Below are 144179 nucleotides of genomic sequence, written 5' to 3'. Positions count from 1 at the left end.
CATAGACATCCAAATAGCGTAAGAGAGTCCTTTATATGCATAATTTAATAAATTAATTTGATATCAATCTAATTTGGCTGAAATTTAACAAAATATGCTTACGAACATCTAGTCAAATATCATGACAATATAAAAAAACAAATAGAAAAAAAAAACCAGTTTATTTTCATTGAATCATTGATAAAAAAAAATCTTGCCCTAGACTTATTGAAGAAATAAATAAATAAATAAAAATGCTGCTACCAGGAATTGAACCAATGTCATCGGATTGACAGCGCCTGACGCAAACCACTAGTCCACTGAGGTGACCTATGATTCCGATTGAAATAATACACATAAAAACAGTTGTTGTGTATCGATCTTCCATGATCATCAGCTCCCATTGCAGCCTTCGCAACCGTGCAGAACTCGGCAGATCTTTGACGATAATTTTGCCTTTTTTGACACTAACATGCATTCGATCCTTAATTTTGTTTCAAAAAAGTCTTAAATTAGCAAGCACAATAAGGTGTATAACCGGGTGTATACCCAATTTTATTTTTCTTCAAAGATTTGACCTGCTCAAATCGTTAAGTGTATATATGCCATAGACATCCAAATAGCGTAAGAGAGTCCTTTATATGCATAATTTAATAAATTAATTTGATATCAATCTAATTTGGCTGAAATTTAACAAAATATGCTTACGAATATCTAGTCAAATATCATGACAATATAAAAAACAAATAGAAAAATAAAATAAAAAACAGTTTATTTTCATTGAAACATTGATAAAAAAAATTTAGCCCTAGACTTATTGAAGAAAGAAATAAATAAATAAAAATGCTGCTACCAGGAATTGAACCAATGTCATCGGATTGACAGCGCCTGACGCAAACCACTAGTCCACTGAGGTGACCTATGATTCCGATTGAAATAATACACATAAAAACAGTTGTTGTGTATCGATCTTCCATGATCATCAGCTACCATTGCAGCCTTCGCAACCGTGCAGAACTCGGCAGATCGATAATTTTGCCTTTTGGACACTAAAATGCATTCGATCCTTAATTTTGTTTCAAAAAAGTCTTAAATTAGCAAGCACAATAAGGTGTATACCCGGGTGTATACCCAATTTTATTTTTCTTCAAAGATTTGACCTGCTCAAATCGTTAAGTGTATATATGCCATAGACATCCAAATAGCGTAAGAGAGTCCTTTATATGCATAATTTAATAAATTAATTTGATATCAATCTAATTTGGCTGAAATTTAACAAAATATGCTTACGAACATCTAGTCAAATATCATGACAATATAAAAAAACAAATAGAAAAATAAAATAAAAAAGAGTTTATTTTCATTGAAACATTGATAAAAAAAATCTTGCCCTAGACTGATTGAAGAAATAAATAAATAAATAAAAATGCTGCTACCAGGAATTGAACCAATGTCATCGGATTGACAGCGCCTGACGCAAACCACTAGTCCACTGAGGTGACCTATGATTCCGATTGAAATAATACACATAAAAACAGTTGTTGTGTATCGATCTTCCATGATCATCAGCTCCCATTGCAGCCTTCGCAACCGTGTAGAACTCGGCAGATCTTTGACGATAATTTTGCCTTTTTGGACTCTAAAATGCATTCGATCCTTAATTATGTTTCAAAACACTCTTAAATTCGCAAGCACAATAAGGTCTATACCCGGGTGTATACCCAATTTAATTTTTCTTCAAAGATTTGACCTTCTCAAATCGTTAAGTGTATATATGCCATAGACATCCAAATAGCGTAAGAGAGTCCTTTATATGCATAATTTAATAAATTAATTTGATATCAATCTAATTTGGCTGAAATTTAACAAAATATGCTTACGAACATCTAGTCAAATATCATGACAATATAGAAAACAAATAGAAAAATAAAATAAAAAACAGTTTATTTTCATTGAAACATTGATTAAAAAAATTTTGCCCTAGACTTATTGAAGAAATAAATAAATAAATAAAAATGCTGCTACCAGGAATTGAACCAATGTCATCGGATTGACAGCGCCTGACGCAAACCACTAGTCCACTGAGGTGACCTATGATTCCGATTGAAATAATACACATAAAAACAGTTGTTGTGTATCGATCTTCCATGATCATCAGCTCCCATTGCAGCCTTCGCAACCGTGCAGAACTCGGCAGATCTTTGACGATAATTTTGCCTTTTTTGGACACTAAAATGCATTCGATCCTTAATTTTGTTTCAAAAAAGTCTTAAATTAGCAAGCACAATAAGGTGTATACCCGGGTGTATACCCAATTTTATTTTTCTTCAAAGATTTGACCTGCTCAAATCGTTAAGTGTATATATGCCATAGACATCCAAATAGCGTAAAAGAGTCCTTTATATGCATAATTTAATAAATTAATTTGATATCAATCTAATTTGGCTGAAATTTAACAAAATATGCTTACGAACATCTAGTCAAATATCATGACAATATAAAAAACAAATAGAAAAAAAAAAAAAACAGTTTATTTTCATTGAAACATTGATTTAAAAAATCTTGCCCTAGACTTATTGAAGAAATAAATAAATAAATAAAAATGCTGCTACCAGGAATTGAACCAATGTCATCGGATTGACAGCGCCTGACGCAAGCCACTAGTCCACTGAGGTGACCTATGATTCCGATTGAAATAATACACATAAAAACAGTTGTTGTGTATCGATCTTCCATGATCATCAGCTCCCATTGTAGCCTTCGCAACCGTGCAGAACTCGGCAGATCTTTGACGATAATTTTGCCTTTTTGGACACTAAAATGCATTCGATCCTTAATTTTGTTTCAAAAAAGTCTTAAATTAGCAAGCACAATCAGGTCTATACCCGGGTGTATACCCAATTTTATTTTTCTTCAAAGATTTGACCTGCTCAAATCGTTAAGTGTATATATGCCATAGACATCCGAATAGCGTAAGAGAGTCCTTTATATGCATAATTTAATAAATTAATTTGATATCAATCTAATTTGGCTGAAATTTAACAAAATATGCTTACGAACATCTAGTCAAATATCATGACAATATAAAAAAACAAATAGAAAAAAAAACCAGACTTATTGAAGAAATAAATAAATAAATAAAAATGCTGCTACCAGGAATTGAACCAATGTCATCGGATTGACAGCGCCTGACGCAAACCACTAGTCCACTGAGGTGACCTATGATTCCGATTGAAATAATACACATAAAAACAGTTGTTGTGTATCGATCTTCCATGATCATCAGCTACCATTGCAGCCTTCGCAACCGTGCAGAACTCGGCAGATCTTTGACGATAATTTTGCCTTTTTGTACACTAAAATGCATTCGATCCTTAATTTTGTTTAAAAAAAGTCTTAAATTAGCAAGCACAATAAGGTGTATACCCAGGTGTATACCCAATTTAATTTTTCTTCAAAGATTTGACCTGCTCAAATCGTTAAGTGTATATATGCCATAGACATCCAAATAGCGTAAAAGAGTCCTTTATATGCATAATTTAATAAATTAATTTGATATCAATCTAATTTGGCTGAAATTTAACAAAATATGCTTACGAACATCTAGTCAAATATCATGACAATATAAAAAAACAAATAGAAAAAAAAAAAAAACAGTTTATTTTCATTGAAACATTGATTTAAAAAATCTTGCCCTAGACTTATTGAAGAAATAAATAAATAAATAAAAATGCTGCTACCAGGAATTGAACCAATGTCATCGGATTGACAGCGCCTGACGCAAACCACTAGTCCACTGAGGTGACCTATGATTCCGATTGAAATAATACACATAAAAACAGTTGTTGTGTATCGATCTTCCATGATCATCAGCTCCCATTGTAGCCTTCGCAACCGTGCAGAACTCGGCAGATCTTTGACGATAATTTTGCCTTTTGGACACTAAAATGCATTCGATCCTTAATTTTGTTTCAAAAAGTCTTAAATTAGCAAGCACAATCAGGTCTATACCCGGGTGTATACCCAATTTTATTTTTCTTCAAAGATTTGACCTGCTCAAATCGTTAAGTGTATATATGCCATAGACATCCGAATAGCGTAAGAGAGTCCTTTATATGCATAATTTAATAAATTAATTTGATATCAATCTAATTTGGCTGAAATTTAACAAAATATGCTTACGAACATCTAGTCAAATATCATGACAATATAAAAAAACAAATAGAAAAAAAAACAAAACAGACTTATTGAAGAAATAAATAAATAAATAAAAATGCTGCTACCAGGAATTGAACCAATGTCATCGGATTGACAGCGCCTGACGCAAACCACTAGTCCACTGAGGTGACCTATGATTCCGATTGAAATAATACACATAAAAACAGTTGTTGTGTATCGATCTTCCATGATCATCAGCTACCATTGCAGCCTTCGCAACCGTGCAGAACTCGGCAGATCTTTGACGATAATTTTGCCTTTTGGACACTAAAATGCATTCGATCCTTAATTTTGTTTCAAAAAGTCTTAAATTCGCAAGCACAATAAGGTCTATACCCGGGTGTATACCCAATTTTATTTTTCTTCAAAGATTTGACCTGCTCAAATCGTTAAGTGTATATATGCCATAGACATCCAAATAGCGTAAGAGAGTCCTTTATATGCATAATTTAATAAATTAATTTGATATCAATTTAATTTGGCTGAAAAAGTCTTAAATTAGCAAGCACAATAAGGTCTATACCCGGGTGTATACCCAATTTTATTTTTCTTCAAAGATTTGACCTGCTCAAATCGTTAAGTGTATATATGCCATAGACATCCAAATAGCGTAAGAGATTCCTTTATATGCATAATTTAATAAATTAATTTGATATCAATCTAATTTGGCTGAAATTTAACAAAATATGCTTACGAACATCTAGTCAAATATCATGACAATATAAAAAAAACAAATAGAAAAAAAAAACAAAAACAGTTTATTTTCATTGAAACATTGATAAAAAAAATTTGCCCTAGACTTATTGAAGAAATAAATAAATAAATAAAAATGCTGCTACCAGGAATTGAACCAATGTCATCGGATTGACAGCGCCGGACGCAAACCACTAGTCCACTGAGGTGACCTATGATTCCGATTGAAATAATACACATAAAAACAGTTGTTGTGTATCGATCTTCCATGATCATCAGCTCCCATTGTAGCCTTCGCAACCGTGCAGAACTCGGCAGATCTTTGACGATAATTTGGCCTTTTTGGACACTAAAATGCATTCGATCCTTAATTTTGTTTCAAAGTCTTAAATTAGCAAGCACAATAAGGTCTATACCCGGGTGTATACCCAATTTTATTTTTCTTCAAAGATTTGACCTGCTCAAATTGTTAAGTGTATATATGCCATAGACATCCAAATAGCGTAAGAGAGTCCTTTATATGCATAATTTAATAAATTAATTTGATATCAATCTAATTTGGCTGAAATTTAACAAAATATGCTTACGAACATCTAGTCAAATATCATGACAATATAAAAAACAAATAGAAAAAAAAAAAAAACCAGTTTATTTTCATTGAATCATTGATAAAAAAAAATCTTGCCCTAGACTTATTGAAGAAATAAATAAATAAATAAAAATGCTGCTACCAGGAATTGAACCAATGTCATCGGATTGACAGCGCCTGACGCAAACCACTAGTCCACTGAGGTGACCTATGATTCCGATTGAAATAATACACATAAAAACAGTTGTTGTGTATCGATCTTCCATGATCATCAGCTCCCATTGCAGCCTTCGCAACCGTGCAGAACTCGGCAGATCTTTGACGATAATTTGGCCTTTTTGGACACTAAAATGCATTCGATCCTTAATTTTGTTTCAAAAAAGTCTTAAATTAGCAAGCACAATCAGGTCTATACCCGGGTGTATACCCAATTTTATTTTTCTTCAAAGATTTGACCTGCTCAAATCGTTAAGTGTATATATGCCATAGACATCCAAATAGCGTAAGAGAGTCCTTTATATGCATAATTTAATAAATTAATTTGATATCAATCTAATTTGGCTGAAATTTAACAAAATATGCTTACGAATATCTAGTCAAATATCATGACAATATAAAAAACAAATAGAAAAATAAAATAAAAAACAGTTTATTTTCATTGAAACATTGATAAAAAAATTTAGCCCTAGACTTATTGAAGAAAGAAATAAATAAATAAAAATGCTGCTACCAGGAATTGAACCAATGTCATCGGATTGACAGCGCCTGACGCAAACCACTAGTCCACTGAGGTGACCTATGATTCCGATTGAAATAATACACATAAAAACAGTTGTTGTGTATCGATCTTCCATGATCATCAGCTACCATTGCAGCCTTCGCAACCGTGCAGAACTCGGCAGATCGATAATTTTGCCTTTTTGGACACTAAAATGCATTCGATCCTTAATTTTGTTTCAAAAAAGTCTTAAATTAGCAAGCACAATAAGGTGTATACCCGGGTGTATACCCAATTTTATTTTTCTTCAAAGATTTGACCTGCTCAAATCGTTAAGTGTATATATGCCATAGACATCCAAATAGCGTAAGAGAGTCCTTTATATGCATAATTTAATAAATTAATTTGATATCAATCTAATTTGGCTGAAATTTAACAAAATATGCTTACGAACATCTAGTCAAATATCATGACAATATAAAAAAACAAATAGAAAAATAAAATAAAAAAGAGTTTATTTTCATTGAAACATTGATAAAAAAAATCTTGCCCTAGACTGATTGAAGAAATAAATAAATAAATAAAAATGCTGCTACCAGGAATTGAACCAATGTCATCGGATTGACAGCGCCTGACGCAAACCACTAGTCCACTGAGGTGACCTATGATTCCGATTGAAATAATACACATAAAAACAGTTGTTGTGTATCGATCTTCCATGATCATCAGCTCCCATTGCAGCCTTCGCAACCGTGTAGAACTCGGCAGATCTTTGACGATAATTTTGCCTTTTTGGACTCTAAAATGCATTCGATCCTTAATTTTGTTTCAAAAAAGTCTTAAATTCGCAAGCACAATAAGGTCTATACCCGGGTGTATACCCAATTTAATTTTTCTTCAAAGATTTGACCTTCTCAAATCGTTAAGTGTATATATGCCATAGACATCCAAATAGCGTAAGAGAGTCCTTTATATGCATAATTTAATAAATTAATTTGATATCAATCTAATTTGGCTGAAATTTAACAAAATATGCTTACGAACATCTAGTCAAATATCATGACAATATAGAAAACAAATAGAAAAATAAAATAAAAAACAGTTTATTTTCATTGAAACATTGATAAAAAAAATTTTGCCCTAGACTTATTGAAGAAATAAATAAATAAATAAAAATGCTGCTACCAGGAATTGAACCAATGTCATCGGATTGACAGCGCCTGACGCAAACCACTAGTCCACTGAGGTGACCTATGATTCCGATTGAAATAATACACATAAAAACAGTTGTTGTGTATCGATCTTCCATGATCATCAGCTCCCATTGCAGCCTTCGCAACCGTGCAGAACTCGGCAGATCTTTGACGATAATTTTGCCTTTTGGACACTAAAATGCATTCGATCCTTAATTTTGTTTCAAAAAGTCTTAAATTAGCAAGCACAATAAGGTGTATACCCGGGTGTATACTCAATTTTATTTTTCTTCAAAGATTTGACCTGCTCAAATCGTTAAGTGTATATATGCCATAGACATCCAAATAGCGTAAAAGAGTCCTTTATATGCATAATTTAATAAATTAATTTGATATCAATCTAATTTGGCTGAAATTTAACAAAATATGCTTACGAACATCTAGTCAAATATCATGACAATATAAAAAACAAATAGAAAAAAAAAAAAACAGTTTATTTTCATTGAAACATTGATTTAAAAAAATCTTGCCCTAGACTTATTGAAGAAATAAATAAATAAATAAAAATGCTGCTACCAGGAATTGAACCAATGTCATCGGATTGACAGCGCCTGACGCAAGCCACTAGTCCACTGAGGTGACCTATGATTCCGATTGAAATAATACACATAAAAACAGTTGTTGTGTATCGATCTTCCATGATCATCAGCTCCCATTGTAGCCTTCGCAACCGTGCAGAACTCGGCAGATCTTTGACGATAATTTTGCCTTTTGGACACTAAAATGCATTCGATCCTTAATTTTGTTTCAAAAAGTCTTAAATTAGCAAGCACAATCAGGTCTATACCCGGGTGTATACCCAATTTTATTTTTCGGAAAGCGTGCTATTAGCGCTAATAGATTAGCGCTAATAGCAATTAATAGCACGTCATATGCAATTGTGCTAAATCTAAAAAGATTCTAAGTCTAGGGAAAGCGTGCTATTAGCGCTAATAGCGCTATTAGTGCTAATAGCAATTAATAGCACGTCATATGCAATTTTGCTAAATCTAAAAAGATTCTAAGTCTAGGGAAATTGTGCTATTAGCGCTAATAGCGCTATTAGCGCTAATAGCAATTAATAGCACGTCATATGCAATTGTGCTAAATCTAAAAAGATTCTAAGTCTAATGAAAGCGCGCTAGTAGCGCTATTAGCGCTAATAGCAATTAATAGCACGTCATATGCAATTGTGCTAAATATAAAAAGATTCTAAGTCTAGGGAAAGCGTGCTATTAGCGCTAATAGCGCTAATAGCAATTAATAGCACGTCATATGCAATTGTGCTAAATCTAACAGAATTCTAAGTCTAGGGAAAGCGTAGCGCTAATAGCAATTAATAGCACGTCATATGCAATTGTGCTAAATCTAACAGAATTCTAAGTCTAGGGAAAGCGTGCAATTAATAGCACGTCATATGCAATTGTGCTAAATCTAAAAGGATTCTAAGTCTAGGGAAAGCGTGCTATTAGCGCTAATAGCAATTAATAATTGCGCTAATAACAATTAATAATTGCTATTAGCGCTAATAGCGCTATTAGCGCTAATAGCAATTAATAGCACGTCATATGCAATTGTGCTAAATCTAAAAGGATTCTAAGTCAAGGGAAAGCGTGCTATTAGCGCTAATAGCGCTATTAGCGCTAATAGCAATTAATAGCACGTCATATGCAATTTTGCTAAATCTAAAAAGATTATAAGTCTAAGGAAAGCGCGCTAGTAGCGCTAATAGCGCTATTAGCGCTAATAGCAATTAATAGCACGTCATATGCAGTTGTGCTAAATCTAAAAAGATTCTAAGTCTAGGGAAATCGTGCTATTAGCGCTAATAGCGCTATTAGCGCTAATAGCAATTAATAGCATGTCATATGCAATTGTGCTAAATCTAACAGAATTCTAAGTCTAGGGAAAGCGTGCTATTAGCGCTAATAGCGCTATTAGCGCTAATACTAGCAATTAATAGCACGTCATATGCAATTGTGCTAAATCTAAAAAGATTCTAAGTCTAAGGAAAGCGCGCTAGTAGCGCTATTAGCGCTAATAGCAATTAATAGCACGTCATATGCAATTGTGCTAAATATAAAAAGATTCTAAGTCTAGGGAAAGCGTGCTATTAGCGCTAATAGCAATTAATAGCACGTCATATGCAATTGTGCTAAATCTAACAGAATTCTAAGTCTAGGGAAAGCGTGCTATTAGCGCTTATAGCTATTACCGCTAATAGCAATTAATAGCACGTCATATGCAATTGTGCTAAATCAAAGTGTAGGGAAAGCGTGCTATTAGCGCTAATAGCGCTAATATAATTCATAGCACGTCATATGCAATTGTGCTAAATCTAAAAAGATTCTAAGTCTAGGGAAAGCGTGCTATTAGCGCTAATAGCGCTATTAGCGCTAATAGGAATTAATAGCACGTCATATGCAATTGTGCTAAATCTAACAGAATTCTAAGTCTAGGGAAAGCGTAGCGCTAATAGCAATTAATAGCACGTCATATGCAATTGTGCTAAATCTAACAGAATTCTAAGTCTAGGAAAGCGTGCTATTAGCGCTTATAGCTATTACCGCTAATAGCAATTAATAGCACGTCATATGCAATTGTGCTAAATCTAACAGAATTCAAAGTCTAGGGAAAGCGTGCAATTAATAGCACGTCATATGCAATTGTGCTAAATCTAAAAGGATTCTAAGTCTAGGGAAAGCGTGCTATTAGCGCTAATAGCAATTAATAATTGCGCTAATAACAATTAATAATTGCTATTAGCGCTAATAGCGCTATTAGCGCTAATAGCAATTAATAGCACGTCATATGCAATTGTGCTAAATCTAAAAGATTCTAAGTCAAGGAAAGCGTGCTATTAGCGCTAATAGCGCTATTAGCGCTAATAGCAATTAATAGCACGTCATATGCAATTTTGCTAAATCTAAAAAGATTATAAGTCTAAGGAAAGCGCGCTAGTAGCGCTAATAGCGCTATTAGCGCTAATAGCAATTAATAGCACGTCATATGCAGTTGTGCTAAATCTAAAAAGATTCTAAGTCTAGGGAAATCGTGCTATTAGCGCTAATAGCGCTATTAGCGCTAATAGCAATTAATAGCATGTCATATGCAATTGTGCTAAATCTAACAGAATTCTAAGTCTAGGGAAAGCGTGCTATTAGCGCTAATAGCGCTATTAGCGCTAATACTAGCAATTAATAGCACGTCATATGCAATTGTGCTAAATCTAAAAAGATTCTAAGTCTAAGGAAAGCGCGCTAGTAGCGCTATTAGCGCTAATAGCAATTAATAGCACGTCATATGCAATTGTGCTAAATATAAAAAGATTCTAAGTCTAGGGAAAGCGTGCTATTAGCGCTAATAGCAATTAATAGCACGTCATATGCAATTGTGCTAAATCTAACAGAATTCTAAGTCTAGGGAAAGCGTGCTATTAGCGCTTATAGCTATTACCGCTAATAGCAATTAATAGCACGTCATATGCAATTGTGCTAAATCAAAGTCTAGGGAAAGCGTGCTATTAGCGCTAATAGCAATTAATAGCACGTCATATGCAATTGTGCTAAATCTAAAAGGATTCTAAGTCTAGGGAAAGCGTGCTATTAGCGCTAATAACGCTAATAGCAATTAGTAGCACGTCATATGCAATTGTGCTAAATCTAACAGAATTCTAAGTCTAGGGAAAGCGTGCTATTAGCGCTAATAGCGCTAATATAATTCATAGCACGTCATATGCAATTGTGCTAAATCTAAAAAGATTCTAAGTCTAGGGAAAGCGTGCTATTAGCGCTAATAGCGCTATTAGCGCTAATAGGAATTAATAGCACGTCATATGCAATTTTGCTAAATCTAAAAAGATTATAAGTCTAAGGAAAGCGCGCTAATAGCGCTATTAGCGCTAATAGCAATTAATAGCACGTCATATGCAATTGTGCTAAATCTAAAAGATTCTAAGTCTAGGGAAAGCGTGCTATTAGCGCTAATAGCGCTATTAGCGCTAATAGCAATTAATAGCACGTCATATGAAATTTTGCTAAATCTAAAAAGATTATAAGTCTAAGGAAAGCGCGCTAGTAGCGCTAATAGCGCTAATAGCAATTAATAGCACGTCATATGCAGTTGTGCTAAATCTAAAAAGATTCTAAGTCTAGGGAAATCGTGCTATTAGCGCTAATAGCGCTATTAGCGCTAATAGCAATTAATAGCACGTCATATGCAATTGTGCTAAATCTAACAGAATTCTAAGTCTAGGTAAAGCGTGCTATTAGCGCTAATAGCGCTATTAGCGCTAATACTAGCAATTAATAGCACGTCATATGCAATTGTGCTAAATCTAACAGAATTCTAAGTCTAGAAAGCGTGCTATTAGCGCTAATAGCGCTAATAGCAATTAATAGCACGTCATATGCAATTGTGCTAAATCTAAAAAGATTGTAAGTCTAGGTAAAGCGTGCTATTAGCGCTAATAGCGCTATTAGCGCTAATACTAGCAATTAATAGCACGTCATATGCAATTGTGCTAAATCTAACAGAATTCTAAGTCTAGGGAAAGCGTGCTATTAGCGCTAATAGCGCTAATAGCAATTAATAGCACGTCATATGCAATTGTGCTAAATCTAACAGAATTCTAAGTCTAGAAAGCGTGCTATTAGCGCTAATAGCGCTAATAGCAATTAATAGCACGTCATATGCAATTGTGCTAAATCTAAAAAGTTTGTAGGTCTAGGGAAAGCGTGCTATTAGCGCTAATAGCGCTAAGCGCTAATAGCAATTAATAGCACGTCATATGCAATTGTGAAAAATCTAACAGAATTCTAAGTCTAGGGAAAGCGTGCTATTAGCGCTAATAGCAAGTCATATGCAATTGTGCTAAATCTAACAGAATTATAAGGCTAGGGAAAGCGTACTATTAGCGCTAATAGCGCTATTAGCGCTAATAGCAATTAATAGCACGTCATATGCAAATTGTGATTGTGCTAAATCTAAACAGATTCTAAGTCTAGAGAAAGCGTGCTATTGGCGCTAATAGCGCTAATATAATTCATAGCACGTCATATGCAATTGTGCTAAATCTAAAAAGATTCTAAGTCTAGGAAATGCGTGCGCTAATAGCAATTAATAGCACGTCATATCCAATTGTGCTAAAAAAGTCTAGGATATTAGCGTATTAGCTATAAGTGCCTGCCGGAACTGGGCCTTGAGGTTTTTTGTTGATGGTGGGGACAGCGTTCACACTAGCTTTCTTGCCCTGCGGCCCTTTTATATTGGAACTCACTTGGAGTGTTTAGTTGTCGTATGGGAGTCACCGGCCCTGCGGCCTTGATGTTTTTGTTGATGGTGGGGACAGCGGTCACACCAAATTCCTTGACCCTGCGGGGCCTTTTTATATTGGATTTCACTTGGAGTGTTTAGTTGTCTTATGGGAGTCTCCGGCCTCGGGCCTGCCGGCCCTGCGGCCTTGATGTTTTTTGTTGATGGTGGGGACAGCGGTCACACTAGCTTTGTTGCCCTGCGGGGCCCTTTTATATTGGAACTCACTTGGAGTGTTTAGTTGTCGTATGGGAGTCTCCGGCCTCAGGCCTGCCGGCCCTGCGGCCTTGATATTTTGCTGATGGTGGGGACAGCGGTCACACTAGCTTTCTTGCCCTGCGGGGCCCTTTTATATTGGAACTCACTTGTTTTTTTTAGTTGTCGTATGGCGACCCTCGGGCTCTACGCTCTTCGGCTGCGCGGCTCTTGATGTTTTTGTTGATAGTGGGGACAGCGGTCACACTTGCTTTCTTGCCCTGCGGGGCCCTTTTATATTGGAACTCACTTGGAGTGTTTAGTTGTCGTATGGGAGTCTCCGGTCTCCGGCCTGCTGGCCCTGCGGCCTTGATGTTTTTGTTGATGGTGGGGACAGCGGTCACACTAGCTTTCTTGCCCTCCGGAGCCCTTTTATATTGATAGCGTTTACAGCAATATTATCGTGATGTGCGCTGATGAGTGCTACCATCCGTAGAAAATGATCAATTGTAAATTTTGCAAACGATACACTAATGAGCGCTAATATCGCTATTAGCACACACTACGCTATTAGCGCTAGTAGCACACCTTACGTTATTAGCGCTAATAGCGCACCTCGCGCTAATGAGTGCTATTAGTGCTATTAGCGCTAATAGCGTCTACCATTTGCAGAAAATGAACAATTTGGCACATAATACAATGAGTGGTAATATCGTTATTAGCATACCTGTCGGTATTAGCGATAATAGCGCTAATAACACGCCTTACGCTATTAGCGCTAATAGCGCATCTCACGCTAATGAGTGCTAATAGCACCTACCATCCGTAGAAAATGATAAATTTTAAATTTTGCGAACGATATACTAATGAGCGCTAATATCGCTATTAGCGCACACTACGCTATTAGCTCTAATAGCGCACCTCGCACTAATGAGTGCTATTAGCGCTATTAGTGCTATTAGCGCTAATAGCGTCTACAATTCGCAGAAATTGAACAATTTGGCACATAATACAATGAGTTGTAATATCGTTATTAGGATACCTGTCGGTATTAGCGCTAATAGCGCTAATAGCACGCCTTACGCTATTAGCGCTAATAGCACATCTCACGCTAATGAGTGCTATTAGCGCTATTATCGCTAATAGCGGTGATAGCACCCACCGTCCGTAGAAAATGATCAATTTAAAAATTTGCAAACGATACACTAATGAGCGCTATTATCACTATTAGCACACACTACACTATTACGCTATTAGCGCTAATAGCGCACCTCGCGCTAATGAGTGTTATATACCTCATATATAGATTCCTGTGGTTGAAAGTGCAGTCATTGAATTAACTATGCCCGCAAAATGAACTATGGACCGGTCCATGGAAATGAACTATGGACCGGTCACGTGCGTCACGATCAGACTGCGCGTTTTTCCCAGCGTAAAATGATATTACGCACGCGTTAATGTTTTCACGCGTTATAATTGCGCAGAAATCGCAGATTGTAATCTGTGTGCCGTTCGCATTGAAACTATTAATTTCTCTTCCCAAAATCGATGCTTTTAACCAAACAGATGACAAGAATCTTAAGATTTGGTATATAAAACAAATATTGACTGCTTTTTATTCGGGGCATGGTTAAAATGATAGGCCCGCGGTGATCTCAAAACCATGACTATGCACCTCGGCTACGCCTCGGGGCATAGTCATGGTTTTGAGATCACCTTGGGCCTATAATTTTAACCATGCCCCTCATAGCAGTCAATATTTGTATACTATTAGCGCTATTAGTGCTATTAGCGCTAATAGCGTCTACCATTCGCAGAAAATGAACAATTTGGCACATAATACAATGAGTTGTAATATCGTTATTAGCATGTATACATGTCGGTATTAGCGCTAATAGCGCTAATAGCACGCCGTACGCTACCGGTATTAGCGCTAATAGCACATCTCACGCTAATGACAACTATTAACGCTATTAGTGCTAATAGCGCTAGTAGCACACCTTACGCTATTGAGAGCATTTTAGAACTTTTGCAAGTGATATGCTAATGAGTGCTAATAGCGTTAGTGATGAAAATAGCACGACTCACGCTAATAGTGCTAATAGCACGCATTACGGTAATGACCGCTATTAACGATAGGCCTATTAGCGCTAATATCGCTTACCATGCCGGGAACATTTTTAGCAGTTTTGGTAATAGCGCGCAATTGGTTCACCACAATTAGCACGAAATAGCAAAGGTTTGCTATTATCACGCTATCGGCGACATTACCGCTATTAGCGTGAAAAAAACCCAGAAAATTGCAAATACCGCGCAATTTGCAATTTTGCTAGTGAGCAGCGCTAACGCGCTAAATAACCATCATCGCACCTTTATCTTTACTTGCTAAATACTACTAAATAGGTGCCGCGTTAATAGGCCATAAGTCGAGTTACGTCCAACTTTGAAATATATATTTGATACCGGTATCATCTTATAGAACTAAATTCTGCATAACATTTCTGAAAATGACTACATATTTTAGGTCCGACTAATTTTTGAGAAATTTAGCGCTATAAATATTTGAGAAAAGTGTGGGCAGGGGCGTAACCAGACCTGATCTTCCGGGGGGGGCAAGATTTAAAAATTTCCGGGTGGGGTCCAGGGGCGGAACCCGTGCTCCTGGTATTTGGAATATTAGAAGCTAAAAAAAAAATCATTTTTTGAGTACAAATTTCCTTTCTCTTCTTCCTTCTTTTCTTCCTTTTCCTTCCTCTTTCCTCTTCTTTCCTTTTTCCTTTTTTTCTTCTCCCTTCCCCTTTCCCTTCTTCCCTCTTCTTTCTCTTTTCTCTTCTCCCTTCCCTCTTTTTCTCTTCTTCCCTCTTTCCCCCCTTCCCTATTTTTTGCTCTTCTTCCCAGTTTTTTTCTGCCTCATGTATTCAGATGAAATTAATAAACATAGTATAGTAGGCCTATTACTATTTTTTGGTATAATTATGTTAAATTACTAATGCCCAAATGCTCCAAAAATAGGCTTATGTATTGCTGTAAAATATGTTCTTTTAATGTAATAATGTCATAAATATAGGCCTTATGCGTCAAATTCCCCCTACCCCTTATGTGTCCCACTTAGGCCTACCCCAAAGTGGGACAGTTGAGTCATTACATAATTGATCCCGCCATTCTGTACTCAAGTGTACTGAATTGGAGTATCGCCCCAAAACTAATGTCAGACATTGTCCTAGGATTATACTTGAATTATAAAAACTTAAGTCCAATCTTTATTCACTTACATGAGTTTTATATGCAATAATGTCCTTAAAAGGGCATTTCGTGATCCACAGCATCATCCCCCACTTTTCTCAAACAAAGTTGAGATTTTTATATCACTGGAAACCTCTGGCTACATAATGTTTATGTACAAAATATTTCTTGCAGATTAATTCGTTTAGCAAATATATCGTGAAATTTGAATTCCGTTCTGGTATAGGCCTATACCAGAACGAAATTACAACACATGGAGCAGTGTAATGCACTAAATCATGCGTAACTCGCAAACGCAAAATCGGAATCAACTGAATTTTTGGGAATAAGCTTTTTTCGTGGATATCTACTGATAAATGTCATAAAAAGATGATGTTAAGATCACGAAATACTCCATTAAAAGGGCATTTCGTGATCCACAGCCTCATTCCCCAATTTTCTCAAAAAAAGTTGAGATTTTTATACCACTGGATACCTCTGGCTACATAGGCCTAATGTTTTATATGTACCAAATATTTCTTGCAGATTAATTCGTTTAGCAAAAATATCGCCAAATTTCGTTCTGGTGCACCAGAACGAAATTACAACAGCGGCCTGTCATAGGCCTACACATATTAAATCATGCATAACTCGCAAACGCAAAATCGGAATCAACTGAAATTTTGGGAATAAGCTTTTTTCGTGGATATCTACTGAAAAGTGTCATAAAAAGAGGATGCTATAGGATCGCGGAAATGGCCAAAATAACCAGTGGGGTTTCTTCCCGGGGGTTTCTTTCCCGGTTTCTTTCACATAACCTTGTTATTTCAACCTAAAATGGACAGCAACCCTTCCCGTCAGTTATTACTAATATTATCCATTTTGAATAAAGAATAACAAAATCAAAATTTGACGGTAATCGTACATTAAGGCTTTAAGTGTCCCTCTTACCCCATCTTGCCCTATGCCGCATACTCGCATGCCGTGAATATAGCTACACGCTCTTAAAATAGCGATAGACGTCATTGCCTGCAACCAATCAATTATGTGTATGCATATCACATGCATAAGCTTCATTCCTTGGTTACGGGCTGTTGTTTTCAAGCAACGACGGACGCCGTTCGCTCAGCAGGTTGACAGGCTGACTATGAAATTCCAGCGAAAATATTTCTTGAAATCTTGCACAATTGATGTATTTGAGGTGGGATTGCAGTGTCATATAATGGAAACGGATCTTTTCAGCTAAAAATAGGTAGGTAAAATATTATAGGTGGTAAACTATGTTGATTTCAAAGACTTGTTTTAACATTCATGTAAAATTTTCCCGTGTTTTGCAGTGACACTTTCGCGCGGGTTTGTTTACATGGCAAATTACTATGCATTCGTGTTGACAGTAGCTTTTATGTACTGTGTTGGCCATTCATAAATGTGGCAGTAGCATTTTGTGCATCAAAACTATTCCGTGCTATGTCAAAGTGGTCGTTCCAAGCACAGAAGGTTGAGGTCTGAAGTGCAGGCGAGACCCCAGGTGCAGCAATCGACCACCAGCATGACCAGGTCAGTCACCATCCCATCCACGTTTTCAATTTTTGGAGGAGGCATGTCACTTCATAGCTACTGCATGAAATAATCAATATTATTACTATGATACAATATACACTGACTACTGTTAGTCTCTGTTAATGTTTGATGATATAATATCAACAAATAAAAAACCCTTTAAAAAGGGATGTACCGGGACAGGAATGATTCCATGTGAAGATTAAATAATCCTTCTGGATGGTGGGAAGTACTGATTGATTGGTGGTAATCATGGTGAAAAGGATTATTCCTAGTTGACGCTAATTCACATGTCCTCCTACTCAAATATTATTATCACCAGGTTTGGATGGCATGAGTAGGAAGCAGACACTGTTAGGGTACAAACACCCCTACACATAATACCCCACATACATGGATTGCTAAATGGTCTTGTGGCCTAAAAAACAACTGACGTTCGCACCTTATAGTATAGATTAATTCATTCATAGCTCTTTTTGTTTTTTGAGAATTTAAGCATACAAAGTAACAAGCAAAATTTTTAGAAATATTATTTTTTCGAAAACTGAACCCAAAAATAGCACCTTTAAAGCCAAGAATTGAATGTTTACTGATAATATTCTTAGTAACAAAATTCAATCATTACTTACGACCTATGCCCTAAAGCTTCATTCTAGTTGTGACATATTTGTCATCATAAAAATAGACCCAAATATTTGAAGGTGATGTGTGCATCAATAGCTTTTGGTCATCATCGTGTTACCAGGAAATGTACATATTTCCAATATTCAGTGATCTTGCTTATTTATTAATAGGCCTACAGGTCTTCGATGTGATTGATTCAACTTTTACCATGTTTACTGCATGTTGCATGGTCAAACATGTTACATGTAGTTGAAAATTATCCAACACATATTAAGATAACAGACCACCACAGACAGAGCACTAGGAACATGAATAGAGTAAGATGTGTAAATTAAATATGTCATCAGAACTCAGCAGGTAGCTCTCACCAGAGATATTGGATCACATACCATACAACACACTGAGATACTGAACTCACACAAAGCATGTATGGTACCCGGTGTGTCTGCCCACATGATCCCATAGCCTGCCAAGATAAGTGTTCTAGTGAAGAGAACCAGCCAAACTTCCTAGTCTAGATTCAGAAAGATTATTTTCCTAAAACATATACCTATTTTACCTTACCATGCAAAATCAACACAATATTTCTGATATCCGTTCAACCACAAGTTATAATGTTGACACATTACAAGCATAAATCATCATCAAAACAACTTGATTCAGGTACGTGCTTTCTTTATGAATTTCTGTTTCATACATAGTCTAGAAACAACAATTTTTTATATCCAACTAATAAGTACCGAGGCCAGCTTTGCTGGCCCCGGTACAAAAAAACCTTGCCTTGAGTGTATGCAGGGATATATGTTTTTACAGAATGGCCTTTTTTTTACTATAGCTTAAATTTTCAAGAGATGTTTATAATATAAATGTATTTCCATAACTTGGCATGTTTTTCAATGAGTAAAAGGGTTTTTTTCTTCTACAACTTCCAAAACATGAAAACTGCTATAAATATTTTCCATACCAAAAAGTAGGGAATTATCAAAAATAGACATTTTGTACCCCTATTATTATGTTTAGGTCAGACTCCTAAAGTACATGGGAGCCAGCCAACTGATGCTAAATTGCAAGACTATTTTCAATCTTGCAATTTGATCAGGGAACAAATCAAAAGTTCAATGAAGTCCTGTAAACGAAAGTGCTTTCGTTAGGAGGCTGACTCCCTACCTAAGTTTGAAATTTTGAAACATCAACTTTGACTATATTTTAACAAGTTTTTTATAATCGTAAGCAAACTCCCCCAACTAAAGGTCTTTCGTTTTTAGATGTTATTGAACTTCTTGTTCGTACAATCAGCGCAATCTTTTTATTTGACGCACCATTTCCCAACGGTTAAAAACGGTTGAAGTATACGAAGCCATTGTAAGAATAGACTGACAATACATTTTTGTATTTTGTACTTAAAAATATAAATAAATATTTTTATTTTACAGGTATGATGAGCCTTTGAAAACAGTTTGGAAGAGCAGGCACGCTAATCATTTAGTATGAAAATATTTTATTAATACTTCAAAAGCACCATTTCATCATGTGATCTTCAGAAGTTACTTGCAATACAGCTGTTTTAACAAGCTGTTAGAACTTCAGCTTGCATCATGGCAGAAGCAGCAAGCATAGAGCCAGATATTATACTTCCTGGCCAAGTATGTATACCAGAGGAGGAGGAAGAAGAGGACCGAGAAACCTCCCCATCACAAAGACCTCCAGGTTCAGCTGGTTCTGCAGGCTCTGCTGGATCAGGAAAAAGGGTAGCAGTAACATCACTCAGTGGTAGTTCCTCAGAAGGGGAAACCTCAGATTTTGAGGATCAAATTCCTGCATCACCATGCAGCAGTACTTCCAGTGGACCTATCTATGTGAGACCACCAGGATTTAAACATCATGGCCAAGAAGTCCAAATTTTACAGTAAAACATAAACCCTCTGTGAAATTGAAGAAAAAAGTGAAACGTCAACCTTTACTAGTTGCGGAATATAACTATGCACTATCTGTTGTAAAGAAAGAAGAAATCTGTGATTCAAGAACTACAAATGTGCCACAATCCCAACAACCCGCAACAAAGAACAGCCCTCGGGGGTCAGGGGTTATGAGTAAATTAGGAATAACAGGAACAAAACCAAAAGCTAGAAAAGGTAAGAACTGTTCACTCTTCTTAGTTTTCTAAATTTCAATACGGTACGATTTGAAAATTCAAAAAACAAACGTGAAATAATATTGTTTTATCGGTTATATCAGGGCAAGATTATATCTTTACTCTATTGTGATTTGTTTGTTTCTATCTAAGATGATGCTTGTTTTATTATAAACCTATTTTTATCAGAAAGTTGCAAGGAAATGTTTGTGGGGGTTCAAAGAAACGTTAACCGTTTGGCCCCAAACATTTTTTGATCCTGCGTTAATACAGTCTTTAAATAATTGATCCCTAATTTTGTTCCCCTCCCAGCATTTTCATAATGCTTTTATGCCTAGAATATCCTTCTTCTGAATGTTTTCTTTTTGGAACATGGATTTTTTTATTCCCCTTTAACTGTAATACCCCCTCCCCACCACTACCACCCCACCACCGAGGTACCAGTATTTATGAACACTTTCTTACACATTGATCATGTTGATTCAGACCACATTTCAATAGGTAGTACTAAAATCACATTGTATTGAATAGGTTGTTCAATGTTGTTCAATGTTGTCCAACACATTTCACTACATTTAAATGAATAATATTGCTCTTCTAAAGCTATCCTATGCGATTAATTTTGCTAGCCTCATTGAATATTTCAGTGTGAAAAAATTCCAATTTGCATCAAATATCACCTGCGCAGAATAAGCGAAAAATGAATTAAAATTGAGTTATAAAATATTGCGTCACACATTTCAGTAAATTCCTTACTTATTAACAGCCACTGAATAAATTACACATCCAAAAATTACTTCAGCTACAAATTTAGATTTATACCTGTACTAAAATGTCCATAGCTTTTGAGCTTAAAACAATGACATGTTGAACTCAAAGGTCTTTATCTATGTGAAGTTGAATTATTGCCAGTCCATTTAACATGGGAAGTGTAATGTAGAACACTCAATGGCCTTCACAATACAATGTACGATTAACAGTCTTCTGACTCCGTTATTAGAAATCTTGAAAGAAAATCAACCCAGTCAGCTCCATTTAATTCAAAACCATGGCAACTAGTTGCTTGGCAACCAACATAGCCATTCACAATGATAGACCATGCGTGGGGACCTGCCCTCATCAGCTGTTTCCCCATGAATGTACTTTGCCCTTCATTACGGTGAAAATACTAATTAACATCTATATCATATAGAGCCTGTTTTACCCATTGATGGCGGCTATGAAAGCTTCATTCAGTATTTCAATTGTTATGATAAAATTAATGTTTTTGTTACAATAATACACAAGTTGTTGCAGTGTATACATCCCAAGAATTTGCTTACTCATCCTATGGCTTTAATTTTAAGATCTTATGACACACATATTTTCTTCCGAAATATGCATTGTACACCCATATTTCTTGAAAATAATTTGTTATTTTTTTTAGTACTACATGTACATAATGTTTTATATTACTAGGGTATTTTATTGTATGCTTTTTACTTTGCTTGCATTTTAAGAGCGTGATACGCCAGAGGCGGACTGTACTTTACGGAAGAGAGAGAGAGAGAGAGTTAATTTTGTGGGCAGTTCCAAGCACGGTCAGATCAAGGGGACTTGCCCCCTCAAAAAAAAAAAGACCAAAAGAGACAACAAATGTTGTTGACATTTTAGGCATAGTAAAATTTACGGGTTTAGAAATTGTACAATTTTCCGTCTCCAAGGGGGTACCCTTAAATATACTTGTCAGACTAAGTATAGGGGATATTACTTTATATTGATAAACTGTATCAAGCTATCAGGTTTAAATTTGGTGGGACTAATCAAACTGTAGCAGTGGCGTAGCTGGGTTTTTTTCCAGGGGGCAAGCCTGTATGGGGCGGGGTGCCAAATCCACCAAACAAAAATTTTGCCGCCCCTTCCTCAAAAAGGTTGACCCAATTTTTTTTTTCGGTGGTTTGAAAAAGTGAAAAGCAAAAAAAAAAAAGGAATACAAGGGATAGTGACTTCATTTTGATATAATATAGTTCCATTTTTTAACAAAATTTTAAAATTGTTCAAATTCTATACGCACCTTATATCGTTGGCCTATATGGCCTATGGATTCTCTCTTTCTCTTTCTTTTCCCCTTTTTTCCATCTCTCTCACTCCTTTATTATTTTTTGCCCTGCGCTAGGGGGGCCAAATGGGGCGGGGCCCAAATAGGCATTGCAGGAGGGGGCAATTGCCCCCCTGCCCCCGGCAGCTGCGCCACTGAACTGTAGACCTTCTAAATGTACATTGATCTATCTCAGTGATTATTATGCAATAATGAGCCACCTTTCCTCTAATTTGCCAGTTGAAATAATCAAAGTGGAGGCAGAGGAAAGCACTTTTAAATATGTTCAAAAAGCAAAATACGTGTTAGCTATAAAAAAACAGACTTACTGTCATTGCAGAGCAGACTTGTAATTTGTCATACATGTGTGCACAGAGGTCATCTCAAATATAGCAACTTTTTGGTACCCGGTACCATAGTTTTACTTAAAGCCATACCGGTAATGTGTGATTTGCTTCACAGCGACGTCCTCAATTTTACTCAGATTTTTACTGCCCAGTGGTGTACTAAAAGGCCACGTAAAAGACTAAGCTTGAAGTGATAACAGTCAAATTTAACTTATTATATTAAAACCGGGTCGACCCGGTTTTATTCAGAGTTCATTGATCGCCTGTTTGCTAACATCTCCCATGGATGTCAGCTTATGTATACAGACTATACACACGTCGAGCGCGATGCTCCGTGCAGTACCGGTATTACATCTTACGATCGGCGAGCGTAGTACACACATGTAGGCGCTGGAATGAAATCGCAATTTTCTTCGTTAAATACCTCATTTTTTTGGCTCGAAATTAAAAGAGGATAATGTGATCAGTGAAAACAAACATTTAAATAGGAATCTATTCTTTATGCAAATCACACATTATTGCTTTAAAAGGACTTTCAAGAAATGGATTATTACAGACCTGCAGCTTATTGAAAATCTTACATGTATTGAATATTTTCAGAGCATGTTACCGGAAACAAAATTTTATTTTTAGTAGGCCTAATTAAAGACCCATTCATTGATCCCAGCGCAAGTGTAAAAAAATTAAAATTGTTTATAAATTGCTTAAAAGTCATTGAAATTGTCATTTGGTATTTTTGAAATGACAAATTTGACAAAAAACAAAGAAAACAGCAGTAGGCCTACTGGCGAAGTTGAAGCCCCATTCAAATACATGTAGCTAATTTGGATACTGTCAGTATCTAAATAACAGATTTGTGTAAAATATCTTATTTTGTCTTAAATACATGGCTTTCAGCTGAACCACTCGCAGGCTATGTTAGCACATCTATGACAATGACAAAGGTGCCAAAGTCTGAATTTTGATGATTTTTACGATCGTCCGGATGAGCTAATCACTGAATTGGCCTTTAACTGATTCCCCCCCAAAAAAGAACTATATATATACCGCAGGTAAATCAGAAAATTGAAATGCTGTGTTAAATATCTATTACTATGCAATCCACCTGACTGCTCAATTTATGACGTAGATCAGTGAGACAAAAATAAAGTATTACAATGTAGAACAATTGATAGTGAGATGTCACTGATGAACTGTGATTAATTTCCATTGTATGAGATGCATGGGACAGCCACACCCATGACCTTATAAAAAAAACCTCACACAGCTAAGTAAATAAGACGGTATGATTTATTCAATTTGTAAAAGTGTTATTTGTTTTCTCTATGAGAGAGGGACTTGTATACTTAGTCATTATTTTTATATGGTACTATTTTAAGTGTAATAAATTGCAAGCTTTTATGGCAAATTTTGATATAAAACCAGCCTAATTTATCTCTTTAATAGGTAGGTATGTACAGTACAGGTCCTGCTATTTTCATAAAATAACATAATGCAAAGTCTGTTATTACTATTCAGAATATGTAATCAGGTACATGTAGTGGTGAGAAAATATTATGAAATGACAGAACCTTAAAAACAAATTCCCCAAAGACCCCAAATATTGCTCAATTCAACCCCCTCCCCCACATATAATCATAAATACCATGTGTACTGTACAATATTTCAAGTATGATAAATTATAACCTTTTTATGTGCCATTTTAACATCAACCCATTTATTACTGTTCTGTTCTTCTGACAGATCCGTTACCAATGAAACTGCGTGCCTTGCCGCAGTCATTCTGGCAGCAGCCTAATGCAGTGAATTCAGCATCTCCAGGATCGATGTATGCAGTGTTACCCCCATTATCTAAGGCTGATCAATCTACTCCAGATATAACAGGCAAGGATCAATGCATTGAAATAATTTGACTAATTTCTTTGTTCAAATGAAGAGTTCGGATGCAGAAACTGATATATCCATTTATCTCAATTTGAGATATTTGCAAATTATACTACTGGTCAAATAACGTAAACGTTCCCCTAATGGCGCTATGGGCTCCTTTGACATAACTTGAATTTTAGACGCAAACTAAAAGTGCCCTCCCATAAAAATTCCACCAGCAAATAAGGGCACATGCCCTTAATTCTTGTTGGAATTTTTAGAGGAGGGAGCTCTCTATTTGTACATGAAATTTACCCCAAGGCAAAGGAGCCCAAGTGCGCCATTAGGCAAACGTTTACAGTACGAAACAATAAGAAAATGTGTGATGTGATCAGGCTACATTGTACATGTAAATGAGTCATTTGTTACTTATAGCTAATAATAGTGCTCAACTTCATTTGTATTATTACTGTTCTGAGCAACACTAAAATTACCAGATTTCTCTTGACCCATAAATCCAATCGTGATGGGTTTTCATCAAAATCAAAGTCTGCAAATGGCCCCTATAATGAACTTGAAAACTCAATTTTGGTTTTGCCCGACAAATCAGGCCTCGAAATAAGCCAGAATTGCTGAGGGCCATTTGGGCCCTTGGTATTAAATGTTTGAGGGCCCTCACAAATTTTTGTTGGCCCAAATTTGGGCCAATTGGTTTCAACTATGAACCCCACAAAAAAGTGAGAAAAATTACCACAAATTTTGCGGGCCATTTGGGCCTGCCGGATGCGTCTTTTGCGGGCCCTCACTGATTTTCAGGGGCCGAGGGCCCTTGGGCTCTCCTTATTTCGAGCCCTGCGACAAATGATTCATTTTGCTTGATCACATCCCATGTGCTATGTTTGATAATATTCACAAAAAATTAACTTGGAATTTTGTAGGGTGTTGATTTAAGCCAGCATCAATCATGGGACATAATGTTGATGGGTTCATCTCAAAAAGGTTTTCAAAATAGTTAAAGGCTATAACACATTTTGCATCTGAACTGTTCATATAATCCCTAGGCCTTACAGTAACCAAGCAGTAGATTCTAAACTGTATGTAATCTATTTGTTGCCATCGATACTGCAGGTGGCATAAAATTGAATGTCTACTGTAGATAGTATCATGCTGTCTACTGTAGATAACATTGTCACTCACTGATGATCAGGGTTGCCAACAAATTTCAGCCTGAAACGCAGATCATAATAAAAAAAAACCCATTGTTTCTCCTAACCATTGGTTTCTATGTGAGAGGAAAATACCGGAAGTTGCTGGAGAAAATATTGAAATGTTGCCTAATTTTTTCTTAACCATTGGTTTATATGGGACGGAAAATCGTCAAATGTTGCAGGGACAGTCGACAATTGGGCTACCAAATCATGAGTTTAACAACCTTGCTGATGATAGGCTAGATAGCAGATGCTGTAAGACCCATCACAAATGCTATCTTCTGTGTATGCTCATACTAGAATGCTAAAATACTTTCTATATAATGTAGTTGTACATTAGAAGTAGTTTTTTTTTTGCTATCTACTGTAGATAGCACCACTTGTAATCTATATGGCATGTTGGATTTTGAATTGGCAGGGTTGAATCAGTGCCCCGCGGTTTAGGTTAGCGCGCGTGATTTGAATCTACGGTAAAGTCCAACATGGCATTACTTGCAACTTGAGCTGAAACACACTATACTGTACAAATGTAGATAGCGTTTCCTTGCTATCTACCATACAATGTACATAAAGCATTCCTTTGTATTCACATTCTACATGTATCTATTGTGTATGACCTGCAGCTCCAGATGTCTAACACTTTCAATGTCACTGAATTGCTATCTACTGAAGATAGGCTTTACTTATGGATAGTATACATGTAGTATGTGTTGTCTATGACTCTACAAGCTACATAATATTGATAACAAGTGTAAAATCTATCTCAAAATTTAGCTCACAACACATTATAGCCTTTTTTTAAGTGGATGTGCTCAAATTCAAGGTTCGAGCAATCCGAGTGGAAGAATTTCCCATTTATCATGCTTTTAGAGAGGAGGTGAATTTCAGTTTAACAATGGCATGATCGTGTTTCTTGTCAGGTTCAAATTGCTAATAGGTTATACTGAAGATATATGTACGTATACAGGCTATAAACATGTCAGGTTTGAATCTGTGGTCTACCTACATGTAGCTGCCTTTAAAACTAACAGGTTAATTCTCTTAACGCGGGTGTCGACTGCAGACGACAAGTTTCAATTTTTTTTCTTTTCAGAAATGTAAATTTTCAATTCATGACCATATTTGGAATCAGTTTGAAAAATGCATTAAAATGAGTACAAACATGCCTAGTATTGATCCAGTAATTCTTAAGATAGCTCTTGATATTTTGAGAAAATATTTCAAAACTTGAACTTTTCCCGTTGAAGCGCATGGCTAGCACGCAGAGCATTAAGCTAAACATATGGACTATAAAGAAAGTCAGCTTTGAATTGTGTGTTACCAGTTGAAATGCTTACGTTGATTATCGGATCGGCAAAGTTGATCCAATTTTAATATAGACCAAGACTTAGAGCAACCACCACAAAGCTTCAGCAGATGGTGCTCAAATAAGGGCGTATAATTGTCCACGCTCCACCGCATCGTTTTCATGGGTTGGTCCATAGGGTTTTTTTTTTCTCTTTTTGATTGCTAAGTAAAACTTTGGATTTTACATCTCCAGCAATTCATTATGATGTAACATGTTAATTAAACACCCACAGAATCCTACTATTTGGGAACTAATTATGGTAATATCCAGCATACCAATAAGGGCTCATATTGAAATTCCCTTACATAGGAAGGTGTGCGCCATCCTGCAGCTTTCCTGTGCTAGCATTCTTTTGTTAAAATCCTGGGCAGGGTGTATCACTGATGCATATAATCCATCCGTTTTATGACTGAGCTTTCCTGAGGCGCGCGCTTAGCGAGGGGAATCCTGCCTTCTTTCTGTGTGAAAACGTGGTAGGGTATTTCAATATGAGCCCTAACACAATGCAGTTGAAAGAGTCATGTGCAAGAGACAGTTTGACACGGGGGCTAAAATACAGCAGAAGAAATGGAAAATATTTTAAAAAGTGCCTGTTTTACACTCTCAAAATAAAACCATTTAAAGCTTGGTGTTAGAGCTTTTAGCGCAGACCACTGAAAGTAACTTTTTTGTGGACATCATGTGTGTTAAATGCACATTGGTACAAGTCTACTGTATGTTGTTTTTTTGTATTTTTCTTTTTTAAACCTTTGAAAATATTATTTAAAGGAAAATATTATTTAAAGGTCAAACACTTGACAGCTTTTCAAGCTTATGACAACTTTTTGATGAATTTATTCTGAGAAAAAGGTCAAAATATAAAAAAGCTGCATGTATTTGGAACTATCATGTAGGGTTGGGATTTTCGGGTAATTTTGTGCCTGGGTAATCGTTTATTTTTTAGGCAGGTACCAAAAAAAAAAAAAAAAAAAAAAGGATCATTCATGGTTGACTTAAAAAAAAATGCATTGAATTTGAATGCATTTTGAAATCATTAATAGAGTATGACATGAATACAAAGTATCAATTTTCATATTAAAAATACAAAACATCTTGAAATTTTTAAAATTTTTTTTAGGTCAACCATGAATGATCCTAGCATTTAGGTCTAGGTCCAGGGACAATACAAAACAGAAAAAACCTTTTTTTTTTATTTTTAAATTTCGGGTATCCGGGCATGGAATTCCTGCCCGGGTACTCGGCTACCCGGGCGGGACTCGAATTCCCGGGACTCGGTCCCTACCTTACTATCATGTATGTCAAAAGGAATGTGTGAAGGAGGTGAATTTGATATTCCAGTTTAGTGGTTCTTATGTAAAGTTCAATAAAGGTTAGCACATTTTTGTCAAATATATTATTTTGACCAGAGAATAAATATAGATCCTAAAACTTCTAAGGCAAAAAAAAAAGGTTTGTCTCAAAGCTTGCGTGCGCGTTTGTAAAATCCCACGATTTGACAAAAAAACAAATGCGGAAATTTTTTATTTCAAAAAGTTTTTTTTATAGTTTTTCCAGAAAAATCGTGAAAATCAATACCATGAAAAAAAGTCGGGAATAAAAAAAAATTTTGTTTTTAAATTTCTCGTGAGCTTTGAGACAAACCTTTTTTCTTTGGCCTAATATCTATGTGGATGGCTTACATTCAAATGTTAAAAGGTTAATTTATGGCTTTCAACTGTATGGTGCAGTAGTAACAGATTAATCTTCATATATATCTTTTTATGGCAAATGATAGGCTATTAGGCTTTATCATGAAATGTTGAATTTTATTTTGTGGCATGCTGCATCATACTGGTGGACTGCCAATATTACTGTTTAGGTTTAACATGTATGAACTTGCACTTGCAGATTATGTGTTTTGATATATATTTCTATCGTAGTAGAACATGTGGCCAAAAATAGCCTTTTTATGCTTTACTTTGCAATTAATTCTGTTTCGTTTCTGATAGAAAGGCAAGAATTTGTAATTAAACTAGGAGATTTTTATTACTACTTTTAACATTGTCGGTATGAGATGGCATTTCTACCTGTATTAAATAATTTCTTTCAAAGTAACACATTCCTTTGGTCAAAAAAGCAAGAAAATAAAAAGCACAGTGATTTATAATGCAGTATGCACAGGCATAACACCTAGATGTTGCTCCACAAGCCTCAGCACACTTTACAGGTTGTCGCTGACCACTACAGCCCCATATCATTCCATAAACCATTTAACAACTCAGGGACTTTGCCGCTTCAAGATCGCACACTTAGACATTCCGCAATATTTTGGAGCCAGGATCAGCTCCCCGAGTTTTGTACGGGTTACAACGAGACAATTAGCAGTAAGTTCTCCTTGTCCAGGGGAATTTCAAGCTTACTCAATTCTTCCACAAGAGCGTACTAAACTAAACCAGGGTTCGAACCCTCAACCTCACGCACCATACAATGTAGTTGAACGCCTTATCAATTGAGCTAACATGATTGCTATAACTCATAAAAGCAGTATCTTAAGTAAGGCTTGTTTAACTGATATTACGTGAATGAATGAAGTGATACAAAATGTATGTTCTCTAGATGACAATTTCTTGTTGTAGATTGTTTTGATTTTGATTTTACATGTGGGTATCAGTTTTGGGTGGGATAAAATAAGTATATTATTATTATTATTATTATTATTATTATTGACTTTCAACCTTATAGTACATGAAAATAAAGTAGACAAGTGAGTGCTATTTATAGTACAGTTTGTCTACTGTAGATAGCAAGTGACTGTAGAAGGTAGCAAATGAATGTTATCTACAGTAGATAGCAAGTGAATGTTATCTACAATATATAGCAAGTGAATGCTGTCTACTGTAGATAGCAAGTGACTGTAGAAGGTAGCAAATGAATGTTATCTGCAGTAGATAGCAAGTGAATGTTATCTACAGTAGATAGCAAGTGAATGTTATCTACAATATATAGCAAATGAATGTTATCTACAGCAGATAGCAAGTGAATGCTGTCTACTGTATTTAGCAAGTGAATATAGAAGGTAGCAAATGAATGTTATCTACAGTAGATAGCAAGTGAATGTTAACTATTGTAGATAGCTACTAAATGTCATATACAGTAGAGAGCCAGTGAATGCTATCTACAGTAGATAGCTAGTGAATGTTATCTACAGTAGATAGCTAGTGAATGTTATCTACAGTAGATAGCTAGTGAATGTTATCTACAGTAGATAGCTAATGAATGTTATCTACTAGGTCCAGGGACACTACAAAACCGAAAAAATAAATAACTTAAAAAAAACCCATTATTTTTTTTAATTTCATTTAATTATATTTTTTAAAATTTCTGGTACCCGGTTACCTGCCCGGAAAATGCACCAGGTACCCGGGCACAAAATTACCTGAAAATCACACCCCTAGTAGATAGCAAGTGACTGTTATCTAGAATGTTACCTAGATAGTACCGTAAGTGAATGCTATCTTATCTACTGTAGATAGCAAGTGAATGTTATATACAGTAAGTGAATGTTATCTTCAGTAGATAACAAGTGAATGCTATCTACAGTAGATAGCTAGTACATGTTATCTACAGTAGATAGATGGGTGCAAATGAGGTTTTCTTGAGGGGTCAAATAGATGTGAGATACCACTCATTTTGATACATCCCATACATGTATGTATAGCATACATGAAAGCTCTGTTGAACAATTACAGTATTTTTTACTAAAAGAGCAAAATGACAGAGAAAAATGTCCCATTGGCACTAAACATATTGATTGCCCTCCTAATTCAGTAGGTAATTTGATTTGATCGCAATCTTATTTCAATTAGTCCAATACAGCAGGTAGTGTATTTGTGTTGCCATATAAATTGCTCTTCCTTATCTGATTTCATTCACAGATGTCTTGTATTATTTGTCACATAATTATTCTAAGAAGCAGTGAAGCAATTACAGGGTTGGATTACAGTGCATGATATCATATTTACTGTCATGACTATATTAAGATATGAGCTTTTACAGATTATGAGCAAGCAAAGTTTATGCTAATTTATTCATAATTTAATAAATATCATGATAACCTTTGATATTTTTATAAATGAATTGTCTTTGAAGCAACTGATCAATATGCAGGGTTGCCAAAAGATTTCGGCCCGAATCGCCGGTCAAATAATCGAAAAGTCGCCCAATTTTTCTCTTTACCATTGGTTTCTATGGGACATGAAACTATCGGAAGTCGCGGGAGCCAATGTTGAAAAGTTGCCCAATTTTTTTCTTAACCATTGGTTTCTATGCGACAGGAAATTGTCAAAAGTCACGGGAAAAATCTTCAAAAGTTGCCCAATTGGGCTACCAAATCGCGGGTTTGGCAACCCTGTCAATATGAAGGATGTACTCTGTAAATATCAAAGAGGACAGTCACATCAGTCTCCATAGAATTAGTGAATGCTTGGTGGTTGCCTAGCGATCATAACAAAACAAAGCAACTAGCAAGAATATTAATGCAGTATTTGTTTCTACGTGTATGCTATTAAAATGGCAGTATTGGCACCCAAGCCAAGAAGAGAGGGATTTCCTTTGATATCCTAACCTTGTCCTAATGAAAATTTAACAGATTATTTTTCTAACAAAATATATGTGTATGTAAACATTAATCCGAACAGTTCTGATTTTTTTCGCTCCTTTATTATAATGCCAGTTTGTTTGAGCTCCATTTCCTTATTTAAACATTAACACCAGGGTTGGCGATTTTTTAAATTTTTGATTCAAATCAATTAAAAAAAAAAAATTTATCCCAAGAACTGCTATACCCCATGATAAAGTCTAAAGAGACCAGTGAAATGCTAGACATATGCACAATCCTATCAGGTATTTACAAAAAATCAAAACATGTTTTCAGGTGTGAAAATTTCAAAGAAAAAATTTGGTAAAATCATGGGAAAAAAACTGTTGAATTCTGCACCTTGATTTTTAGCAATAGATAAAATGACATCATAGAGGTATTTAATTGTATCCAAAAGGTGTAGAAACATTAGAAATGAAGTAAAACAGGCAATTCAAGATAGAAATTAACTTAAATTGATCAAAAACTGCAAAAACTGAAAAAGTTGATTTAAATCATTGATTTTTAAAATATATCATTTGATTTAAATCGTGATTTAAATCAATTGATTTAAATCGCGCCAACCCTGATTAACACACACAAATTAACATAAAATACAAAAGGGAAATTTAGATCGGTAAATGTCTCAAATCATGTTGAATTCAGAATGTTCAGTATTGCTCAAAAATGCACCATCATTCCTTTTTTGTTGAAAATTTTCACGTGTGAAATATTAACAGAAATTGACTGATTTATATGGAAAGAAAATCTTATAATTTGAGTCTATGATAAATAAAAGCAATTCTTTTTCACAAACTTCTTTTTTGTTGAAAATTTTCACGTGTGAAATATTAAAAGAAATTGACCGATTTATATGGAAAGAAAATCTTATAATTTGAGTCTCTGATAAATAAAAGCAATTCTTTTTCACAAACTTCACAATTGCAAATAGGTTGGCACTTTGTTTATATAAAATGTGTAAATCGTACTTTCCATATTTTGCAAAAATTACCCAAAAACTTGATATTCAACAATAAAGCCATTGCTTTATATTTCCCAATAAAGCCAAATACTCAATGCGATGTAACCCAACATTGCATTCATAGCATAGCAAATTATAATTTAGAAAATCTATACAAATCTGTTTCTTACATCCTTCATTGTATGCAGAATTATTCCGGGAATTATTCACAATTATTATTTATTTTTACATTCTTACAGAGGTCAGGCCGGTGACTCCACCCTCGGATAATGAAGAAATCAAAGAAAAAGACTCATCATCATTATCATCATCAGCAGCAGAAAAAGTGAAATCGGACTGTAATAACAATAATAACAATAAAAGCGGTATAGGAGGAGGAAAAGAAATGAGTCAAGACGTTCGTAAGAAACAGCCCAGACCACCGCCAAGAATTGTCAAGGTCTCTCCGGCTAACACAGATTTATTATGTAAATTGTTTGATGGGGTTGAAGCTAGTGACATCAAGAAGAAATCAACCACTATGAGGAGAGGAAGGTGGGTAACTTTATGTGAACCAGGAGTGGTATTGAGGGCCACTCAAATATGATTAGTCGGGCTCTCATTCACGCGCGGATGGGAAATAGTGTTCACTTTATGTTTGATACGGTTTCTAGACTGAAATTTTACGTAGAACACGCTCCCGTAGTCCACTTTAATTAAAAATGTGCCCAAAGTGCTTTTTCGGGGGGGCCTACAATGGGGGGCAAAATTACTAAAAATGTATTCTAAGGCCAATGGTGGTGATTTTGGTGTCTAAATATATGTTTATGGACACGAGAAAGTCATTTAGACAGTTTACTAAATCCAAAATAGCTTCCTTATGTTCCAAAATTCAAAATGGCGGCCAAAATGGTGAATTTTAGCCAAACTTATTTGAACGGCTTTTTCAGGCCGATGGTGGTGATTTGAGTGTCTATGAATATGTTTGTGGACATGAAAAAGTTATTTACATAGTTTATCAAAATCCAAAATGGCTGCCTTATACAAAAAATTCAAAATGGCCGCCAAAATGCCGAAAATTATTCTAACTTATTTGAACGGCGCTCTCGGTCCGATGGTCGTGATTTGGGTGTAGGTATATGTTTGCGGACATAAAACAGTCATTTATATTGCTTATAAAAATCCAAAATGGCTGCCCTATGCCCAAAAATTCAAAATGGCGGTCAAAATGTCGAATATTAGTCTATATCATTTGAACGCCATTCTCAGGCCGATGGTGGTGATTTTGGTGTCCAGTTATATGTTAGGGGACATGACAAAGTCATTCAGCTAGTTTACAAAATCCAAAAAAGTTGCCCTATGGTTCAGAATTCAAAATGGCGGCTAAAATAGTGAATTTTAGTAAAAATTACTTGAAAGATATTCTTAGGCCGATGGTAGCGATATTGGTGTCTAGGTATATGTTTCTAACATATAGGCCCCTATAGTGTACATGACCAAGTCATTTAGATGATGAAATCTTAAATGGCTGCCCTATGCTAAAAAATTCAAGTGGTGGTCAAAATTGCAAATTTTATATTGATTTTATCTAATTATCATATAGACACCCCAGCTCTTGGGACTTAATTTTTGTTTTAAATCTAAGGTCGCCGTGTCACAATATAATCACTTGTAATTGGTACATAGATGCCCAAATTATTCAAAATGGCGCCATTAACCAAATAATAACATTTGATCTATTATGATTTAAAAAGGTGGCCAACTGTTGTATATCCCGTAAAAGGTAAGCGATTTCTATCTTTAAACTGGGGTATTTGAAGATCGGCCATAATAAGAAACATAATAATCATTATAACGCAATTAAGGAAAGTGATTAACCCGAGAACTATGTAGGGGGGTTGTACCATCCCTAAGGTTTTTAATATAAAAAAAAAAAAAAACACGCGTCTTTACGCCTAAACGACTTAAACTAATCGTAGATCCATCATGTACGCTCTTTTAAGTGATACAATTTTACCCCAGCACCTTACCCGGGGAAGGACCGGCCATCACGGATGACCATAGAGGAGGGGTTGGTGAGGCCCACCATAGGTTTCTACAGTAAATACAGTTTCATTTCACTCTTGTAAAATTATTCCAAGATATATTGACTTTTTACTTGTTAGTTAGGTTGAAATAGTCATTTTCTTTTATATTTATGAGACAATTCGTGAAAATCGCATGTTAAAGTAGAATTTTTGGAAGAAGATCAATTTTGCCTATACTTTTGTAAATAACCAGAATTGAATACATGAAAACAAAACCCACACAAGTCCATCGAAAGTGATTTTGAGAAAACTAAAAAACAAATGTGTATCATACATGCCGGGTATAGGCCATTTTGGATTTCACATGCTAATAGACCCACGTAGAGGGTTGATTTGGGTTCAACTTTTATACATATGATAGGCCAATGTATAAGCAACCATTGTCCATGCTTAACTCAATTTGGCCAAAGTATGGACTTGGGTGGGTTGTGCATTCATATATTCAATTTTGCAAGGATGTGCTCACATTATGACGTCATAGCGATATTATGTGGGGAATGTTTGTACTTCTTTTGGTATCACTGGATAGACAAAGACCCATAGCTATACATTGGTACCAAATACAATTGAAAATTAGGGGCATTTATTTAACCTGGAGTGACCAATCAATGCACTGGCACTGGTCTCCCTTGGTCCCCAGGTTCCCAGTTCTAGTGTTAAACGTACACATGTTTCCACTTTTGATTTGTTATGAGTTAAAATGAGTCCAGGGATGCCGTAGTTGAGAGGATATGTCTGTTTATACAAATCATAAAAGCAGTTATCAATGCCATTTGCGACGAATATTACTCGCAGGATATGACATTTCGTGGATTTTCTGCATGGTCAAGAAGCCTTTGCTAGGGAGTGAACTTTTAGGCGTTTCTTCCTCTTGCCGCTATCACCATGATGGTATATAGCAACTGTTCCTTGGAGTCAATAGGTAACTGCGAAAGCTGGATTTGTTAGAAGCTGTAAGAAAGCCATCACATTCGCTTGTTTGGTAATAATATTGACCAAGACCTGATAGCCTTCTGATAAAGGCCAGTATCCATTGAGCAAGGATAGATTATAAACAAATTTATAGTTGCCACTTTTAGCACATTAATTTCACTCAAAACAGATCAAAAGTGGAAACGTGTGTAAGTTTAACCCTAGAACTACTGAGCCATATTTTGTAACACGGACTACAAAGGGGTGGGGTGTTGCAACCCCCCTAATTTTCAATTACAAACGTCATATGCCGTTATATTTGGTACCAAAGTATAGCTATAGGTCTACTCTCTCCAGTGATTCCAAAAAAAAAGTCCACATTCCTCAGTCATAATATCGCTATGACGTCATAATGTGAGCACACCCTTGTAAAATTGGGAAATTTTGGCTATCTACAAAAGTATAGGCAAAATAGATTCGGCCAAAAAAAACCACGATTTTAAATCTAAAGTGCGATTTTCACCGAATTTGCTCATAAATATAAAAGGAAATGACTATTTCAACCTAAGTAAAAAGTCAATATATCTTGGAATAATTTTACAAGAGTGAAATGAAAATCATGATGGGCCTCACCTCCCCCACCCCATGGCCATCTTTGACCCCCGGGTAAGATGCTTGGGCAAACATTTTATCACTAAAATGAGCGCAATGGATGGATCTACGATTAACTTAAGTCGTTTGGACGTAAATACGCGTGTTTTTTTTTATGGCGGATGAAAAACCTTTGGGGTGGTACAACTCCCTGCTTAGTTCTAGGGTTTATCACTTTATTTATTGTTATAATGATTTCCATAATATGATGTTTCATATTATGGCCGCCAAGGTCTTCAAGTGCCCAGGTTTAGAGATAGAACTAGTTTACATTTTACGGGATATACAACATTTTCAATCGTCTTTGGACTACCTTTTAAATCATAATAGATCAATGGACATCAAATGTGATCCTTATAGTGTTAGTTAGTATTAACATTTGATTTAATGACGCCATTTTGAATATTTTGGGCATCTATGTTCCATTTATAAGTGATTATTATTGTAACACGGCGACTTTAGATTTAAAACAAAATTTAAGTCCCAAGAGCTGGGGTGTCTATATGATAATTAGATAAAATCAATATAAAATTTGCAATTTTGACCACCATTTGATTTTTTTAGCATAGGGCAGCCATTCTAGATTTCATCAAGTATCTAAATGACTTGCCGTGGTCATGTACACTATAGGGGCCCATATGTCATAAACATATACCTAGACACCAATATCGCTACCATCAGCCTAAGAATATCTTTCAAGTAATTTTTACTAAAATTCACGATTTTTGCCGCCATTTTGAATTTTGAATCATAGGGCAACATTTTTGGATTTTGTAAACTAGCTGAATGACTTTGTCATGTCCCCAAACATATAACTGGACACCAAAATCACCACCATGCCTGAGAATGCCGTTCAAATGATATAGACTAATATTCGACATTTTGACCGCCATTTTGAATTTTTGGGCATAGGGCAGCCATTTTGGATTTTTATAAGCAATATAAATGACTGTTTCATGTCCGCAAACATATACCTACACCCAAATCACGACCATCGGACCGAGAGCGCCGCTCAAATAAGTTAGAATAATTTTCGCATTTTAGCGGCCATTTTGAATTTTTTTGTATAAGGCAGCCATTTTGGATTTTGATAAACTATGTAAATAGCTTTTTCATGTCCACAGTCATATTCATAGACACTCAAATCACCACCATCGGCCTGATAAAGCCGTTCAAATAAATTCACCATTTTGGCCGCCATTTTGAATTTTGGACCATAAGGAAGCCATTTTGGATTTCGTAAACTGTCTAAATGACTTTTTCGTGTCCATAAACATATATTTAGACACCAAAATCACCACCATTGGCCTTAGAATACATTTTAGTAATTTTGACCCCCATTGTAGGGCACCCCGGAAAAAGCACTTTGGGCACATTTTTAATTAAAGTGGACTACGGGAGCGTGTTCTACGCAAAATTTCAGTCTAGAAACCGTATCAAACATAAAGTGAACACTATTTCCCATCCGCGCGTGAATGAGAGCCCGACTAGATAGTATTGTACATTATACATGTAACCAAATTTTTTAATGACACCCTAACAAATTTTACACTACCAGCTAAAACATTCATAAAGAGGAATACACAACACAAAATTTTACAGCCAAATCAATTCTTTTTTAAAAACATACATTCCACACGTTGAAAATTACCCTACAGAAGGTAAACTGATGAAAAAATTACCATTTTCTTTAAAATATAAGTATTTTCAAACCCTTAAATTAATCAATCCTTTTACGGTAAAATGATTTAAACATACGCATACAAAATGCATACATGTTGCTAAATTGGTAAAATAATCCTAATCCTATCATATTACATTGGTTGGAAAAAATATATATATTAATATAGATACACAGAGGTAAATTGTTTTCAATTAATTTGGAATTGGACAAGTGTAGCATAAAATTTGTAATATTTAATTGACTCTTTCAAGGTTGCTATGATTACATTCTCTGTATGTTGAATAAAGTATATTCTATTCATGCAGATTTTAACTCAGAAAAGAACTTGTTTTAGCCTTGACTGAGATTTGATGCTCTGGTTATAATGAGATGTACTTCAAATTCCCAAAGCACTGACAATAATAGAGAGCCTGTCACCTGGAATTGCTTGTAATTACAACATGTCATCTAAAGTGGATCATTTTGACATAGTTACTAAATGTGTCAGGTTCATTTGAGGGGTTTAGTTGCAAAATAGGAAATATTCCATAGCTACCTTGTGTTCATTTGAAAAAATATATATTGTTATAATCTGAAATAATCTAAAAAAGACTAGATTGCGTCTCATGTCATGTGTCAATCAAACTCAGAAAAGATTTGTTTACTGTGATTGAAATTTCTGAACGAAGCAGTAAAACAGTGTGCCCTTTGGTCATAGCGTCAATCCGTCTTTTTCAGAATTGTTCGGTTTCATGACGATATTTGGAATCAGCATGAAAAATGCATTAAAATTAGTACAAACAAGCCCAGTATTGGTTCAGTGGTTCTCAAGATAGCTCTTTGATATTTTGAGAAAATATCTCAAAACTGGGAACTTTTTATGTTGAAGCCTTACATGGCCAGCATACAAAGTATTAATACACAGATTACACAGGGAAGCCTTTGGATAAATCTTAATCCTTCAGTTCCAAATGTCAGCAATAAGTCTCACAGATAAAACACAAGAGGGTTTCCAAATTCTTCCCAGAAGACGGTCTATTCAGTTTATAATTTAAACATTTTGTGACCCAAATCGAGCAAAATTGTGTCAAAGTCGCTTTGCAATTTCGTAAGAACATTTTGTCAGCTAAAATATTATCTTTTAAAAAATTTACAAAAAACATATCCACACTCTCAAAACTACATATTCAAAAATCTATTACAAGGCCAAGGGACACTTACAAATAGGAATCTCTGCAAAGTGAAGATAATTTCCCCATTTAGGATGTCACTTTGAGAGGGCAGGTCATAGTGAGTTACGGCTTTGTGGTTCTGAACCCTCGATATCCACACTCTCAAAACTACATATTCAAAAATATGTTACAAGGGACAAAATAGGAATCGATTCAAAGTGAAGACAATTTTGGAGATGCATGTAATGAGGGTGGGGAGCACAATCTGGGACTAAAACTAAAAATAGTTATACTAATGTTGGTTTTCTAATGTTGGTTTTTTTCTTCTTCCCTCTTTACAGACCAAAACGTGAACCTAATCACTCACAAAGTCACAGCAAGCATCTCATTGGGGATGACCCTTACATGGTGGATGCATTACCAGTATTATCGTTAACTGATACAAGTAAGCAAAGTAATGCGCCCTCATCACATCTCTCTGTCGTATCGGTCAAATCGGGAGGAAGAACATTCACCTTACCCTCTCTGAGCGTAGATCAAAATTATCCTGCCATGCTGTCAGAAGTTGTTAAAGCGTTATGATCCTGATCTTGGACCTGCTGATTTGGATCTAGATGTTGATGTAGGACCTCGTTCAAACACTGGGGCCACAACAAGACAATGACTGGCAGAAGCTGTCAAAGGTCTATAGGTTATTTTGCAGAAGTGACTCAACTGCTTTGCACCATGATGAATGCTATTGCACCCGGGTGTGCAGCTGAACATGCTGAAGAGTAGGTAGTGGAAAACCAGCAATTTTTTGCTTATTTCTGCATGTGGATCATGGGCAGGTGCAGCGGATGGCCAAGACCTCGTTCCAATCATTGCTGTATCCTGTCTTGTGCATTTGGATATGTCAGTCAGTTTTATTTGATGAAGGCTAGATTTGCATTCTGGTACCATCTTAGAATTCTACTGGGAAGGCAGACCACACCATACGAGGGGGTATCAAAAAGTTTTTGAAATCGCCAGAAGTGAAAGAGCTATATCAATGAAATTTTGTCAGTGCAATCACTGGTCCTTATGTATAGTATGGTGCAAAAATGGTCTCATAAGTATGTTTACTTTTTTTACAGGTGGCGCTAGATGCCAATAACCTGCTACCCCAGTTACTGCGCATAAACTGCAAGATTGAGAAAATTGAGGCAAGCAGCATTATTAAGATCCTGCTTTTGAAGGGTTGCAGTGCCTACAAAATCGATGATAAAATGAAAGTTACCTTCGGTGGTGATTGTGATATGTCACTGTTGCTTTTTGGAAAAGGAATTTTTATTTCATCACAGATTTTCTGGGCACTGTAACCCTTAATCATGCTACATGCCTTAATTTTCTCCATTTTGCTGGTTATGCGGTTACATAGGCAGGTACTGACATCTAGCGCCTGTAAAAAAAGTAAACATACTTATGAGACCATTTTTGCACCATAGTGTACATAAGGACCAGTGATTGCACTGACAAAATTTCATTGATATAGCTCTTTCACTCTGGGTGATTTCAAAAACTTTTTGATACCCCCTCGTATTTACATATCAGTTGTGGAGTCAAAAATGGGCTATTTCAGTTGAAATCCATACACTCCTATGGAAGACATACATAGCCTTATTGGTACACCTGCACAGAGAATATGCATTTCAAAACGGGATTACCTGAACGAGTGACTCGATCTACAGCCCTATGTAGAAGATTAAGGTCATGTCTTCCACACAGGGGATATAATTATATGGATTTCAACTGGAATAGCCCAATAGTAGCTCCAGATTATTTTGCCAAGCACCTTCAATACTCAGTGGTCTTAGTGCCACTGTACATGTATGTGCATAGACACAAACTTGTTCAATTTAGGCATTTGCTAAAAGAAACTTGCTGGGCCAAAGTATTTTGGTCCTCATCATGACAATCCAGAATAGTGGATTTCCCATAGTATTATGCAATCAGATATAAGGGGTTCTGGTATAATGCACATTCCATGACCAGAAAAAAACATGCAGTATATTGTGTGTCATGTAAACTTTCCAAGTATTTTATTCCATATTTAAGATTGTGTGCTCTTCTTTTACTCAGTTATAATATTTTACAAAACACCTTGAGATGAAGCAAAATAATGATTTTTCTTATTTCTATTAGGGCTCTTTTTGAAATTCCCTTACACAGGAAGGTGTGCGCCATCCTGCAGCTTTCCTGTGCTAGCCTTCTTTTGTTAAAATCCTGTGTGATTATAACACTGCAATTAGCCACTTACACAATGTAAATTAGGAGCGCGCTTTCCTGACCGAGCTTTCCTAAAGGCGTGCGCTTAGCGAGGGGAATCCTGCCTTCTTTCTGTATGAAAACGTGGTAGGGTATTTCAATATGAGCCCTTACTCCTTTGGTGATGCTGATTAATTTTATGAGTTTTACATTACATTAATTTCTGGTAACGATTTCAGTCACAATTCAATATTTTTGATGTGTTTTTTCATGTGCTGTATGCAAGAAAGTTGTTAGTGCTTTGTTATTATTGTGCACAAACAACCTTCTTACATTCATACAATGCTCTGGCTGGACATATAGGTCAGAATATAGCAAGCATTTACTTTCAGGGAGCAAGTATTCAATATTTTTCTCTGCAGATTTATTTTGTCATAAAATCCAAGACTTGAAAATGAAATTTTTTTTTAATAGCCATCTTTCCAAAATCCTAAAAATCTTCTGTATTGTATTTTTGTTTTTGTAAGATGTTTAGAAAGCCAAACACCTGTCAGCATCACCTGGAGATGTTATAATTGAGATAAAATTTAACAAATAAAGTTGATGATTTTGCGCTGGTTTGACATTGCTAGCATGCTGTAAGCTACAAATACCTTGAATAAGACTGTGTGTCTTCTTGTTATCCATCCAGTAAACTCTGTATATGTATTTTTTCAGATGATGTACATATTTTTAAATTGTAATTTTTAAATAGAGTATTTAGTATTGTTACATTATATATCTAAGATTATATAAAAGAATTTATTGACCAATATATGATCAACTTGTGCTAACATATCACATATTTGGGTATGTTTATGTTTTGACAATCTATTTTGTGCTGGAGTTTTATGCCAAAATTCAAAGTACCATTAAGCATTGTGAAGCTTGTATCTCGTCTCAAGTTGAGACTAATATGCTGGATTTTGCAGATTTGAATCGGTGCGTTTATGTGGTTGAGTTTGATGGCGTTACGGATAAATCGCTCTTCAATGCGTGTGTATATGTCCAGCAGGATTAGGTTAGCTTGCGATTCAAATCTGCCACTGCAAAGTCTAACATAGTGTTACTCTCATCTTTTTTGAAACAGAATATATTTATATTTGTTTGATATTAGTAAATATATGTAAATGACCATAATGATTCAACATTTGCTATTCCAAACATTCAACTACTTATTTTTCCCAAATCACATGTATGTATGAAAGATGATAAAATTTTGTATTTACATGTTGCAAGTAATTTTATTGGAAGAAATGGAATATTTTGCAATGAAAGAGTAATATAAACATAAATTTTCACCAGGTTCGCCATCGCAAATTCTAAAGGAGACAATCCTGTCCGGGAATCAAATCCAGGACCTCAGCTTTACAGGATCTGTGCCTTAACCACTTGGCTTCATGTTTATATATTTAATTCCTGTCAATCATGCTCATATTTTTTCCATGTAATACTTCTAGTGCTGTATTATGTGTAATAGAGCATCATTCAAAACAAACAAATAAACAATGGGTAGCACTAGTATAGGTCCATTCATGCAGTATAATTAGCTCTGATGTATTCTATTGATACCAGGTTATATGATATAAAAACAAAAGATGAACTGTATTCAATGTGTGCTATTAATAGCACTTAATTACAAATCATCATTACCATAATATAACTCACTTTCATAATTACACATCAGAGATATCTTACACTTCCCACAATGCATTTCTTCCATGTACTGATTTGCTATTCAGTGCAACATGGGTCGATAGTGACAAGAAATACCGTAATTGCAAGATATGGATGAGCTCTGTTAATTGTAAATTTTTGTCACTATCGGCCCATATTGCAAATCAGGACGGAAGAAATGCATTGTGGGAAGTGCAATACATCTTCTCTGAAAAGTCTGAATACACTTGTCACTGGTTGTATAAGGCAAAAAAAAAAAAGTTGTTTGTTTGTCCTCCATCGCCCGCTCCTCAGTTTAAGGCCTGACCAATATTTTTTTTTTTTTAATAAATAAAAATTCATTTTTTTTTTCAGATTTGGAGTATCTCTGGACCTAGCTAGAGCTAAAAAATGCTAGGATCGTTCATAGTTGAAAATAAAAAGCCCCCAAAAATTCATTTTGTGTCAAACTATAACTTTGCATATTAAAGAAACAAAATGTTGTTATTTTTTTAAGTCACCATGAATGATAGTAGCTTTTAGCTCTAGCTAGGTCCAGGAATAAGCCAAATCCGAAGAAAAAAATATTTAAAAAAAAAAAATCCGCCTGCCCGCACCTCCTCTTTCAAAGCTGTGGAGGACAAACAAACAATTTTTTTTTTTGGGCCTAAGTGTGAGTCCATCTTTTGTAACTGATATTATCTATTATTAATATCTAACTCCAATATTGTAATAACCTCTCATGCCTGGTTACTGTAAAACTATTTAAATTTTACAAGTATTTTCTTTCAGGATGGGAACAATATCAAGCATAAATAAGTCAATGATTTAATTAATTAGTGAATCTGACCTTTTGAAAATTGATCAATGAAATACATGGAGATTGTCCAATAAGTACCGTATTTAGTCAAATAAACGCCCGGGCGTTACATTTTCCCAAGGGGGGGGCATTTATTCAAGGTCAATTTTAGAACGATAATTCCCGTTAAAATCATTAGGTAAAGTAAAAACACACGCTAAAATGACGAACTATGAACTAGAAACACTGACTTCTGGCTCACTTCCGGGTTTCCAATCCAGATTGACACTATTATCGACCATGTGCACAACTTGGTAAGCTTACTACACAAGATAGCATGGAAATATTGGCATTTTTGAAACATCTTGGTTGAAAAAAGTGGTGGGGGCGTTTATTTGAGGGGGCGACTATTTGACGAAATACGGTAGTTTTGCAGTATCAAAGCATTATGCCATGGAAAACAATGCTGTTATAGTATTCAGGGAATGTTAATTGTATCAAAACCAACAAATCATTAGTTGAATGCAAGAAGGTCCCATCAGGATTCAAGTGTGTTTCCGCATGGAGTGACCATAAAAACAAGTACTGGTACATGTAGTAATGATGAGAAAGCATTAAATGGCCTTCTTGCATTCATAATGTATATAGGGTTTCATTTCTGTACAAACAACTATTTTATATAGAACCTAGTCAAAGGGTTTAGAACATAAAAGGATAGGATACATGTATTGTCAATTTTATGATATTTTTAATGAAATGTCTATTTTACTATCAAGTTTTGAGATAAAAAAATTACAATGACAATATATCAGAATTTCAAACTGATGACTTGCCTTACACTGTTTTCTCAAACATTACTTTCATTTTGATCAATCAAGTCGCATTCCTAAAGAAACTATGTACTTCATGCATTCCTTACGTTTTTTACATGTTTATTTCAAATTTTTAAAATTTATTTTCAGCCCATTTTGAGGCTTTATAGCCTAAATTTGCACACTTAGGCCACTGGCGTCCCTACTGAAACAAATTGTCAAGTGGATTATGTCGTTGGGCAGGAAAACCTATGTGTCATTGGCCCCTTAAAGGAAAACCTCCTATGTAACCTGTTGGCAGTTTTGTTTTAAACATGTTCAGGGGCCACAAGTACATAGGAGGTTTTTCCTACCCAACAACGTTTAGTATATCCTCCCAAAGTTATACCTATTTGGTAAATTGGTAGGAAGATAATAGTGTAGCAGTACAAATGTTTTCATAATTTGCTTTATGATATTTTGACTAATTCTGAAATATGGAAATATTTTTGTGAGTATTAATAATTCTTGCCTGTTAGTAGTTATTGCAGCTTGCTTTTTAATCATTTTAATTTTTATGTATATTTTGTTAAACATGTACATAAAATCAAGAAAATAATACTCATTTTAAATTGACTTTATGAATACAAAAGACTGTTTTTTTCTATAATTATCCATAGCAGGATAACTAACTTAATACACACTTTTGTTTGTTTGAGGCAAGTGGAACTCCTGAAACATTCACCTAATAGACTGCTAAGGGACATAATAGTGCTGCATAGTCTTTGTGGAAGACCCCTTTAGCTTGCGATCCTTACTGAGGGTGGCAAACAGAGCAGCAAAGGTGCAACAGCGAGGGATGGGTGTAACCACTCTGGTTTCTGAGAGAGTATGGTACCCAGTATTTTCTCTCCCTATGGATAATATAGGTACATGCTTTGTACCATAGATGAAGTTCTGCATGCTTTTTGCCATTGAGGCCAATTTTGCAGTAGCTTTTTTCCTGCAACAACTACATGTAAGCCCGGGGGGGGGGTGGTACTCAGTACAAATGACCATACGGGGACGTAGCATTTTCGGCCTTCTGGTATATCAATGACCCCTTTTTCAAAGCCTATTTTGGTATATGAATGGGTCCTTTTTTCAAAATTTTCTCAATTTTTTCAGAAAATAGCCCAATTTTTCCTTAATCTACCCAAAATTTGCAAAATTTTGGGAAAATTTGTAAAAACTAAAACAATTTGGGTTAAATTCGGCCGAAGATATGGACTTTTGGTATATCAATGGGTCCAAATTTCTTGAAAAATTGGTATATTTATGGGTCCACTTACAAATTCTCAGCGGCACGTCCCTACCAAAACCAAACTTGAGTACCCCCCGGATTGGGAAGAAGAACAAATTTCATGCTTACAAAAGGAATATATTTGTGCTTCAATATTTTCACGGTAGCTGCTTAGAATGCAAAAAAACCCAAAAAACATGAGAATAAATCTAGTGCACAAATGTCCACTTTTACAGTAATATCTTGAAAATATAGTAAGGGTCTGTCAAAAATGGCAGAAGATATGAAACATGATTCGTTTATCAACTTTTTGTGACAAATAATAAATTTGAAATCAAAATATCCAGTCTTTAAATGTATATATCTTGAAATTTTTTAATTGTGTTTAGAAAAATGAATACAAATTGATTATTTACCAAAATTATGCATTATTGGACCTCATTGTATGTATGAATGCAGTATTATATAGTGAAATAAGCTCAGCTGTAGTTATCTATGTTGCCAAAAATATACACAAAATTTTAATGTTTTTATTTTAAGATTGTATGCTTGTTGTATATATTGTATATTGAATATTTATAGTTAAGAGCAACAGGTCTTATAATATTTGAATATGTGTGTATTTACTATTTATGTGTATTTTCACGCTATTTCTTGATTTGTGTGAAGTCACTTAGTAGGCCTATATTGATGCACTTTGACTTATTATAGGCAATTAGTGTCAACTGTGGTTTATTTCATAGTTACAAAGCTTTGTAAGTTGCAAAATATATCCATTGTAAGTTACTAGAAGCATAATTTAACAGAGATTAAAGACACCAACTGTTTGTAAAGTTACTTTGACCAAAGGGTACTTTTCAACAGTGTTACTTACAATAATGAACCCCTGGTCATATGTGACCATCCACCACAACTGAGCCCGGATGTCGCCAGTGCCACTATTGAGATATGCTCCATTGAACTAAACAAACAATAGGAAACAAAGGATTTATTGACTGTTTTATTGATTTTTCACTACTTAAATGTCGAGTACTATAGACATGATATACATCATTTTAAAGCTAATTTCTTGCAGAATATTTTGGTTGAATGTCTCAAAAATAATGATTGACGACTTCAGGGCTCAGTTGTGCTGGATGGTCACATATGTAAGAATATGATTAGTGTACATGCAATGTAACCCACACAACATACAAGGATTAAAGATTTTTGAAGCCATAGAAGAAACTAGTTTTGTTCTAGGAGGTATCATATTATTCTTGTTTTCATCCATTGTTTATGTTTTCATGCGCCTTAGTGCAAATTGTTTTGGTTTTCGGCGCGGTATAAATGTCAATTAGTAGTAGTAGTAGTAGGGAGGAAAGTAGAGGTTACAATGATCGATCACGTTTCTTGTATTCTCTTCAAAAACTGATGTTATATTTTGCTGACTTCCTGTTTAGTTCCAGATGGGGAGAAAGGTTTCAGCATTGTAATGGAAGACCAGGGTGGAAGACTTGCATTTATATGGCTTTGTTGATATTTTGGTTTGTTCCCTAATTAGTCCGATATTGATTCTTTTAATTGAATTTGCAATGATTGATTTCATCAAAACAATATGGTTAGACAAGACAGGACTTGTTTCACAAATTCTGAGGATGTTTTTAAATTTTATTTGATTAGATATCAACCCTATCAAATCAATCTCAATAGATATGTTAACTTGCTGTGGAACAGACTCATGTTACATAACAACTGAAATGCCCCTTTCAAATTGTCGGTCGCAGCACATAGTGGCGTAGAGTAATTTTTCAAAATTTGCTGTTTCATGTAGTGACATAAAGGATTAGAGATAGCTAAATCCTATAATAGTTATTTCTTTTTAACTTTTATAGATACAACTATGAACTTGAGATTATAATCAGATCTACTGGACTTAAGTTTTGATGAGTGGCAATATTACACATCCTATCTCGGATGCATCATCAGGCCAACTGATCGTATTAAAGATACAGTTTTAATAGTTTGAACCTTAAGCTTCAATTTCAAATGAGTTTGGTCACTGAGAGATAACAGTGAAGGAGTATTGACTCTGTTATTAGTAGCATATCCTTCAAACACGTTTTTCTCGGAAACATATTTTGTCCTGTACGTATGCCACTCTGTGTTGCGACCAATAAATATGTTTATTTGCTTCTCCAAGAGAGAACATTGTGTATTAAGAAATAAAGCTGTCATAAAAATGAAATGATTTTCACAGTATAATTTGTATAAGTTTTATCTATAGTTTTGTCTAATAGTTATATAATTTGTAAATGATATTATGTTTTGCTATGATGATATGAATACCAGTGCCATGTTAGAACCAAGTATGAAGGGATTTGACTGATGCTATTAGTCTCTTAAAATGCTGGAATAGTGTGAAGTGAGTTGATTTTCACTCTTAGACACCCCCCACCCCACCCAATCAATGTATGAGGGCAGTCAGGCTAAATCAGGCTTTAAAGACCAAAAATGTATTTATTTATTTTAACATATCATAACAATATGATATTTTTACTGGTCATCCAAAAGTTAACTGTTTGAAAAGACATGTACCGTATTGTTTGTAATAAATGCCCCGGGGCGTTGCATTTTTCCAAAAGGGGGGCGTTTATTGCAAGTGAATTGTCAGTGAAAAAAGCTTGAAAATCGGGTTCAATTTCCGATGGTGCTCCTATTAAAAGGAGGGATTTACGACTATACATGATGGCGGCGCCCACGGAAAGTGATATTTTCGTGGGAAATACAGCAAAATTACACCTGTAAGTGCATGGAATTAGTGGGGGAGCGTTTATTACAAACAATACGGTATTCCCCTTATTCACAGGCTTGCTTTCATATTTCCATTATAAGCAAAACAAAATATATATTGTAGAACATATTTTTAAATCATAATTTAAAAGCTGCATAAATAACACTCAATACTTGTCACTTCATATGTGTTTTAAAACAGTTTAGAAACATGACACTGTTTTTAAACCTTCTGTATTATTATTCTGATACCCATATTCTAAAGAGGAAAAATATTTTCTCTGCAAATTTCCAAAATTGGGGCAGTATTTTGTGCATAGTAAGCCTGTTCTCACTGATTTTCAAAATAAAGATCAGTCGGTGGAGGATAAGCAAACACTTTTTTGCCTCGGGCATACTCATGTACTACATTGATAATAGTCTACTAAAGTTTTGTAACATCACTAACATGTCTTGTTTCTTGTTTGCATTAATGGCAATTGCTATTGGAGCATAAAAATGGCAGACAACAGTTCATTCAAATTAAACATTTTGGCCAAAGAACCAAGTAATTCAGCACAGATAGCAACTCGCTCTCAATATGCTGCAGGGCCAAGATAGATGGCCATTTTGGCATACACCCTCCTTATGCTAGATGTACATAATAACAAAGAAACTATATTTTGTTATTGCTGAAAAGTGAACCAATATTGATATGTTGAGGAAAAGATCATTCTGTGTATTCTCAACTTTAACAAAATCACAAAAAGAGTTGATTGAAATATAAATATTTTGCTATAATGATGGAAAAATCTTAACATTGTCAAAGTTAGATATTGAAAGGACAAAATCATCAAGTGCCTAGTGGGGTACATGCTGTGAACAACAGGGCCGTAGTAAGCGGGCAGCGGGGATGCCATGGTCGCCCACTTTTTGAGAAATTTGTAATGTTTTTCTTTATATCTACATTTCAATTTGGGCATATATTTGTATTTTGGTCGCCCCACATTTGTGATGGCCGCCCCACATTTTTCAACCTTGCTACGGCCCTGGTGAACAATATCTTATAACTTACATCTATATCATAAGTCAGAATCCTATACATGTAAATTGACAGTAAAGCAAAGAATTATAATTGAAAGCAGCAGCAGCATACACATTCTAGAATTCAGTACTTTTAGATTGTACATATTAAAAACCATGTAAGTATTGTTGAAAAAGAAGTTTTTGTTGGTATCACCTGAAATTAAGAGTATGAGGTGAAATATTAATATACACTTTGATCAAATATTTAAGACAATCAGACATTAGCTTTAGAATGAGTTCATCTTATTAACTACTGTTAATATTGACTTTATGTCAGACCTATTTATATGTTTGTGTAAAGACACCTTGATTGTTAACGTTTCATTGCATGCATCCTGGCTGAACTATGTATTCAATAACACGGCCAGAAAACCGCTTGTCTTTTTTTTCTATATTCAGATATGAAGTGGAAATTTTGCTGTATTGTTAGTAGATAACTTACTGCCATCTTCATGAGATAGCTTGCTGCCATCTTCATGAGATAGCTTAATGCCATCTTCAGTAGATAGCTTGCTGCTATCTTCAGTAGATAGCTTGCTGCTGTCTTCATTAGATAGCTTGTTGCTGTCTTAAGTAGATAGCTTGCTGATGTCTTCAGTAGATAGCTTGCTGCTATCTTCAGTAGATAGCTTGCTGCTTTCGTAGATAGCTTGCTGCTATCTTCAGTAGATAGCTTGCTGCTATCTTCAGTTGATAGCATGCTGCTATTTTCAATAGATAGCATCCTGCTATCTTCAATAGATAGCGATGCTGCTATCATCGGTAGATAGCTTGCTGTTATCCTCAGTAGATAACTTGCTGTTATCTTCAGTAGATAGCTGGCTGCTATCTTCAGTAGTTAGCTTGCTGCTATTTTCTAATTTAATGAAGTTGCCAATATTATCTTGACCATAAAACATTTGAAAAAATCATGGTCAAACAGGATATCACATGATTTTTTTTAAATGTTATTTTATAATAATGTTATAATATTGTTATTACATCCTTTTTGACCTCGTTTTAAAAAAAATAATGTCATTATTGATGTCAAGGCTATTTACCCCATCAGTGCATGAAGTGTATCAATGATAAGAATCTCAGTTTTGAAATGCTACCAAATTAAGAAGAAAAACAGGTTTATTATTTTGTTGAGAGGCTATCTATATTTTGATTGACAGCTAAACAAACAACGGAGATTGGGTGAGTGAGAATTTAGATACAATGTGGCTGCCTATTCCTGTCACCCATTGTCAATGAGTGCACTAGTGGTGTTTCTAGCTGATTCTATACCTAAGTTTGATGTATGCATGTCCATGTATGTATTCAACAACACCAGTGAGTCAATAGCAATGTAAGTGTCAACCGTCCGTAACGTTCAGTGCAATTATGTAAAAATCATTTTTTGACAGAAAATATTCTCCTAACAAGCACCTTGTATTCTATGTAACACTTTGCACCTTGACCAAAAATATGGTTCTACAGGCCATTCCTATAATTGACACTTTCCTGCCGTTGGCGGGGTGAACATCGATATAATAACCTTTGCCTCACTTTCGTTATTTTATACTCACATGATACCCTTCTTGTTCTTGCTTTTGATATGTTCACCCCATCAACAGCAGGAAAGTGCTAATTATAGGAATGGTCTATTTGTCTCAAGCTTTGCCATCTGGAAACACCAATGAGACACTCAATACCCTTTGCTTCCACATGGCAGTGACAAAAGGGCACATCTGCAAAATATATACCTAAGAAATTCACAATATATACCCAAGAAGGTCCAAAAATCCCAGCCAAAAATATAAAGTAAAATTCACAAAGAGTCTATTTTCATGTAAAAACATTCAATCTTTAGGTGGTTAAGTCCACTTTTTGTATTTTTGGAAAAGATCACCTTTTGGAAATCCCCCCCCCTCCCGCAAAATTAATGCTGGTTATGGCCCTGTCAACCTGCACCTGTAATGGTGTCATTTGTGAAAGCACCTGTCACTAGTCACTGCCTAGAGGTATAGCAAGAAACACTTGGATGACAGTCAGATGACATTTTTGTACAGAGTTCAAATTTCCCCGCTAATATTCACATCTCATTATATATTGTGAGTAATGAGTTTATCATAGTCTGTCATTTGGTATCACAGAACTTGTAACACCCATCAGGTATACATAACAGTGAGTGGTGTTGAAAACTGACGGTTTTTACTTCTACTAAGCCTTACTAATTTGGATACTTCGTAATGAATTTGTTGCTGTTTATTCTTATAATATTGGCATTTGTAGTGTATAAGGTCCATTAAAATGCTTACAGAAATATCAAGAAAAAAGTGTGTTCTACAGTGTTCTTTTCTAAAAACTTTATTGCATTAAATTGGGGACTGGTGGCCAGTAGCATAGCCAGGAATTTAGTGTGAGGGGTAAAACCAAATTTTTGTCCCCATTTGTCAACTTTTTGTCTCCCCTTTAGTCATTTTAAGGCCATTTGACTCTTTGCTGTCCCCATTTTATCCCTGAAAATTATTGGGTGGGGGAGTTTTTTCTCCAGCCCCCTGGCGATGCCACTGCTGCTGCATGCTGGTAGCATACCATAACCAGGGACAGGCGATTTGCGCGGAACTTTCTTTCCGCGCAATTCCGCGCAATTTAGGGATACATGATTTGCACTGAAAAACAAAGTTCCGCGCAATTCCGCGCAATTTGCTATTTTTTTCCACACAAATCGCCTGTCCCTGACCATAACTGTGGTGGCCTATTGAAATAAAAAAATTCAGCAGACCTCCAATATCATAATTATGAGAGTAGTTGAGAGATGAGAGAGCTAGAAACAGACAGCAGGAGCTCAGTGACGATGGTGCGTAATCGTTGGAGGGCACTTCCAATTTATATAGAACTAGATTTCACGGTTCTCGGGGTCGGGCGGTTCTCGTGATGGGCCTATTTCCGGGGTCCTCCAGAATATGTGTTGAAAGTAGGCCTATTGGTCCGATGAGATGCACCTGTTAGTCACACTGTAATGCTTTCCAATGCGCGCACTGTACTCCGCGCACACTCTCGTTGATACTCCGCGATAGCGCACCGTGAGCACGCGATAGTGCACAACGCGAACGCGAACGCGGTTGCGCGGACGGACTGAAGGACGGACACGCCGTGATTAGTATTATGATAAAGTGTGAACTTAATGCAACATCATACAAGCAGCACAAGTCATGTCCAAAGCATTTTAACACACTCCTGTAGTGGCAGAAATTGTCATTTGCACAGCATATGGAAGTCTCAGCCATATAGAGAGAGGGCACACTGCTATTTCCAAGGCATAGACATATCACCTAGACCTATGAGTGCCCATCCCTTACCATGGCAGTAGGTGAAGCCTCGTATCCAAGGTGATTTTGGTTGGGTGGTCGGACGCGGAGAAATAAGCGTTCATGTCTGGAGAGAACGACACGCCCGTTTGCGTGATTGTTGCGCCATTATCGCTCGCGTCAAATGCAACATGTTCCATAGACGCGAACAAATCTGCTTGCTTGCGTCCGAGTATGCATCTTTGTCAAAGTCGTTGCTAACATAGACATACCACCTAGACCTATGACTGCCCATCCCTGACCGTGGCAGTAGGTGAAGTCACGTATCCAAGGTGATTTTGGTCGGGTGGTCGGACACAGAGAAATAAGCGTTCATGTCTGGAGAGAAAGACACGCTCGTTTGCGTGATTGTTGCGCCATTATCGCTCGCGTCAAATGCAACATGTTCCATAGACGCGAACATATCTGCTTGCTTGCGTCCGGGTATGCGTCCTTGCCAAAGTCGTTGCTAAGCAGTGTCGGCTTCACTGCGCGAACCAAAGTCACTGGTCTAGGTACTTGTTTGTCTGAAAAAGAGTACGAGAACGTCACGAGCGTAACGGATGCGCGAATGTGCAGCATCAAATTAGCGCGTTGTTTTTTACGCAATCACGCGCGACATTCGATCTATCATCTTTTCTTCAGTAGAATAGCAAAACCATGGATGAATTATTGACTTTTTCAGAGTATTACTAATCAAAAGTTGCGTAAGACGGTATATATTTTTGTTTATTTCAATCAAAATATTTCTGCTCATAAAACGTGTTTTAAAATGAGTTTTCCCCGTTATAATGAATTTATGCGCATTTGCTATCTACCGAAGATAGCTTACATTTAATGCATTTTGTTATTCTGATCTCGTGAACGAATGTTTTTAGAACTGTGATAGTGACGCTATCTATTCAAGATCAAAGCAAAATTCCTAAGTGTTGTGATATTTTCTTTTGCTAGGCATAATTATTATGTTGAATCCACGTGTTTTTCCTATCTACTGAAGATAACTCAAATTAAATGCATGTTGTCATTTTGTCTCAAAGAGATAGCTGATTATTTTAAAACCGTGTTAGTGGTGCTATCTACTGAAGAAAAGGGAATTTCCAGTATGGTGGTCAAAAATAAACATTTGAAAAGTAAGCACTAAAAATGTTAAAAGTAAGTCTTCACTGCTTGAAATTTTATTTGGATCTTCAGTAGATATATATAGCACCAGCAGGCCTAATTCTAAAATATCAATCTATCTCGTCGCCCAGGAGACAAAAATGACAACGTAGGCCTGCATTTTATTTCAGCTATCTTCAGTGGATAAAAAAAAAACACATGAATTTAAAATTAAACCAAAACAAAATGTCGCAACATTTGACATTTTAATTTGATTTTCAGTAGATATAGCACCAGTAGGCCTAATTCGATTCGAAAATATCACTCTATCTCTCGCCGAGGACAATGACATCATAGGCCTGCATTTTATTTCAGCTTCATACTAGTAGTCAGTAGGTAGATTAATAAAAACACATGAATTTAAAATTATAAAACAAAACAAAATATGACAACATTTAAAATTTTAATCTGATCTTCAGAAGATAGCACACCAGTAACATGATTCATAAAATATCGCTTTAGGGTTCATACCACTAAATCCGCCTGTGAAGCGGTTTCCGGTAAAAGTTTATCACGCCTATAGTCCCAGCTTTGCATCAAAATTGTAGAAAATCGGTACAATATTAACAATTATATTGTTGAAAATCGTGTTTTACTAAAACTTGTGAATGTGATCTCTACAAATTTGAAAAGAAAATGCGAAAATTTGACTCATGTTTACGATTATGTGCGCATGAACAAACGAGGTCAGAACGCGGTTAGCTGTACCATTTATCTCGTTCAGGAGACAAAAACGACAACCAACGGGAATTTAAATTTGAGCTATCTGCAGTTGATAGCAAAATCACACGAATCTGACAAACACCAAAATGACATAAAACAGATAGAGAACGCAAAAGCTTTATTTCAAAGTTTGTTTTAGCGTCATACGGTATTCGGTTCTTGAGATATTTTAATTTTAATATTACCCATATAAATCAATGCAGGAGCTCTATAGACACCGGCACCAAAATCGAGCAAATTACGGCATGTCTCGCCACATTTTCTTTTAGTATAAAAATAGGCCTATGGTAAATTCGAGTTTTACTATTACTACTGACGATAGCTTAAATTAAATTGATGGTGTAAATTTGGTCTCCAGTAGTGCTATCTACCGAAGATCAAGTCAAAATCTTCAATGTCAGCAGAGGTGTGACCATGGTTCAGTGTGACATTATTTTTGAAAAAGAGTACGAGAACGTCATAAGCGTAACGGATGCGCGAATAACGCGTCTGCATCAAATTAGCGCGTTGGTTTTACGCAATCCCGCGCGACATTCGATCTGTCAATCATCTTCAGTAGAATAGCAAAACCATGGATGAATAATACGTGCGTTGACGAAGTGCGTGAGAAGCAAGTTTATACTGAAAAACCTTTATTATCAAACTGACTTTTTCATAGTATTACTAATCAAAAGTTGCGTAAGACGGTATTTTGTTTATTTCAATCAAAATATTTCTGCTCATGAAACGTGTTGTAAAATGAGTTTTCCCAGTTATAATGGATTCATGCGCATTTGCTATCTACCGAAGATAGCTTAAATTTAATGCATTTTGTTATTATTATCTCTTGAACGAAATAGATTGATGTTTTTAGAACTGTGATAGTGGTGCTATCTATTCAAGATCAAAGCAAAATTTCTAAGTGTTGCGATATTTTCTTTTGCTAGGCATAATAATTATGTTGAATTCACGTGTTTTTCATATCTACTGAAGATAACTCAAATTAAATGCATGTTGTCATTTTGTCTCAAAGTGATAGCTGGTTATTTTAGAACCGTGTGAATGGTGCTATCTACTGAAGACAAAGAAAGTTCCAGTATGGTGGTCAAAAATAAACATTTGAAAAGTAAGCACTAAAATTTTTTTAAAGTAAGTCTTCACTGCTTGAAATTTTATTTGGATCTTCAGTAGATATATATAGCCCCAGCAGGCCTAATTCTAAAATATCAATCTATCTCGTCGCCCAGGAGACAAAAATGACAACGTAGGCCTGCATTTTATTTCAGCTATCTTCAGTGGATAAAAAAGAAAACACATCAATTTAAAATTATAACAAAACAAATTGTCGCAACATTTGACATTTTAATTTGATTTTCAGTAGATATAGCACCAGTAGGCCTAATTCGATTCGAAAATATCACTCTATCTCTCGCCGAGGACAATGACATCATAGGCCTGCATTTACTTTCAGCTTCATACTAGGCCTAGTAGTCAGTAGGTAGATTTAAAAAAACACATAAATTTAAAATTATAAAACAAAACAAAATATGACAACATTTAAAATTTTAATCTGATCTTCAGAAGATAGCACACCAGTAACACGACTCATAAGATATCGCTTTAGGGTTCATACCACTAAATCCGCCTGTGAAGCGGTTTCCGGTAAAAGTTTATCACGCCTATAGTATAAATCAATGCAGGAGCTCTATAGACACCGGCACCAAAATCGAGCAAATTACGGCATGTCTCGCCACATTTTCTTTTAGTATAAAAATAGGCCTATGGTAAATTCGAGTTTTTACTATTTACTAACTGACGATAGCTTAAATTAAATTGTTGGTGTAAATTTGGTCTCCAGTAGTGCTATCTACCGAAGATCAAGTTAAAATATTCAATGTCAGCAGAGTGTTGTGACCATGGTTCAGTGTGACATTATTTTTGAAAAAGAGTACGAGAACGTCATAAGCGTAACGGATGCGCGAATAACGCGTTCAGCATCAAATTAGCGCGTTGGTTTTACGCAATCCCGCGCGACATTCGATTTGTCAATCATCTTCAGTAGAATAGCAAAACCATGGATGAATAATACGTGCGTTGACGAAGTGCGTGAGAAGCAAGTTTATACTGAAAAACCTTTATTATCAAACAGACTTTGTCATAGTATTACTAATCAAAAGTTGCATAAGACGGTATTTTGTTTATTTCAATCAAAATATTTCTGCTCATGCAACGTGTTGTAAAATGAGTTTTCCCTGTTATAATGGATTCATGCGCATTTGCTATCTACCGAAGATAGCTTAAATTTAATGCATTTTGTTATTATTATATCTTGAACGAAATAGATTGATGTTTTTAGAACTGTGATAGTGGTGCTATCTATTCAAGATCAAAGCAAAATTTCTAAGTGTTGCGATATTTTCTTTTGCTAGGCATAATAATTATGTTGAATTCACGTGTTTTTCATATCTACTGAAGATAACTCAAATTAAATGCATTTTGTCATTTTGTCTCAAAGTGATAGCTGGTTATTTTAGAACCGTGTGAATGGTGCTATCTACTGAAGACAAAGAAATTTCCAGTATGGTGGTCAAAAATTAACTTTTGAAAAGTAAGCACTAAAAAATGTTTAAAGTAAATCTTCACTGCTTGAAATTTTATTTGGATCTTCAGTAGATATATATAGCACCAGCAGGCCTAATTTTAAAATATCAATCTATCTCGTCGCCCAGGAGACAAAAATGACAACGTAGGCCTGCATTTTATTTCAGCTATCTTCAGTGGATAAGAAAGAAAACACATGAATTTAAAATTAAACCAAAACAAAATGTCGCAACATTTGACATTTTAATTTGATTTTCAGTAGATATAGCACCAGTAGGCCTAATTCGATTCGAAAATATCACTCTATCTCTCGCCGAGGACAATGACATCATAGGCCTGCATTTAATTTCAGCTTCATACTAGGCCTAGTAGTCAGTAGGTAGATTAAAAAAACACATAAATTTAAAATTATAAAACAAAACAAAATATGACAACATTTAAAATTTTAATCTGATCTTCAGAAGATAGCACACCAGTAACACGATTCATAAGATATCGCTTCAGGGTTCATACCACTAAATCCGCCTGTGAAGCGGTTTCCGGTAAAAGTTTATCACGCCTATAGTCCCAACTTTGCATCAAAATTGTGAAAAATCGGTACAATATTAACAATTTTATTGTTGAAAATCGTGTTTTACTAAAACTTATGAATGTGATCTCTACACATTTGAAAAGAAAATGCGAAAATTTGACTCATGTTTACGATTATGTGCGCATGAACAAACGAGGTCAGAACGCGGTTAGCTGTACCATTTATCTCGTTCAGGAGACAAAAACGACAACCAACGGGAATTTAAATTTGAGCTATCTGCAGTTGATAGCAAAATCACACGAATCTGACAAACACCAAAATGACAAAAAACAGATAGAGAAATGCAAAAGCTTTATTTCAAAGTTTGTTTTAGCGTCATACAGTATTTGGTTCTTGAGATATTTTAATTTTAATATTACCCATATAAATCAATGCAGGAGCTCTATAGACACCGGCACCAAAATCGAGCAAATTACGGCATGTCTCGCCACATTTTCTTTTAGTATAAAAATAGGCCTATGGTAAATTCGAGTTTTTACTATTTACTAACTGACGATAGCTTAAATTAAATTGTTGGTGTAAATTTGGTCTCCAGTAGTGCTATCTACCGAAGATCAAGTTAAAATATTCAATGTCAGCAGAGTGTTGTGACCATAGACATACCACCTAGACCTATGACTGCCCATCCCTTACCACAGCCGGAGGTGAAGCCCCGTATCCAAGGTGATATTGACGGATTGACGGGGTTACTAGGCGCGGAGATTATCGCGTACATTCTGACGCTCTCGGTTGCGTGGTTACTGCGCCGTTATCGCCCGCATCAAATGCAACATGTTCTGTAGATGCGAACATTATCTGCTTGCTTGCGTCCGGGTATGCGTCCTTGTTCAAGTCGTTGCTAAGCAGTGTCGGCTTCACTACGCGTGTCAAAGTCACTGGTCTAGGTACTAGTTTGTCTGGGGTTGTGACCTAGACTAAATCCTCCAGTCTCGAATATACGCACGGCCGTTGCACTGTGCTCAATACGAGGACTGAACACCAAACGTGTTCTGAGCGTGGAGGACTTTTGAGCTCATTAATAAAACGCGTGCGACTTCGCGCGCTTCGCGTCGCACGGCGCATTGCCATTTAAGGAAATTTCCCCGGGTAAATTATCTTCCGACTCGCCCGTGAATAAAACAACTGTTTTTTAAGGAATTTTAATGAATTTTAAACTTGCTCTTTTTGTATGATAATTGCTTTCTTTCCTGCGATTTATATTCCCTAGGCCTATCAGTATTATATAATAGTATAAATACTGTTTAGTTTTAAATAGGCCTATTGCTTTATTGATATTTTCCTTTCACCATTCTGATTCTGTTTAATACTCTGACTTCTTCAAGTTTCACTCGGCCGCCCGCTCGGCCGTCATATCGGTCCGGTTTTAATTGGGCATATTTTTGCTTTGTTTTCTTTAAACTTAGGCCTACGTTCAATTTTCATCATATTTAATTATTTCGCAAGACGCCTACTTTTATTTGTGGTTCATCATCGCGTCATCGTGTGTGACAAATTTCATGTTAAACAGCCCAAACTAACCTGGCCGAAGCCGCCGAACATGAAAGCAAATAAAGTGCTCCATTGTTGTTGTGGGTTTTTTTGTTTTTGTTTTTTTAAATTACTTCAAAATGGATGGTAGGCTTGTTTCTTATATTTGCAGTTACAGTGAACAATATTTATAACACAGTCCACGCTTATATATGCCGCGCCGTAGAGAATGTACAGCCGAGTTTTACGGTGCACCCACAGTAGAAAGTCAAATGAAATGTTTTAAATTCATAATTTTTGTTGCGTGATGATGCAACTTGATCTAATATGTTATTGTATTTCATTCATGTATACATTTAATACCGGTACCTGTCAAGACCATGTCAAAACCAGAAAAATGCTTAGCCTTCTTTAACAGTAGATTTTAGAGTTTGAAAAAAAAAAAATCATTTGAGTTTGTTTTTATTAAAATGAAAAGAAAATTAGAAATAGAAATATTTGCATTCCCAGGTACATGTACATCATTTGTACATGGTCGTTATTTATCGGGTTTATAGGGGGCTGTCATTTTCTTTGGAAGGGGTGGGTCATGAATATACTGGGGGGAGGGGGGTCATAGAATTTTTTGACCAAAAATAGGGGGGTTATAATTTTTGTAGAAATCAAAATAGGGGGGGTTATAGAATTATTAAGGACTGGTGACCCAAAATTTTCGCGCGCTGCGCGGGCAATCTTTTAACTTACGATCAAAATGTATACATGCACAATCTTTAGTTAGGCCCTATATGATTCAAAATTTTGGCGCGCTCCGCGCACCTTAACACTTACTATCAAAATTTTTAACGCGCTCCACACACTTTTTTCGCATTTAAGTTTTTGCGCGCTTCGTGCCTTAGGGGGATGTCATTTTATTCGGCAGGGGGTAGGGTCATGAATATGTCGGTGACCGGAGTCAATTTTTTTACGACCCCCTTATCGCAAGCTAAATTTTTAACGACCCCCGATAGCGGGTCAAAACTTTTTATGACCCCCTTCCGCCTATACAGACTGAAGACAAATTATTCATGGCCGGAAGTAAGGCGCGGAGCGTGCCCAATTTTTAGAGCGGAGTGCGCGAAACACGTTAAAAATTTTGATCGTAAGTGTAAAGAAGGAACGCGGAGCGCGCAAAAATCTTGCATTGTATTAAACAAAAGATTGCGCACACATTTTGGTTTTGAAGGTAAAAATTTTGAGTCACCAGCCCTTAATAATTCTATAACCCCCCCCCCCCTATTTTGGTTGTTAAAAATTTTTGGTCTCAAAATTCTATGCCCCCCAGTATATTCATGACCCCCCTTTTGAAGAAAATGACAGCCCCCTTTAGTTCCAGTGATGAATAATTTGTAGTCAGCCTGTGTAGGCGGAAGGGGGGAGGGGGCATAAAAATTTTCGAACTCAGATAGGGGATCATGAAAAAATTTACTCCGGTCACCGACATAATTCATGACCCACCCCCTTCCGTAGAAAATGACAGCCCCCTATAAAGGGGGTCATGAAATGAATATACTGGGGGGTCATACAATTTTAGACCAAATATAGGGGGTTATAATTTGTTATGTTCACCCAAAATAGGGGGGTTATAGAATTATTGAAGGTTGGTGACTAAAAATGTTCGCGCGCTCCGCATGCATTCTTTTATGGGGGGTCATAACAAATTTTGACCGCGATAGGGGATCATAAAAAAATTTACATCATGAACCCCCCCCGCCTTACTTTATTTCTAAAATTGTTGTGATGAAAAGACATGTTCAGAAGTTCTTGGTTATCATTTATAAACACAGTGCAAACACTTTCTTAAGCTAGGGGTAGGGCTTTGGGGAAATAACAAAAATATCTGGGGGCCTCCCCGATTTGATGATGTGTTGACAAACACTTTGCAATTGCAATATTACACAGAAATGAATGGTAAAAAAATAACACAATAACAAATAATAAGGACCTCCCTCACCGATTTTTGAAAAAGTCCGGACGATATACATGTTATTTTTTTTACTTGGCCTTAGCTATCACTGCTATTAATACAAACCATAGACCATGTTTTAAATGGTCTACGTGGTCTATGGACAAACAGCAGGGCGTGTCTGGTAAATTTTGAGAGGTTAAATTTAAATTTTGATAATGTCCATAAATAGTTGACTTTCTTTCCATGAAAATAATTAAAAAAATTGTCATGGATGCAGCTCATGCTAGCATACTAACGCTCGGGGGGTGGATAGCGTAGGGAAGGGCCTAATAATAGTCCAGACCTCAGGAGAGGACATCATGTTCAACTAGGCCACAACTGTTGTCATGTTTTTGCTTACCGTTTTTCTTTTGTAGGCCTTTAGCTTCTAACAGGATGACACATTGTATACTCATGCGGCATGCCATTGGTGCTTGTTCATTCAGATCTCGGCATATACTATAGTACTCATGTCCATGTCCATGTCACAGTCAGAATACACAGTCAATTAATGATGACATGGCCATGACGGTAACACTGTCAACATCAGCGTAAAACTCTCCAGTCAGTGCCAGTAGGCCTACCATGAGTACACCTCATGACTTTGGACATGTTGGAAGTTGGAACTAGCATGCAACAATCCCGGCCAAAAATCATGACATCAGGCACAGTCTAACAGATAAATTATAAAAGCAAATCAACTGATTTCTCCAGGTTAGCCTCGGGCCTAGGCCTCGCTGTGCTACGGCTATCCACTAAATGTTTTGTTGGTACAACATTCTGCATTCATGACATTAATTTCATGAATGATGGAGAGTCTTGCATGGAAGTCGCAGAGTTTTGATCATTAAATGATTGCAGTGACACGATATTTTCAAGTAGCAGTATTCTATTCTCTTACCAAGTCAGTTGCTAGGCATGTCTACAAGTACAATCAATCATTCAATGTGATGCCATGTATGCCACCCGTAACACGGTTTGCATGCATGCACACGGTCATGGTGCATTTACAATGTTTATGAATTGTCCATTTTTGCACGGCAACTTGAGATGCAGAGAGAAAGACACACTGCCGCAAGAATGAACTTGTTTTATACTAGAATAGAGTTGATTACATTTGTCGTCACTCAGGCTCAGACAGTACGTAAAAAACAACATCATCACCATGATATGTTGTAATAAAAGTATAGCATAATAGTGTACACATGCACATTGCGGTTGCACACACATGACACAGCAGCACTCCCGGCAATCCACACAGATTATTCCAAATCAGATTATGTACAACTCTTTCTTCGCTTCCAGTTTGGTCCAAGCGATGTTTGAACACTTGCCGTTCATTATACCTTGTTTATTATTCCACAAATCGGTATATCCTGTCCAAAAATGTGTCTTCCACACGGTGCCGTGGTTGAATTTCGGCATCGGTGTTTAAAATTCCGACGAAATGGCGCTGATTTGTTTGATCTCTGGCTATATTTTATATATGGACTGTATAAGTCCATATATGGATAATAGGCGCGCTGAGATTTCAATGTACCAATTAGAGTTGCGTTTTGCGCGACCCTGTATATACAGGGTCGCGCATGAAAAGTCCTCCATAAAAATGCACGGATCGTTCTCAGGCCTCGAACGAGCCGCCGCCATGTTTGTCCGCCATTTTGCGAGTGAGAGGCCAGGGACTCAGGCTAGGTTGTGACCATGGTTCAGTGTGACATTATTTTTGAAAAAGAGTACGAGAACGTCATAAGCGTAACGGATGCGCGAATAACGCGTTCAGCATCAAATTAGCGCGTTGGTTTTACGCAATCCCGCGCGACATTCGATCTGTCAGTCATCTTCAGTAGAATAGCAAAACCATGGATGAATAATACGTGCGTTGACGAAGTGCGTGAGAAGCAAGTTTATACTGAAAAACCTTTATTATCAAACTGACTTTTTCATAGTATTACTAATCAAAAGTTGCATAAGACGGTATTTTGTTTATTTCAATCAAAATATTTCTGCTCATGCAACGTGTTGTAAAATGAGTTTTCCCCGTTATAATGGATTCATGCGCATTTGCTATCTACCGAAGATAGCTTAAATTTAATGCATTTTGTTATTATTATATCTTGAACGAAATAGATTGATGTTTTTAGAACTGTGATAGTGGTGCTATCTATTCAAGATCAAAGCAAAATTTCTAAGTGTTGCGATATTTTCTTTTGCTAGGCATAATAATTATGTTGAATTCACGTGTTTTTCATATCTACTGAAAATAACTCAAATTAAATGCATTTTGTCATTTTGTCTCAAAGTGATAGCTGGTTATTTTAGAACCGTGTGAATGGTGCTATCTACTGAAGACAAAGAAATTTCCAGTATGGTGGTCAAAAATAAACATTTGAAAAGTAAGCACTAAAAAATGTTTAAAGTAAGTCTTCACTGCTTGAAATTTTATTTGGATCTTCAGTAGATATATATAGCACCAGCAGGCCTAATTCTAAAATATCAATCTATCTCGTCGCCCAGGAGACCAAAATGACAACGTAGGCCTGCATTTTATTTCAGCTATCTTCAGTGGATAAGAAAGAAAACACATCAATTTAAAATATAAACCAAAACAAAATGTCGCAACATTTGACATTTTAATTTGATTTTCAGTAGATATAGCACCAGTAGGCCTAATTCGATTCGAAAATATCACTCTATCTCTTGCCGAGGACAATGACATCATAGGCCTGCATTTTATTTCAGCTTCATACTAGTAGTCAGTAGGTATATTAAAAAAACACATGAATTTAAAATTATAAAACAAAACAAAATATGACAACATTTAAAATTTTAATCTGATCTTCAGAAGATAGCACACCAGTAACATGATTCATAAAATATCGCTTTAGGGTTCATACCACTAAATCCGCCTGTGAAGCGGTTTCCGGTAAAAGTTTATCACGCCTATAGTCCCAACTTTGCATCAAAATTGTGAAAAATCGGTACAATATTAACAATTTTATTGTTGAAAATCGTGTTTTACTAAAACTTGTGAATGTGATCTCTACAAATTTGAAAAGAAAATGCGAAAATTTGACTTATGTTTACGATTATGTGCGCATGAACAAACGAGGTCAGAACGCGGTTAGCAGCTGTACAGTAGCTGTACCATTTATCTCGTTCAGGAGACAAAAACGACAACCAACGGGAATTTACATTTGAGCTATCTGCAGTTGATAGGAAAATCACACGAATCTGACAAACACCAAAATGACATAAAACAGATAGAGAAATGCAAAAGCTTTATTTCAAAGTTTGTTTTAGCGTCATACGGTATTCGGTTCTTGAGATATGTTAATTTTAATATTACCCATATAAATCAATGCAGGAGCTCTATAGACACCGGCACCAAAATCGAGCAAATTACGGCATGTCTCGCCACATTTTCTTTTAGTATAAAAATAGGCCTATGGTAAATTCGAGTTTTTACTATTACTACTGACGATAGCTTAAATTAAATTGATGGTGTAAATTTGGTCTCCAGTAGTGCTATCTACCGAAGATCAAGTTAAAATTATTCAATGTCAGCAGAGTGTTGTGACCATGGTTCAGTGTGACATTATTTTTGAAAAAGAGTACGAGAACGTCATAAGCGTAATGGATGCGCGAATAACGCGTTCAGCATCAAATTAGCGCGTTGGTTTTACGCAATCCCGCGCGACATTCGATCTGTCAATCATCTTCAGTAGAATAGCAAAACCATGGATGAATAATACGTGTGTTGACGAAGTGCGTGAGAAGCAAGTTTATACTGAAAAACCTTTATTATCAAACTGACTTTTTCATAGTAGGCCTATTACTAATCAAAAGTTGCGTAACACGGTATTTTGTTTATTTCAATCAAAATATTTCTGCTCATGAAACGTGTTGTAGGCCTAAAATGAGTTTTCCCCGTTATAATGGATTCATGCGCATTTGCTATCTACCGAAGATAGCTTAAATTTAATGAATTTTGTTATTATTATCTCTTGAACGAAATAGATTGATGTTTTTAGAACTGTGATAGTGGTGCTATCTATTCAAGATCAAAGCAAAATTTCTAAGTCTTGCGATATTTTCTTTTCCTAGGCATGATAATTAGGCCTATGTTGAATTCACGTGTTTTTCATATCTACTGAAATTAACTCAAATTAAATGCATTTTGTCATTTTGTCTCAAAGTGATAGCTGGTTATTTTAGAACCGTGTGAATGGTGCTATCTACTGAAGACAAAGAAATTTCCAGTATGGTGGTCAAAAATAAACGTTTGAAAAGTAAGCACTAAAAAATGTTTAAAGTACGTCTTCACTGCTTGAAATTTTATTTGGATCTTCAGTAGATATATATAGCCCCAGCAGGCCTAATTCTAAAATATCAATCTATCTCGTCGCCCAGGAGACAAAAATGACAACGTAGGCCTGCATTTTATTTCAGCTATCTTCAGTGGATAAGAAAGAAAACACATCAATTTAAAATTCAACCAAAACAAAATGTCGCAACATTTGACATTTTAATTTGATTTTCAGTAGATATAGCACCAGTAGGCCTAATTCGATTCGAAAATATCACTCTATCTCTCGCCGAGGACAAATGACAACATAAGCCTGCATTTTATTTCAGCTAAATACTAGTAGGATAGAACAAAAAACCACATGAATTTAAAATTATAAACCAAAACAAAATATCGCAACATTTGAAATTGTAATTTGATCTTGAGAAGATAGCACACCAGTAACATGATAAATTCGTGTAAATAGCAAAACCACCATTAGACTATGCCATAGTCGATTTTTGATAAATAAAATCATGTTATTAATCATGATGAAAGCATTCAGTTGAACGCGAAATTATACTGATATTTATTACATCAAAATACTAGTAGGCCTATAATAAAATTGTTATGAAAAAGTTTATATAATTATATTAGTGACAATAAAAGTAAAGTATACGTAGGCTTATATTATTGAATGCAACATCATAATGTCATTTTATAAGCACTTCAATACTGAACAATTCTGATTTTAGAATCTACCAGTTTATTAATCGCATAAGTCCCAGTTAAAAATCGACTATGGACTTTCAATTTTAAACGGGATCTACACCAATACACTAAAAGCATTTCGATTTGGATTTGGAAGATACCTTCTCTTAAATAACAGTATTGCGAACCACCAGCATACATAACTCGATGTAGAGAGTCTTTCCTATTCAGAGGAAATATTGCAATTACAATATTGCCTTTTAACAATAACCATTGACACTAGCACATATCAGAGAAGATGTAAGAAAAGGAGGGAGAGCAGAATTATATCCTTGAGATAATCCCGTAGGTAATCCTGTTGCACCTATTCATAGTCCTTTATTCTCAAGTGGTGGGTTAACCAACAATTAACAATGAGAGGACATTCCTGAACCTCGTTCAGTTGGGGATGATTTGAAGTGACCGCCAATTATGACCATTTGATATTTAATACCAGCAATGTGAAAAAAAGAAAGAAATAATGTAGTGCCAAAATAATGTACCCTTTTCCGGAAGGAGCAAAGTTTAACAAGTTATAACTCCGCTTCTGCAGTATATGAATGTCAGGTTATTATTTCCCAGTCTTTAAAAAAAATTGCAGGCAGAGGTGGGAATCGATCTCGGTAGCCTACCTCCCGGTTAAACAGCACTGTGCAAAACCACTAAGCCAACTATACTAAAATGCAGCAAACCTTTGACGAGCGCGACTACCGTGATGTTGCAAATTCGGCGCTAACAACGCGTACGGCGCACAGTTCATTCATAAATTTCCACTCGGCAACAACAGATCGCCTCAGCAGCCAATCAGAGACAAGTGCGTGCAACGCAGTAAATACGCGATGTATCCTTACAATACGCGCTCGTCAAAGGTTTACTGCATTTTAGTATAAACATCTGTTGTGAGATGTGTGACATTAATCTTTGATATTGCTTAATGGAACAAATCGCGGAATTAAATCAGTAATAAAAGAAGTAGATTCTTATATAGCGGTCAAATTTGATAAAAGGGAAATATTTGTCCCTGCTCTAAAGAAAATATAGGTTAGAAAATTATCAAATAAATTTAAATTAAAAATTGAGATTTTATATTTATTTCTCTCACGAGGCGGCATTATCACAGACAAACACTGTATAAGCTAAAAACTCGACCCTCATCACTAGATGCTGTCATAGCTCAATGGTAGAGCATCAGACTGCTGATATCATTATCGTTGGTTCGAGTCCTCTTGCCAGCAATGGTTATATTTATGATTTTAATGCTACGCTAAAATTTGTTCATTTTTTTCGTTTATTTATTTATTTATTTATTTATTTATTTATTTATTTATTTATTTATTTATTTATTTATTTATTTATTTATTTATTTATTTATTTATTTATTTATTTTTGTTTATTTATGTAAATAATTTAATATATTTGAAAGAGGTATTTGAGCCCCATGAGCAATTCGAAATTTTGATTTTATAATCCTATGGGGTCATTTTGAACCCCCACCCCCTCCTAAATTGCCAAACGCACAACACCTATGAGTTTGCATCATGCATGTCATCATCATAAAAAAAACCATTGGATTTAGAGATTTGTAATTGAGTCATGCATGCCCTGGGCATGCATGATTTAACAGAAGGTTCTTTACAAAACCAGAACGTAATGAGATCTTTGACCAGGAACAAACTACTGCCCTCTTTTTGTTATTACAAAATGAATTGACCATAGAGGTTATTAAAGGATCTCTGATAGAGGGCGTGCTGACTCTCTAAAAAGTGTGCTCAGGCCCGCGACACTCCGGAGGACAGCAGAGGACAGAAAAATGTGACTCTCCTGCTAGTCTCCTACACAACCAGTTAATTATGTTTTTGTTCATACCGCATACAGTCTGGCCCGCGCCCGAGACTAGCAGGAGAGTCACATTTTCTGTCCTCACATCGGTATAGGCCGTCTGCACGTTAATTGCACGGAGTGTCGCTTCTCTACCTTTGTTTTCTCTGGTGTGCTGCAGTACTCCATTGGGTTAATGTTTATGTCGATGTCGTGATGTAAAGTGGACAATAATCACTCATTTTAACGGATAGGATGTCATGAACAATACATTGGTAAGTAATAGATGTAATGTTAAGAGCAGTTGGAATATAATGAGAGAGATATTAAAGGAGGTCACTGTAGGAACTCGAGCGAGTACGGCTCGCTATCCTCATCATGATCCTCCTTGCATTAGCCATCACACAAATTACATGACGAATTCATCATGCTATCACTATCCACAAAACACAGCTGGCTACATGTCATGCATGTATGATGTAGCGAGCACTTCTTTCTAGAGTCTGTGTAGTGATCGAGCTCGAGTGACTATATTAAAAACACTCATTTTTCAGGCCTAATTTGAATGAACACAGCTGCGAGCTGCCAAAACAACAGCCATGACAGCTGACATGCTCCACTGACATGCGATAAGACGAACTTTATATTCACTCGGTCGATGCAGTTTGATGGCAAATTTGGATCCCGATTTGGATTTACCTGGCATTGTACATATTACGCACACAAACTTTGTCTTTGGTCAACTTGCCAAGTAGCCCGAGGTACTCACACCTCCGTCACTACGATTTCCACTGCACTGGCCTTCTCCGTAACAAAGGTCTGAGGCTCCTGAGACTATCTGGTCCCGGGTACGGTATCAAATTTTATTTAAACAAAATATCACTTCTTACCGTTCCTCACGTGAAAATAAGACTTAAACAAAACATATTTGGTGCATGTGTGAAAATTTTGGGTACATTTGAAGACTGTAAAATGACCAAATTTGTGACCGTAGCGATCGTCACCATTACAAAAATTAATGTCTCATAGAGATAGCACAGTGGCCATGGTGGCAAATAAATTTTCTGTGAAATGCAGATTTAATGAAGAAAAGAGATATGCAGGAAGTCTTCATAGTGTTATTTTTAAGGATTATATCACAAAACTGAACATGGCTTACTTTTATGATTGCAGGGTGAACCTTTGAAACTGCGACATGAGTTCAAGGTTCAATTAGGCTGCCTCCGTGTGCCCCGCTTTTTACAATACTACTGTCTACGGAAGTCATGGCCCTATGGCGAGGAAGGAACCAATAGGGCCATGATGTGTCAGGCTACTTGCCAAGTAGACTTTTACTTTAGATAATAGAGAAAGGTCAAATTTAGCGAAATTTTCCTCAAAAGTTTGTAAAAATAAACAATTTTTACATTTTGCCTTTCCAAATATTGAACAGGCTAAAACTGGACAACTAATAACTGAAGTTTTGTGCAAATGTGGTGGCCAGCACAGCCACATGCGCAGTTTGCTAGATGCACAACACAGCACGTGTGGAGGTTACTAATTTACGCTGACGGGGCAGAGGTCCACTGTTGAATCCTATCATGTATCATGAGGTTAAAAATGAATTAATAATCACGACTATGACTATTTCCAGTTTAAATTATTATTATCCATGCCACAATGGTAGATGAGGGGAATGTTATGATGAACACTTTTAACACCATTGTGAAATCTCATTTGTTTTTACAGCAACATAAAATGTGAAAACCTAGCTGATATCAACCAAATCCAACTGTTAAGATGCATGAACTATTTGCCCAGGTCTTGTCCCGCGCGATCTCTCCGTGCTGGTGACCTCTTTGCTATTCCGGATTCATCCATAGTGAATGACCTGTCGGAGGCTCTGTTCTATATTGAGAAGATCTCATCATCTGAGGATTATTTGAGGAATGATAATGATCAGGCCGTTGTTGAGATTTGCATAACAAGGGTCACAACAGCAATACGGTAAGTTCTTGTTTTATTTTGTGTGTGTGTGTATGTGGGGGGGGGGTGTTTCAGTAGGGTTTCATTTACATCAGAGTGACTTCAACTTAAGGTGGTACTACACCCCTTAAATTTGTGACTATTTTCACATTTTTCTCAAAAAATAATAACACATGGTAACAAAAGTTATGTATAAAATTAGATTCGTTAAAACTATTCAACTGGACTCACAGTTTTGAGAGACAACGGTTTCACACCTTGTCTTACATGTAGGTGCATCTTCAGGCCGTCTGTTGGTCTGTCGGCAATTGGTGCACTGACCAGTGGCGAGATGGTGTTGCCAGAGGTAATAGATTTAGAGCCAAACTTCTTTGGAATGTTCTTAATAACGGAATCGTAGGCCTGCCAAGTTGTGACGCAGGCCGCCTCCCCTGTTGAAGATGCACCTAGGATAAGGTGTGAAACCGTTGCCTCTCAAAACCATGAGTCCAGTTGAATAGTTTTAACGAATCTAATTTTATATTTGATTATACCGGGATGAATGACAATTTGTGAATTTGTGTGGATTCACAAAAAAATTCCAATTACCCAGAGACTGCCTTTTGAAAGGAGTGAGAGCAATTTGCTCCTCTGTAACTCCTCTGAAGTTGCATTTGCAAGAGCAATTTATAGCTCCTCTAGATGACTCATTAAATTCTTTATGCTTTAAGTGCAAACAGCTCAAGATTCTTAGTTCTTTTAAAAAGAAACCAGGAGAGCATTCTACAGCTCTTAACTGCATTTTCAAAAGACAGTCCCTGAATTATCTTGTGTGAAACTCTGTTTGACCATGGTTTGCTTAGAGATCTTATACACCTCCCCCCCCCCCCCCCGATGAATTATGGTCTAATTTGCTTCAATCATTAAAATATTGTACAATATGATGTTGATCTAACCCTAAAGCCTCAAGGGCTTTTTGGCCACTGGACTTGAAAGAAGGAAGGAATAAAGAGAGAACAAATAAGGGCTCATATTGAAATACCCTACCACGTTTTCACACAGAAAGAAGGCAGGATTCCCTCGCTAAGCGCCAAGCACCTCAGGAAAGCTCGGTCATAAAGCGGATGGATATGCATCAGTGATACACCCTGCCCAGGATTTTAACAAAAGAAGGCTAGCATAGGAAAGCTGCAGGATGGTGCACACCTTCCTGTGTAAGGGAATTTCAATATGAGCCCTAAGGAAGTAGTTTGCTCTGGGTGGGATTCAAACCCAAGACCCCTCGCATGCCAAGCACTAGATCAGCGACACTTAGCCACAGGCTTTCAACGAAAGGGTGCCTACATGTATCACTTTGGATGTCACATCATGACGCCAAAAACCCTCAAACCCCAGAGTTTTGTGCCAGTTACATTACATTGTGTGCTTTATTGATTAGCCCACGGTGCTTGTGTGCAATTTAACAATGCATTCCTAGCCTTTTCAACAAGGCTTTGCCTAGAGCACCGTAGTGAGAGCGCCGTCTATCATATTCTGCGCCTGCGGCGCTCGCTGTCGCGCCTTTGGCTCACGAGGTCTTTGACAAAGATTAGTCGTTGAAATTACAACTTTCGATTTGGGGTTTGACGGTTTGGAGGTGCATATCTTGGTCAATTCTTGCTCTATTTTCACGAACAGGGTGTCAAATGAGAAAGCAAAGTCCAATTTTAAAACAAAATGTATAATCCAAAATTGTCAGGTTGTTGAACAGCAAGGATGACTATAACTGACAAGTTTCTTTTTGTGCCTGTGTACAAAAAAATACATCAGGTGAACATTGTGTAGATTGTAAACACACATTGTGTTGATATTAACCATCCCCTATTAAATGTGCTCTGGTGTTGTGGTATTTACTTTTGAGTATCATCTGTCAGCTACCAGGAAACCAGGTTTTGTTTGCATGCATGTTCTCCATCCCAGACACAAACACCCACATGTCTAGAAACTTTTATTTATAAGTTGGCTGGTTACCAATTTCAAGCTGGTCACCAATAGATTGCACTATTAACTGATCATAAAATTGTATTTATTGGCAGTGTTCGAAATAAGCACTTATCCTCTTGTCCTCTTGTCCAAAAATCACTGGGGACAACCATATTGAGCTATGTACTTATCCCCTGGACAACCACTATATTTTACCTCCAAAAGTATGACACATTTTGGGGACAACCAAAATGTAATTGAGGACAAGCAGAATTTATGCTTGAGTTATCCTCGGGATAACCTCCATATTTTCCTTATTTCGGACACTGTTTATTAGGATGTGCTTTAAGTGTACTTCATATCCAGGTAACCATGTTTTAAAACAATTATTTACAACATAATAGTTGACGAAAAATGTCATTTTGCCTAAAAATGAGGTTTTGTAAAATAACTCAATAACAATAGATCGTAGATAGCACAAACTATACATTTTCTTAATCCTTATCATCAGATGATTAATTTGATACATCTCTCAACAAGATCATTTTTTTTTACCCCTGTGTGACCTTTTGTGACCTCTATCAAAAACGTAACCTACAATTTGAGTCCACTACCCCCCGTAGTGATTTGAGGGTCTATCTTAGCACCTTCTTCTTCCTTATAAGTGCCTCCCTCATAATATGAGTATTATCGCATTGCGTACAGACAAGCTGTACTTATTTTTTACTCTGGAACCTTTCGAATAGCCTGTGTCAGAAATACATGTACACGGGACCCTAAGTAAGTTACAATTTATAAAAACAAGACAATATTAACAAAATCCCAGCCAGCACACAACTCAACTGAAAGTAAAAGTATGAAATGTACACGGGACCGACTGCTTAAATTGCCCTCCGAAGCACTAAGCAAGTAGAGTGAAGTGCCTTGCTCAAGGACACAAAGAGCCAGCCGAGCTCAGGCGGACCTGGGATTCGAACCCTTGACCCTTGGATTCACAGTCCAACGCCTTAACCGCTAGGCCACGCTGCCCTCTTGGTAACAAATATTAGTTGACATGGGTGTTGAATTCAATCCTTAACTAAGGCCCATATGTGACTATCCACCACAAAGTGGTAGTAAAGTCGGCTCTAGATCATTTTCTGTTTATTGCAGATATTAAAAGAATGTACATTTAGCGTTAAAATGACACCCCAACCAGCTTCATCGGACATCTGGAAGTGAAGTTACGGTTCATCAAAGGTCAAATTTCTTATATATATATTTTACATAGAAATCCATATACTGTTTTTGATTGTATCTCAAATTTGGAAATACCGACTTTACGACCAGTTTGTGGTGGATGGGCACATATGAGATTTAGCTCAGAACTAACTCCAACACACTGTTCCCAGTGAACATGGTGAAAGCAGTACATTAGTCATTACACAATGTATGTATTGCCACCGAAACAAGCAATGGATGTACATGTAGAAGAAAATAAGGCCAGGTTACAAACACAGATGCTAATAATTAGATGAAACAGTGGGTAATAAGCCCAATGCACCAATATGAATGATTTAATTATTGTTTTGGCTGAAATGCCAGTGGATGGCACAGCATGGCGACATGCTGGAAACCTGGCCTCTCAGTGACCATCCAATATAATATTAATAATTATGTGCTGTTTTTAAGAAGTAGACAACTTGATTGATTTTAATATGATGTATAGTTTTATTTGCAAATAACACAGTTAGAGATGATGGTTATTGTTTTGGCTGAGATGCCAAACCACCCTTCCTTCGTTGTACCCTTATCAGTCAATAATGGAGGGTCTTGTTAAAAATGCATTTGGTAGGAAGTTTGACAGCCTTTCCTTAGTAAGGGGCTGCGCAACAATATGAGCTCCTCCCGAGGGTAAAAATTCCAAATGGTGTTCCAAAATTGCTTGCCCCCCCTCCTCTCGGCCTATCACCCCCCCGCCTCTCGACCTGCCAAAAATCCCCCCCTCCAAATTTTTGCGATTCCAAGTGGTCTAAATACATTGTAGGCTATATATGTTATGAGTGCCTGAGCAGATTACAATTTGCAAAAAGTGCTTACCCTCCCTCTTGGCCTGCCAAAAATTGCTTTCCCCCCTTTCAGCTTGGCAAAAATTTTTTGCCCCCCTCCAATTTGAACGCCCACCAGGACTTGCGTGTTATTAGTGCACTGTCCCTAACATTCCGCCGGATGTAGAGCAAAAATACTTGTACCTGTATCGGTACAAGAAACATAAAAAAACCCTCTCAGTCTCTCTTTCTACATGTAGGCAAGCAATACATGTTCCTCTCATACATTTATACACTCATTGATTTTTGAAAATGTTTGGACTCACTTTGGAGTTGTTATAAAAGCTACTTTATGCTTTATTTTCTTGGATGTAATTTGTATTCAAATATTAAAATGTAATGAACAAAGCTGTTTTGGTAAAAACTTGATGAAAAAGTGTGTACTTTTTTTCGTATTTGAGTATGAAATGACTCATCATGCCTCCTCCATATGTACATGTATACATGTTGAATACAAAGTACAGTGCCAAAAGCTACAAGTGATATAAATTGCTTTGCAGTACTTTGTTAAAATACCTTAACATTGAGTTTCCCGTACGCACATTTGTACGCATACATGTATTATAAATTTGCAAGAATGTGACGATTTTCTTTTCTTGTTTTAAAAATCTATATTTAAAGTTGCATGGTCTTTTTTTAGTTATTGTACCATGTAGTATATAATTTAATGTCAATATGCATTAATCTTGGGTTTCGAAAGTTGATAGAGCTTGTGATGCATAGGGGTATATGGTGTCATGTAGATGAGCTCATGTGTGTAATGTCTGGTGGGAACTTCTCTTCTTAAAAATCAAATTAGTCTAGCGAAAGAAATGTTATGGCTGCGTAGAACAGTGTGTTGAACATGATATGAGAGGGGTGGTGTTCAGGGTTGGCCAAGGCCCAAGAGCCAATCTTATTTCCGAAATTACACCTATTTTTCAGATATTTTATTTTTGTGTATTGAATTGTTGGCTTTGATCAACACTTTTTCCCAAGAATTGTTTTTATCTATTTTCACCAGCAACTGTGGACACAATAACACACAAACATAATGGACATCCATGGTTAAAAGCAGGCCCGTAGCTCGGGGGCTTATGGGCAGACCTGCCAATCAAAAAAAAAAAGGTGTATACTTTTCAGAGGGGAAATGTTAAATGCATCTAAAAAAGGTCCAAAATAGAAAAAAAAATTAACAAAGGGACCACTTTTTCATTTTAATTTACTGTTCTTAATACTAATAGCCAGAAGACCAGCAAGTTCATTTTTGGAAAAAGGATCACTTTTTAGAAATTCTGCAACCCACTCAAAAATCCTGGCTACAGAAATATGTAGGTCCTCGCATTCGAGGTATCATCCACAATAATCAAGGCTTATATTAAGCAGGTACCCAGGCTTTTTTACCCCATGGTTGCCCAGTTTTGGCTCCTGGTGTGTCCAATATTTTACACTACAAACTATAGGATCAGGAGCCATCTTCGGGACCAGGAGCTCATTTTAGCTCCTGGTCCAGGCATCCTTAATACATACATGTAAGGCTTCGCCCTGCTATGTCCTTGGTTGCCCGTGTATCCATGAGTCCATGGTTACAGGTGAAGACAAGGAAGGGGGGGGATGACTGTCAGTGAAGAGGATTGTCCAATGTCTAGTAGCCTGCTGACTTGTCTTTCATTTGTTTATTTTGTTTTATAATCCATAAAACTCATCATGAACTCCAGTTGAATATAACTCCCCAATCAAATGACGTATAGGCCCTTGTATGATGCCACATCATTTGCCTTTACTTGCCAGCGCTCATCCTTTTCTTTAGTGAATTCCTGGTAAAAAATTGATAGCACATCACCTGGTTAGGTAATTCAGTGGGGGTTTCTAGTATAAACAACAGTAAGTGCACAATTTCAAATTTGAATTATTAATCTAATCTATTTTGGGTTAATTTTATAACCAGGAGTGCACTAGCACTCTAACGTAAATTAGTTAGTTTCCTCTGTACGTAATCTTTTTGGTTGAAAATGAAAATAAATGGATTTTTATTTGTGCAAGTGCAGTGCAAGCAATTGTGTGTTGCTTAAAAGTTTTTTGTTTTTTTTTGTAAAAAGATATTTTACAACCCTTGCCCATGTCTTTGTCATGATTAGGCTTATTTTGATTTCAGATACTGTATTCCGATATTTTACTGACATTTGATTGTTTTTAAGCACCCCACCCCACCACCCTGTACATTTTAGGTCGGATATGATAACGTTACACAAGATTAGATTTTCGTTATACCGTACCTTTATACATGTAATGGATCAATTTGAAGCTAAAGCTAGAGGGATAAGTAATGTATGTATCATATTGAGCAATTATTCCTGGTATAATATGATGCTAGATTCATTTCAGAAATTGAAGAGTGGGGCTAAAGGCAATACATGTATAGCCTACATTACAGTTCATATCGGAGCTATTATTGGATTGTAATACACTTTATAAAAATGTGTAAGAGCATGTCTTGTTAGCCAGTGTAGAGTTTAAGGTCAGTTGGATTGGGAAACTTTTTGCACAGAGTCCTTATTTAGATATAAGTTATAGGTCCTCATTTGGCAAAATCTGAATCCTTGTTTGCTGGTCAAAACATTTTGGGGTGTGGGTAGGGGCAGGCTCGTATGCAGGATTTCATTGGGGGGGGGGGCAGATTTTGAAAAAGTGGACTTATTTTTCCAAGGGGGGTGCGATTTTGTGAAAAGTGGACTTTTTTCCCAAAATTTTGACCTTTTTTTGTCAAAAAAAAAGCGTAAAAAACAGATTTTTTTTTGCTCGCGTGCAATTTTGGGACTTTTTGGGTACTTTTCTAAATTAAAAAAAGACAATGCAACTTTAAATATAGATTTTTTAAAAGATTGCTTACAGGCCTGGGTGGGGTAGGTTTGTGGGTGTGCTTGAAAATCAAATAATATGCGAGTAAAATTGATAAATTGCATAGACAAAACCTATTCTATAAACTTCTGTAGTCTGTGTATTGCAATTCAGGGTTAGCGGTGACCTGCTGTGTCCAGGGGTCCAAGTTGGCAAATAAAGGGGTCCAGGCATCTAATTCTACCCAGACGTACAAAATTAAGGGGTCCAAATCATGCATGCATGGGGACCTGCCAAATCAAGGAGTCCTGGACCCCAAGACGCCTTTATAAAGCTGCTTATACAAATGTAGAAGAATTTCATTAAAAAAATCATGTTCTTACAAAATTGCACCTGAATACCCTATTTATCATATGAGTCGTATTTGGCATCCCCCCCCTTTTTAAGCTTTTTCATTGAAAATTCATCCTCAGGGATGTGAGAGTTCCTCTTTTCAGCTGATTTCCTCGTTTTTTGTTGCCAAAATTTACGCCTTTTCTTTTATAATCAGCCCATATTTGGCATTTTTACTCCAATTTTACACCGTTTTCAAACGTTTTTAGTAATCTTCCTCATTTTGGGTTTGTGGCCTCTCACACTCCTGCATCCTTATAAATGCCCCTTGTGAAAAATTTCACCTCCCTTGCACCGTTTATTAGGCATACATTTAATAAGATGTACATAATTTATAATTGCCACCTTCTTTTCTCTCTCTCTCTTCTCCCCTGCATCTCTCTCTCTCTCTCTCTTTACCGCTCTAGCTCCCTCCTCCATCTCACCCTCCCTTCATCTTTCTCATCACAAGCATACAAATTGTTAATTTTACCTTGCTACATAATTATTTCTATTGTTTTTCTTTCCATTACACAGTGATACAGCATCAATAGAGCAGCATGCCCATGCCCTGGTGTCCCTCTGGGATTCATGTTTACAACATAATCTCCGCCCATCAGCTAGGGATGAAGATCCACCTCATGCAAAAATTGCATCCGACATCATGAGCTGTCTTTTCATGGTAAGTGATCTAAAGTTTCATGAGACTGGCCTACATGTACATTAGGGTGCATCTCTTGCCCCTCATGTTACCCAAATTTCTTGTCCCTAGTCTCAAAATGTGCCATTGGTCAAAATATTACCCCATACCAAATTTAAAATTATTCGAAGTTGTTTAGGGGGCCTCCGTGACGTTGAAATTGTTGGTCAATGGCCATACCATATGCATAAGGCAGCTATTTTGTTTTGCATGGTTAACATTAGAAATGACTGCTGCCTTATGTATTTTGTTCATGTAGTTAGGACTATTAATGATTCAAGATGTTAAAATAGTCTAACTCAACAAAATAAAACATAAGGGAGCTATCTACAGAGGTCAAGTTTATGTAAACATAAATGGCTGCCCTTTGCAGTCTTTACTGCGTAATTGTGAATTTGCTGAGATATACATATCTTTTCCTGTTTTCGTGCCAACTTTCCTGTTAGGCTGATACTACTACAGAAGAGTGATCGCACACTTGCACATTTATAAACTTTGCTCAATTTGCTGAGACAGCATCATGTTATATGTTAAAAAGAATGGAAGGCTGAGGTTCTTCAAATCTTCAGATCGGAGTTCTCAGCAGAGATGGTTTCTTGAAGTTGTGAATTGCATTATTGTAGGTAGTGGTGAGCAAACTCAGAAGTTAAGTTAAAGATTCCAGAGCATTGTAGATGCTAGGCCAGGTGAATGGCAAAACTTTTGTTCCCCATAAAGAGCTGCTTTGAGGTTCCAATCCAAGAACTACACATGCCGGGTACACATGTACCTCATGGAAATATTCATAGGCCTACAAAGGTTACTTGATGTATGATGTGAATCATATAATTTCAAAAAGTGCCAGTTAAATCATAGCTACATAAAAGAAAGTTGCAATGTAAAACCAAATCAAACAAAATGGTATGTTATACACTTTGCAGTTGCACTCTGCAGTGACAATTGACAAAGTACCAACACAGGAGAAGCACTGGCTTAAACGGCTACAACAAAGACGATGTATAAAGCCGAATGAGGTAAATGATCATGCCAGTACCAGTCGGAGATATCCAATCTCAAGATTTGAAGAACCTCAGTCCTGTGTGTGTTGTCTCATCAAATTCAGCAAGGTCTAGATGCAAGTGTGTGATCACTATAGTAGTAACTATCAGTTTAACGGTTCAAAGTTGGCATGGAAACAGGAAAGTTATGAATATTTAAGTAATTTCGCAATTACACAGTAAAGGCAGCAAAGGGCAGCCATTTATGTTTACATAAACTTGGTCCTTGTAGATAGCTCCCTTACGTTTAATTTTGGGACATGGGCTTTTTTAACATCTTGATTCATAATAGTCTCAACTACATGAACAAAATACATAAGGCAGCAGTAATTTCTAATGTTAACCATGTATAACAAAATAGCTGCCTTATGCATATGGTATGGCAATTGACCAACAATGACACGGAGGCCCCCCTAAACGTCTTCGGAATAATTTTAAATTTGGTATGGGGTAATATTTTGACCAATGGAACGTTTTGAGACTAGGGACAAGAAATTTGTGTAACATGAGGGGCAAGAGATGCACCCTAATGTACATGGATATTAATATTGAAGGTGGATCAAGTTTTTCTCTCCAATCTGACACATTTCAATGCGTGGATCCTGGGTTACTTAGGGCTCATATTGAAATACCCTACCACGTTTTCACACAGAAAGAAGGCAGGATTCCCCTCGCTAAGCGCGCGCCTCAGGAAAGCTTGGTCATAAAACGGATGGATTATATGCATCAGTGATACACCATGCCCAGGATTTTAACAAAGAAGGCTAGCACAGGAAAGCTGCAGGATGGCGCACACCTTCCTGTGTAAGGGAATTTCAATATGAGCCCTTTACTCTACCGGAAGTCAGTTGGACCGAAATTACCCTGTCATTGCGTATCCTGGAACAACCCGTTATGTACGCAGGGTTCGAATTCGTTCAAAAATTTTATGTAGCAGTTTTTGGCTAATTCATCATAATCAGGATACTTATATACTAAAGCACTATAAAAAGTGCTATACAAATGCAAAATTGGGTAGCAGTTATTTCAAAATGTGGAGCAAACTGCTATGCGATACAGCAGAATTCGAACCCTGTATGTACGTCACACAGGAACGCGTACTCTATGCTCTGCTGATTATGTGTGGGGTGCTAACTTCAACGCTGTTAGAACCTATGTTCAGTCAAACCGACTTGCAGTAGGAAAACCCAGGATCCAAATATTAACCAACCTACCTTAAAAGGGGTTTTTACTGGAAAATGGTTTGTCTTGGAAGACGTTTTTTGAAAGTTTTGAAAATAGAATTCCCACTTTATTTCATGCTGTTATATATGCATTGTTGTTGCAGAGTGATAGTATTAGGGCTCATATTGAAATACCCTACCACGTTTTCACACAGAAAGAAGGCAGGATTCCCCTCGCTAAGCGCGCGCCTCAGGAAAGCTCGGTCATAAAACGGATGGATTATATGCATCAGTGATACACCCTGCCCAGGATTTTAACAAAAGAAGGCTAGCACAGGAAAGCTGCAGGATGGCGCACACCTTCCTGTGTTAGGGAATTTCAATATGAGCCCTTAAAACCCTAACACCCGAAATTACAGAATACCACAAGGATAACCACTGTGCAATGTTTGCATGCATGAATCCAAGGTGATGTTATGATGCAATCACCGTTTGTGCTATCCCCTCGGGAATCACTGGTCCGCCCAGCGAAACCTCAGATTATCTGTGTGTGATCGTGTGCTTGGCATGCGAGGGGTCTAAGGTTTGAATCCTGGTGGTGCCAAGTAACTTCCAATAGATGAGTTGACCTCAATGTTTATCAACAAAGGCAAGGGACTGGTATATCGATATGCTTGAGTGAACCCCATGCAACCACTACACTGTTCAATAGCCTTTTTGTGGTGTGGCGGGAGTTTTAAAAACACGAGCCCTGAACAAAATATGATGCGAGCGCATACTGCCAGCCAAAAAACAATGGCAATGGTGAGGATGCGTGCGCATACTGCCAGGCATTGACGTCAGAAGTCAACTCATCTATAGCAAAAAGCAGTATTTCGGTGTTGGGGTTAAAAACTCACAATGTGAGATACTCGATCTGCACTTTCAGTCCATGCTCATTTACCTGAAATGAAGGAAGGAAAGATAAAATTTTCACAAACTATTATGAAAATCTGTAGTCAAAATAAAATGAAAAATGCACATGAAGTTATAAAAATTAATCTATTTGCCATAATCATCCTAATCAAATGCATTACAAATTGTGTTGGAAAAATAGTAGCAAAATATAAGTGTACAAAAGAAAATACAGTCAGTACTGCTTGAAACCCTTAATTTGTTTGAGAGACAAGCCCTGAAGCAAATAGCATTATTTGAAGCAAGAGCTGTACTGAAGAATTTTTGCCAATGTATGAGCTTGTCAGCATCTTGACTACAAAATTATTATGAGGTACGCTGGGTGGTTCACAAACATTTATAGATAGAGCCAAGCAGAGCATGCAAATATGCTTTGTTATGTGGAATTTAAGTTTGCTGGCATCTGTCATTCTGAAAATGGAAGAAAAAAACACGTAGTCAGGTTGGTTGGCACCCTTCCCTATCTATGAAACTGTTAAAGGAGAAAGAATAGTAACAATGTTCCAAAGAGTAAGAAAGCATAATTGAAACCCCTTCCTCTGCCAGGTTAGTATTTGATGTAGGCATTTGGGGGCCCAGGACCACCACTTTTAACCCCAACACGCAGCCCTCAAATTAACCCACGGCATAATGCCATGGGTGCCCATCCCCACTGCCGTCATGCCCTCAAAATATGTCCTTTACCCAAGGCAGTCACTTGCCATGCCCTCTAATGAAGTTGCCGTTGGTGCCCCAGCCCTGCCCCTTCATTATAAAATCATTTATCAGACTGTTTGTGTGTGTTTTCTTCACTTTTGAGAAATTGCCATGGTGCCCTTCTCAAATTTTCAACAGTTGCCACTATGCCCTCTTGAAATATTACAAACTGCCGTGCTGCCTTGCCTTTTCAGTGAAAATCCAAGGCATATATTATCAACTTACCTTAAAAAAGTTGCCGCGCCCCTTCAGATCCTTAATTCGATGGCTGCCAACACGTATAATCCCTAGTCTTAACTTTTGACTTTCGATGTAGCAAATTACACGGTCACCGAGATTTTTACCTTAGATTCATTCACAAAGCTTTTTTGATCTGTTCCTTAAAACCTAACCCAACCAGAGCTCACTATTAAGCTCACTCTTAAAACCAATGCTCATGCATGCATTCCACTTGATGCGATGACGCAATCAGCATAAGTCATATACCCATGGAAACGTTGACCGGGCCAGTGTAACACCGGTGACTAGAGGCCTGTGATCTTCTACGTGGCATACAAGGTGTCCGATGGGGGTACCAAGTGACTTCTTTATTCATCTTCTCTCCTTTTTCATTTGTTCTTTCCCTTCTGATAGCAAAACCATGGGTACGGTTAGGGTTAGTATTTCAGATATTGGAAGATTTTTACTAATTGCAGGATAGATATTTAGGGTCACAGTCCAAAAGTACTGAACACATATTTGTGGGGTCCTCCAGAAACTTAGTCTATGTGCTACATGTACTTGTGTATCTTCATCGTCATCATCATCATCATCATCATCATCATCATCATCATCATCTGCATCATCATCATCATCGCCATCGTCATCCTCATCATCATCATCATCATCATCATCATCGTCATCGTCATCATCATCGTCATCATCATCGTCATCATCGTCATCATCATCGTCGTCGTCGTCGTCGTCATCATCGTCATCGTCATCGTCATCATCATCATCCGGCTCCAACTATTGCGATCTTGGGCAAGCGAAACAATTTTGTTCGGCTGCAGCATTCCTTCAGTATCTCCCAGGAGGTGCTGGACATACTGTAAGTACAGAGTGTGTGGCCATCGCGGTTTCCTCTTCCCATGTGGTGGAATATAAAGGGCATATTCTTTCACAGGCTCGTCGTCTTCAAAACACAGTATATGGCAGAGAAATTTGAGTTGATGAATCTTGACTCTGGCTACCAGTGGAGTGGTGTTGGTCAGATTGTAGATGGTTTCATTTGAAATCCGATCCACACGATTGATGTTTAACATGACTCTGTAGCAAGATGTTGCAAAGGCATTGATCTTGTTTTCCATGTCCTTGGTGATTACCCATGACTCACACCCATACAGAAAACCAGTAAGGGCTCATATTGAAATACCCTACCACATTTTCACACAGAAAGAAGGCAGGATTCCCCTCGCTAAGCGCGCGCCTCAGGAAAGCTCGGTCATAAAACGGATGGATTATATGCATCAGTGATACACCCTGCCCAGGATTTTAACAAAAGAAGGCTAGCACAGGAAAGCTGCAGGATGGCGCACACCTTCCTGTGTAAGGGAATTTCAATATGAGCCCTAACACAAGTAAACAGCTTGATTTTTGTTTCGATTGGCAGGGATGGGCTTCTCCAAAGGCATTCCAGTTTCCAGAAAGCTGCCCAGGCTAGTGCTTTTCTTCTTTTTAGGTCTCCAGCACTATAGAGCCCATCTTGGAACCCAAGTACACTTGTGTGTCACTGACTCTAATTTCATATCAGTTCCAAGATTTCAATATTATGCCTTTCAGGAAATAACTACGGTACCTTACATACAATACATGTATAAAAGTTAAACTGAAATGCAATTGTGGAATGATCAGATTTGTATATTTGCAAAAGTAACATAAATTTCCTACATATATTTTACATTACTGTATTCTTATTTGGTATTTAACAACTTCAGTTGCACAGGTCTCTGTCTGTCTGTCTCAATATATGATTTGAGAAGATTAGGTATTAGAAAGGGGTGAGTGAACCTCACAGTTTCACAAGGTGATGATGAACTATGATGTTGCACTTGCTGAAGCCACTGCTGCAAGTACTATTTGATTAGGAATTAGGATAACTGATTACTCCCTGCATACATGTATGTGTTCCATGGATAACAGTGAATCCAGGCGGCGAGTGGCACGATAGAGCCGGCAACTTGTGAAACCGCCCGGCCATATGGCATTTTCCATAATTATACTCAGTTAGTTTTGTGGGGTTCATTATCGAACCCCAACGGTTTTAGCTTGTATTTATATTATTTATTAACATACATGTAGGCCTATTTGTTTGTGATATTTCAAGCGTTTTAAAAATTCAAAATAATCCCATTCAATTACACGGTTGACGATAGAAATTTACTGAATTTAGAGAATGCACAGCGCATACCACCTGAGTGAATCATTACAACGGGCTATTCCATTTGAAATCTGACATGGCAGATTAAGAAAAGTCTTCTACAGAGGAAGTAAAGAATGAAATATTGCTAGGGTTAATTATTTTGAAACCCTTAGTCCATTTGACTTTAAAGTACTATGTCGTCCACAACCCAAATGGCTTTTCTATTTGAAACCCATTTTTTTGCGGAAGATGTTAGCTAAATATTCAGCAGGGGGGTGTGGATTTTATATGGAATAGCCTAGAGATGTTGCCAGAGAGATGTTGTTATGCCTTTTTTGTACTTTTTATCCCATTTTTGGCCATTTTCATCAAATTTGAGATTAAAGAAGAAATGACGGCAATATTTGTAAACAAAAACAAAGACTAGGGACTGGTAGATGCATATGACTACATTGATCAGTGTTCAATAGTCTTATTGCCCATCATCCAATTTGGTTTTAAAAGCACGAGTCCTTAACAAAACAGGATATACGAGCATACTGCCAGGCAAAGGAAATAAAAACTGTCAACCAATCTTTTGGTATGACGTCAAATGTCATCTCCTATATAGAGGTATGAGATTTTTCAGCTGATCAGCTAAATTCAGCTTTTTTGACTATTCAAATTTACGCATTTTTATTTATTTTCAGCCCAATTTTTAGGTCGTATTACTTTTGAAATTTGCCATCAAAGGTGCTCCTTAACATGGTATCTCTTTGCTCACAAAGCCTCTAACACCATATACATATGCTCCCTCCAAGCATTCATTTGTTATATTGGTTTAGATGATGCATGCTGAAGTTTTATTACGTTTGATCTGCACTTCATCGGGCTATAAAAAGACCTTTTGTATTGAACTAGTTGGCATACAGAGACTAGACATTAATGTTATAATGTTATGTTATAGACAGCGGCTTTTAAACGGATGAAAGAGAGAGAGATATCTGGAGATGGGAATAAGAGAGAGACAGAGAGAGAGAGAGAGATGTATACATGCCCTGTGAGATGTACATAGACTTTTCAAACATACATGGGCCTCCTTTCAGTGTACCTTTTTGAATAAAATTGGGTCAAAGCTTAAAATTAAATCACAGTAAAAACTTCTAGCTAGGCAACTGTTATTGTAGATTCTTATATTGAATTGCAATGTTAACATTGTTTTGCAATGGAAATATTCAATGTACTTTCCTAACAGGGTAAATAATAGAAACTCCCATAAAATTACTTTTTAAATGAAAATATGGTAGAAGTATGGTAGTGATCGCAGCGCAATTGTAAAAAAATTAAATTTATTTATAAATTGCTTAAAAGTGAAAAAATTGGCAAAAAACAAAGAAAACAGCAGTATTGACGAAGTTGAAGCCCATTCAAATAATTTATACTGATAAATTACAGCTTCATAATGCCTTATTTTTTCTTAAATACACAGCTTTCGTCTGAACCACTAACACTAACACTAAAAGGCTGTTAGCACAGCTATGACGAAGACGATCATCCGGATGAACAAATCACTGAATGGGCCTTTAAGAGAAGTTAAAGAAACGGAAAGAAAAGAATATTTCAAAACGCTCTTTAACCTTTAATTTGTGTACATGTTGATTGGTTTCTGATTTAACTGGTTCGAATATCCTCTATTCAATCAAAAATGAAAGGTAATTATGAAATTCTTATTGCTGTATATCCCTAAACCAATGTAATGTGTTCTTTTCACTTCTTTCTTGTTCTTTGTGATATTGTTGAGTAGCAGAATTACAACAAGAAGAATGTGATGAAGCTGGTGCTCCCTGTAGCGGTTCGATTCCTGCAGCAAGGGAACCGAGAGATCTGCCGTAACATGAGCAGCTACCTGTCACTGGCAGCCATTGATAACGCAGAGTTATTAGCCACACATTCTAACATTCTGATTAGAAGTATTATCAATGGTAAGTATATTTTGCAGTAATATTTTGTGCATAACACCTAAGTATTAACAGGATTCATTTGTAAAAATTTTTGTAAACAAATCTAATTGATTATTGGGTAAAATGATGTTAAAAACATACCTACAATAAACATTCCATGCTACATCATAGCACTTTCTCAAATCGATTCTCCCAGTCCTCCTCATCTGCTTAGTGTTGGAGCTTGACGTTGGTGGAGCTGGTCTAGTTTTTGGAGCTGGTCATAGATGTGCGACAGAAATTGATTCCTTCATCCTGGTTTAGTGTGTTGGCCCCTCTTTTCCGTATCCAGATCGCAGGATTGATTGGTTTTTTTTGTGGTCCAGTTTATCATGTTTGTAATGATGAGGGTTGAGTTTTAAGGCGTGCTAGTGCAATCATTTGCCATCACACGCCTCAAATGATTACAAGGAGTGCAATTGAACACACGCCTAAAAAAGTACAAAAAACAAACAATCAATCAATCAATCTTTATTTTCATCAATCTCATTACAAACATTATAGCATTATTATATACAATTAACAAGATTTGATTAAGGTAGGTACATCACAAAGCCGAGGCCTGATAACGATGTACCACCTTTTAATTAACAAATAATTATAATAAAATCAAAACAACGAATATACACATAAACATAAATAAATAAACAAAGAACCCATCTTAATTTACCATAATACAATTTTAAGCAAACAAATATTTTAGCAGTAGTATAGTATCAAGTAGTATAGTGAATAACATAGAGTCAGCACAATATGAATTATAAGAACCCATCTTAATTTACCGTAATACAATTTCAAGCAAACAAATATTTTAGTAGTAGTATAGTATCAAGTAGTATAGTGAATAACATAGAGTCAGCACAATATGAATTATAAGAACCCATTTTAATTTACCATAATACAATGTTAAGTAGGCAAATATTATAGCAGTAGTGTAGTATCAAATAGTATAGTGAATAACATAGATTCAGCACAATATGAATTGTGACATTATTTGTTATCTTTTAGATACCTTAACATACTATTTTTGAATTTATTTACCAGTTTAGCTTCTTTAATTTCACTTGGCAAACTATTCCACAGCCTAGGACCAAGTGTTAAAACATCAGTGACTTTATGGATGTCAGTTCGATAATTCTCTTTCTTTCTGGTATTATAATTGTGAATAGACTTCATGTTTATGAACAAGTTGTCAAATGAACTTGGTAATAGACCCTTATGATATTTGTACATAAATATACCCAGTTCTTTATTATACAGTTGGCATATATTAAGTAAATTGTACTTTTCGAACAATGGTTTGGTGTGGCAAAGATACGAACTATTATTTATAATTCTTACTGCTCTTTTCTGGAGCTTCACAAGTCTGTTTAAATTATACTTATTAGCAGAACCCCACAATATTATACCGTAGCTTAAATATGGTAAGATTAGCGTACAATACAACTGATACAGGCTTGTTTTTGGTAAAAATAGTTTAAGTTTGTTTAGGACACCAATATTTCTAGAACATGTTTTACTAATGTTGTTAATATGTGACCTCCAAGTTAGGTTGTCATCAAGTGTAATGCCCAGAAATTTAACGTCATATACACGTGAAAGTTTGCATCCATCTAGAAATACATTGTGGACATCAGTTATATTCTTTGTTTGATGAGGTGTTCCAATAAACATAAGATTTGTTTTACTAGCATTCAGGGATAACTTGTTACACTTAAACCAGTTAACAATCTCCTTCAATTCTTTATTCATATTGTCACAAAGCCTTTGAATATTATTATCAGAAAGAAAAACAGTTGTGTCATCTGCAAATAATATAAACGATAGAAGTTTGATGTTCTGCTAATGTCATTCATATATATAATAAATAGTAGTGGCCCCAAGATGGAGCCCTGTGGCACCCTACACTTCACACTGGTACAAGATGATTTTGCAGAATTAAAAGATACATATTGTTTACGGTTTGACAGATAGTTTTCAAACCAGTTATACGGTACACCACGAAAACCATAATGGTACAACTTTTGTAATAAGATGTCATGATCAATAGTATCAAAGGCCTTTGAAAGGTCCATGAAGACACTTGCAGTATACATATTTTCATCAATAGCCTTGTTTGTATCTTTAATCAAGTCTAATACAGCCATATACGTAGAATGTTTATGATTTAAACCCATATTGCCTATTGTACAGTAATTCTTTGGCATTTAAAAGTTACTACATCTTTCATGAACAATTCTTTCAAGAATTTTTGAAAAACAAGGCAACACAGATACTGGTCTATAATTACCAAATAATTGTGGAGAATCTTTCTTATATATAGGTACAACCTTTGCTATTTTCATAGCATCAGGAACAATTCCTTCTGTTAGTGACTTGTTGAAAATGATTTTCAATGGATATAAAATTTCAGTGGCAACCAATTTTACCACGCCAGACTTTATTAGATCATAACCTGGACTTTTTCTATTACCTAAGTTGTTAATAATCTTCAGGATTTCATTTTCGTCTGTCGGTTTGAAAAAACAACTAGAGTTGCAACTATTAGTTAGATACTCGTCAAAATTTTTACCTTGGTGTTTTATAGAGGCAGCTAGTGTAGGTCCAATGCTGGCAAAGAATTCATTGAATTTGTTTGCTACTTTTGATTGTCACTTACAAACTTTTGAGAAGATGTCTTTTTTGGACATCTGAGTACAGAATTCAGAATTTTCCATGTATTTCTCATATTATACCTTTCTTTGTCCAGTTGTGAACTGAAATAATTTTGTTTTGCCCTCCTCAATAAGGAGTTTAACTTGTTACGATACATTTTATATTTATGTACATTCGCATCAGTAGGTTTTTGGATATGTTTTTGAACAACTTGTTCTTTCTACTGAATACATTTTAGTAGAGAATATGTTATCCAAGGTGCCCTAGGCATCCTATTTTTTGTATGATATTTCTTAACTACCTTTTTTGGAATACATTCATCAAATACCGCTTTAAATTTATCAATAAACTTGTTGTATGATACATTGGCATCATGATTTTCACACACATTATCCCAGTCAACCTTGCTAAGTTTATCTTTAAGTGCATCAATATTGAATACAGTAAAACATGCATTCGCAGATACACGTAGGCCTACAATAAAGATATCATTGAGGATCATGTTTGGACTCATATACTAGATACATTATATCAACATGCATATAGACCCATTGCATCAACATCCATAGATATGAAGATATCTATCATATCATGGACACCCTTGAACATAGATCAGGCACATTTATAATAATCATGAGTATGCAGATATGGCATGGGATAAGACAAGCAAGTAATACAATGATTGTGTCTTAAACACACTGTATATATACAGGCAAGGATTTGTAGATGCAACAGAGACAACTTTTTTTAGGACCAACATGGATTCATATTATAATGCTTATATTTGCACAAAATTGGAATTATACAAGATACATATCATTGAAACCAACATAGATTCATACATCATGCATTAATAGTAGAAACACTGTGGATACCAGTATGAAATGCATTTGGATCCATATTATGAATCGCACTTTATGTATCAATATTTATATATGATTTATATCAGATACAACCAAGATATCATTTGATGGAATAAACATGGATTCGCATGATTAAGTATATTGAATATAATAACGTACATGAATATGTAGATAAAAACATATCATTTTGGAATCAACATGTCATTTATACATTGGGCACATTTTACATACCGGGTACAGTATTATATCACATCAAACAAGAAATATTAGAATTAACATTGCATCAACATCCATAAATATGAAGATACAACATAACTGTCATATCATGGATACCCTTGAACATAGATCAGGCACAATAATAATCATGAGTATGCAGATATGGCATACATGGATAAGACAAAACAAGTAATACAATGATTGTGTCTTAAACATGCTGTATACAGGCGAGGATTTGTAGATACAACAGAGACAACTTTTCTTAGGACCAACATGGATTCATATTATATTGCTTATATTTGCACAAAATTGGAATTATACAAGATACATATCATTGAAACCAACATAGATTCATACATCATGCATAGGCCTACAGAATATATAAATTAATAGAAGAAACACTGTGGATACCAGCATGAAATGAATATGGATCCATATTATCAATAATTATATATGATTTATATCAGATACAACCAAGATATCATTTGATGGAATAAACATGGATTCGCATGATTAAGTACATTGAATATAATAACGTATATGAATTTGTAGATAAAAACATATCATTTTGGAATCAACATGTCATTTATACATTGGGCACATTTTACGACCGGGTACAGTATTATAATATCAAACAAAAAATATTAGAAACAACATGGAAGATCACTTCTGGAATCCACATGGACTCATGCATCAACACATTGACTAATTATGTTATTCTACATGAATTTTTGGAACAACAATACATATATTTGCAGTTACAGCAAAATCATTATTATAGAACAGGCAAGGATTCATGCATCAGACATATTGAATACAATAAAGCATGAATTTGGAGCTGCAGCAAATATATAATTTTCTAACCAACAGGATTCATACATCAGGCACATTTATAGCAACATACATTGAATATGTAGAAACATCATATCATCAGTATGGAACAAATGGTGGATATAAATACAACAGAGGAATCATACATAACAAACAATAACAAACCTTATAGACCTACAGTATCAGAAACACCAGAGATAATATTTACAGGATCTGATAACATCATCTTAAATTACTTTAAGCTACCAGATCTATTTCTTGTTTGCATTGCAAAACAATATACTTTCCACAAAGTGTAAAATTTGTATTTTAATTCAAATGGCTTGTGTTGAAATGATAAAGATTCATTGCTTTTGTATGTATTTATACCATTTCAGCATAGAGCGGTGTAAATACAAATTACAATTTTGCCCTTTCTCATTGATAGTAAATTGTAATTTTATTTCTCCATTTTTGGTCTATAAGGACTGTCTGAATCCGCACATACATGTACACCAAAAAACCTTCCAAAAGCCCTACGTAGAAAGGCTAAAATCTAGGAGCATCCAGGGACTTTGCCCTTGTTGAAGTTGAAGTGCCATCTTTTTTTTTACGTCAAGACATATCAAGGCATTAACAGCTGTTATCATTATGGTAAGGGCTCATATTGAAATACCCTACCACGTTTTCACACAGAAAGAAGGCAGGATTCCCCTCGCTAAGCGCGCGCCTCAGGAAAGCTCGGTCATAAAACAGATGGATTATATGCATCAGTGATACACCCTGCCCAGGATTTTAACAAAAGAAGGCTAGCACAGGAAAGCTGCAGGATGGCGCACACCTTCCTGTGTAAGGGAATTTCAATATGAGTCCTAAAGCCACTTAGATAGCGGTGAACCTTCTTTTTGAAGCTGGCCCATTTCACAATTCCTGGGATGATATGCGGAGTGCATTCTGGGCTGTAGATGGAAATAGGTAGTGTCATGACTAACAAGGTTTGAATAGTAGATCTTAGAACTTGAACGGCAAGGTTATGATTATCCTTGGTTTTTGGACCAGACTGTATAACTTGTTGGGGGAGAAGAAGCCCTCACAACCTTCTCAGCAGTATATGATTGATAGAGAGGCACTAGAGAATCAACGTGAAGGCAATGGTTATGATTTGATGCTAGGGCATGCTAGCGACATTCTGATCGATTTAGCTAGATAAGCTTAACGCATCGCTCACAATATGTTTCTTATTTTCCATTTTTATAGATTTAATCAGTCAATAGACTCTCTGAGTATCTAATCTATCCAAATAAGGCAATGTGTTCTCATCTGATATTTTCACGGTATCTGACACAACCCTTTTATTTTAAAGGCAAACATTCCTATTGGGAATAATAAAAAATGCTGGGTTTGTTACGTCTGCTTAGTATGATACCGGCATAATTCCACAACAGTTGAAGTGTAAGGAATCTAATTTGGAAAAATGCTAAAACATACCACTTGAGTAGACAAGGCTGGAACGGAACAAATATTATTTACAGTCAAATTAATCCTACTACTTGATCACTGTGTGGGGTAGTTTTAACAGTGTATTCTGTACACATATGCCCTGCTGCAAAATATTGCACATTGACAAGTACTGTTATACTATCAATATGCAACTGATAATGGAAGCCTCTAAGCCATAATAAATTTGAAGCAAGTTAAGCGAAAGCAGTGAGAAAAGTGATATTTTATCCTCCAATCTTGTTTGCTGAATCGTGACTGTGTGATTTATCACTGAGAAAAGTGATATTTTGTACTTGTAGTAGATTATATATCCGCAAATCTTGTTGCCAGGTCTTTTAATAATGTGTGACTTACCTCACTCAATTTCATATTTTTGTTCATGCATCTAGAGTGAAAAACAGGTGGATTTGATGCTTCTTGAATTGCATGCAGGAGAAATCCTTCACATGAATAGGCTTTATGAGGGAGGGACTAGAGGCATATGTGAAAGCAACATCAGTATTAAGTGTGTGTGGGCTCAAATACGGACATTTATTGCATTTAATCCTGCAAACGAGGACACATGTTTCCTGTATTCTTATCTGCTATGGATTAAAAACACCCTATATCTGCTATAGATTAGAAACACCCTATAAATGGAGCATGTATGACCAAGTGGATAAGGCGCGCGACTCATAATCCTTAGGTTGCATGTTCGAACCCCACTTATGCCAACGTGTTGTGTCCTTGGGCAAGGCACTTTAGCCTCATTGCCTTCGTAGGGTGGGGTGGGGTTGGATGTTTGTATTTGCTTGTTTCAATGTTGCAATATTGGTGCTGATTAAGCTGCTGCCTGCAACTTGTATTGTTTCTGTTTAGGCGTGATTAATGTAAATTCTAGCAATTTGACCTACAGATCACCATTAGAGTTTGAAAAAAAAAAGTATTTAATGCTACACCTCCAAAATTAATTTATACAAAACAAAAAATGGTAGAAATCATCCTTGGTATGGCAATAAGAATTGAATATGTATACACAACGATCTGCATAGTGCTAGTCCTGCACAGACAGTGATTTCATTCAGACTGAGGATGGGGGGAGGGAGGTGTACTATATGTGTGTGGGGGTGGGGGTGTTCAAGAGGCAGAGATAGAAGAGCGTGTTTATGATTGTGAGTTGATTTAATTGAGTTAAATGATGTAGTTCTTTGAAACATGAAGCAGCAGCGATTGCAATTGTTGCATTTCATTGGTGCCATACTCAATTTGGCAATCATGTAGATAGAATGCATAATGCTCATTTTTGTCGCAAAACGGAAACAGCTCAGAAACTGAGTCTGGATATTGCTACAATATTCAGCAGCATCCTGCTCATATATAGACAACATTCCGTATGCATATGCCTGTAAGCAACACTCATTGTATTGATAAACGAGAGTTCTACTTTGTATACATATTGTCCCATCAAGCTGGCTTGTTAGAGTGGTTTGATGAAATTATGATATCAAATTCACTGCAGTAGCTACTGAATTGTTTGTCTTGTTGTAGAAAAAATGCAAAATGTTTAACAGAGATGTGGTGTGATGAAAAAAAAGAGGAGTTTGCTTTTTGCTAAACTTGTCTTTGAGATGTGACCAAAAAATAGTAATTCTAACTCCCTTCAAAATACACTATCAAATATGTGACCATCCTCCACAGCTGAGCCCGGATGTCGCCAGTGCCACTATTGAGATATGCTCCATCGAACTTAACAATAAACAACAGGAAACAAAGGATTTATTGACTGTTTTATTGATTTTTCACTACTTAAATGTCAAGTACAATAGACATGATATACATCATTTTAAAGTTTATTTCAAGCAGAATATTTTGGTTGAATATCTCAAAAATGATGATTGGCGACTTCAGGGCTCAGTTGTGCTGAGGGGTCACATATGAGAGTAAAGAAAGACTGATCAAAATGACTGTGATCCTGATATTTTACCAAACTTCATCAGAATTTGAATGTATGCATAAAGTACATAGAGGACTAGAGGTAGGATGTCAGCATAGAGATGTTGAGAGAACTAGATGTAAATGATGCCTTATTAATATGACACGTCACATTGAATGAGATGCTTGGTAGCTTTGATTAGACATTTTCTGAAGTCATTTAATACATTTTTTAATACACAGGCCTGCAGTAAATAACTTCATGGAGGAAGTCTGTGTATGTACATTATGGAGGTTTCACAACATTGTATGCTATAAATTACGGTTAAATGTGAAATACTGCATGCTGCTGGGTAGGGTACCTTTGATACAGCATTTTGTGATGCCATTTTTTAAATACTATACTCTGAAATTTTGAGACCAAGCAATAATCTCATTTTATGAAATAGTCCCATTTCATAAGATACTGTTTTAAAAAGGACTTTATTTTGAAACCATGTAATGTCAGTGGATGAAGGAAGTCACATTTCATCATAAGATACTGCAAGATGACTTAATTTTGAGATTTCATTAAGAAGTGGTAAGTCATGTTGAGCTACATTGTATAACTTACACAGTATCTTCTCAGGGCAATTCTCCAGATCTCTATTCAATTAAATTTCAGTGCAGGTGTATTATTCCTTGAGTACAGTTAGTATAATAAAGCTTAATAACTATCATGTATACGATTTCAATAAATGGCTTCACAAAATACTGTACATATCAACAGGGGTAGCACTAGGTTTTCAAACAAAGGTTCCAAAATTTGAAATTTTGTGAACTATGGATCCAAAACAAGGGTTCAAATGACCCTTTAGCAACCTATGACCCCATGGTGCAAGTTTGCGCTACCCCTGCATATCAAAGATATGTTTAGCATGATCACATAGCTTTAAAATTTATAAAGTACCATGAGGTCAATCCCGAAGATTTCTATTGACATCTCAATTAATTCATAGTCAATGAAATTTTAATGCAGGGGTATGTACACAGGCTTTCTTGATGAATTAATAATAGTATCCACTGAGGTGATTGCTGCTTGGTCTCGAAATTGACTCATTTTACAGTATCTTATATTTTTATCATGATGAAATGTAACTTACTTCATCTATGAGATGCTTCACAATGTGTATGAAATTGTATACAATTTATACAGAGTAGTATTTGCTCAGTGAAGGCTCTCACGCCTGTATTGAACCATAGTATTGACTGCGTTCTAATGTGGTCAATGCTCGTAGCGATCACTAGATTCACAGAATATAGCATAATGTGATATGTTACATCAAACAAGATTCAAATAAGATTGTTTGTAGAATGGGACCAATTTCAGGTTGGCAGAAGACAGAACAGGTTTAGTTGCAATACAATGACTGATCTTCATAAGCAAGCATAAATTTACCAATTTCTTGTTTAGTTTTAGTAATTACAAAAAAAGTGGGTAATGGTGAATCCAACGGACGAGGACACAAAACACATCAAGGATCAATAAATGATACAAGAGGATACCTTGAATATAAACAACAGAAAGGAAAACGAGCAAGGTACACCAACTTGATGTGGGGAAACAAGTAAAATACAGACTAGACAATATGCAGGGGAGGGTGGCAAAACCAGCAAATGTAGGCATAGGAAGTAAGCAAAGTTCGATAGCCAAAAATTACCAGTTCCAAGGCTCACAAAAGTGCTAAACCTGCACAAACAACAAGGATCAATGGTAATACTAAACTGCACTAGAACAAGTGATGAAAATCACTGTGCATATAAACAGACACGCTCAACCAAACATCCAGAGTAGGCACAAAACAAGCAAAGTTCGATGGCCAAAAATTGCCAATTCCAGAGCCCACAAAAGTGTCAGGAAAACAGTACACTGGAAGTAATTACAGTTATTGTATGTGTGCTGCTATAAAAAAAAACCATTTTGGTTCAAAACAATTCAATATCTGAAGTTCATTTTGTACAACAAAATATGCTAAAATCATATCAAATTTATTAACCCATAATTTTTAAAGATATGATAATGTTCATGCTGCCAGACAAATTTTTCAGCCATATTTCAAAATTTATTTGTACTGACAGTCTGACACCACAGCAGCTGAAAGGAGTATCCCATCATGCATTGCAGTATATATGCATGCTTCATAGCAAATGTATACAAAATATTAACAAGAGCTGCTTAGATATTGAGAGCTATGGATAGTTTCACAATACTTAGGGGTCATTTATTTTTTCAAACAACAGTCTAAGCTTCCCTGATTTAAGCAGGCAATTGAAAGTGAGGGATTTTGTGTAAATTTGACACATTTACTTCTATTATAGTACTGCAAAGCATAATGGGATACTCCCTTTAGCTGCTGTGGTCTGACACATATTCCTTGAACACATCACAAATGTGATATGTCATACCAAATAAGATGCTCATCACTACATTCCAGTGCATTAGGGAATACTCAAGTCATGAATATTTTCATAATTCTTGTGGTTTGTACCTTATCCATCTTATCAAAACATTACTGTTTATTATCCAAATCTATAGAGCTCTTTCCAGGTTTAAAGCCAAACTAAAGAGGTTTGATTAGGTGCTTTTATTATCAAAAAAAATTCCCAGCGACATGCATGAATTTGAGCCTGATTTTAACTGCATTGCTATACACTCTCATTTGTGTAAAGGTATTTTTGTTGCTGTAAAAGCAGTGAAAAAATTCCAACTTCTTGTTATTTTGAATACAATTTTAATTTTACACAATATATATTCATGTGCTTAATTTTGTGGTTTCCACTCCTTTCACAAAATTTGCAAAAATAAAACGTGTAAAAAATGATGGATAGGAAATAGATAATGGGTGCATGATTTAGGTCAAGTGCATCCTTGACATACCCAGCGGAGAAAAGATTAATGAATCTTTAATCAAAAAGGTTAATAAAGGTGAGCTTCATGATATTTTAGTTGGCTGTGTGAGTTTTGGGGTTGTATATACTTGTGGGGGGGGGAGGTTTTTGCATGTTTTCTTTTCTTTTTCTTTCCCTCTCCTTGTCTGTCCATCTGTCTGTCTCCCTCTCTCTCTCTCTCTCTTGCTCACTCTTGAATTTCTATTGTTTTAACTTTGAAAGAGAGTGTGTGTATATGTGTGTGCCATATCTCATGTTGTTGCTTCAATATTATAGTGATAAACGATAATGAACCATAACACTGAAACACAAAGGTATACAACCATAAATGTGGAAGTTGTTTACCACCAAACTTGGATACACACAATTTAGTTCACCTTCCACTGTTGATATTCCTACAACAAAGGACCGTCCGCACTTTCAAATTGCTACAATAGAACGCAAATGCATGTTAAATGCATTTGAGTGATACTTTCTCAAAACTGCGGACCATACATGTAGAAATTACGGTCAGCAGTTGATGGATAAAATTCTTTATTCGTATCATACACGAAAAAAAATCTGCCATTTTAGTCCATGGTTAGGCGATGAAAACACCATACACATTCGACCGCAGCTGGATTGCAATACACAATGTCCGCGGTTGGCAGTGAACATACACAGGGGTGTGTAATTTTGTGTTTGTTCATGTACATGCAAGTGTTTGACGCTGTGTACATCGCATGATATCATGCCAATCTCATCAGCAGATCTTAACATTCACATTGTTTACATGGATTGGATATAGAATCCCTCAATAATCTACTTACATCTAGGAGGTCAAGCACACCTCTTGACATGTCTAGCAGGTAAATGGTTAATAGCACTCATCTTGACATTGCCAGAAGGCAAATGGTTAACAGTTCGTGAGCTGCAATACTAATGACTTCCAATATCAGCTAAAAGCTTTGCTGTACAGGATTTATAGTGCTTAACACAGTCTTTATGCTGTGTGTTAGTTCTAGTCAGATATGAAGCTGCCCTTGCAGCATCTGGTTTAATCTAATATAATATCTAGGGTACAATTTCTTGAATTGTGACACTTGTTATTTTCAAATCCCATCAACTCTAGAAAGTATACTTTTACCCTTTTATTTCGCTTTTATCGTTTGTGCTTAAAATGGAAATGAAAGTGTACTTTCACCAGAAAATAGAACAACAAAGGCTATCTTCAGGCTATCTTCAGTAGATAGCATAATTAGTTGTTTACTATATAGACAGATACTTTTCATATACCGGTACTCTATATTTTCTCCTGTATAGCAATCTACTGTAGTGTATTGTTTTTCTCTCTCTGTTTTTGTCTGCAGACACAGTAATACCATGCTGATATCTTCATTATCTTCAATTATTTGTAGATGCTTTTATATACTCTTCTGCTACCATCACTACAGACTTCAAAGCAATATTATGTTATCATATTTTGCAGTTATCACCTTTATTGTACTGCTGTGTGTCTACTACTGCTATCTTCAGTAGATAGCAATTTCATTGTGTTACTGTCTGTGCATGTAAGTGTTATTATTTTACAGTTTACTGCTGTGTTATCTTCTATAGAACATTGCCGCATATTGGCACACATCATTCTGTCAAAAGCATCTTATTTTATGCTATCTTCAGTAGATAGCATTTGTTACTGTCTGTAGGTGTTATTATTTTACAGTTTCTTCTGCATATAGCAGGTAGCACTTCTGTAATGTTATCTTCTATAGAGGATTGCCATATTTGCATACATCATTCTGTCAAAAGCACCTTGATTTTACTGCTATCTTCAGTAGATAGCATTTCCATTGTTTTGTTACTGCCTGTAGGTGTTATTATTTTACAGTTTCTTCTGCATATAGCAGTATTGCTAGTATTATCTTTTATAGAGGATATACATACATCTGTCTAAAACACCTTTTTACTGCTATCTTCAGTAGATAGCATTTGAATGGGATGTGCATAACATAGCCACACACAAGCTCAAACATGTACAAATGTATGGGCTCATATTGAAATACCCTACTACGTTTTCACACAGAAAGAAGGCAGGATTCCCCTAAGCTAAGCGCCTCATTAAAGCTCGGTCATAAACGGATGGATTATATGCATCAGTGATACACCCTGCCCAGGATTTTAACAAAGAAGGCTAGCACAGGAAAGCTGCAGGATGGCGCACACCTTCCTGTGTAAGGGAATTTCAATATGAGCCCTATCCCATAGCCATATTTGTCATGCACTTGTATACACATAAATGTATACCTCCCACACACCCAATACACCTTTACACTGGATACAGGATAGAGTTGTTGTAAAAACACATGGCAGCTTTTAAAATGGAGGGTGCATTTTTCATCCTTCATCTGATGAGGCTCTACTTATTGAATATACATCATCTTTGTTGTATAGGCCAAACCTGGATACTGTGAATCTTGATTAATTGGCAGTGGAGTTCATTATGTAGGGTGTTTGCAATTTGTTTGTTTAAACTGTCAGTGCTTATGGAAATGTGTTGTGAAACGTGATGTCAGCATCGTCCAAATATATCACTGGTCAATGGAAAGTGACAGTGGTCAGTACAGTGCGCATATGGGAAGGTGAGGACAGGTTTACATTGGGCTTAGCAGGTTTATTAACTTGCTGTCCATGTAGATCTACATCAATCCTGTCAACCCTGAATAGCTTGAGAACTAGTTACTTGGTTTACCTTTTGGCAAAAGGAAAGGAAAGAAGACAGGAAAAAATAAAGAAAATGAAGAGAAATGTTGTTTTTCCACCCTGGTTTTGAGCCACTGATGGGCCCCTGGTAGGAAAAAGCTTACCTTTCCTCCTCCTTCTTTGCTCTCCTAGTGCTACAATTCTTGGAAGTGCTGGGCCAATAGCATGCCATACTGGTACTTTTTCCAAACAATTGGACACATCTGTCAAATGGCTTAGTGCATCTAAAAAGTTTTATTGGGTTTAACTTGAATGTGGGTTTGCTACACCTATGGTCCAACAAATTGTGTTACCACAACGCTATTGCTAAATATGTGATAGACAGAAGAAGAGAATGGTATACCCAATGAGGCAACAATTATTTCGGCCTGTGGGCAAAGTAGGGCAAAGTCTGAACTCAATTACTGTGGCCAATACCTCAAAACTTACGACTAATTTTGCTAAGGCAAAATCCATTTCTCCTTTTAACCTTGAAAGTTCAAAGTTACATGCAAAATTATACAGTTAAACTAAAGTTCTATACTGTGGAACAATGAAACCATGCCTGATTTGAGTATAACAATGTGTATTATGTTTATAAAATTGTTCCTGGTTAAAGCACATCAGAATGTGTTGCTCACTGACTGTCCAACTTGCAGTGCTTGCATTTACCAGGTCAGTGACGCTGAATGTCTAGCCTATAGAGATATAATGAGCACCAAAAGAAATTACCTCCATCCTACAATCCAGACTTTGAAGGTGCATTAATTGTCTATGAGGTGATTATGACTCCTCATTTCTGAGATAATGCTAAAGTAGGAATGAATAAAAACTGCACATATAGGACCTGGTTATTGTTGTTGGTTTGTTAAACATTTCTCTAATCATGTTAATAGTTTTGCGCTGTGAAAGATGAGCTAATGTGGCTGCTCTCAACTGGGTCCTGATCTGTCAGAATAGCATTTCATAAACAAGTTCATAAACTGGTTACAACATTTGAATACATGTCAAGAGCTTTTGACACAACGAATGAACATCTCAAAATGTTTGTGAATGACAGGATCTAGCAAAACAAAAAAATACTAGGCAGAACCCAATATAAAAAAAAGTGCTTAAAAAAGGGAAGCGCTACATACTAAGCAAACAAAAAAAGTAACAACTAAAATATTTTGTAGATTTCCTTTTACAAATTAAGCGTAATGCTAACCGTCCAGTGCGTAACATTTTCCACAAGGTCCTAACAATGCACACACGTGACGTTGCGCGTGTATATGCGATGTTTAACCCATAAAGTGAACCATGCAACAAAATATAAAAGGGAAAATAGACCAACAGACAGATGTAAAAGGAATTGAATGAAGCAAGCCGGAAGCTAATCCTGTATTGCCAGAAGATTAGAAGCCATCAAATTCTCATGTATTCTTTCCTCTGTTTTCAGCAATGTAAGAACAATCATAATTCAAGGACTGTGTTACCAATTTCAAAAGAAGTTTTACCATATGGCACCCCTTACAAAAATGTTTTTTTGTTTTACGATTAAATCATCTTGATCATGTCACAGGTTTTGAAATGTGTTTGAATGTTTTTGCATGAGATCCATTTGTATACTACAGTTCTATAGCCTGTAGAATGACGACGGCTTAACATCACATAGCACCCATTGCTTAATTGATGAGTAAGCTCTCAAAGGATGTGAAAGACTGCTCTTTCATAGCCTTTACAAAATACGTAACATAACTCACGGCTTTTTGATGTAAAGCTTTTAAATTTAAATATGACAGGTGATTAGATCGCTTAGCAACAGAACGGGAATCCTCCGAGCGAGAAACTCATCTAATATCCCTTTTTTTTGCGCTTTTGTGCTATTGTTAACTGGTAAATGAATACATTAGTTGTGAAAAAAAACATCTGTCAAAGTTATGATGAAATATCATGCTTCATGTGTGCATCGTTTCATGACTCTATGATCCATGCGATTTAATATATGAGACCGCATCATGATAGGAATTATGTGATGACTGAGGGTTAGCAGTAGTGTGAGGAGAGTGTACTAGAGATTGGCAATTTATTCATGTGTGGTGAATATGAGATTGAAATGTTGTGACTGCATGTGCACATGTGATGTTTATAAAATGTGTTTTAGATGGTTTAGGGGTATTTTTTCTTATTGGAAAGATGGTTCATGAGTTCAATATGATGTTAAAGAAATATCAGGAATTAATGTGGTGATGCATTTTAGTATTTTCACCTGTGACTAAGTTGGTAGCAATTTAAGTTCTGATTAAAAAATGTCTTTGATTTTCAATTAAAATAAAAGATATCTTGGTCTAGATTATTCATCCAGTAGTTCAAAACATTATTTTGTAAATTAAATCTAATACTGGAACTAAAGTTTGCAACTCACTTTGCTACTTTGCGTCCGAAAACATCGGACTTCGTCAGGCATCTGACGTCACAACATCATTAATCAGATGCCTGACAAAGTCCGATGTTTTCGGACGCAATGTAGCAAAATGAGTTGCAAATTTTAGTTCCAGTATTAGATTTAATTTACAAAATAATAAAATAACAGATGTTTTTAACACTTTGTCTGTTATTTGGTGTTTCTGGTGTTTGAGGCCAGGACTACTAGCATTTCACTTCAAAATCTCTAAATACTCCCATCTACGTCTACTACCCCTTGATCTATCCTCTTGATCATATCCTCCTCCTCCTCCTTCTCCTCCTCCTCCTCCTCCTCCTCCTCCTCCTCCTCCACCGCCTCCTCCTCTTCATCTGCCTCCTCCTCCTCCTCTTCCTCTTCATCTTCCTCCTTTTCCTCCTCCTCCTCCTCTTCCTCTTCCTCCTCCTGCTGCTGCTCCTCCTCCTCCTTTACATCCATCTGCTTGCTGAAATTGACACTTGAAAATATGTGCTGTGTATATGAATAAAACATTTACATGTTGCCCGTATTACTTAGGTTCAAATGCTTCTTTTGTTTGGTGTGGTGTTTATTTATTTTCAGATCATAGGGTTTATGTATTTGTTTGTTTAGGAAATAAAACTGTTTAATTGTGTTCATTATCATTGTACAATCAACCATATGATCATTCATGAGATCCAATATTGAAGCATGAATGGTTGGATAAAATTTCATGCCTCAAAATCAGCTTCTTTCCCTCAAAGTATACTTGTTCTATAACGGATGCTGATATCTATACATGTGTGTTGATATTCACAGTATTCATTTCATGCTTATGTGAACAACATTACAGAGCAGAAAAAATATTTATTTATATGTCTGTAGTCTCCATGATTGGTACATAAACAGACTGGCTACTTGAAGAAAGGCAGTTGGGATTTGTTGTTGTGTTTACTTCCTTATGCAAGCAGGATTGCGTTTGATTGGGGAAAAACTTATACGGTATCATCTAGATGTTGGATGAGAGAGAAAGGCTAACTGTAAAACTAGTAATTTTTACTTAAAAAATGTAATTTTTTGTGCTTTGCTATTTTGTCAGTTATTAATATCATGATTTTGACTTTTATTACACAGACCTATGCACAAAAGGTATATATTAGCAGGTTTTATTTTATTTTTGCTGCAACTTCTTTGAGCGTGTAAGGTGCACAAATAAATGTAATGTGAAATTTATCATGTACAAACTTCAACAATATATTATAAAAATATTATAAAATGAACCATTTCAGTATTGACACATTTGATATTGGAAATACACCACGTTTTGAATTCAACAGCAAATTTATTATATGACCCTATAAATTTGCTTTGAATGATGTTGTTTACTTGGATAAATAAGTGGGCCTTCTTACTTGGCTCTAGCTCTCTGTATTGGGTTTCAAATCAATCCAGCGACTGGATCAGTTCCTGTTTGCACAAATTTAAACAGATCATTTGATCTGACTTGCCTCCTTTAATACATATGATCAACTAGGTGAACCTGTGTATGCATTATTACAATCTATATCAACCCTATCTGCGAGTACACGGTTCAATGACATCAATGAAAGTGTATGAATTCACAAATTGACCTGGTGTATTATAGGTGTTAGTACTGAACCCTATGAAAGTAAAGGTTATGTTAATAAATGTAGGTCGCTGAATTGTGACATGAGAGATGAGGCTGTGTAAGCCTAGGATAGCCAAATTGGTAAGCTGACACTAACATGGTCATTAGGTGTAGTGTTGGAGTCCCCAAGAACAGTGTTAGTAGCAGTCAGTAATCTGGGAATACTTGTAGATATGGCTAATGGAATCAAATGGGTGTCTGTCTCTGTGTTGCCAGAACTATATGCATTATTTATGCTCCCAATTTGGGCTATGTAGCTACGTGTAGTCATGAACTCATGAACAAATATTTTGCATTTAAATAAGACAGGCAGCAACCTGAATCCAGATCTACTCCCCTAAATCTTTACCATGCAATGAATACGGAATAAAATGCACATTTTCAGGGGACTAGACCAGGATGAAGGTTATTACCCAAGTGGGGATCTCTAGTGTACATGTATCCAGGGGGGGGGGGACTCAAATTTGATTTTGGTAGGGACGTGCCGCTGAGAATTTGAAAGTGGACCCATAAATATACTAATTTTTCAAGAAATTTGGACCCATTGATATACCAAAAGTCAATTTTTTGGAAAATATCGAAATTTTGGCTAGATTAATGCAAAATTGGGCTATTTTTCGAAAAAATTGAAAAATTTTTGAAAAAAGGACCCATTCATATACCGAAATTGGCTTAGAAAAAGGGGTCATTGATATACCAAAAGGCCGAAAATGCCACCCATATTAGCGGCACGTCCCCGTATGGTCATTTGTACTAAGTACCCCCCTGGGACATGTATGTTGAGGTTTGAACATACATTAAAAAAAACACCCCTGCAGTAGATTTTGGGGGGACTGACTAAACTAATTTCCCCCTGGGAGTCAGAAATTTGTTTTTTCTGGTAGGCTATATATTCACATTTCACCTAGAATTATTTTCCTAAGCCTTATTTCGTTGGCAGAATACAAAACTATTGTAGCAATTGCTTTTAGTTTTATATTTTTCTGTACTTAACCTGCATGGCCTTTAAAAATGTTTGTATCCTAATTTTTTGTTCATATGCATGCTCATAAGGCTTGTGACCCCCTCACACATAATACCAAGGAGGGGCATCAACATGAAGCCCATTTGTATTAACACATGCCACATATTTGAGAATTCGAATTTGTTTTTATGGTTTAAAACATACCAACTTTGGGAGCTCTTTATGCATCGGACATTGTTGTCAGCGACACATGCAGGCAACTCTGTCATGTCTATGTATAGACTGAGCCTGTTGGAGACAGGAAGGCACTGATATGATTTTCATTGGAGAAGTGTTTTGTTTTTGAAAATGAATAATGCATGTCACAGAAAGTGGTCCAAAGGTAAGGCAAAGGTAAGGCCTACCGTACTAACGTGGAAAGATGAGGACCATAGGCGTAGATCGGGGGGATTTTGCCAGGGGGGATGGTCCATTCAATCATCCCCCAATGTTGACGCCTGTATGCGGGTTTCTGACCAAATTAACCTCATAATATGGCCATTTTAGCCCCAAAAGTGCCAATTTGTGCACGCTTAGCACAAATTTATTCCCCTTTTGCACCATATTTCATCATTTAGCTTCAATATGGCAACATTTTTCGTGCATTGGTACCATAAACTTATTTGGTCACCCAAAGATGCTACATTCACAATACTTCCAAGAAATTTTTTCCAACCCCATCCCTCCAATGTCAAAAAGAAATCTGTGCCACTGATGTGGACAGTGGGGGATCATGGGGGAAATGATTATGCCCCCACAGTCAGAACTCTTGCCCCCCCAGTTTCCTCCCAGTAAAAACCCAAAATTATGAACAGTTCCATTTTTTGCAGCAATTTTGACCAAAATTTGTTGATCCCCCCAATCAACTTCAAGACATGATGACCATGTTTACCCACAAACGAAGTTGACTTCAGGCTCTTTGTAAACAGGGTCATAGATTAAAAATCAAAGGTGTGATATTTTGTCAGTGTTGCTGTTTTTTAAAATCTTATTTGCTAACCCTAGAATATTTTTGTTTTGGTTTGTTGTGCATTAGGTAACCGCTCTCTGACAAGAATCCTGCCACAGATATACTCTGAGAAACCAGAAGAGATAAATGCCTATGTGTCACATCTACTGGCTATATTACCACTATGTGATGAAACAGACCAAACCTACTTAATACAACTCACTAGCCAAGTTGCCAAACATAGTCCCAAGGTAAGTCAAATGAATAGAGATGAAGAAGTGTATGATCTGATTATTGATACAATTTGCTGCTGCAGATTGGAGTCAAATACAATATATTACTACAACTCACTAGCCAAGTTGCCAAACATAGTCCCAAGGTAAGCCAAATGAATAGAGATGAAGAAGTGTATGATCTGATTGAAGGATTACAATCTACTGCTTGGAGTCATATATGTTATACCAAGGCAAGCACCTACTTAATACAACTCACTAGCCAAACATAGTCCTAAGGTGAGTCAAATGAACAGAGATGAAGAAGCATATGATCTGAGCAATGAGTACAATCTAGTGCTGCAGATTAGAGTCAAATATGATGCCAAGACAGCCGCCTACTACAACTCACTGGCCAATTGCCAAACATAGTCCTAAGAAGAGTTAAAACAACAGAGAAGAAGAAGCTTATGAACTGAGCAATGAATACAATCTAGTGCTGCAGATTGGAGTCATGTGTAATATCAAGACAACCACATAAACTCCCTAGCCAACTTGCCAAACATAGTCCTAAGGTGAGTCAAATGAACAGAGATAGAAAAGTTTATGATCTAAGCAAGAAGTATGATCCGCTGCTGTAGATATGAGTTACATATAATGAATGCTAAGCAATTGACAGCAATTACTTACTTTAAGGTTAGGGTTAGGATTAAACTGAGGTTAGGGTGAGGGAAATGTTAGGGTTAGCGTAGGGATGGATGAAAGTTCAACTTGTCAAAATAGTTGAACTTAAAAATCAATCAGCAATAGCCCTACAGATTGTGGCCATTCAATATCGCCAGTGATGGCTGAGATTATTTTATTTATACATCCTAGTAAATAAACTCCAATCATGTGTTGAGGACATCTAATTTATACATGTAGATCATAGGGAAGCAAGGAACATTTTAAAAGCATTTAGTATCAATATGAATGAAATATTTATTTATATTATAGCAATAAAAAATTCCATCCAAAAGCCTAAAAATCGCTTTCCATTAAAAGGCTAAGGGGGAAATTTTCCCTGAGGGCCATAACCTACATCCATATTTTAATAAGCGTATAATCCCCCGTACTCTTGAAATCCAAAGGAGCATCCTTTAGTTCAAACATTTTGGTTCTTATCAATGCTAACCTTCCTTAGGGATATGCAAATCATTGAAATGTCAGTATTGGGAGAGTTTTTAACATTGTTTTAGTTTGATTATGAAGATTATCATTTTTAGATTGTTTTAGTTCATTACTCCTTGGTATCCAGTCATGCAGTACATCCTTATATTTCCATAGAGGGTGTGTTCTATCATTGCAGGACATACATGAGTACTTAGCTAAACAATCTCAGGAGAATAATAATGGCAATTATTGATGCCAATATTATACCTGGCATTAAAAAGCCTGCCTAATTGGGCTGCTGTAAAAGTAGAAATTTTCATGCTACTTTTATTTTCGCAAACTATCTTGAAAATAGCACCACACAAATATATATGCAGTGCCAGAAGTGCGTAAGTGCAATAGCTGCCCTATGAACATTTGGCAATTTAAGCACAGTATATTGTACTCATCTACACATGGCAGCTACACATGGTATAATTTGGTTCACTTCAAGTTCGGTAGTGACGTCAATGCTTTTTTCGCGATTGCGCCGCAAGGGTGCCGACAAATCGCTCTTGTGCGTGTGAGTGTACATTTTGCGTGATTAACTTGACGCGCACGATTCACTGCTTAGGCCAACGAAATACGCACACACATCACTACCAAACTTGAGGTGAACCAAATTTTAGCTATTGCACTTACCCCCTTCTGAAACTTAGCAATCGAAATATATTCATTATGTTTGTATGATCATGGGAATCACAAATTTAAAAACTAGTGAAACATTTCAAAATTATTGGCAAGGCTTAAAAAATTATTCACAGAAAAATGTCCACTTTTACAGTACTTGAAATGGAACCTGCCTGTCGAATTCTTCGCTGACTTGGCAACAATTGGGCTATTTTGTTTATCATTGGGCCTCAACAGTGCATAATTAGGGTAACTTATTGGGAATCAGTGAAAGGGAAGACAATCTTCTTGGCAACACAGCTTGCAAATCAGTTGAAGAGCGTGAAATGAATTATGCATATTTTAAATCACGTCATTTTGTGTTTCCTCGAAAGAAACTGTAAATGCTAGAATATATGTAGACATAGTTGACGACCATTTGAAACCAAAACCAGGAGTAGATGAAATGCACACAATTTACTTTATCCCATAATGTTCAAGTTACAAACTATGTATTATAGTAATTAAAAGGTTCCATTTTGAGCATATGTAATGTTTGCTTTGAGCACATGAAATGTTTGTTGTAAGCAATTTGATTACCTAGTTTGGGATTCAGCCAGTTCCAAAATATGACTGCAGTCATGTACTTTGCTATGTAAAACAATCATAATTATATTTTGTCTACAGTGCATGCCCGTAGCTTTCATTGGTTCGTATTTAATGAATGTTTCTATTGTTTTAATTATTCCAGTAATTAAAATAAGTTGTTTGCAGGCACCATCAGTGATCCCAGTGAAAATGTAACAAAAAAAAAAAAGGATTTGTATTAATAGCTAATAGAAACAAAGGATAAGTCAATAAGATTGTCATTTGGTGTTTTTTCATATGAAAAAATTAGCAAAAAGGAAGAAAGCAATTAATAGAGATGAAACTCTGTTCAATTACATATAGCTACAAGCTCCCCAAACGGCCAAACTTGCCAAACATTGATCAAAATGTGACATTGTTAGGTTGTTTTTGGTCATATCAGAACCGGGACTCCCTATACCGCCACGTACAATCGCGCCATCAGCTATGGGGAGAAAATTGGGGGTATTTGGGTCCTTGCCGACGGTTTGCGGAGACAAAACGAAAAAAATTCTGCGTCTCATCTGAAGCGTCTTGGTACTCGCGTGCAGGTTGCATCAAGTGCGTCTCTCAAATGCGCCCTTCATCCCTGTCGCACTTGCATGACAACGAATGCCTCTCGTGCATTCCGAGGTAAACCGAATACCCCAATTTTTGCTCCATGCCTGTATCAAGATGGCGGTCAAGTCCCGATTCTCTGTCTTTAATTCTGTGAGTTTATGTCAATTATTGTTCTTATTCTTTCATTTATTCCAGTTATTAATTGAACACATCCCTTTGCTGATCTGCAATTTGACCAACTCAAATACCTCGCAAACAGTACTAACAGCGCTGACAGAAATCGCTGCCGTAGATGCCGCTCCCTTCACAAGGTTTCTAGGGGATTTAACAGCTATAATAGACCGGCAACCTGCACTACTCAGCATGGCGGTCAAAATATTTGGTGCTGTGGGGAGATTAAACCAGGTAAGAAAGAGTAACAACTTGTGTTTATGGCATTTATATGTTTTACACACCGTTTTACATATTAGTTTCTGTAAATTCTCAAACTATTGCAGCCCCAATTAAAGCCATATAATGTGTGATTTACTCCACAGTGATGCCCTCAATTTTTCCTTGAATTTCTACCTTTTGCATTGATTGTAATGCCAAGTGGTGTACTAAAATACCATGTGAAAGACTAAGCCTGAAATCCTTTAATTACAGTAAAATTTAAGTTTTTATATTAAATCCGAAGATCTCTGGTTTTATTCAGAGTTCACCAATCGAGAACTTGCTAGTACATCTTGTGAATGTCAGCTCATGTGTACATATGTATCATTGAATCATTGAGGTATAAATTGTGTGCATATCGCTATTCGTCGCACATCTTATATATACGTCCCAGCTGTGTGATGCTCCATGCAATAATACATGATGTAATACAATCGGCAAGCTAATACACGCATTGTAGGCGCTGGAATGAAATAGCAATATTCTTTGTTTTACGTCATTTGTTTTGCTCAAAATCAAAAGGGGTCAATGTGATCAGTGAAAACTAACATTTAAGGTTAGCAACTATTTTAAACTGTTGCGATTTGGTATTTCACAGCATCTTGCGAATGGTAGTGAGCTTTGGCAAAACTTGCATTGATCATTTCGTAGCGACTGTGTAGAAGAATTCAAATATCACAGGTATACCCTTGTAGGTCCTGTGGTTCTTGAGTTATGTTGTAAAGAGGACTGAAACAACAAAACTTTTGTAAAACGTACATAAATTATTCCCAACAATAAATTAAGCAAGTTTTTAAAGTATATGATTTGTATAATGAACGTTTGCAAAACATCAAAGTGTTATTTGTCAATAATATATTGATTTTGATAATTAAAATCAATTTTTTTCCGGCTGCTTCGACCAACAATAGCTCGTGTAGCCTTAAACAGGGATCTATTCTTTATGCAAATCACTCATTGCTTTAATTCGGAAACTTTTTAGCATCTATTTAAAAATTTAAGATATCATCATCATCATCATAAAAAAAAAAAAAAAACTAAATGTAAATAGACTCTACATATTTCATAGCAGAGTAATACTAATTTGAGTTCATACATCAAAATCTATTCAATGTGGGTCAACTTTTTTAAGCTAATTCCACAATAATGTAATGCACCTGTAATGCATTTTAGTATGAAGGAAGGCTTTCGAAGTTGTAAAGCATCAGCTTTATCTCAAAATCAATATTAGTTACATACCACTCACTTGGCTTCATCACATCACATTATGCTAAGCATAGGGAAAATGCGTGATTTTTGAGAGTAAAATGCTCGGCCCTGTTTTTGAAAATGTGTGTTTGGCGCAATTTGCACTTTTTTTTAAAATTTTTACCAAAATGTGTTGCAGATCATTATGGATTCTTTGATTTTAGTGAAAACTTTTGGTTTTTGGAAAATGAGTACTTGAAAAAATGATAATTTTGGGAAAATCTTAAAATTCATGGTCGGACCTGAAGTGCGCAATTATACCAAAAATTTGTTGGTGTTTTTTGCGCATCACGTATTTTCCCCGTCCTTACATTATGTTCAATCCAGACATGTGATTCCATCGATGCTCATTTCATGATGTACTCTATTTACAACAGGAGACTGGGCGAGCCTGCATGGCATACATGGTAGACCAGCTTCCTATGGTAGATCAGACTGCATTGCCAGCTATTCTGATTGAAATCAAAAGCATCTCGGACCAACATGAGGGTCTACTTGGAACCCACATAGCTCAGATAAGCTTACAGGCAGACAGCTCATCTACAGCAGCAAGAATGATTATACAACAATTACAAGACGATATGATGAATAGGTAAGCTTATTATTATTATGAAAATCGGAAATTAAAGAAAAAGTTGATGTCTGACGTCCCTTTAAGTCAAAATCTCTGCGGCCTGTATTTGTGTTTAGCATAGCATAACCATAATCAAATTAAGTATTTCTTGGTCAAACTGAAAGATGCATGTTGCGTCCATGTAGTGTACTTAGGGCTCATATTGAAATTCCCTTACACAGGAAGGTGTGCGCCATCCTGCAGCTTTCCTGTGCTAGCCTTCTTTTGTGAAAATCCTGGGCAGGGTGTATCACTGATGCATATAATCCATCCGTTTTATGACGAGCTTTCCTGAGGCGCGCGCTTAGCGAGGGGAATCCTGCCTTCTTTCTGTGTGAAAACGTGGTAGGGTATTTCAATATGAGCCCTTAAGCATTTACGCAGTGTAAGGCGTGTGTATACTTTCTTCTGTACCGCGCTATGTGCGTGTGTGTTTATCGCGGAGCCACTAGCGTTCACAGTGTTCCAGTTTGGCCAAGAAATACTTAATTTGATTATAGTATGGCACGCTATGGTAACAAATCATGTACCATGCTGAGTTTGATGGGGACTTAAGATGTGAACTAGTTCTTATATTTTTGCTTTTGATTATTATGCACTTCTAGCTAGGATTAAATAGCCATTTACAGAGAGGTTAGAAAAATTAGGATATTGAATGTGTCTATTATTTCACTTTCCATCCATTATTAAGGTTAAGTTTTCTGTGCTACATGTATATGGTTCTCAATGTAGACTAGCGAGATGGAAATGGCACTCTGCATAGTGCTGCGCATGAAAAACTTACTTGCTTCAAACTTTCGAATTACATAGAATATTAATTTTCCTTGGATGCATTTACATTGCTCTTGTATTTCCACTTTTTAGTGCCATTTTTGCAAGAAAATACACAAATTGGTGCTATTGTTTGTCATGTTTTAAATTGGTTAAAACTGGGAATTATTTGTTGCTCAAGAAATGAGACAAATTTATGCGAAACGTTGAAGCTTCTGCACTTGCCCTCTATGGCTTGTGCATTAGACGCATCAACATCTCAGTACATATTATGCATAATTTAGAGTTGTCTTGTGGCAGTTTTTAACCTTTTAAAACAAACTATGTACGGCTATTTTAAATTGAAAAAACCCTACAGACAACAGAGAGGCCTACTCAGGGCTCACATAACTGAGATAAGCATACAGCCTGATAGCACATCAACAGTAGCTAGCATGGTAATACAGAGATTACAAGATGACATGAGGAATAGGTAAGCTTTGAAAAAGAAAATATCAAGCAAACTATTACATTCAAACAGGCAATAACTTGCATGTTACAAGAACATATGAAAGATATATACTAACTACCTCACAAAGGGCCAAACCCCCTTGAGGTGACAGGGAAAGGCAACACATAGTGCATCATTCATTCATTTCATTCGGCTGCGAAGCCGGCGACTACAAAGTTTCTCCATGTACTACGATTTGAGGTTGTCAGTAAGTTGTCAAAGTCCCCCAACAGTTTTTGCACATAAGAGAAGTAGGATATTCTTTGCCTTCCAGGACTTCTTCTACATAGCGCATCTCCAAACAAACCACTCCTATACCATTTTTCACCCTGATGTGGCATTGATATCAGTGCTCATTTCATTGGTCGCAGCTTCAAATCACTATTGTTCGCTCAAAATGCTTAAAGATGCCACATAGATGCACATGTGAAACAGCTACCTCAATGTGTTGATGTCACCACATCGGTGAAAAATTATATTGGATGTTATGATTCGGGATCACAACAAAAGCTGGCATGTACATTGTACAAGTTTTGTTAAGTCTGTGCAAGTCAAAGCTGAAGTTCAAAACAAAGAAAAGGATAGCTTTGTGTTGCTGGTCTCCACCCATGAGAGAACTGAAAGCTCTCCTGAACATCACAAAGTGAGGTGTCCAGGGTATACAACCTTTAGAAAGGGATTGGCAACACATTATGCACCACAAACAAACCACTTCTAGGGTATTATACATGTAGTTATAAACATTGATCCATTTGAAGGCTAATCTTTTATTTTGCAGCAATGTTTTAATGCTGGAAATAAGATTTTCAGTGTTACTCAAGTTATAATTTCTTCACACAGTGTGAGAATCAGTTGTGATTCTTGCAAAGGAATTTGGGGAATCATTTGATTCTAGCAAATTTCTATCGTGTTCACTTTGAAAAGTTACAATAATAAATTTTAATTAGATTTGTAGATGTGTGCTGAAAATAATAATCCTTTTACTACATCCTTATTCCCATGGATATCACACTGGCAGCAAAAAACCGAATTTGTTAGCCTGCTACGCTTTTTGCTTAAGTAATTTTTTGTAATTTTGAGAACAAAGTCCGAATAATCCGAAATAATTAGGGTGATTACGTAACTGATAGGGCCGGTGTCGGCACTGTTTTTTGATGTCGACATATTTCGTATCTTGACGTCGACAGAGTGTCGACATACATTTGGGTTCCGAAAAAATACCATGACTTCATGATTTTAGGAATATTTAAAAAATTTTAACCTAAAAATATCTAGAAACACAGTCGGCAATTTCAGCAAATTTCCAAGATGGCCGTCTTCATAGTGAGCATGTAGCGATGAAGTGTACAATTTACAAAGGAAAACAAGGCATAATACTGCCAAAAGTATGCCCCCTGAAGGCAAATAACATGAAAAATTGGCGAAATAGTAGGTAAAAGATAAGGTTTGGCATTGCATTTTGTTGAAAATACATTGGAAATGGCCAATATTTTGAGTGAAAATGAGCTTGCCTGATAAAGTTTTACTGGGCCATTGCCTTAGCACTATGTCGCCATGGACAAAGTTCTGTCGATATGTTGACATAATTCACTTTGACACCGGCATGCTTGAATCACATTCTGTTCTTTGTTCTCAAAATTACAAAAAATGACTTAGGCAATTAGTATAGCAGGCTGACGAATTGCTATTGATGAAATGCTGGAAGTGATTGTGATGCTACTAGCATTTCAATTGTGGCTAGCAGTGTCACTAAGAATAGTTACTTTGAAGTCAGCTGTTTATGCAGTGTCACTTCTTTTGCTTGCAGGAAAAACAATTACCGTGCTGCCCGCATTATCTTTCAAGTTCCACACCGTCATTCATCTTCACTTCTTTTAAATTCATTACACTGGCTTCCAATAGACAAGAGAATTTGCTTCAAAGTGCAACTTTACATTTACAAGACATTGAACGATCTGGCACCACCCTACCTCTCTTATTGTCTGACCATCCGTGTTCCAACTAGGGAAGGCCTTCGTTCAAATCAAGCTCTTACGCGCCTTATCATTCCTAAGACCAACAGACTGATAGGCGATGGATCGTTCAGTGTCTTTGGACCCAGAATCTGGAACAATCTTCCTTCATCCATTAGGTCATCTCTCATAGTTACTACTTTCAAACGTAGTCTGAAAACCCATCTTTTTAACCATTGCTGATGTTGTTTCTTTTGCATATTTGTGAAGAAGTTTTCTGTAAAGTGCAATGATCATTTCTTTGAAATTGCGCTATAGATATAAATGCCGTTGTATGTATATGTATGATTGATCAAAAGTTGCTAGCATGGCTAGCATCAAATCGCAACAATAATGCCACTTTGGAACTACTTGGAAGGATGTATGCATTATTCAGTATTCTTGTTAAAAACATGCTATGCAGAATTATACACAATTCTATTCCAAAATTGGTTGTGACATTTGAGGCTTTAATGACATTGCATTTGCAAGTGTTCTCAAACCAAAGTAAATGGATAAATTGTAATAAATCAATTGTTTTCATTTCTCAACAGAAAACATCAGCAGCTCAAATCATCGTCATCACATGATATTGTGAAAGCGCCCTCTCCAACAGTCATGAAGAAATCCAGCACCATGGAATTGGACAGATCCATAACAGATATGGTAGGAAGAAGGCAGCATTATCGGAAACAAACTAAAGCCTCCCACAGAGGGAGCGCAGAAATATTGGGCAGCTCTCAGACCGCATCAACTCCCTCCCTCCAAGGACGTCTTCAGTCCTGAAGGGAAGAGTATAACCTCTTCCCAGCAGAGTGTGATTGGTAGAATGGACATGATGAGTACGGCTGAGAGTAGAACTAGTTTACAGACGTCAGGTTCGAACCTGACACCACCGAAAGGGAGAGTGATCAGACCGGTTGCGTCTCCTACATCGCCGTCAAGATCATGGGACATGCAAAAAAGAATAGGCCACAAGGAAACAAGTGCAAGAATTGGATCATATAGTCACATTGAGTCGTCATCGTCACGGCAGCCATCCCATAATGGTAGTAGTTTGCGATTACCGGCAGCTGAGGGTAGTATGGCAGCATCATTGCCAGTAGGGGGTGGACGTGATAGTAGTTTGCAACAGTACTTGTCTAAACGACAGAAAGAAATTAGTAGTTACATGGACTCAATAAGGTCACAGATACCCATACCTGAAGAATTCACAGTTCACGGTGAGTTACTGTTCAAATTCAAATAAGGATTAAATTAATTTTCACCAACGCTTTCCTATTTCTCTGTACAGAAACACACCATTGTTAAATGGTGACCAACCTACACTTGCAAATACGCATATATCTGAATTGAAACTTGTGAATGGCTTCACAACAAGTTCCAATTGTGGTATACTTTGTTCATCTTACAAATGGCAAGACTCGTAACCACAGCCTACTACAGACCATTTGCAACCAGTCAAAGTCCCTGTGCATTGTATGCTGTAAATTCATGCATATTCATGAGGGCCGTTTGTTCCATTGTGGTGTGTCTAACAATCATGCCAGCGTTGCATGCCTTCATGTATACGCGATGGAGTTTTGCATGTCTTTGTGTTTACACATGAAAGACCGTAAAAATATGCAGTATTTGCTTAGCAGTTTTGCCTGTCACATTTCATGGAACAATCGGCCCTCATTATCGGGTGATGCTGAGACTTTGACTGTTTGGAGTTGGTCTATTATCTCTGTCGTCCATGCTTGTAATATTGTGGATTGATATAGAATGGTGCGCATTCAATTAGGCACATCACCTATGCTAGCACTGATTTGTGTAATACGTGACTGGCACATGCTTATGTGAATTTACGGGAGAGTAAAGTTGGGACTTCATTGATGCAACAAAAGTTGAATAACAAAGTATAGCACCTTGCTATTTGTATACCTGTAATTACGCCAAGAAAAAAATAACATTGGTATAACTGAACCTACCCTAATTTTTGGTTGGAAAACAATATTAATTATTCAGGATCGCAAAAAGCATTCAAATGTTCATTTTCAGGTTTATTGTCAAAACTAATTGCAAAATGCACAAAAAAATCACACAATTTGGATGTTTTTTTGAAAGAAATGAGTAAATAAAATCTCTCAGTCTACTTACCCTATTTGTTTCAGTCTGTTATGCCAGTATACACATTTTCTTAGCCTTAGAAAAACTTTCATCAAACTTTTAACTCTGCCTTTCTCATCCTTTACCTATGCAGAAGCAGCAGGGCATCGGCCAGTAGGGAAGCTGGACTTCTACTGCTCCAAGAGGGCGTCCCACTGCTTATATAGTGACAGACCATACACATTGAAAACCAAAGAGATACAACCATGGATACATCTCAAATTCTTACATCTCCAGGTAAGTGTAGAGCCCAAATAGGGATGTGTATATGGATGTGGATATGGGGGTGTCTGTCAGGGTGTTGTGTGTGTAGGGGTGGTGGTGATGTGACTGTTAAAAAAATGCAATGATTTATAGTGTGCTACGCACAGGCACAACGCCTAGATGTTGATCCACAAGCCTCAGCACACTTTACAGGATGTCTGTGACCACTACGGCCCCACATCATTCCATAAACCATTTAACAACAACTCGGGGACTTTGCTACGTAGAATCCCACACCCTAGACATTCCACAATTGACCTTTGCAGCCAGGATCAGATCCCGAGTTTCATACGAGTTACAACAAGACAATAAGCAGTAAGTTCCTTGTCCAGGGGAATTTCACGCTTACTCCGTTTTTCTATGAGAACGTACTAAACCACCGCCAGGGTTTGAACCTGCAACCTCTCGCACCATAGTTGAACGCCTTATCGATTGAGCTAACTTGACTGCTGTTTTGTATGCGTTTGTTTTCACCTACAAACGTGGAATTTGAGTCCATACTTACGTAGTGAAAAACCACACACTGCAAAACGGGGACGTCCACCGTCGTAAGACAGCGGCAGAGGGTGCCATACAGCATAACTTCGCATATGGGGTAGGGTCCTCTATCGTAGGTGTAATACCAGGTCGACGGTTAGCGGTGAAATATCACAGAAGTCCATGGTTGGATCATGATATGTCTGTGTGTGTGTGGATCCACGGTTTCACAGTTAACAACCACACACACAATACGGGTCCACGGTTGGCAGTGAAAACATTTGGTAGGGGTGTGTGTTTGTATGTTAACAAGAAAATTTGTGTGTTTATGTGGAATTACTTATTGTTGTTATCACATAAACTTGGACAAAAGTGTCATACTGCAAAACATATTTCCTCATCCAATAATGTGTGAGATTTTGTTTATTGTTTAATGTCTCTGTATTATTTATATAATGTTCAGGACACAAGGCCTGCAACAAATTTTTCTGCAGAATAATAATATGTCAACCCATTTGTATTTTGTTTTGTCAATTCAGGCAACTTCTCCCACTCCTGTCTCCTTGGATGACCGAGCAGTACAGAGTCTTCGCAAAAACTGGGAAAGACAGAAGGCAGTGGGAGGGACCATGACTTTCCTCAAACTCATCACACAAAACTTCCCTTCATTAAAAGTGAGTTGCAATTAAATTACTTTACTTATGCTAGATCAGACAATCTAAAGAAAATGCAAGTATGAATGAGTTAACACTAAATGGTCACACACTTAACTCTTAAGTCGCTGATCATGGTGGCTCAAATTATTCCATAAACCATTTCAGGGATACACAGGTCGAGATCATCAGAGCAAGCCAAAATCGACCTTCATAAACCTTCACAGCCAAGATCAGCTCAATGACTTTTGCACAGGTAGATTAGAACAATTAACAGGAATTTCCTGGTCTAGGGAATTTCAAGTTACTTATTTGTTGTTCACAAGAACCAAATTAGACAATGCAGGGTTCAATTACGGATTCAATCATGTTTCACTGTTGTTCATTACCGTTTAACAATGATGCGACCGCGTCGTCTGTGTGGTTTAATTTAACTTAAGCTGCCCGAACGCGAGTTGTTAAATGGTGAAACTTGATTGAATCCCTTTCAACAACGAAAATAAGCTAAAGATCGTTCACATGGTTATTTTATGAAGAATGTTACTTAGTCATTGCCACTCAAGCTTACAAGAAGATCAGTGATTTCTCTGTTGATATCACCAATAAAACTAAAGAATAAAGCGGTAATGTTTATTAGCTGCATGCTACTTCCATTCATCACGCATAAGTTCCAAGCATGACATATTCTATGCTTAACACGTACATGTAACCTTGCGTTCGCGTATACGCTACTGGACTGTGGACTCATCACCGATTAACAACGCTTGGCTCCTGTACAAAGGTATAGGAAGAGTTGTTGAAACTCATATTAACACACTAGAGTCTGGCACCTTATCAACTGAGCTAACTTGACATTATGTGTTACATATTATTTGATTTCACTTGGGGGCTGTTTGTATTGAAGTACAACAACATGGTACATAAAGAAATCAGACCCAGCATATCAGTAGAGGTATTTAACATACCTAATATTAATGCATCTATGTCTCTACTCTCTCATTCTCTTTCCCTCTCTCTGTTTCTCTCTCACTCGCACTCTCTGCCACTCATTATCTATGTCTTGCTATCTCTCTTTGTTTCATTAAACATTAGGTGCAACAAAGTTTAGTCCATCAACTCTTGCGAGCCAGCTGGTATGACATGTTTACATATGATCCACAGATGGGAACATGGACATGTTTTCTCTGCAGTAGCCCTCACAAAATGGGTAAGAACAGTTATCCACTTACACTTTATAATGATGTGACACAATCTGGTCCGATCAAACCAAAGTTGCCAATAATGAAATTTAAAAAAAAAACATTAAAAAAATTAACAAATAAAACATAAATAACTTTACAACCAAGTATGCCAGGAATGTGAAGATTTCAACATACATCAGTAAGTACATACCGTATTTCGTCAATATAAATTACTATTAAAGCTGTTGGGAAAGTTTATGAACTTATTTAGGTGCTACACAGTAAAGAAAAATCATCATTGATTTGAATCTGAAGCTGGGACACCTGTAGGTCTCTAGACATTAATTCTTATAATCAAAATATTTAATTCTCGATAATGAGATCATGTACATTTGTGTGACTTAGCCTAGCAACGGCGGTATTCAAAGACCATGACTGGTCAGTTCTCAAACATGTCACGCTTACGGTCATTGCATTGTATGCTCAACGCAAATACCTGTCCGTACTGAGTGGGCTCGGATGATATTTTGAGTATAGTAGTTTGAATTATTTTGCTTGATGCTGATATCGCTAGTAACATATGATACTGAGCAGCATGTGTTTTTATGAAAACTTTTCATGCAAAGCATTTCCAAAACACCTGCACCTCTGATTCACATGTCAATCAATCAATCACTGACATTTATAGAGCGCCAAAAACCAAAAAAAAGAATTTGCACTAAGGCGCTATAATCTAGGCACAAAAAGCAATGAATAAACAAAGATTATACAATGAAGGTGGATACCCTGTGAAACATAGTACTACTACAACAAAATAATCATTACGAGCAAAAATGTCATTGGTTGTAAGCAATAGTGAAAAGATGATGTTTCAAGAGTTTTTTGAATATATTCAAAGATCCAGCAAGTTTGATGTGATCTGGCAGTTGGTTCCAAATGCGAGGAGCGTGGCATGAAAATGACCGGTCGGCAAAAGTTGTGTGTTGAGTGCGGTTGAACAAATTGAGGTGCAGATGAAGATGTGGAACGGAGCCGTCTGGAACCAGTATGAACTTGCAGCATGGCAGACATGTATTCAGGGGTTTGCTGGCGGATGGACTTGAAAACCAGAACAAGGACTTTAAAGTCAATACGTTGTTTGATGGGAAGCCAATGCAAGTCGATGAGGTCGGAGGTGATGGGATCATATTTACGCTTCCTGGTAATAAGGGCGAGCCGAGGTGCGTTGAATGTTCTGAAGACGTTTTAGCAGAGTGCCAGTTATACCAGTTAGTAAGCAGTTACAATAGTCCAACCGAGATGTAACGAGGGTATGGACAGCGAGTTTAGTGGCCTCGGTGGTGAGCATTTTATGGCTCGACCAATATTGATGAGTTGGTAATTGGCAGCTTTGGAAATATTAGCGACTTGAGCACTCATAGTCATACCGCGGTCAAACATGACCCCAAGGTTTCTGACATGGTTGCGCTGAGCGGGAATGTCAACACCAGTGATTTTCACAGAAGGTAAGTCAAATTTTGCCAGTTGGGCTCTGAAACCACAAACTAGAATCTCAGTTTTGTCTGCGTTAAGCTTTAAGAAATTTGTAGACATCCATTCCTGAACTTCATTAACACACTGTTCAAGTTTGGAGACAGCACATTCAACGCCATGAGCAGATGTTGGGCACACAGATATATAGATTTGTGTATCATCGGCATAGGTATGCAGTTCCATATCATACTTGCGGATTATGGGGCCAATGGGCAGCGTATATATCAGGAACAACAGAGGTCCGACCACGGACCCCTGAGGTACCCCGTAGCGAAGCAACTGAGAGTCGGAAAAGGCCCCATTGATGCAGACACGTTGTGTCCGACCGGACAAGTACGACTTGAACCAGTTCAAGGCAATGCTATCTACCCCGAGAATATCTTGAAGTCTCGCGATTAACAGTTCATGGTCGATGGTATCAAACGCGCTACTTAAGTCCAACAGCAGCAGAATAGTAACGCCCTGTCTTTCCATGGCCCACATGATGTCATTGTGGACCTTTACAAGAGCAGTCTCTGTGCTATGATACTGTTTATAAGCGGATTGCAATGGCTCATGAAGATGATGTTTTGACATGTGCTCATTGAGCTGTTTGGCAACGACACGCTCGAGCGCCTTTGGAGATGAATGTCAGGTTGCTAACTGGGCGGTAGTTTTTAAGAGTGTTATGGTCCAAACTACTTTTCTTGAGCAGTGGGTTAATGATGGCAGCTTTCAAGGAAGCTGGAACAAAACCTTCCATTAATGACATGTTAACAATGGAGGTAATTGCAGGCAGCAGAACATCTAACTGTTGCTTAACCAACCACGAAGGTAGAGGATCCAGAAGACTGGAAGGACAAGGAGACTTTGTGATATAATCTCACTGACATCAGCAACTGACACAGTGTCAAAGTTACTGAAAGACAAATTGCAATTATGCTGACTACTTGAGATACCAGTGACATTAGATTGCATATTGGATCTAACTGTCTCAATCTTGGACATAAAGTAAGTGGCAAACTGGTCAGCCAAGTCACTGGAACAGTCATGATCAGGAAGTTTTGTGGTTTTCTTGTTGTGCAATACCTCACCAATAATGGAGAACATGGTCTTATAGTTATTACCGCACTCAAGAATCTTGTTGTTAAAGAATGTGCACTTTGCATGATAAAGTGCAACATTATACTTGTTACGGAGGGCTTTGAAAATCTCCAAGTCTACAGTCAATCTACTGGAGATCCACTTTCGTTCAGCTTTCCGACGCTCACGTTTAATTGATGCAAGGAGTCTGAGAACCAAGGCTGTTGTATCCGTGGAACGACAGATTTTGTGCGAGCAGGTGCATGCAGATCTAACAGGCTAGAAAGAATGTCGTTGTATTGATTAACTGCATCATTGACATTGGTGGCAGGAGATGTCATTAAAACAGATGATACAATGTCCTCTTTCAATACAGCAGGGTCAATTGACCTGTATTTTCTAGATGTTATTGTCTTCATGGGGATTTTTGGTTTTGCGATTTGTAATGTACAGGCGATGAGAGCGTGATCGGATATTAAGTCGAGAACACATGTGTTTTTGACAAGAATGTCACTTTCACGAGAGATCACAACATCAAGCGTGCGCCCACAACGATGAGTAGGCCCTACAACAAACTGTGTAAGACTAAGACTGTCCATTAAGTCAGCAAATTTCTGTGTGTTATGGTCATCCTCAATATCAAGATGTAGATTCAGGTCACCAACTAGCACCAATTCACCTTGGGAGATGGCATAGTCCTGTAGGAACTGAGAAAATTCCACAAAGAATTTTCCAGCGGTGAACTGATTTTTGGCCGATGGATAAGGACGATAGACTGTGACAAGCGTAAAGCATTTAGATCCACAGGTGAACACAACATCGCAGAATTCAAAGTTCGTATATTGATGGTTCTGATCGCAAGATTTTGATACAACTGTGATGCCCTGTTTGAAGAGGATTGCTATCCCTCCATGTGGATCCCCACTGCCTCTTGGTATATTATAGATTTCATAACCAGGAGGTGTAAGAGAAGATAAGATGAAATCATCAGATTCGTTTCCAGCTAACCATGTCTCGGTAAGAGCAAAGATGTCAATGTCATACTCAACAAGCAAATCAGTGATGATACCTCGAGTTGCTTTACTTTTGACTGACTGGCAATTCAATGAAAACAGTGATAAATCATCAGTAGCATTGGCCTTATACACAGTAGATCTAGTCAATTTCTGTCTATGCTTCAGTCCACCTTTCTTTCCTCTTCTTGTTGGTTTGACTCTTGAAATATCCAGCGCACATAAAGTGTGAAATACTTCCTTGGGTAGAAAATGATGGTGAGTGCCATCATTAAGAGATAAGAGAGTTTCTCTAGAGTAATTCTGTACTTGAGGTGATTGATCCATGATCAATAATTGATTAATTTGTAATGGTCCTTGCCACACAAGGATGATATCTGTGCAAATCCAAAATCCAATACAAATCAACACATGCATAGTGTCTTATGGTGAAATAGTAGTATAGATGAAATACAGTGGTGAAAAATCTAAAATCCAGAATATCACCAAAATGTAGCAATTATCCACAAAAGCTGCATCAATGTATAACCAAAATGTTCTCTGATGATAACTAAAGAAGATGGTAAACAACTTTTGCAGTAAAAGTGCCTAGTGACTGTGTAAAGTTCTCAAAAACACAGAGCTCTGGAGAGAGCAGCCTTACAGCGCTCATCTCATATTTCACATGTCATATTGTTTTTCCAGACTTGCTGTCAGCTGGGGAGCGACCACTTATAGAAGGCCAGCTGAAGGAGAAGAGAGTCAGATGGAAGCTGTTTAAGAGATGGAGGACAAGATACTTCACATTAGCTGGGGAACAATTATTATATGCTAAAACAAAGATAGGAATAGAGGTACGTCAAATGAACATTGATTAGGTCTTGGTATATCAAATTTTACACCCATCTATTAACTACTGATTTCTAGAGTATTAAAAAAGATATTAAATTGGAATCATAAAACTAATCAACTGGACTCACTTTTATTTTGAGAGGCTACAGTATCGCACCTTATCCTCTGGCAACACCACCATGTCACAGGTCAATGACCTTTTGCCGCCAGATCATCAGACGGCCTGAAGATGCACCTAGGATAAGGTGTGATACTGTAGCCTTTCAAATAAAAGTTAGTCCAGTTGATTAGTTTTATGATTCCAATTTAATTTTAAATTTGTGAAGGTTGTCATTCCTGGAGGAATGACAACCTTCACAAATGTATTAAGGAATGACAACCTTCACAAATGTATTAAAAAAGACTTACACACTGATTTACAGTAATTTGCAGCAATTCTATCATCACAAGTCACTTTCAGCGTGCCAAATTATGAACCCTTTATCATCAGGCTATTCTTACCTGTTGCAAGATTTACCAAATAGGTTGTGAACTGGGTTGTAATGTACAGATGGGTACTCAATGTGGAGCGAGTCATGTGTTCCCCTCTGACTATGCTATAGCATTCAGGGTAGTGATTCGGTGTATTGCTTCAGTTGTGGTATACTAGCGGGACACTGGCACGAATGGGAGCGTTCACTAAAACAGGATGAATTTCTGTGCATCATAAAAACTAAAAAAGTTTAGTTGATTATCAGTTAGTATGCATGCGTGAGGAGACATGTCTAGAAAAGACATAAAATTTGTTCATAGACTGGAAGATGGCATATTTTATTCACTGAAAGTACATCCTTAATTCTGTCTTCAATTATTGAAATGGATGCTAGTCAATTACATGTTTAGGCAGCACACACTAGTACATCATTGTAAATACTTTCCCATATGAATGAGTGTATCTTCGTACTCTGTAAATGCTGATCAATCATCTAAAATTTGTCCTGTTTCTTTCTCCAGACCAAATCTCCAATAGAACTAAGCAAAGTACAGAGCGTGAAAACGGTACGGCGGAGAGACCGCAGCATTCCGCGAGCATTTGAGATCTTCACTGATGACAAGACTTACACGTTCAAAGCTAAGGATGGGAAAGCAGAACAGTGGGTACAGTGCTTAACGCTGGCCATGAGACAGGCAAAGACAGATGAAGAAGCATCTAATATAAGCAGTCAATAATGGCGAAAGTGAAACTATAGTTTGTTTGTCAGGATTGCAAGGAATGATTGGACAGATTTGGGTTTAGTAACTTGTTTTTATTTCAGCATTTTTGTACCTAAATTATATGGAATCTGATGTACATATCCATTTCAAGAACCTCTTAAAAACATGAATAGAACAAGTTCAAATTAAAACATTCTGGAACCGTTCAATATAGAATTTAAGACAGGTAGTCAAATTTAATGCAAGATATTTATTCTAAAAAAGTGACATAAGTTAGTCATGGCTGGACCAACTGGCTAGTGCTGTAAAAAGTTGGGATACAACCCTTTGCAAAGATACTGTAAAAATTTGTGCCATTAATCTGTGCGGTAAAGTAATTTTCAAGCATGGTTGCTTGTTTTTTATTTCGTTGAGTTCTCTAGACCTACACAGTAAACAAACAGTTTAAGAGAGAGTGCAAAAAGAGTCAAAAATTAATGTAGGGTGAAAATTCTATCTTTGCAGTAGTGTGTTTTGGCTAAATACATGCAGTGAAATGTGGTTGTGTAACAGAACACTGCTATATGTAAACCGGGTTTCAATGGGGTACCAGTAGAGTGCGTTGACAATGTGCAAGTGTCGAATAGTGTGTGTTAAATCCTTTCATACAAAGGATACACTCGGCTTTACCATGTATTCAATATATATTTATGTTAGCCTAGCTTCTTTTTCTGAAAGTCATAACTCTGCAGACATACCTGTGTCATTAGTTCAGACAAATCACAAGGGACTACTGTGTATTAAGTGGTTCAAATTGTTGCATTTCCCAAGATAATCACCCCAAGACCGCCATCTCATTCCAATACAAACCGCGCAACACAAGCTTCTCGCAAGCCCGTGATCTGCTTCCAATGCAAATCGAGCAATGTAGCGTAAGATACGTTATACGGTTTACTTGTTGTAACCTAAGCACATCATTAGGTAGCAGGCGCAGGAATGCACGGTGCCGTTTGGTATGCGTAACAAATTGACTAGATTAGGAATATGCCGTTTTCGGCCAGGTAATGGAACGTTTTTAATGCTCAGAAAATCAGATAATGTCAAGGATGTTTATAAATAATATTGCAATCTAAAACGGGTGGGGTTTGAAAGTGAATCTCGCTAATGTAACCTAAATTAATTGAATAGTATACAAATTGAACTGTGCATACAAGTAACCATGGCAACTGCAAATTTCCCTTTTTCTCCAAAATAGCAGTGTTCCAAGTGTTAGGCACATATTATGTACGATAAAAAAGAGAAAAAAAGCCAATATTTCAACAAACCTGGTTTTCAAGCAAGAAACCAGGCTTATTGATGAAACACCTGGATTCTTGATTGAGAAACAAGATTCCTCTATTATTGTGCCATACGACTGAGCAGTTTTGTAGTCTGTTATTTGTTACGCACATTTTTGCTTTATATTTAAATTAATGTTTGTCTGACAAATCGGATGAATGTCTGAACTTGAGAATTGTGACTTTCAGAATGAGACACTTGGCATGTAAATGGGTAGAATATATATAATTTCTAATATTACCTTAGGATGCTCATGTACTGCTGTTGCTATGTATTCATGTAAACTTAGCTCTCTATGTGTGAGGCTAGGTATAGTCTACACCTCAATCTGACTACCTTGCACATTATTTTTGTAAGAAATTCATTGTATTTTGTAGAAAAGAAAAATATCCAAATCAGTTAAAACTACTTTGTGATATTTGTATTCAGATAGTTAGTAAGGAACTTTGATTTGTAAAAAGATATACTGCAAATATAAATTCCTGAAATCACAGTCATAATAAACATTAAGTAAAGCTGAATTTATACTCAAACGCCTTTGCATAAGGGCAGATCACCCATATTCTTCAAATTTATGTCATTGATAACCAACTCATTGATTTTGCAAGGTTGGAAAATATATATCAACTCCTGAGCAACGTCACTTGTCACACGAACTTGATTGACCAATCTAATCATTGCTTGACAACTGGATATATTAACTTGTAAAGTGTGCTGAGACTTGTGGATCAACGTCTAGGCGTTAGTGCTTGTAAAGCGTAGCGCACTATAAATCACTGCGCTTTTTTTTTTTTTTTTAAATTAATTTAATTTTCTCCATCATCAACTTTCTGAAGTAATAATTCAAAGCAATAATTATCAACATCAATGGACATCCTGAATGTACTTTGTGGTACTAATTATTGTCTGCAATCACTGTGATTTAAAAGCGACAAGCGATGTATCAAGTTACCTTACCCATTGCCCAAGGCATTACATCCCAATTGCTGGGAAATATAGTGTAAATTCAGCTTAAGTATTTATACAAGCACTTAAAGGAGGATTTCGGGATCCTAGCATCTTTTTGTGAAAATTTTCAGTAAATATTCACGAAAAAAGCTTATTCCCAAAATTTCAATTGATTCTGATTTTGCATTTGCGAGTTATGCATGATTATGTGTATTACACTGCTCCATAGGCCACTCTGTGTAATTTCGTTCTGGTATACCAGAACAAAATTCAAATTTGACGATATTTTTGCTAAACGAATTATTCTGCAAGAAAGTTTTGCTACATAAACATTCTGTAGGCAGAGGTTTCCAGTGCCAGTGGTATAAAAAATATTAACTTTTTTTGAAAAAAGTGGGGGGATGAGGCTGTGGATCACGAAATGCCCTTTTAACTATAGTATGTATCATCTTAAGTTAGGAGTAATGCCATTGTGGATTTCGCAGTGGCAGCTTCAAATCACACATGCATACACATGTGTAGAAGGGTGATGTGTCCACAAGCTGGCAATGCAACCGCATAAATCACTGATTCGAATCTGCCACTGCAAAATCAAACATGGTGTTACTCTCAACTTGAGATGAGATGTACTATAAGTGCATCACAGTCATTTTTCATAGAAAGTTAAAAACCTTTCATAATAGATAGGTAAAGTTACGACACACATGTATTGTAGAATCTTGAGGAATTCAGATATCGTCTCATCTCAGGTTGAGAGTAAGGCCATGTTGGATTTCGCTGTGGCAGATTCAAGTCACGTATGCCAACCTAATCCCGCAGGGTGTATACATGTGCGATTTCAATCAGTCAATCTCTGAAACTTGTATAGCACCTAAAACCAAGGAAACTTGCATTAAGGTGCTGGGGACACATACAAAAGAGCAATCATATGCAAACAAATGAAAAAAATACATACATGATATTCAAAATATACACAATTACGAAGAAAGTTAATGCTTATTAACTTGTTATTATTGTTGATTTGTCCATATGCTCGCAATGCAACCGCGTAAATGCACTGATTCGAATCTGCCACTTCAAAATCCAATATAGCCTTACTCTCAACTTGAGACGAGACAGACTATAGCTCTGTCGCTCCTTGGATAAGTGTAAAATAATCAAAAACAATATCTAATCTTTATTTCAAGATGGCAGAGAAATGATAAAATTCATTCTTTGACCGAGAATTGAACTTGGAACCTGTTTTATTAAGCAGACACTGTTACCAGTGAGCTATTTAGGCATTGAAGCACTAGATGTTAACCTTGGTTCAAATTCCCTTATTTCCCATATAGTCCAGTCAATCTAAACAAATTAGTGGTGTCACCCACCACTAATTGCAACAGAATTTTTTTCACTTTTATACATTTTAGAGATGTCCCTGAACATCATACCAAAAATATACCAAAATATACTTGGTGGAAAGGTGGTTTTTGGCGGAAAAGGTCATACAGGGTCAGATTTCAAAATTGCTTTAATCTTTTTAAAACTATACCAAAGCATTCCTCTAGTCTTAAGGATTCAGAAAAGTATAGTTTGTCATATCTGTGATGTACCATTCTCAAGTTATAAGCAAAAAGGTCAAAGGTCAAATTTTGGGCTCCACGTGGGTCAACTTCGAAAAAATGCTCCGATCTCCTTAAAAATGGTCTCAATGTGTTCGTCCTTTAAAAACACTCCAAAATAAGAATAGTTTGCCATATCTTGGATGCTTCGATACCTAGGTAGCAGGGTAAAAGAGGTCATTGCCCATTGAACTCTATTGACCCGACCTAGTTTTTGATGTTACGCATGTAATTAAACAACCTAAACAGTGCAAATATTCTTTAAATGAATTGTGTTTCCAAGCCGAACAATTTGAGACCATTTTGGTTTAAATCAGACAATTTTTAGTTTTTGACCTCTGTTGAACCCAACATTTGACCTTTGACCTTTTCGGCTATAACTCAAGAACCGTACATCACAGGTATGGCAAACTATATTTTTCTGAATCCTTATGACTAGAGGAATAATTTGGTATAGTTTTTAAAATGATTGGAGCAATTTTGAAATTTGACCCCTGTATGACCTTTTCCCGCTAAAAACTACCTTTCCACCAAGTATATTTTAGTATACTTTTGTATGCTGTTCAGGGGACATCTCTGACATTCATAGGAGTGAAAAAAATTCTGTTGCAATTAGTGGTGAGTCAAAACCCACTTTGACTGGACTAATATTATATTCTCGGTCGAGGAATTTATTTTTTTCAATTCTTGACCATCTCAAGGAAAGATTAGCATATCAGCATACTTTTTTTAGCTAATAATTGGCACACAAAAAATAATTTGCGTAATACACAACTGGTGCAAACTTATGTGAATTTACTCAAGCATAAGTTGGGACTTTATAGACAAGCGCAATAAAATAAACCGCATAATTTTCACCAATTATTGGCCGAACAAAGTATACCTTGAGACCTCAGTAGTTTCTTTGTCAATCAATAACATTGTATCTCAAAGTACAAATATATAGATCTGTAAGTAAACCATATCAATTTGTAGATCTGTAAGTATGTCAATTCATTGGCAGATGCACAAAGCAGTTTCATCAAATTGTATTCTTTTATTCAAATGTGTAATGTATACTCAACACAGATAAGATGAACTGAATTAGGTTCAACAACTCAATACAAACAAACTCTCTAGATATCTATGCATTGTGAAGTGAGCAAAAGAAAGCAGCGATTTTTAATAAAGGAAGTCTCCGGCAATCACAACATTATGCCTTATATGTTAGAAAAATAATTATACTATAAAAACAAATAAAAACAACCAGCTCTCAACACAGGGGTATGAGTGACCTCTATTGAAAAAAGAGGAACTTTGTTCAAAAAAGAGGAAAAATGAGGAAAAGCACTGAAATATGCTCAAAATGGGCTGAAAATGAAAGAAAAAGCTAAAATTTTGCCTCAAAGAAATTTCCAAAAAAGAGGAATTCAGCTTAAAAGAGGAGATTTCACACCCCTGTATTCAAAATTACCACGCCAAAATGGTCTCGGGCAATGATGTCATGGTTATTTGTGCTCAATTGTCGTCAGCCTTTATTATGTTACTGGGACGTTATTACACCAGACAATTTCGGTACCCGGGAATTATGAATATCATGTGTGGAGAGACGGCTGTTTTTATTTGTTTTTATGGTCAATATGGCTTTTTAAATAATTATTTTTCTAACATAAGGCATAAATTTGTGATTGCCGGAAGCTTCCTTTAAATCTCAACTTTGAAAAATTAGTTTGAAATGTGTACGATGTAGTCTGAACATCCATGTAGGCTGAAAGAGGTATTTTGGGAACTTCAGAAAGAACCAAAAATAACAAGTTATGAACTGTTATAATTGGTAATTTCAACTTATGATCTCAACACAAAATTAAGACGTACCTCAAATTTTCGGTCACAACTTTGACCTTCATGTGGAGACTGGCAACCCAAGTTTGGGATCAGTGACCTTTTGGACACTTTACCCCAAAACCCAATTATGAAGTTTACGAATACAGATGAACTTTCATGCTAAGTTATGAACTGGTTAAAAAATGGGACAAAACATAGAACATAGCAAAACCTTTCTCACCTGTAGCAAATACATTTCCATTTGCCATGATGATTTTGTTATTTCCAGTTTCTTGTAATAAAAGCTGGGCATAAACAATGGTAATGCTTGGCTGCTTTAGTGTGCCAATTGCGGTATAGAAAAACGAAAGGACATTGCATTAAGAATGTTACATTTTATATTTTGTTATTATTTGTTGAAATACAATCACCAACAAGGTTCATTCATACATACACCACTTTACAGTAATGACTACTTAAACACAGGAAAGGTGTTGAATTGGTACTTTGATATAAAATTGGATTGATTGAGCCCATATTTATTGGTCGAGCTATGAGTTTTAAAATATTGGACGAGACGTAGTTGAGTCCAATATTTTAAAACGCATAGCGAGACCAATAAATATTGGGCGTAAAACATCAAATTTTATCAGTATTATGTTTTGGATCCAATATTTTCACACACTTGGATTCATCAAAACATAATAATGTAGTAAATGGATTGTCCAAATTTGCCTTCTTTTGGCCCAAGTAATTGGATCATTTTACATTAAGAAAATGTATATAAGGTCAACAAGTTTGCAAGTGTTTTTTGAAATGTACAAAGCTTATATTCCATACAGGTATGGGTTTAGGTTGAGGATTTGTAGAATGTAAAGGACGTTGGGTACTTGACATAAATTGTGAGGTGAACAAATAAAAATGAAGGTTATGTTTGGAAACATGATTTGGTGATGATGTTACATTTAATTATGGTTTAATAAATTAATCCAGTTTGAACTAATCAATATTAATGTTGGTGAAATAACCTCTCAACCCAAATTTAATTTGCTAAACATGAAAACTTTTGTTTGTTTACATCACAAATGATGTTAGAAGACCCAGAATGGAATAGAGATTACTTGATGTGAGCAGAAATTGGGTATTTCTTAGGAAACCAACTGTTGAAATTGCTGCATGTTATCAAGATACTAGTAAGACCATATTGTATGTAGCTACAGAAAAGACTAAGCACAGCAGATGCAGTGCATACATAATGCGTCAGCATCATGTACTTATCACTGAATAGATTCATCAGGTTTGTAGATATACAGCAAGGAAAATTTCTTTTCAACAAAACCAAATATTTTGCTCACTATTTGCGTTTTCGCCTATTATGGTCGATTGGCATCATCAGCATGATACGTCCAACTGGAAGTAAGGATCATCCATCATTCTGATGATGCTAATCGACCATGATAGGCGAAACCGTTAATAGTGAGTAAAATATTTGGTTTTGTTCGAAAGAAATTTTCCTTACTATCATGTACTTGTGTTAATAAATGCATGCATGAGGATGGGGTTGCTTTTAACACTTTATAAAAAACAACCTGTATTCTCCGATTTAGAAGCTGATCTGATTATTCCTATTGTAAAAAAGAAGGAGAAAGTCAGATAAGCTGAGTTCATGTTAACAGTACAGAGAGAATTGAATCAAGTTATCTACACTTGACTGGTTTGATATGTGAAGAAATTATTATTCTATGCCACCAATGCTGCTGCTTTGATCATGTAAAATGTGTAAGATTTGGTACTCTGGTACAATGGTCTGTTCCAGTTGAAATCCATACACCCCCTATAGAAGACATGACTTTAATCTTCCACATAGGGAGTGTAAATTTCAAATGGGGTTACCTGAATGGATGACTCTGTTTGAACTCAAATCGACACCACCTATGTGGGAGATTAAGGTCATGTCTTCCATACAGGGTGATTTCAACTTGAACAGCTCAATTCACAGTATGTACATGTTAGCATTGCTACATAAGTGACACAACAGATTTGTGCCATGTCAAAAGACATTCATGGACCAAACAACTTGAACTCTATACAACCTTTTGTATAATGCTATGGGAATATTAATACCCATGTTGGATTGTATAAATCACAATTTTATTTCACACTTCAAACAAGACAAAGTATAGAAAGATAATATGCAATTACAAGAACAAACGATATGTAAGATAAGAAATAGAGAAATGATGTAATGTACAACTCATATGTCAATAGTGCAGTGTATATAATTGTAGGATCTTACGATCTCCTACTTAAAGTTATAAAAGGATATATAAAGTTGAAAAAATTAAGCTATTCTAAAAGTTGTCCACAAACACCATGCTGAATAAGAAGGTTGAAATAATTATGTTATAAAATGAACAAAGGAAAAGGTACAAAAGCCCACCCTTAATCACTCTCGTAATTACTTCGAAATTATTTACATACTTCCAAAATCAATTAAACATGCATTGTTTATCTTTGAAAGGTGTGTTAATAATTTCAAGTAAAGCGCTAAATTTCTTTTTAGAGCAAGTTGTGATGGCAGCAAAATATTTTTCAATCCACTGTAATTCAAAAAGATTTCATGTGAATTTTCTGTTTGTGCTTCTGCTTTAAAATGACCCTATTATTTTGTTTTAAGGCATAAGATTTGTAAATTTGCTATATTGTGTCATTCTCCTATGTGTCTATATTTTGAAGTATTCAGATGCAAAAGTGATAAATCCATTTTTCTTGATTTCCAATATAGGCAAATATAACTTGTTAAATTATAATGAACATATTTAACTTTGCTTTGATAATGATTTTACTAGGATCAAAAGCTCAGGCTCCTAATAACTTTGCAATTTTATACAGGCTATTTTTGTGGATAAGCAGTTTCCAACAGCTGGCTTTTTAACTTATAAAAAATATGTACTGATTTTGATCATGTATGTATAGTTTCTAAAATATATATTGGATATTTGTAGAGCAGAGTTAATTAAAGCTAGAGCAGATGTTGGTAGCCTTAACACTGAAAGTTTGAAAATGGCTTATATTACATTTTGTATCTAAACTCTTCATTTATAGTAATAGTTTACTTAAAAGCTAATGGATTTATTCATTACATGTCACTACCTGGAGAGAATTGATCAAAAATTGAATACCCTCCTGAGGTTCATATCTGTCAATGAGTTGTCCAGATCACAAGGATGTCATTATAGCTAGAGGCAGTATATGACACAAATGGGTCAATGAGTTACATAAAAATGACCTTGTGGGGTATTTGGTTCCCAGGAAGTGAGTTTTGCCTGAGGCAATTTGTGGTTAAATGTTGATCCCACACTACAAGAGTTGTTACCGTCAATTTGGTTGAAAAAGGAGGTGAGACATGATCAAATCTCTCCAGGTAACAAAACATAATGTTTGCCGATGTGAATGCTTCACCAAGCATAGATCAATTATGTGTATTCATACCTCTTTGTGATACAATTTAGAATAGCTTTCTTTTTATTTTCTTATATAGTGTAATTCCCAAACAAAATTTAGCAGAGTTATCGATATATCTTGTATTTTCTAAAATATTTGCGAGCTTCCAGATATATTATCCCACAATAGTGTTGAATTTATCGCTTGATCTTTATTTATGATATATTTTGCATTTAGATATTTGTAAATGTTGGATGTGTGTGTGTGTGTGTGAAAATTTTAGCGAGAAATATTGAAGTGTTGTCCAATTGTCTCTCCATTTGGAGATGTAGTATATACCAATAATTTAATCTATTTCATAACCAAATAATTTAATGTGAACAATCATGTGTCCCAGTCATTGGTATATCTGTGCTTGTTTTATGAAGGCGTTTGTATGACTTTGTTAATGTTATTGCTATTTTTAAATTATTATATGAAGTTTGTAAAATTTCATTTTCTTCAGACTCTCAAGTCACTTTTAGGTGATTTTAAAATTAGATCATGTACTTATTAATTTTCCATCCAGGCTGAGTTATCAAGTAATTCCTTGTGTTAATGGAGTAAGAAATGGCTATCATGGTAATCTTTAGCTGAGGAATTTGGGGGTTTATATCCACAAATGATAGTGTAAAATATGGTCACTTGATAGTTAGCATATGTGCTTACTATCGGGCGCTAGTCTGGCGCTTTACCAACTGAGCTAATGGGGTTGAGACACAAATTTGCAGGTTTACTTGTTTGTATATAACTATGTGTATCAATGATTTGCTCAAAACCCTTTACACTTTTGTGGATGGGGCACTTCATGTTTGCATGTTTTAAAAGCACTCGATAGTAAGCACATATGCTAACTATCAAGTTTTTATGGTAGAGGAGATTGTATTGATGTAGTCAGATGATGATAATGATGGTGGTAGTGATGATGATGGCAATGTTGATGAAGAAGATGATGGTGATAATGATCATGATGAGGATGATGATCATGAAGATGATGATGAGGGTGATGATGTTGAAGATGATATGAGGAGGAGGAAGATGATAAAGATGATGATGGTGATGTTTCTGAGAGTGATGATGACAATGATGAGGATGTAAAATGGTGATGGAGACTGCAGATGATAATGATGGAGATGAGCAAGATGATGATAGGAAGACTGCATCATTTGATCACAATTACATTAACACAGGAAAATTATTTTACACTTGAATCCTGAGTGTAACCAACAGATCATGTGCCAAATATGTGTAGTTTTATGCAAAACTAATTACATGCAACTTGAACAATAAAGAAGTAACTTAAGGGATCTAGAATGAGCGTTTTGAGCGTTTCGACAGTATTTTTTAAGGGACATGAGAGCACATCAGACATATCGAATTGCATTCTAAATACGAGGAATGTTTTTCTGAAATCAAATAATTTTCATTTTTTGAAATTCACAATATAATACAAATTTTATGACAAATTATTAAAATTTGATATTTTTCACATTTTTGATATATAACAGTCCTCGAAGTAAATTTTATAAATCTAATATATTTTAAAGTGTATGTAGCTGGGAGGAAAAGCCGACGATCAATTGAAAATTTTGACCTTTCATATTGAAGATATGGATTTTTTTCCCCAAAAGACCTAATTTTTTTTGGTGTTTTGGGGAAAAAAATTCATATCTTCAATACGAAAGGTCAAAATTTTCAATTGATCGTCGGCCTTTCATCCCACCTACATACACTTTAAGTACAAATCATCAGATTTATAAAGTTTACTTCGAGTACGATTAAATATAAAAAATATCAATTTTTAATCATTTGCCATAAAATGTGTATTACTTTGCGAATTTCAAAAAATCAAAATTATTTGATATCAGAAGGATATTCTTCGTATTCAGAATGCAATTCGATATGCCTGATGTGCTCTAATGTCCCACAATAAATACTGTCCAAACGTTCATACCCCAGCCCTTAACTTAACAAAATGAAACTTCAGCCAAATCATCCCTAGCCCATATGTGACCTGCTACCACGAAATCTGGCATAAGTCGCCGCAACTTTATACTCATTTTGTTGAGTTGGAAGTTTCAAGATATTTGGTCTAAGTTGATGTTCTTTGTTTGCAGTGGACCTGTACTTAAAACCAGTAGTATTATTTTTAGTGAATGGCCTATTGTGCCCCTATTCAAAAAGGATGACAAACAAAGAACATCAACTTGGTCAGAACGAAATGAGTTGCGGTGACCTATGGCAGCAGGTCACATATTATGTGTAGGGTTAAAGGTCAACAATAATTTTTTGTATATTGCAAAGCAAAAACCTTGAAATTCTATCTACCTGTTGTGGAGAATTCATGTTGTAGTGAATAAAATTCAAATATTTTCATGTAGTGTGTGAGAATGTTATAGATGAATGGATTTATGAAAGCATTGAAAATAAAAAGCATCTAAAAACATGTATAAAAATATTTCAAACATGTAGAAAATTGTTTTATAGTTCCTTGGATACTGACCATTGTGACCATATGTGATGCGATCAAGCAAACTCAGTCGGAACTCGGACATATTAAATTTTCAGTTTCTTATAGGAGAGTAAATAGCATTTAGAAAGCTGGATTTTGCAGAAAACCCCAATGAAATTGAACAATTAGTTCCAAAGATATAAGCAATTAAAGAGTTTACAAAACAAGAGGCAACAAAAGAAAATATTTCCTTTGGTTGGCTTGATCTCAAAATCAATATTTCCGAGTTCCGACTGATTTTGCTTGATCGCATCACATATCATGATGTATAATAGACCATAGAGCATCTTAGTGTCCCTCATGGTAGGCAAAATAGTGTACCTCCAGATTATTTTGCAATTTGGCAAGTGAACTTTGATACAAAATACCTGCTTGTTTGTATTATGCTCCTAATGCATTGTGGTGGTAAATGCTACATGTGTGAAACATTGCCAATTACCAGTTGAATTTGTGTCTTTGCTGACAAATGCAAGAGATATATACTGCGCAAAAAAAATATCCTTGCACTTGGAAAAATAATATCTAATCCGTTATATTATGACACAGCATTGAATCCAATGTGACTTCAAGAAGTAAAGTTACAAGCAATTGAATAGACGAAGGTCCAGTTATAAAAGTGACAAATTGGCCTATACAATGCGCAAAAAGATTCCAACAAGCGCAACAAAGAGACTACACAGTTTCTTCAACGAAGCCTTAGTTAAAGCAGTATTTATTTCAGTTTTTACTTCTCTGTACTATTCATTTTATTTGTCAGCTCTTTTGTTTCAGTTTTCTTTTGTTCCTTTTGTTTTAAATTAAAGGCACACACAAATTAGCCATTTACCACTTTCAAACCAGATGTCTAGTCTGTGGAGTTTTGAATAGGCCAGTGTGTCACTTATAAACTGAGGTCACATTGGATTCAATGGGGTGTCAAAATGTGCCGGATTAGATAGTGCATCTATTAAAAAAACAAAGTTACCCCAATATGGTTCAGTTGTGAAATTGTGATTATTTTTCCAAGTGTAAGGATACTTTCTTGGAGCAGTATACTATTTTGTGCCTCATGCATGACAATCCAATATGGTGGATGATGGATGTACACTTGTTTAATTGGCCCTCATTATCACAATCCAATATACAGGATTTACCACAGAGTTTTGTATTCAGACTCCCCAGTCTAACGTCTTGGCTATTGCAAGGAATTGAAAATTTATGTGAAGTGCTGAAGTCTATGAAATGCTCAAAAATACCCACCACTCTAATCAGTTTCAGCTACCATGTCAAATATTTAAGTGAATAGATTCATCAGGTTTGTACTTCAAATCTATTGGTAATTTTTGTGAGACAAACCAGTGAGTTTTTACTTAATATTTTAAAAGTAATATTTTTACAAAATATTAAGTAAGTAAAAGCTTAGTGGTTTTGTCACACAAAAATTGATCAAATATTTCAGATATCTTCCATATGCATTGCTCCTGGAGAAGCATAGCTTGTTTGCTAACCTGTAAGTGGTGTATTCATGCCATTATTCCGCAAAGCCCCCAGAGTATAACGTATTGAAGGAATCTCAGTTTTGTGGTTGCTATCTTATGCATTGTCAGGGATAGTATTCTCTTTTGATAGGTGGTACGATGAGCTATTCCAGTTGAAATTCATATGCCCCCTGTGGAAACCATATCCTTAATCTCCCACACAGGGGGTGTAGATTTCAAATGGAGTCACCCATTGAGGTAACCCTATTTGGAATACACACTCCCATGTGTTCCATAGGGGGTGTATAGATTTCAAATGGAAGAGCCCAGTGTTAATTTTCTAGGTTTTTTTTTATTATACAGCAAAGTGCTACATTGATATCTTAACCTATAGGGTCCACAACTTATAAGTTCCCCCCTAAATACTTTTTTAATAAATCGAAAAATAATTGTCAAAATGCAAATGTGTAAAAAGATATGGGTCGCCGTATTTGTTTTACACATATGGACCAAATTATAGCATCCAGTCGGTTCAGTCACAACGATTCATTATGTAAAAAAGATAGCGTTTTAAACAGTGTTAAAAGTTGCATCTGAGTCCATAGGAGTCCGCTCTCAAACAATACAGCAGGCCAGGTCTATATAATTCATGTGTTTGTTAAAGAAAACCTGACTGCTATGCAACTTTTAAAACAACCTCTTTTCGTACACAATTAACCATTGTGACTGAACGCAATGATGTGTGACGCTATAAATTGGTCTACATGTGTAAAATAAATTGGGCTATACATATCTTTTTACATTTTGTGCAATATTTTTTACTTATTCTAAAAAGTATTAGGGGGGAACAAGTTGTGGACCATATATTGAGAGTAATGAGTTGATGGCATAGACTGGTTATCTTTTGAGAAATCTCTTTCCATTCGGCAAGTTCATGTGAAAGTGGGCAACCAGGTTATTTTGGTAAAATAGGTAACACTGCAATTTATCAATCTATTGTCTGCCAAGCAGTATTTTGAGATCATGACCATCAAAAAAGACCCCCTAAGTGGCCCCACGGGATCATACAAAGGAAAAAATTATTTAATTCTAAAATAACACTGTAAAACATGTCAAATAATTTGTCTGGTCCTGTATATCCCAGAAATATAAAGTTTGTGTGTGTACGACGTATATTTACATACCCGAAATAACAAAAAGGTTGCCAGCTTTTACAGTGATGTTAAACAAGCACATATTTTCAAAATATATTAGTTATTGGTTGGTTGGACACTACTCCTGATTCTAGAATAAAACATTTGAAATGGTTGCGATACCAAACTTTTTAAGGGTGGAACATGTGGACATGCACATTATAATAATATTAAGTTTAATTTTGATTCAGTGAAGGCAACTACAAGTGAATATATTTTATAAGTGCAATAAAAAATACTGATGAATGTAAAGTCTATATTAATAAACTCAAATATTAAACAACACAAAAAGGCCACTTAATAGATTCATCAGGTTTGTAGATATACAGTAAACAAAACAAAACCTATGATGATAGATGATCCTTACTCCCGGTTCGATGCTAATGCTAGACATGTCAAATAATCCATTTGGATCAGAATACACCCTCTACAGTCGGGATACATCCAACCAGAAGTAAGGATCGTTCATCATCATTCTGAGGGTGCCTATCGACCATGATCGGCGAAACCATCAAGAACGAGTAAAAATTTGGTTTTGTTCAAAAGAAGTTTTCCTTACTATTACTACAACACAAAAAGGTTTTATCTTTTCCTTTCAAAATTTAATAGAATCTGGAATTATATAACCAAGTATTTTTGGAATCGGGAGTATATAGAATGTGTTACACATCTGACCCAAGGATATATCACTTTGAAAAGAAGATATAATAAGGGCAGAGTGAATTAGCTTTATGGTGTAATGACTTCATGGAAGTTAAACAATTAAGCATGGTCTATGCTTTGAAATAATTCTTATTTGTCAGTGTCTAATTTCATGCGTGAAATGGGTGATGAAAATAAAACAGAATTTAGAATGCAAACTATATGTGAGCTGTCTGTTGTGATAGTTATTTTCATTCATAGCTTTCACTGAATTGCATGTAGCCATATTACTTACTACGTCTGAAGGGTGCATGATCATTGGTCTTGATTTGCTCGTTTCCCCCTTTTATTTAGGTAATAAAACAACCCTGTTCTATGGGCGGCTGCTTGGGCATATTTGTTTAGATTATTGCAAACTATATGTGAGCTGTCTGTTGTGATAGTTATTTTCATTCATAGTCATATTATACAAATATTGACTGCTATGAGGGCATGGTTAAATTATAGACCCAAGGTGATCTCAAAACCATGACTATGGCCCGAGGCGTAGCCGAGAGTCATAGTCATGGTTTTGAGATCACCAAGGGCCTATAATTTTAACCATGCCCTAATAAAAAGCAGTCAATATTTGTTTTATATACCAAATCTTAAGATTCTTGTCATCTGTTTGCTTAAAAGCATCGATTATGGGAAGAGAAATGAATATGAATAGTTTCAATGCGAACGGCACGGATCATTATATCTGCGATTTTCGCGTAATTATAGCGCGCGAAAATATTAATGTGTGCGTAATATCACTTTATGCTTGGAACAACGCACACACAGAACTATGCCCGGGGAATAGTTACTTTTGTGGGCATAGTCAAAACTCTGCCCGCGCTTTTAACCAATCAGATGAGGGAATCTTTAGATGAGGTATATAATACATACTATTGAAGGGCACATGTTAATGGGTCTTGATTTGCAGATTCCCCCCCTTTTATTTAGGTAATAAAACAACCCTGTACTCTCTATGGACCACAATGACTACCTCTATTGAAGGGTACATGTTCATTGGTCTTGATTTGCAGATCCCCCTTTTTATTTTAGGTAATAAAACAACCTTGTTCTATGGGCGGGTGCTTGGGCATAATTATTTGTTTTGTTTTTGAAATCGCCTAAATCTGTAAAAAAAGTTAAAACATTTTCATTTGCACTGCCGATTTTACAAACCTAGAGCAAAAAAAACAAAAGAAAACAAGTTTTTTGGTTTTTTTAGAGCTGGAGATTCATTCGTAGTGGGAATAAAAAAAAAAAAAATTGAAATCAAAAGTAAAATGCTAACCTATTACAATGCATCCATTGTTCCAAAGGTCCAGGGAAATTAAATTTGGTGTCACTGCAGCTGGAATAGATAATAATTTAAGGGCACTTCCCAGTACGCATATGTCATGTTTAATGGACTTAGCAAATTCACTCATAATTCTGTTTATGAAAAGTCCTGGCGATATGAAGAGTTTGGTTCCAAAAGGCATTAAAAAGCTGCTTTGTGGAATTTTTTATTTGAAGATATTCCCAAGAGTGCCAATCTAATAACATTGGATCAGTAAAATAGTTATAACAATTTTTTGGTTAGCTTTAAAAAAATAATTGCAAATCTCTTTAACCTCCCATGTGCAAAGAAGAAAACAATAAATATGAAAGATTTTTTTTGTTCCAAAAGGCATTAAATCCAATGGCAGCCATTTTTAAACCTTGCATTGGAGAATTTTAGGGGACAAAATGATATTGAAAATAGTTAGAAAATAAGCTACAGTTACAAACATATTAATTCCATTCGTTAAGGGGGTACTACACCCCTGTGGTAAATTTGTGACTATTTTTGTATTTTTCTCAAAAGCTAATAACACACTGGTAACAAAGTTATGTATATTATTGGGGCAAGGAATCCAATTACTACACTGAAATTTCAGTGACTCAAGACGAAGCGGTTCAGTAAATATGATAGAAAATGAGGTACATCCTAGCGGTACCTCATTTCTTATCATAAATAACGAACCGTATGTCTTGGGTCACTGAAATTTCAATGTAGTAACTGGATTCCTTGCCCCTATAATATACATAACTTTTGTTACCAGTGTGTTATTAGTTTTGAGAAAAGTGCAAAAATAGTCACAAATTTATCGAAGGGTGTAGTACCCCCTTAAATGTCATTTAAACTTTGAAATAATAAAATATACCAGAAAAATGTGACACAAGGCAGCTATTGGAGTTAATGCCTTTTGGAAACAAATTCTTCATATATGAGCATTTTCAGGTAACATCCAGCAGATTTCAATAAAATATGATTGTTACGTACTATTGGGACATTTATAAGACCCATACATGGAGATAAAAAATAGGTGATTGAAGTTAGGATGAAAGCTTTTATTTTATACAGATTGTTGACTATCTAGTATCTACACTTACAATCTTGGATGGCTTTGAGTGTGATACGAGAATATACCGCATGAGCCATGAAAATATTTGGGACACATTCGGTATTTTCATGGCGAGTGCAGTATATTCTTGTATCACATGAAAAAAGCCATCCAATATTATTATTATATGAAGCTTTTTTATGCTTTTTGAGTACCCAAGTATTAAAATAAGCGTGTTGGTGCAATCTGGAAACCATTTGTTTGGCATAATCATTTGCATCATGTTTGTAAACAAAGAGCATAACTCAATCAATTATGTCTACTTTGGTTTCTCCACATGCACATGTATGCCGCATGTGCCCATTCAGTATCAAAATATCTTACACATTATTTTACTCTGCAGTATTTAAATTCTTGGAAAAGCTAAAAGCTTCATATTGTATGATAGATAGTGAGAACCAATCAGAGCAATGTTGGCAAAATACGAGGTGTGCATAAATATTGTATAATTGCACGGGCGTGCAGTACGTACAGTGCATTCAGATACGTTCAATTGACAATTTGTTACAAAAATCAGTCTTTTCTCGTGTATGATATAGGTTAATAAATACGTATCACTTGTTGTTCGAGCAATTGTACACAATAATGCACTTGTACTGAAATGTTTATGCATCTAATGCACTCCCGTCTGCGGGGCTTGTGCATTCAACACATCAACATCTCATTACATGTGCATTATCATATACAATTTCACTCTCAACAAGTGATACACATTTATTAACCTATAAATAATTCACCTTGCTTACGTAGTATCAAAATTTCACAGGCATGTTTGCTGAAGGGGGTATATGATAAGCGCAAAATTTATTAATTAGTCAACAGTAAATCTGTTACGTTGTTGTCAAAATAAAGTCAACAAAAGAAAGAGACAATAGACTCAACAATGTACACATATACTGGACAAATTTAATATATATATTATACATATCATTATTCACTGATCATTGCAAGTTTTCATTTCTAAAACATTAAATTAAACAAGATTCCTAGATCACACAAAGTTTTACACAAGTGTTCAGCAATAGTACATATTCCACACTGATAATCATCTCCTTTATCCTACACATTAAACCATTTGGAAGTGATGTCAACATCCATCGATTCAATTCCGTCATACAATAGTACAATGATTGCTTGGAGGGATACATCATGGAGGGGAGCATATTTGGGCTATTCCAGTTGAAATCCATACACCCCCTGTAACAGACAATGATCTTAATCTCCCACATAGGGAGTGTGA

At 36.2% G+C, this 144179-nt stretch overlaps 2 protein-coding genes across 2 annotated transcripts; both read left to right on the top strand.

Annotated features, from left to right (window-relative positions):
- The first annotated feature begins 17276 nt into the window (after window positions 1–17276).
- On the top strand, window positions 17277–41129 carry LOC140156770 (uncharacterized). Its single transcript, XM_072179731.1, is given in 6 exon segments — window positions 17277–17411; window positions 19777–20242; window positions 20245–20475; window positions 24642–24782; window positions 33157–33451; window positions 39723–41129. Coding segments are annotated over 5 exon segments (1212 nt in total). The 5' UTR covers window positions 17277–17411; window positions 19777–19938; the 3' UTR covers window positions 39964–41129.
- Window positions 41130–70422: 29293 nt separating this feature from the next.
- On the top strand, window positions 70423–125669 carry LOC140156769 (ventricular zone-expressed PH domain-containing protein homolog 1-like). Its single transcript, XM_072179730.1, is given in 15 exon segments — window positions 70423–70494; window positions 70496–70668; window positions 78402–78546; window positions 86599–86776; window positions 106505–106668; window positions 109813–110022; window positions 111675–111889; window positions 113040–113153; window positions 115717–115936; window positions 115938–116385; window positions 117408–117550; window positions 118594–118728; window positions 119800–119914; window positions 124181–124329; window positions 125321–125669. Coding segments are annotated over 15 exon segments (2658 nt in total). The 5' UTR covers window positions 70423–70461; the 3' UTR covers window positions 125537–125669.
- Window positions 125670–144179: the final 18510 nt, after the last annotated feature.

The sequence above is a fragment of the Amphiura filiformis genome, chromosome 7 (assembly GCF_039555335.1).
Source record: "Amphiura filiformis chromosome 7, Afil_fr2py, whole genome shotgun sequence".
Classification (NCBI taxonomy): Eukaryota; Metazoa; Echinodermata; class Ophiuroidea; order Amphilepidida; family Amphiuridae; genus Amphiura; species Amphiura filiformis.
This window is presented reverse-complemented; position numbering and strand designations above follow the sequence as displayed.